The sequence below is a fragment of the Helianthus annuus genome, chromosome 17 (genome assembly GCF_002127325.2).
Source record: "Helianthus annuus cultivar XRQ/B chromosome 17, HanXRQr2.0-SUNRISE, whole genome shotgun sequence".
NCBI classification, from domain to species: Eukaryota; Viridiplantae; Streptophyta; class Magnoliopsida; order Asterales; family Asteraceae; genus Helianthus; species Helianthus annuus.
In genome coordinates this window covers 6609445-6753623 of record NC_035449.2, presented here as the reverse complement: position 1 = coordinate 6753623, position 144179 = coordinate 6609445, and the positions used below count along the sequence as shown (strand labels likewise).

The 144179-nt window shown below is 38.6% G+C and overlaps 9 protein-coding genes and 3 long non-coding RNA genes across 13 annotated transcripts in view; 3 read left to right on the top strand and 9 right to left on the bottom strand.

The window, feature by feature from the left end:
- LOC110922565 overlaps positions 1-743 on the bottom strand; it is a 1606-nt gene extending 863 nt beyond the window's left edge. The window contains exons 1-2 of the long non-coding RNA XR_002583254.2: positions 678-743; positions 92-159 (exon numbers count right to left, since the gene is read on the bottom strand). This is a non-coding gene — a long non-coding RNA (uncharacterized LOC110922565). The remainder of the gene's footprint in view (positions 1-91; positions 160-677) is intronic.
- A 5354-nt stretch (positions 744-6097) lies between these two features.
- On the bottom strand, positions 6098-7649 carry LOC118489081. The gene is made up of 3 exons (XR_004886104.1): positions 7505-7649; positions 6919-6986; positions 6098-6127 (listed from the first exon to the last, which is right to left on the bottom strand). It is a non-coding gene; the product is annotated as an uncharacterized LOC118489081 (long non-coding RNA).
- Positions 7650-30770: 23121 nt separating this feature from the next.
- LOC110922985 lies at positions 30771-32732 on the bottom strand. The gene is made up of 3 exons (XM_022167183.1): positions 32294-32732; positions 31957-32206; positions 30771-31823 (listed from the first exon to the last, which is right to left on the bottom strand). Exons 1-3 carry the CDS (start codon positions 32654-32656, stop codon positions 30946-30948), a joined length of 1491 nt encoding a protein of 496 aa, XP_022022875.1. The 5' UTR covers positions 32657-32732; the 3' UTR covers positions 30771-30945.
- Positions 32733-44663: 11931 nt separating this feature from the next.
- LOC110920746 (probable folate-biopterin transporter 2) lies at positions 44664-51318 on the top strand. The gene is made up of 5 exons (XM_022164944.2): positions 44664-45583; positions 47160-47419; positions 48002-48097; positions 48504-48674; positions 50417-51318. Exons 1-5 carry the CDS (start codon positions 45199-45201, stop codon positions 51044-51046), a joined length of 1542 nt encoding a protein of 513 aa, XP_022020636.1. The 5' UTR covers positions 44664-45198; the 3' UTR covers positions 51047-51318.
- A 17105-nt stretch (positions 51319-68423) lies between these two features.
- LOC110926083 (dnaJ homolog subfamily C member 2) lies at positions 68424-71587 on the top strand. Its single transcript, XM_022169837.2, has 2 exons — positions 68424-68540; positions 69380-71587. The coding sequence occupies exon 2, from the start codon at positions 69413-69415 to the stop codon at positions 71312-71314; it is 1902 nt and encodes a 633-aa protein (XP_022025529.1). The 5' UTR covers positions 68424-68540; positions 69380-69412; the 3' UTR covers positions 71315-71587.
- A 2476-nt stretch (positions 71588-74063) lies between these two features.
- On the bottom strand, positions 74064-77480 carry LOC110926309 (ubiquitin C-terminal hydrolase 22). Its single transcript, XM_022170059.2, has 3 exons — positions 76430-77480; positions 75194-75312; positions 74064-75030 (listed from the first exon to the last, which is right to left on the bottom strand). The coding sequence occupies exons 1-3, from the start codon at positions 77236-77238 to the stop codon at positions 74255-74257; spliced, it is 1704 nt and encodes a 567-aa protein (XP_022025751.1). The 5' UTR covers positions 77239-77480; the 3' UTR covers positions 74064-74254.
- Positions 77481-79408: 1928 nt separating this feature from the next.
- LOC110922032 lies at positions 79409-82746 on the bottom strand. The gene is made up of 4 exons (XM_022166359.2): positions 82414-82746; positions 81070-81166; positions 80708-80767; positions 79409-79735 (listed from the first exon to the last, which is right to left on the bottom strand). Exons 1-4 carry the CDS (start codon positions 82665-82667, stop codon positions 79655-79657), a joined length of 492 nt encoding a protein of 163 aa, XP_022022051.1. The 5' UTR covers positions 82668-82746; the 3' UTR covers positions 79409-79654.
- Positions 82747-86688: 3942 nt separating this feature from the next.
- Positions 86689-87250, bottom strand: LOC110921672 (probable steroid-binding protein 3). Its single transcript, XM_022166016.2, has one exon. The coding sequence runs from the start codon at positions 87152-87154 to the stop codon at positions 86852-86854; it is 303 nt and encodes a 100-aa protein (XP_022021708.1). The 5' UTR covers positions 87155-87250; the 3' UTR covers positions 86689-86851.
- A 2601-nt stretch (positions 87251-89851) lies between these two features.
- On the bottom strand, positions 89852-102721 carry LOC110921429. The gene is made up of 5 exons (XM_022165753.2): positions 102520-102721; positions 102341-102436; positions 91434-91559; positions 90217-90256; positions 89852-90107 (listed from the first exon to the last, which is right to left on the bottom strand). Exons 1-5 carry the CDS (start codon positions 102655-102657, stop codon positions 90031-90033), a joined length of 477 nt encoding a protein of 158 aa, XP_022021445.1. The 5' UTR covers positions 102658-102721; the 3' UTR covers positions 89852-90030.
- Positions 102722-104357: 1636 nt separating this feature from the next.
- LOC110926481 (protein TIC 55, chloroplastic) lies at positions 104358-107401 on the bottom strand. Its single transcript, XM_022170246.2, has 3 exons — positions 106943-107401; positions 106033-106138; positions 104358-105581 (listed from the first exon to the last, which is right to left on the bottom strand). Exons 1-3 carry the CDS (start codon positions 107308-107310, stop codon positions 104463-104465), a joined length of 1593 nt encoding a protein of 530 aa, XP_022025938.1. The 5' UTR covers positions 107311-107401; the 3' UTR covers positions 104358-104462.
- Positions 107402-109581: 2180 nt separating this feature from the next.
- On the bottom strand, positions 109582-111153 carry LOC110922110 (60S ribosomal protein L38). The gene is made up of 3 exons (XM_022166439.2): positions 111037-111153; positions 109849-110032; positions 109582-109772 (listed from the first exon to the last, which is right to left on the bottom strand). Exons 1-3 carry the CDS (start codon positions 111037-111039, stop codon positions 109750-109752), a joined length of 210 nt encoding a protein of 69 aa, XP_022022131.1. The 5' UTR covers positions 111040-111153; the 3' UTR covers positions 109582-109749.
- Positions 111154-115624: 4471 nt separating this feature from the next.
- LOC118489080 lies at positions 115625-117840 on the top strand. Of its 2 annotated transcripts, XR_004886103.1 has the most exons (3): positions 115626-116096; positions 116195-116689; positions 117753-117840. It is a non-coding gene; the product is annotated as an uncharacterized LOC118489080 (long non-coding RNA). The 2 variants fall into 2 exon arrangements; XR_004886102.1 differs by lacking the exon at positions 117753-117840 and having other exon boundaries at positions 115625-116096; positions 116195-116864.
- Positions 117841-144179: the final 26339 nt, after the last annotated feature.

Here is a 144179-nt window from a genome sequence, read left to right as displayed (position 1 = left end):
TGGAAATTCTCGGTCATCATGCTTTCATTCCTCTTTAACCAACTCATAAAGCTACGATATGTATAATGTAATGAAACGGTAAATTTCATACCTTTTAGAGCGCGTCTTTTCCTCGTGAACTCCCTCCGGCTTGTCCGCTAGATGAACCGGACTCTTTGCCTAGAAAATTCAGTTTTTATAACATGTTTAGAACTCCTTTTTATGACCACAATCACATCATTATGGACCATTATAAATTCTGCGTTTTTATCCAAATTTCACATTTAAATCCCCACTTAGGCATTTTTACAAACACCTAGTGGGTCAGATTTTTCTACCCTCATAAACATGTTCATGACTTTACAATTCAACATCCAATTTCACTATATTAGAAATTTTGCATGCATCTTGACATTATCTTTTCAGAACTTATCTTTCCAAATTTTCAGATTATGCAAAACAAGAGTTATAATTTCAGCATTAAACAAGTTTCTTAAGGTTCTCTAATCACCTACAATGGTGATTAAGTAATCCCTACAAGTATCATACAAGGTAATGTCAAGAAATCATCTAGGGTTTGATCCTAAACCTCACACTCCTTCTAATTTCAGCCATGCATCAACAATCAAGCTGAATTTCTCATGTTTCACAATTAACCTAAAATTTGTGATGTAACAAAATTACTGAATTTCACATACCTTTTGATCCTTACAACGAGGTGTTTACTAATATGTGATTAGAGCTTGATTTGGAACTGATTTGGCGCTTCAATTGAAGAGATTTTGGTGTGAAACTTAGGGTTTTGGAGAACCCCTGTCGCCCCCCTCCTCTCTTGATCGACCAGACTCCCTAATTTGGGAGGTTTGGTTAATTTTGTTACTATTAGTAACTTATCTTTGAGTTTTGACAAGTTTAGCCCCTTTAATTATGATTTTCTCTAGTTTTAATTATTTTAACCATAACATGCATTAATTCAAGACTTGGAATTTAACTAGGTTAAATTCCTAGTTGGTAAACTCTTGTTTATCTATTCTTTGAACTTTATAATATACGGGTTTATGTTTTTGGGGTGTTACAAGTCCACCCCCCTTAAAAAGGGTTTCGTCCCCGAAACCGAATTACGTACCAAATAATGTAGGGTAGAGACGCCGCATCTCCTCTTCGGGTTCCCAAGTAGTGTCTGACCCCTTTCTGTGGTCCCACTTAACCTTGACTTGATTTATCACTTTGTTCCTCAAGCTTTTCTCTTTACGATCTAAAATCGCAATCGGTTTCACTGCATAGTTGAGACTGTTATCCACCTCGATATCATCGTAGTGGACATGAGCGGTCTCGTCGGCCAAACATTTCCGGAGATGTGATACGTGAAATGTGTTATGAATCCCACTCAACTCTTCGGGTAATTCAAGTCGATAAGCTACCTTACCAACTCGTTCAATGATTCTAAATGGCCCAATGAATCTCGGGCTTAACTTCCCCCTTTTTCTGAATCTGATAATACCCTTCCATGGGGAAACCTTTAGCATGACCATATCGCCAACCTGAAACTCAATTGGCCTATTTCTTTTATCTGCGTATGCCTTTTGCCGGTCTTGAGCCGCTTTCAAGTGCGTCCGAACTATGTCGATTTTCGCATTTGTAGCTCGGATTATATCAGTTGGTGCTAGCCCTCGCGGACCCACTTCTCCCCAACATACCGGAGTCCGACACTTTCTGCCATATAATAGCTCATATGGGGCCATTTTAATGCTCGCGTGATAGCTATTGTTATATGCGAATTCGACCAAGGGTAAATGGACATCCCAACTACCCCCAAAGTCAATAATGCAAGCCCGCAGCATATCACCCAATGTTTGTATTGTTCTTTCGCTCTGCCCATCCGTTTGTGGATGATAAGCAGTGCTAAGGAACAATTTAGTTCCCATCTGTTCTTGGAATTCACGCCAGAATTTCGAAGTAAACCGGGTATCTCTGTCTGACACAATGGATATCGGTACCCCATGCCTTGCTATGATTTCATTGGTGTAAACCTCCGACATTTTCTCAGATGTATAAGTCTCACGAATGGGAATAAAGTGAGCGCTTTTGGTTAACCTATCCACGACTACCCAAATAGCATCAAAACCACGACTTGTTTTAGGCAGTTTGGTCAATAGGTCCATCGTGATTTGCTCCCATTTCCAAACCGGAATTTCTAACGGTTGGAGTTTACCATACGGCTTTTGGTGCTCCGCCTTGACTTGTAGGCATGTCAAACACTTTTCCACGTATTTCACAGTGTCCCGCTTCATTCCGGGCCACCAATAGTTTTGCTTTAAGTCATGATACATTTTGGTCGCTCCCGGGTGAATAGAATAACGGGATTTATGAGCTTCATCAAGTAAAAGCTTCTTAACCCCACATGTGTTAGGAACCCAGATTCTATTAAAACGAGGTTTTAGGCCGTGACTGCCCACCTCAAGGTCCTTAACTTGGCCAATAATCCTTTCCTTTTTCCAGTTTTCCGCCTTTACAGCTTCGATCTGTGCTTCTCGAATTCGTTCTAGTAAACTTGAAGTCACGACCAGTTGCATTGATCGTACCCGTATTGGGGTATAATCTGTTTTGCGACTCAGCGCATCGGCAACTACATTGGCCTTACCGGGGTGGTAATGTATTTCGCAATCAAAGTCCTTGACGGTTTCTAACCACCGCCTTTGCCGCATGTTTAATTCCTTCTGGTCGAAGAAATATTTCAAGCTTTTATGGTCGGTAAAGATTGTAAACTTTACTCCGTACAAGTAATGTCTCCATATCTTTAAGGCAAACACCACCGCTGCCAATTCTAAGTCGTGAACCGGATATTTATTTTCATGAATCTTCAATTGCCTCGAGGCGTAGGCGATGACCTTGCCTCGTTGCATTAACACGCATCCGAGCCCCAATTGAGAAGCGTCCGAGTAAACCACCATGTCTTCAGTCCCTTCCGGTAAGGTCACTACCGGAGCGTGGGTCAACTTTTCCTTGAGTGTTTGGAAAGCTTCCTCTTGCTTAATGCCCCACACGAACTTTTCCTCCTTACGAGTTAATTTGGTCAATGGTAAGGCAATTTTGGAGAAATCCTGTATGAATCTCCGATAATATCCCGCAAGCCCTAAAAAGCTTCGGATTTCCGAGGGATTTCTTGGAGGGCTCCATTTCGTCACAGCTTCTATCTTTGACGGATCTACTAGTACTCCATCAGCACTAATAAGATGCCCGAGAAACTGTACTTCCCGTAACCAGAAAGCACACTTCGTGAATTTTGCATACAGCTTCTCTCGTCTGAGTGTGTCTAATATTTCCCGCAATTGACACACGTGCTCGGCTTCACTCTTTGAATATACCAGAATGTCGTCGATAAATACAATTACCGACTTATCTAGCATGGGTTTGCAAACCCGGTTCATGAGATCCATGAAAGCCGCGGGCGCATTGGTCAATCCGAAAGGCATTACGAGGAATTCATAATGCCCGTACCTCGTACGGAAAGCCGTTTTGGGGACGTCCTCCTCCTTGACTTTCAATTGGTGATAACCGGATCGGAGATCAATTTTGGAAAACCAACTTGCTCCTTGCAGTTGGTCGAATAAATCATCAATTCTTGGAAGTGGGTATCGATTCTTCACCGTGAGTTTGTTTAACTCCCGGTAATCGATACACATGCGCATACTGCCATCTTTCTTTTTCACGAATAAGACTGGTGCGCCCCACGGAGACACACTCGGTCGGATAAATCCCTTGTCAAGAAATTCCTGAATTTGAGACATCAATTCTTGTAATTCCGACGGTGCAAGTCGGTATGGCGCCTTGGCCACGGGTTTCGCGCCCGGAATCAACTCGATTCCGAACTCTACCTCCCGTTCTGGCGGCATCCCCGGTAGTTCTTCCGGAAACACGTCTTCATAATCTCGCACGACCGGCACATCCCCAATTTTGAGGAGTTCCTTTTTCGTTTCGCTTGCATAAACCATAAAGGCCTTGCATCCATGTTTCATGAGTTTGCGAGCCTCTAGCATTGTGCATATCACCGGGTTACCTCCCTTTTCTCCATATATCGTAACTTGCTTTCCGCTAGGAGACGTTAGTTTTATTTCCTTTCGGAAACAAACCACCTTTACGTGGTAACGGGATAGCCAATCCATTCCCACTACCACTTGAAATTCTCCCATCGACATCGGGATCAAGTCTATTGTATATTCTTCGTCATCAATATTCATCGTGCAGTTTTCACATACATTACAGACAATAAAGCTTTTATTATTACCTATCTCTACCTCTAAAGGCATAGGTAATTTTGTTAGAACAAATGAAGGGTGTCGAATAAACCCATATGAAACAAAGGATTTATTCGCACCAGTATCAAATAACACACGTGCGGGAATTGAATTTATAGTGAATATACCTGAGACCACATCAGGTTCGACCTTTGCTTCAGCAGCGGTCAATTGAAAGGATCTTGCTTTGGCTTTTGCGGCTTCACCTTTTGAGTCTTGCCCTTCTTTCTTTCCCGCCAATTCTGGGCACTCCGATCTTTTATGACCCGTTCGGTAACAGTTGTAACAAACGGTCACTTTTTCCGGGCATGATATAGCCATATGTCCCGTTTTTCGACATATAGGACAAGGCTTATCTTTGAAGCGACATTCACCCTTATGATTCTTGCCGCAGATTTTGCAACTTGATGTACCGCCCTTTGCATCTGATTTCTTCGTCGTTTCATTCGTTCTTGCCTTCTTGGTAGGGCTTGGATTTATATCATGTGCCCTTCGTTCACCCCGCTCTATACTCTTTTTCAACTCAATCTCCCTTTCCCGAGCGGCATTGACAATCTCGGTAAGGGTCTCATACTTTGAAGGGGTTATGAACTCCCTATATTCTGCGCTTAGCATGTTATCATAGTAATAAACTTTTTGCTCTTCGTTCGTTATCAGATCGTCACAGAACTTCATTTTGTCCATAAACATCCCCGTGATCTTGTCTATGGATTCACCCTTATGTCTGAGTTGCATGAACTCTTCCTTGATCTTGTTTATAACTGCTTTGGGGCTATGGTGTTTAAGAAACGGCGTCTTAAACTCCTCCCACGTCATGGCCTTGGCCGCTTCGCTTCCAATTTCCTTCTTTTTATTATCCCACCAGTCTTTCGCTTGACCTCTTAACTGACCCGTGCCATAAGCTACGTAGTCATTCTCATCACAGTGGGTTCTCTCGAATACTCCCTCGATATCGCCTATCCATCGCTGACACACGATTGGATCAACCTCCCCATTATATATAGGTGGTTTGCAAGCTATGAATTCCTTGTATGAACAAGGTTTTCGCTCCCCAGATTTTTCCTTTGCTAGATTTGAATTATCTTCTAGCTTCTTGATTCTCTCTTCTACCACTGATAAAACCGTATTTTGGATTTTATCAATGAAGTTCGACAAACTGTTTTCGATCGCCTTTCCAACTTCTTCGGCAATCACTATTCTCATTTGTTCGGTGACTCTTGGCACCGCATCACCATCACCTCCGCTTGCCATCTTTGATACTGAAATGTTTACATACATTGTTAAACATTTCATTTGTAATACATGTTTTACTTGTTTTGATTTGATCAAGTTCGTAACTTGACTCAATCATTCTTGTTTCATGTCTTTCTTGTGTTTGAGTGTGCTTACACACTCTTGATTCTATTATTCTTGTTTCATGCTTTTCTTGTGTTTGAGTGTGTTTACACACTCTTTTCCATGCATATTTGTTCGTGAATTATTTCTATACTCCTTAAATTTTACTTAAGCAATTACTCTTACCGGATGTTGATCAAGCTTGAACCGAACACTTATTGGCAACCTTAAGCTCTGATTACCAACTTGTAAGACCCAGTTTATATTACCAAATTTAACAACCTAAAAACCTTGCATTTAACGCCAAAATGACGACTTTACAAAAACTTTCATAGTATAAACCCAAAATATTACAACATACATGTATTGTTGTTATAAAATCCCATACAAGACGGTAACTACCATTAGTTTACTTAGTATCTAAAACAAAAGTCATAATTGCGGAAGCGTTCTAAAAGATTGTGTGTTCGGTTCGGCTCGCTTGCTTAACCTTCATCCTTTACTTGAGTACCTGAGAACTAACATTTTAAACAAGCATTAGCACTATCACTTCTTGGAAATTACGTATTCGAACCAGGTCCGAACACTGATTCGAGAAAATAATCAAAACAATTTTTATCAAACAGGGTCCCACCGTAATTTACGGTGTCACCGTAAATTACGGTGACTTCTGGACATTTGGGACCTACCGTAACTCAGTAGGTTTCCACCGTAAAAGAATTGCAGGTCACCGTAAATTACGGTGACACCGTAAATTACGGTAGACTCTGCACATAACTCCCTTGTTTAAAAATGCAGTTTTTTGCTGGTTCATTATGAGTCGAAACAGCATACTTTCGTATGAATCGTTATACGGCTGGGCTAGTTCTTCGTATTTGTATATCGGTTATCACAATACTCAACTATAACTTAATTGGGCATGTTACGGAAATTAACATTCACGCTAATTGCAAGACTTCTAGTTGATCTTTCGTACTATGATCATGCATCGAACCAAAACTTAGCATCTATAAAAAGAACAAGGCTTATAAGTTTGTCTATGGTGTTCGTTACACGGCCTACACCGCATGTATTATTCGCACAATATAATAAAGTCATGCTTCGTGTTTATTACCCAAAACTTGTTTGACCCGTTTGGGTGCGGAGTATAAGCACCTTACGGACGCTCGACTTCATGTTTATAACTTGTTTAGGGCAATAGCCAAATTCATGACATAATGGAAATTCTCGGTCATCATGCTTTCATTCCTCTTTAACCAACTCATAAAGCTACGATATGTATAATGTAATGAAACGGTAAATTTCATACCTTTTAGAGCGCGTCTTTTCCTCGTGAACTCCCTCCGGCTTGTCCGCTAGATGAACCGGACTCTTTGCCTAGAAAATTCAGTTTTTATAACATGTTTAGAACTCCTTTTTATGACCACAATCACATCATTATGGACCATTATAAATTCTGCGTTTTTATCCAAATTTCACATTTAAATCCCCACTTAGGCATTTTTACAAACACCTAGTGGGTCAGATTTTTCTACCCTCATAAACATGTTCATGACTTTACAATTCAACATCCAATTTCACTATATTAGAAATTTTGCATGCATCTTGACATTATCTTTTCAGAACTTATCTTTCCAAATTTTCAGATTATGCAAAACAAGAGTTAAAATTTCAGCATTAAACAAGTTTCTTAAGGTTCTCTAATCACCTACAATGGTGATTAAGTAATCCCTACAAGTATCATACAAGGTAATATCAAGAAATCATCTAGGGTTTGATCCTAAACCTCACACTCCTTCTAATTTCAGCCATGCATCAACAATCAAGCTGAATTTCTCATGTTTCACAATTAACCTAGAATTTGTGATGTAACAAAATTACTGAATTTCACATACCTTTTGATCCTTACAACGAGGTGTTTACTAATATGTGATTAGAGCTTGATTTGGAACTGATTTGGGGCTTCAATTGAAGAGATTTTGGTGTGAAACTTAGGGTTTTGGAGAACCCCTGTCGCCCCCCTCCTCTCTTGATCGACCAGACTCCCTAATTTGGGAGGTTTGGTTAATTTTGTTACTATTAGTAACTTATCTTTGAGTTTTGACAAGTTTAGCCCCTTTAATTATGATTTTCTCTAGTTTTAATTATTTTAACCATAACATGCATTAATTCAAGACTTGGAATTTAACTAGGTTAAATTCCTAGTTGGTAAACTCTTGTTTATCTATTCTTTGAACTTTATAATATACGGGTTTATGTTTTTGGGGTGTTACAGGCTATCAAGAAGACACAAGCGCGCAAGATGGAGGTAGCAGAGATGAGGATGCTGAGGTGGATGTGTGGACACACGAGGTTAGATCGGATAAGAAATGAGGTTTTTAGGGAAAGACTAGGAGTGGCTAGTATATCGGAGAAGATTTAGGAGGTGAAGAAACACTAGATAAATGGTCGGAACCGAGATATCTAGGGGGTTTGAATCCGCATAAAGAGGGTTAGCTCTCTCTCGGTTGATTCAGTTGCTGTCGAGTTTCTTCTCCGGTGATTCTGCAAAACAGAGCACCGTTAGCCTCGCCAAGGGGAGAAGAGGGTTCTCTCCTTGACCCGACTCCGGTGTGAGAATAAGTATAGGTAATGGAGAAGATAAAGTATGTGAGAAGTGAGAGTGATCTGAGTTTATACCTGAACAGTTCTCGTATTTATAACCGTGAGTTTGGGAGGGAAAACCTGTTATTGAAAAGATAACGGAAGATGCTATCGCCGTAGCGGTTATATTTTCTCCCGTTAAGTTCTTTAATCCACGTTAAGTTGCCTCGATCCGATGTGAATGCACACGGATCGTGATGTTGATCTATGGCTGGGGTATTGCCACGTGGAAAGTGATTTAAGTGGAGATCATTCTCCAATTGCATGCCTTTGTTGTGATTTCAGGGATGATTGTGGTGATGACACGTGTCCAGACGGTTATAACCGTCTGGGTGGTGCACGATCATATTCTTTCTAGAAGATTAGTGCTGTAATCTAGTGTGACACCTTACTGTGTGTACACAGCTGAATAAATCCCAAGTCTGGGTAAAGTGATATCCAAGTTTGGATATTTGGGCGGAAGTATTGATCTTTAGGATTTTAATCCTTTGCTGATGGAGGAAGGCGCAAGGACTTTATGCTTTCCTTTGGGCGCGCGACCATAGCTTGTTGATTACTCTCTCCCTTTTGTAAGACCAATGCGCGGCCGCGCAGGGTTAAAAGGTTGAAAGTCCAATTTGTGGTATGGTCTCAAATCCTTTTTATGAGGTTTTTGGGACCTTACCCCTTCAAGTCCCCCCAGTCTAGTGTTGTACTTATGCAAATAAGTGGAGCACTGGACTTAGGAGAGAGAAATGTTTTTTGGGCGCGAAAAATAATAAATCTTCTGTGAGAAGATTGAATTTTTTGTAAAGATTTTTTATGGAAAATCTTTGATTTGACAACCTGTCACTGTCAGTTGTTTTTTACTGTCCGTGTTTTACACGCACGCGTGTAAACGCGTGTGTGTTCTGACATTTCTTTTTTCTGTCGCTTGGGGAACTGTGATACCCGGAACAGTCGCTGTGACGGTTACCGATGCTATTTATTGCGATAAGTATATATATTGTTTGGGTAACTTCTTTGTCATCATTGTTTTGTTGAAACCTTTCCCTTTCCTTTCTTCTTTAATTGAAAATCCACTATCCCCTTCTTATGTCAACCGGAGCACACCAAGAAGGTCTTGCTGAAAAGATGTCGACTGAACTTCCACCGTTGAAGTGGTCCAGAGTGTCTTTTGATGGTTTGGTTCAGAATTTCAAATTTCCAGAAAGTTGGGGTGCCCTGTACCCTAAAGAAGGGCAGACGGCGGCAGATGCTCCGGCTGGGTATATTACCCTCTTTTGGGATTTTTTCTGCGATGGTAACTTTCGTTTGCCTGTTACCAAGTTTTTTCTTGAAATCCTTGAGTTTTTTAACTTGCCTATCTCCCAACTTCACCCTATTGGTATGGTTAGGGTTCGACATTTTGAATTTGTGTGTCGGACGATGTATGTTGAACCGACCGTCCCTCGATTTAGGGTTTTTCATCAAATGCATTGCACCCAAGGGTTCTATTCTTTCGTTCAGAGGGTTTCTGCTAAGAAGATTTTACTGCATCCCCCAAAGTCTTTTCATGATTGGAAGCAAAAATTCTTTTTTATCAAGGCCGGAGTGATTCCGATGAAGATGGTTCTAAGGGGGAAGGATGATGTTCCGATTGAAACCCTTCAAACCCCCATTAGTGAGAGCTGGTATCAGGATTTGAAGGATGTGCCTCATATTGTGCTGCCGGAGAAAGCTCTTGTTGGAGCCGGTATGAGTTTGAACTGGAAAATGGAGCGTGACGACAAACCTGTGTATACAGAGAATGGTCATAGTAAGTTTGGGATTCTTCCCTGCCTTCTCCTCTCTCTTTTTTTTTTTTTTTTTGACCTGCTGCTTTCTTCGAATGTAGTTGTTTCTTTGTATGTCGTTGCCTTTAAGAGGGAAGGCGGCCGAATGGGTACAATCAAGAAAAAACCAGAAGAAGAACTTTGGTACCACCGCATTGTGGGAAATTTTGTTCTTCCGCGGGATGCGGATTTATCTGTTCACTCTGCTGCTGGTGCTGGTAAGTTACTTTTGTATCTGTTTCTTGTTCTTGCGCGTTGTGGGTAAATTCTTTATTCTATGCCTTTGTAGGTGAGTTGTCAAATTTGGGCATAGGCCCTGAGAAGAAAAGACGCGTGACGACGAGCAATGTTGCGCCGAAGAAGAGTGATGTTGAGAAGACTCAATCTTCTAAAGCTAAAAATGTTGGGGAGAAGAAAGGTATGCGCCATTCTTCTGACAAGTGTGATTATGTGGTGGTTTCTGATACTTTGGAGGGTCTTGCGCCTGCAGTTACTACTAGGCGACCGAAACCAGAACCAAAGGACTCTGCTGACATTCCCCCATCTAACCCAGATGATCCAATTGATTTGGAATCCAGCCCTGAGCATTTGGTGCAAAGGGGAAAAAGGAAACAAACTGATACTGACGCGGAGGGTCAACCTCCTAAAAAAGTTCAGAGGAAGAAAATTACCCGAAGAGGGAATCTTGATGCTTTTGTTACGGAATCTGTTCCTGGTAAGTAGCATATTCCCTTGTTTTCTTTATGTGGGGTAGATTCTTATGGATTTTTATTTTTACAGAAATTCATGTTGCTCCAATTCCCACGAACTTGCAATCCGTGGTGAATGAAGAACTTCCTCCTACCCCTCCACATGCTTCTGTCGCTGATCAGTTGAACCCTACAGAGGGTGTAGACGATGGTGTGGGGAAAACTGTTGAAGTTGAGAAGCCTGGTGATGTTGACTTAGGTGTGGTTAATGATGCTGATAATCCCCCGACCCCTGAGGTGGTTGTTCAAGACCTGGGGGAAGGGGCAACTGAGAAAACTCCTACTCCTTCCCCTTCGGACACTATGCCGGAGCATACTAAGAAGGTGACGGTTGAAGAGCAAGATTCGTCTGCTGATGTTAGTAAACAATCTCCCATCCGCCAAGAGGAAACTTTGGGAGATTATTACTATCGGACCTATACGGAGAAGGATGCTGCTGACCCTCACGCCCCCGTTTGGAATTTAAAGAAAGGTGATACTTTTGCAGATTGGCATGTGTGCCAAGATTGGTTACAGGGGATACTTCCGCCTGGGGAGGTCAAGTTTCAGGAAAACCGGTCTTATGAGCAGACCTTCCAGTCTTATTTTGCTGAGACTGCTTCTCATGTCTCTACCACCCACCGTATTGTTCGTGAGTGGTACAATATGCATAAAGAGCAGAAATCTTTTATGGCGGCTCAGAAGAAGTTCACCAAAGATGAGAAACGTGTGGCTCAGTTAATGGCTAAATTAGAAGCTGACCAAGCCAAGTTTGAAACTGAGCGCAAGACTGAGGAATGGTCTGTTGCTGGCTGGAAAAGAAAGGCGGAAGCTGAAGCTGCCCTTCTCTCCGAGGAACGTAAAAATTGGAGGAAGATTTGTGAAAAAGATAATGCTGAGAAAGCAAACCTTCGTAACATTGTTAATAACCTCAAGGCTGAAGTTGAAAAATTGAAGAACCAGGATGCGGAGGTAGAAAAATTGAAGAAAGAAAAAGCGGATATGGAAGCTGCACTGGAATAAAGCACGTTCGCATAGGGAACGGAGCGAGCAACGGGAGGTACAAGCTTTAACCACTCTTGCCATTAGAGATAAAGAACTAGAGGAACTTACTGCTTTGGTTTCTGATCAGGAACAATTGAAAAAAGACCTGGAGCTCGCGCATTCCGAAAATACTGAAACCTCCCGCCGTTTAACTGAGGTTGAAGAGAAACTGGAAAATTCAGAAACGGCGTGGGTCACAGCGGAAAGTGAGCTTGACCCTTTAAAGAATGATATGGCCTGGCTGAAGGATCGTGGGATTGCTTGTGTAAGTTTCTTTTCCCTTTTTTGTTTGCGAAACCATATATGCGCTTTTTTATTTGATGTTTATTTTCACTTGATTTCATAGGTTGCTGAGTCTGTGTTGAACTCTAAGGAACTGGATAGAACTGTTGCGAATTTGGTGGTTGCTGCGCGGCGAGATGGGTACGCGCAAGGTTACGCGGAATGCTCCCAGCATGTGAATAGCGCGCTGAAGGTTACCTGGGATGATAGCAAGTCTGTTACCTTTGGGGTAGATACTGCCGCTGCGCTTGCTTCTCTGAAAACAGAGTTTAACAATTTGCAACTTCCAGTTATGGAATTGATAAACATGGCGCTGCAATCGGATGATCCCGTGGCGCAGCTTAAAGAAATCTTCCCTGACGAGGGTGAAGATTTAGAGTAGGATGAAATTGTTTTGAACAATTTTTTTGTTGTTTTTTTTTTTTTTTGTGGGATGTAAATCCTTATTTTGTCGATGCGCTGTTGCGCAAGAATTCGAAACACTGCTGTGCTTGAATCTCTTTAGGGCGTATTTGTACGCTGAATATAGTATGTTTCTATTTTTTTTGTTACATGACTTTACAATATTTTGCATGAGTACAATTACTTTTATTTGAGTAAGGCGAATGAAGTTGGTATGAAGCTCATGTGTGAATTTATGGTCGTTTGTGATGTGATCACTGACCGCGCATGGAGCTTATTTTATACTACCATAATGTTTTTGCGCTTACTAAAAAGAAATTGCATGCATTTTGTAAACACAAAAATAATAGAAACTTTGTAATTTTATTCATGGATAAAGCTCAGAGGCGTTACAAAGTTTTTTTTTTATAATTAGATGGAACTTAACTTACTCCCTGATAATTCCTCCGCATTTGATAAGTCACGTCTTTTCTGCGGGAAACTTATAGGGTCCTTTAAGTTTTGGCCCGTTTGCTTGAGCTTTCTTCTCCCCGGGTAATCTGCTTAATCTCCCTGCGCATATTCTGGAGTAAATGCGTAAGTTCTCCATTTTTGAGGGCTTTCTCTATTTCCGTGCGCAGGGATATGCAGTTGTTTGTGGTGTGCCCGTTGTCTTTATGATATTCGCAGTACTGCGCCGGGTCTTGACCACGTTTACTCTTCATCGGGATCGGAGGTTTGAACTGGTAGTCCTCAGTACTCAGAACCTCTGGTGGGGTCTTTGTTAGGGGAGTCCACTGCCTCTCCCTATTTTTGTGCTTGTTTTCTCTTTGTGCAGAGAGCTTGTTAATTGTTGTGCGGGCATCTTCAGAGGAACGGCTTCCTGATGACTCGCGCCATGATTTTTTGAACCTTCTCTCACCGGTTGCGCTTAAATCTGTGGGTCTGTTGTGTGGTGGTGGTCGCCTGTTTGTAGTAAGATTTTTCTCGGTCTGCGCATAAACTTTGGTCGCCGCCATTATCTTTTCCCAACTTTTGGGAAGGCCCTCTGTTCCAGATAATACTTTTACCATGTCATCACATCTAACCGCGTACTTAAACTGAGCACGGATTAGTTGTTCGTGAACACCACCAATCTCCAACACTTCCTTATTGTATCTGGTAATAAAATCCTCCAGATTCTCATCATCGCGACGCCAGATGTTCATGACGTCGGATGTATCACACATGGACCGCCTTTGCTGGCTGAAGTGTGTTAAAAACTTTTGGCGCAGGTCTTTCCATGACTCGATTTGCCCCGTCGGTAGGTTGTCAAACCAGATTCGCGCTGGGCCAGTTAGTGTTTGTACAAACAAATGACACCATAGCGGAAGAGTCCAACCGCCAACCAACCCTGCACTGGTGAAGATTCTCAGATGATCATCGGGGTCAGTTAACCCATTGAATTTCCCGACGTTAGAAGGTAATTTTGCCCTTTCCAATGGAGCCAGAGCTATCTCCAGTATAAACTTCGAGTTTTCCGCTTCTTCTGCGGGGCGGTAAACTAAGTCATAATTATGCTCTGCCTCAGGGTTATAAACCGCTCGAGGCCTGGATTTAGAGTTTGGCTGTAGTCTGCTGAATACACTAGTGTTTGCACTCAAACGATATGTTTGATCTGATTCATCGGTGTGAGTGTCCCATTGGGACCCCAACCTATCATGAACCGACTGCCTTTGACGAGGGTGTGGTTCATGGTGTTGTCTCTGGTAGCTGCTTGTACCATCATAAGTTGATTCTTCTCGCTGGGAAGCATGAGCTCTAGATCCCGGCCTTCGTGATTGGGTCACAGGAGCAGTTTGAGCACACAACTGTGTGTATACTGCATTTAATGCCCCTTGAGACCGGACATACCATGATATCGGAGTTTCTCCCGGTGGTAAAATTGGTTGAGCAGGATTTGTGGGTAACATTCCTGGAGTAACAGGATCGTTTGCTCTATTGGATTGGACCTCATTATCGTCTGAGGCCTCCTCTACAATCCCTTCTACTAGTAAATTGTTTCCGACATTTGGTCGAGGACCAGGTTGTCGGTGAGAAGAAGAATTTTCTGCCATGTGTAAAAACAGAAAAATGGAATGAACTGAATCAAAACGAGGTAGAAACTAGAAAAACTGAGAAAACGGTGGGCGCCAATGAAGAAACACTAGATAAATGGTCGGAACCGAGATATCTAGGGGGTTTGAATCCGCATAAAAAGGGTTAGCTCTCTCTCGGTTGATTCAGTTGCTGTCGAGTTTCTTCTCCGGTGATTCTGCAAAACAGAGCACCGTTAGCCTCGCCAAGGGGAGAAGAGGGTTCTCTCCTTGACCCGACTCCGGTGTGAGAATAAGTATAGGTAATGGAGAAGATAAAGTATGTGAGAAGTGAGAGTGATCTGAGTTTATACCTAAACAGTTCTCGTATTTATAACCGTGAGTTTGGGAGGGAAAACCTGTTATTGAAAAGATAACGGAAGATGCTATCGCCGTAGCGGTTATATTTTCTCCCGTTAAGTTCTTTAATCCACGTTAAGTTGCCTCGATCCGATGTGAATGCACACGAATCGTGATGTTGATCTATGGCTGGGGTATTGCCACGTGGAAAGTGATTTAAGTGGAGATCATTCTCCAATTGCATGCCTTTGTTGTGATTTTAGGGATGATTGTGGTGATGACACGTGTCCAGACGGTTATAACCGTCTCGGTGGTGCACGATCATATTCTTTCTAGAAGATTACTGCTGTAATCTAGTGTGACACCTTACTGTGTGTACACAGCTGAATAAATCCCAAGTCTGGGTAAAGTGATATCCAAGTTTGGATATTTGGGCGGAAGTATTGATCTTTAGGATTTTAATCCTTTGCTGATGGAGGAAGGCGCAAGGACTTTATGCTTTCCTTTGGGCGCGCGACCATAGCTTGTTGATTACTCTCTCCCTTTTGTAAGACCAATGCGCGGCCGCGCAGGGTTAAAAGGTTGAAAGTCCAATTTGTGGTATGGTCTCAAATCCTTTTTTGTGAGGTTTTTGGGACCTTACCCCTTCAGGAGGGGAGATTGAGATGGTTTGGGCATGTGAAGCGGAGGGAAGCGACGGCACCAGTTAGGGGGTGTTTGTTTTTGCTTAAAACGTCTGCAACGAGCCTATGTCTGTAGGCGGGCAGACATAAGGGCTTGAAGACTGTTTGTTTTTTTTTTAAGAAGATCTGAAAATGGCTTATTTTATCTTAAAATAAAAGCTATGAACCCTTGCTTCAATTGTCTTCACACAACTCCTTCAACACATCTCCAGCTCCCTCTCCTTCCACCCCCCCTCTTCTTCTCAATTCCCGGACCACCTCCAATGTCCTCATCATCCACCACAGAAAATCATCATCATCATCATCATCAGACCGCCGCCGTCGGGGACAGACCGCCGGAGACAGACCGCCGCCGCCGTGTGAGTTGGATCATGGATATGTTGGATGTTGAATGTGTAGACATTATCAGGTTATAAAACAAACAGTCTTATATTTTCAGCTTGCAGATCTTCAAACCACATCTTCAGTTGCAGATATAAAAACAGATGAAATCAGCTTGCAAACAATTTATGTCTGCAAAAACAAACAGCACCTTAGAGTAGTGGAAACTCTTACTGTGGAGGAGAGGAGAGGAAGAGGTAGACCCAAACTGACATGAGATGAGCAGATTAGGCATGATTTACTAGAGTTGCATCTTTCTGAGGACATGGTCCACGATAGGACTTCGTGGAGGCGTAGGATTAGGGTTAAGGACTTCTAGGGGATATTGCAGTAAGGTCTTAGGTGTATTTCAGGGACGTAGGCTTTTCCTATTCTTTAAGGGACTTTTCCGGTGATTGTCTTCTTGTGTTTATGCCCAAATGATGTTGTATGCTATTATACATGATTTACATTGTGTTTATGCCCAAATGATGTTGTATGTCATTATACATGATTCACATTATGTTGTGCCACTCTGATCACTCTCTTGGTATGGGCGACTTCTTATTTCTGTATTCTTTCTATATTCTTTGATTTGGTGTGTTGGTTTGCTGTTCGTTTTCGAGCCGAGGGTCTCTCTGGAAGCAGCCTCTCTATCCCTATGGATAGAGGCAAGGTCTATCTACATCCCACCCTCCCCAGACCCTATAAATAGCTCTGCTATTTGTGGGATTTACTGGGTATGGTTGTTGTTGTTGCTTTTTTAAAGTTGTAATAAAACTGAAACACAACATGCTTTCTAACAAAACCATATATGGGTAGATCAAAGAATTTTCATAAAGAGGTCCAAAGCAGATCAGTTTGAAATGGATCCAACAAAAGCAATTAATTTAAAACATAGCAAAAATTAACTTTCTCCGAGATCAAAAGATGAAAGCTAAGAAGTTATTGTGACAACCGTACTTTCCGAGGTTGGAACCGTTCACTTCTCTCAACTGTTTTAATCAAGGGCGGACTTAAGGGTAGCCCAAGGTGGGCGGGCGCACCCACGGGAAAAAAAAAATTTAGTGCTAAGTTCCGTCAAAAATCTCGTCCGCACCCCTTGAAATTTTTCGTCCGCACCCCTTGAAATTTTCCGTCTGCACCCCCTTGGAATTTTTTGTCCGCACCCCTTAGGTAAAAAGTGTTATCAATTTATATTTTAATTTTTTTTAGTAAACTCTTATTTTTTTAAAAAAAAAACACTACCTAAATTATATAACTTTTAATACCTAAATAACTAAACCCAAATACCCAATACCTTTAACTAGCCCACTACTAAGTCTTAGCCCAATAAACAAACCCAACAAATCAACAATATTTCAAACTAAAATAAAATAAACAAGCCCAAAACCCTTACATATTCTCTCCCTCTCTCTATCATCCATGCACGCATGCTAGTGATCGTAACATCAGCCACAACAGCAGCCACATACCTCCGTAATCAGCCATCATACCACCGCCGATCGAACACGGGTAAGTTTCTTTGTTATTTTTGATGATTTTTAGTTGATTTTTTGATGATTTTTGGTTATTTTTGGTGGGGTGGGACGGAACCGGTAGCCACCGGAAGTGAATTTTTGATGGCAGGAGACATGTGTGCTTCGATATGTTATTTTGTGGTGGGTTATATATGTATATTTTGTTAGTGATGATGATATTTTGTCTTTTTGGTGGGTTATATACGATCAGACCTGATGTTTTTTTTAATGGTGTATATGATGATTAGATGTTTTTTAGTGTGATTTACATTTTAATTTCTAGGGCTTGAATACTTGATATATTATGTAACATCTTATGGAGCCATGAACTTATAGATCAATTTGTTTGTGATAGCCGATAGGAACCATGAGTAGGGACATCATGACATGATTTCTCAAGAGAAAAGTTGATACATCTTCCGAATTCGTTGATGTGGATACCCTTCCTTCGGATCCTTATGATCGCAAGCCGATTGAATTATATTTTACATGACCCGACCCGATACGAACCAATTTTTTTTACTTATATAACTTGAGGACTAAAATTTATAAAAATGTTCCACACCCCCATGAAAAAATTTCTGAGTCCGCCACTGGTTTTAATTAGGCCCTAACTATCTGCACACCCAGTTTGCCTATCTGCACACTTAGGGTTTACCTACACTGCGTATTGACCTATACGCAGCGTATAGGGTTACCTCTATATGTTGCGTATAGAGCTATACTCAGCGTATATAAACCATGGATTTCAGAGCCTTATCAGCAATCATTGCACAGAAAACAAGGGTTATATACGTTGCGTATAGGTCTATACGCAGCGTATATAAACCATTAGATTTTTTTGAGTCATTTTGGTAGGTTTGAGGGATCATTTTTTTCACAAAGTTTAAATACGCTGCGTATAGACCTCTAAGGAGCGTATATAAAGGTCTGAAAATGTCTTTTATACCCTTGTGTTGAGGCTATATGAAGCCAAATACAAGGGTAGTTATGTCATTTTTGTCTCATACGCTGCGTAGGGACCTCTAAGGAGCGTATATAAAGCTCCATTTTTGTATTTTTTTATTGTGTATTCCTTTGTTTATTTATAAAAAAAAGTAAATTAATTGTGTGTATTTTGGGGTATTTCCATGTTTATTTATAAAAAACAATATTATTAAAAATAATACAAATATTATGAATTATAAGAATTAAAAATAATACAAATATTAGGTCCCGTATTGACCTCGTATAAGCCTATAAGTGTGATATCGTATCGTATAGGTGTGGTTTAGGTCCCGTATTGACCTCGTATAAGCCTATAAGTGAGATATCGTGTCGTATAGGTGTAGTATAGGTCACGTATTGATGTCGTATAAGCCTATAAGTGTGATATTGTATCATATAACGTAGTATATGTCACGTATTGACTTCGTATAAGCCTATAAGTGTGATATCGTATCGTATAGCGTCGTATAGGTCACGTATTGACCTCGTATAAGCCTATAAGTGTGATATCGTATCGTATAGGTGTAGTATAGGTCACGTATTGACCTCGTATAAGCCTATAAGTGTGATATCGTATCGTATAACGTAGTATAGGTCACGTATTGACCTCGTATAAGCCTATAAGTGTGATATCGTATCGTATAGGTGTGGTTTAGGTCATGTATTAACCTCGTATAAGCCTATAAGTGTGATATCGTATCGTATAGGTGTGGTTTAGGTCCCGTCTAATCCTATATGCATATACAAGACCTATAGGAAACCTATACGAGACTTATACTATATACGATACGATACGATACTATACAATAACACCCGTATAGGCCTCTATACGAGACTTGTATACTATACACTATACGATACGATATGATGCAATACGATACGATACGATACGATGCAATACGATAAGATAATTTAATTTAAACGATAACAATATAATATATTTGTATTATTTACGAATAATATTGTTCTTTTATAAATAATTTTCTTTTTTTTATAAATAAACAAAGGAATACGATAATTTAATTTAAACGATAACAAAACAATATATTTGTATTATTTACCAATAATATTGTTTTTTTATAAATAATTTTCTTTTTTAATTTTTATAATTCATAATATTTATATTATTTTTATTTTTATAATTTATATTTGTATTATTTATATACGCTCCTTAGAGGTCCCTACGCAACTGATGTGTGTAAAATGCAACATATAAAACACATCAATTAAGGCATAAAACTAACCCTTTTTAAGTACTAATGTTGGAAAAAGAGTGTTTTTGTCTTCCTTTTGTATTTTCAGGATGAAATGAGCTCAAAATCACAAAAGAAGCAAAAAGACCACTAATTCTACCATAAATACAAGAAAAGGGACAAAAGTAAACTGCCTGGACCCTCAACGGCACCTCCCAAGACAAAGAGAAGAGAACAGAAGTCTGAACACGCCCCGTGTCCAGTGAACACGGGGGCGTGCCCAGGAAGCAGCAGAAAAGACAAACCAGTAGAAGCTTCCATTGCTCACCACGGGGCCGTGCCCAGTGGGCACGGGGGCGTGTTGAAAGTACAGCAGGTGCATTAATTGTAATTCGCAATTACAATTAATGAAGAGAGAGAATGTCAGACGGGCACGGGGCCGTGTCCAGCGGACACGGGGCCGTGTCCAGCGTTCTGTTCAGCCTATAAATAGAGGAGCTTGGTTTCATTCTCTCTCATCCCTTGGCACACCACCTCTCTCACACTTCATCCACCACCCATCACCACCATAACACCATCATCCACCACCATCATCCATTGTCCATCATAGAGTGTGTGAGTCGTCTCGGGATCCAAGATTGATCGTAAGAGTTCTTGACAATCAAGGCCATGTTTGCCTAAGTCTCTTACATCACTTGGTGAAGACAAGTGTTTAGTATAATACTTTTTATTTTTAATCTTTTGCACTTTTTATTTGGTTTTGTATTAATGACTTTAATAACTAGTTACTTATGTTGAAGGTGATCTTTCCTTATCGTTTGTCCGTGGTGTCTTGGCATTATTTTACTGTCTATATAAAATAAAAGATTTTCACCATTCATATCTCCACGGTCTATATGGAGGTATGTTGGCTACCTGGTCGGGGGTTAAGGGAACGGTTTGGTAAAGGTCTTGCCCTTGTTCAGCGTTTAGAGGTCCTGCTTGGGACCTGGGTCAAATTTAGTAGGATCTCCTTCAATGCCCATAGGTATTGGATGGCGGGGATCCAAACTCTTTGACCCCCTCATAAGCTAACTACTATTAATACTATAACCCGGCTATTTAGGACTGTATCCCTGCTGACTCAGACTACTTAGTCGAGGGTAACGTCACCGCCAAAAGCGGGGCCTACCATAATTTGCATTAATAACTTAATTCATTATCTTTCAATAATCCGACCCTTTAGGATTGTATCCTTGCTGACTCAAACTACTGGGTTGAGGGTAACGTCGCCTTCAAAAGAGGGGCCTACTACAATAACTAAGATAATCTCTTAAACAAGTGCAAAAGTGCGAAAATAATCAAAGGTTATACTAATACACGTGTCGGATCCAAGTGATTCATCTTGTCTATCTGTTTTTATTTATTTTTCAGCATTTAGTTAGTTTTTATTTTTCTTAGTTTAAAACATTTTTCTAACTTTTTGATTTGATTAGACGTTGAGGATAAACCGGTATTAAAAGCTCTTGTGTCCTTGGACGACCTCGGTATCTTACCAACACTATACTACGTCCACGATGGGTGCACTTGCCCATATGTGTGCTTAGTGTTAGTAAATATCGTGTTTTATAAATTTAAAACTTGGCTAAAAGTGTAAAAAGGGCTTAAATAAACATCTAAAAACATATATACACTAACACGCATCAAGTTTTTGGCGCCGTTGCCGGGGACACAAGGATTTTAAGAAAGTTAGGAATCAACGGCCTAATCATCTTTTTATTTTTCTTTAATTTTTAGGATTTTTTTTTTAGATTTTTCAGCTTCTGCAGAGCTCAGCACGGGGCCGTGCCTGGTCGGACACGGGCCGTGCTCAGCAACATTACTGGCAGTTTTTGTTTTTCAAGTTAACAGAAGGCTGACCACGGGGCCGTGTCGGTGCAACACGGGGTCGTGTCCAACTTCCAGTAACTGGGATCTGAAAAACAACCACTGTACCTCCGACCACGGGGCCGTGTTCGCTCGACACGGGGCCGTGGTGAACCTTCTGACCAACATTCTTTTCTGTTTTTATTGCAGGACTTGGAACCCGACGCCAACCTCGCGTAGTGTATGAGCTCCAGTTCCAATAAAGACATAAAGGAACCATTAGAAGAACCCGAACGCTTTCTCAGAAAAAGGTTAAAAGCCAAAAACCAAGAGAAAGTTTCGGGTGACCCACCCCCAATGGCGGACCAACGTACCCTCATGGATTACTTACGGCCCACCGTAGGTAATCTCGGCGCCGCTATCAATGCCCCGAATGTCGAAGCCAATAACTTCGAACTTCGACCGCACTTGATACAAATGCTCCAAAACTCCGCAACCTTTCACGGGCTCGCGGACGAGGATCCCCATCTACATATAACTAATTTCTTAGAAATATGTGATACATTTCGGATCAATGGAGCATCAAACGACGCCATCCGCCTTCGTATGTTTCCATTCTCACTAAAAGACCGAGCAAAAGCTTGGCTCAACACCCTCCCAGCTGGATCGGTAAACACCTGGGATGAACTAGCCCAAAAATTTCTATATAAGTATTTCCCTCCTTCCAAAACTGCTAAATTAATGGCTGAAATTAACACATACTCACAAGAGGACGGGGAATCCTTGTATGAAACTTGGGAAAGGTTCAAGGAGCTATTACGCAAGTGTCCCCATCACGGCCTCGCAATATGGCAACAAGTATCCACTTTCTACAATGGGTTGTTGCCACATACTAGGCAGACACTTGATTCTAGCTCCGGGGGACTTTTAGGTAATCGACGCCCACACGAAATATATAATCAGATTGAGGAAATTGCTCAAACCAATTTTCAATGGCACACTCCCCGGGGAAATAAAACTATCGCCCCGGGCGCCCATAAGGTAGACGAAAGCACCTCGTTAAAAGCCCAAATCGAGGCCCTTTCTTCAAAAATAAAAAAATTAGAAATGACAAAAACAGTCTCGGTTATGGCTTGTGAGGGGTGTGGTGGGTCACATGAAAATTGGAGTTGCATGAAAGAAACGGACGATCAACAAGAAATGGTAAACTACATTGATAATAGACCTAGGCCGTCGGGTCCTCCAACAGGGACCTTCAACCAAGGATGGCGAAACCACCCAAACCTTGGTTGGAGGGAGCCCGGCAATAGTAGTAACCAACAACCACAACGAACAAACTTTCAGCAATCAAGAAATGAGTCACAAAATTTCACTCAACAACAAAGTGGAAGAGAAAGGCTCGAAGATACTATATCTCGCCTCGTCTCTGACACTGACAAGAAAAATTCGGAAAGATTCCTACAATTAGAATCAAACTTTAGGAATCAACAGGCTAGCATTCAAAACATAGAAAAACAAATAAATCAACTAGCTCAAAATTTTTCCGAAAGACCACAAGGCGCATTACCCAGCAATACCGAAACCAACCCGAAGGCGCAAGTTCACCTCATCACGCTACGAAACCGGACCGTAGGGCCTGCAGAAGTACCTCCAGGCGCGGAAGAATCAACGCCAACAAATCTGCAGGAGAAGGACCCTCCCCCATCAACAGAGCCTACCAAGGCTCCTCGGGTTCCGTACCCCGGTAGGTTAATTCGTCAAAAAACCAACGAGCAATTCGCAAAATTCGAAAGTTTGCTAAAACAATTGCATGTCAATATTCCTTTTATCGAAGTCCTAACCCAAATGCCCAAATACTCTAAATTTATGAGGGACTTCCTTACACATAAAAAGAAAATTGAAAATTTGCAATTAGTTAATTTAGGCGAAGAATGCTCTGCCCTCGTGCTCAATAAACTACCCGAAAAAAAGATCGATCCCGGAAGTTTCACGATTCCGTGCTCAATAGGGGAATCTCCCGTTCGCAATGCCTTGGCCGACTTAGGGGCTAGCATTAACCTCATGCCCTCTTCAATGTTCAAAAGGCTTGGCTTGGGAACCACAAGCCCCACAAAAATAAGCATACAACTCGCGGATCGATCGGTCAAGTTCCCGCAAGGTGTCATCGAGAATGTCTTGGTAAGGGTAAGCAGATTCGTTTATCCTGTTGACTTTGTCATACTCGACATGGAGGAAGACACCGAGGTCCCTCTTATTCTAGGGAGACCTTTCCTTGCCACCGCACAAGCAGTAGTGGACATGAATGACGGGACACTAACTTTGAGATATGGGGACGATGAGGTAAAGTTCGGAGTTGGGAAAAGAATAGAGGATGACGACCCGATCCACTACATGAAGGTTATCGACTCAAGCTTGGATGCCGCTCTCCGACGGTGTAACTTGGGAGGCAAGGCACCCCAATCAAAAGACGTGTGACCGGGAATTGGGTCTAGCCAAGGACCCTTATAAACGTGGCGCACCACGGAGGCATTCCGCGGACCTATCCTTAGTTTAGTTTAATCTTTTAGTTTTTGCAGAATAAATCACACTCATTGTGGTAATGGATGAAAAAGGAACGAGAAAAAATGGAACCATGCAGAAGAACAGAACAAACCGACAAAAATCTCCATAACAGAAGGCTCCACACGGGCCGTGCCCAACCAACACGGCCCCGTGCTGAGCCCCCTGCAGGAAATCACCCAGTTCAGGTAACTGGACACGGGCCGTGTTCAGCGAACACGCCCCCGTGTCCAGGCTTCTGTTTCACTTCTATAATTTTTGTTACTGGCACTTGACCACGGGGCCGTACCCGGTCAACACGGGGCCGTGTCCAGAGCGCCAGTAACACAAATCTTTGTTTTTAAACACACTTTTACATATTCTAATCAACCAAAAACTTTATTTTTGGAACACATTGAGGACAATGTGTAATTTAAGTGTGGGGGGGATGCTAAAACCTTGGAATTTTGCAAAATCCTAAAACAAGCCTTACACAAAACTCTATTGGAACCGCTAAACACCCCAAATTTTTTCAAAAACTTTTTCATTTTTTTTATTTACTTGTCTTAGTTTAAGTTGGGAATAACAAGTTATAAAAGGGTTATATTTTTACAAACTTACAACCGATAGCGTCGTGATAAAAAGAACTAACATAAGAAAATTATGAACCGGTATAACAAGTCTAGCTAAAATTCGATTATATATGCTTGGTCACATTAAAAACCCATTCCCACAAAAAGTGAGTTTTGAGCCTTTATTGAGCATAAAAATACACATATTTAGATTAAATGCTCATTTTTCGTTTCTTGTGTGAATAGCCGCTCGGTCTTTACAAATCTAGAACTTGCCACGACGATACATTCCCGGTCCTTACCAACTTAAACCCAAGTAAGTAAATGATGGAGGCATTAGAACTAACTATTTTCTTTCAAAACCATTATTTTTCAAATTTTTTTTTTTTTTTACCTACCCAAAACCCCCCTAGAAAACCCCTTTGAGCCTAAACTTTTCATTTCATTACCCCCAAAACAATTTTTTTTACCCACCAAAAACCTTTTTCATTTTTTTTTTCACCTTTATTTTAGTAACAAACTCGGTTTTTCATAAACATACCCTTTACGTGACGAAAAAAAAAAAATGATGAATGAAGTCAAAAACAAACATAAGCTACAAAAAGCTTGTTTGGAGAAATACTTCAAAAATAAATGTCACCAAAAATAAGGTATTTCACGAAAACCGACACTTGTTACGATTTTCGCCCTTTTTACTAACCACTAACCAACCACCCACCTTTAAACCCAAGCCTTTACCCCAAAAGACCTCTTGATATTTACAAAGGTAAAAAGTTAAAAAGGAGGAGGATTGATCGCTTGGCAAGCATATGGAGAATGTAAATCCGTGCCGCTCTCGAGCGATTCACTTAAATATACACCTTCGGCCGAGTGATTGAGTGATCTCCCGTGAGGTATGTGAACTTGTATATAAATGGAATTTTAATAAGGCATGCTATGCCCAAATAAGTAGTTTATCTTATGAAAAGTTCAAAATAAACCATGACAAATAAGATTGTAAATAAAATAAAAATAGAACCTATACAAACCTTGGATTCCCGACACTCTAGGACAAGACTTCTCTTCTACCTATTCCATTTGGGAGTGTAAGCCACATTAAAAGAGTTTTGCTTGAGGACAAGCAAAAGTTCAAGTGTGGGGGTATTTGATGTGTGTAAAATGCAACATATAAAACACATCAATTAAGGCATAAAACTAACCCTTTTTAAGTACTAATGTTGGAAAAAGAGTGTTTTTGTCTTCCTTTTGTATTTTCAGGATGAAATGAGCTCAAAATCACAAAAGAAGCAAAAAGACCACTAATTCTACCATAAATACAAGAAAAGGGACAAAAGTAAACTGCCCGGACCCTCAACGGCACCTCCCAAGACAAAGAGAAGAGAACAGAAGTCTGAACACGCCCCGTGTCCAGTGAACACGGGGGCGTGCCCAGGAAGCAGCAGAAAAGACAAACCAGTAGAAGCTTCCATTGCTCACCACGGGGCCGTGCCCAGCGGGCACGGGGGCGTGTTGAAAGTACAGCAGGTGCATTAATTGTAATTCGCAATTACAATTAATGAAGAGAGAGAATGTCAGACGGGCACGGGGCCGTGTCCAGCGGACACGGGGCCGTGTCCAGCGTTCTGTTCAGCCTATAAATAGAGGAGCTTGGTTTCATTCTCTCTCATCCCTTGGCACACCACCTCTCTCACACTTCATCCACCACCCATCACCACCATAACACCATCATCCACCACCATCATCCATTGTCCATCATAGAGTGTGTGAGTCGTCTCGGGATCCAAGATTGATCGTAAGAGTTCTTGACAATCAAGGCCATGTTTGCCTAAGTCTCTTACATCACTTGGTGAAGACAAGTGTTTAGTATAATACTTTTTATTTTTAATCTTTTGCACTTTTTATTTGGTTTTGTATTAATGACTTTAATAACTAGTTACTTATGTTGAAGGTGATCTTTCCTTATCGTTTGTCCGTGGTGTCTTGGCATTATTTTACTGTCTATATAAAATAAAAGATTTTCACCATTCATATCTCCACGGTCTATATGGAGGTATGTTGGCCACCTGGTCGGGGGTTAAGGGAACGGTTTGGTAAAGGTCTTGCCCTTGTTCAGCGTTTAGAGGTCCTGCTTGGGACCTGGGTCAAATTTAGTAGGATCTCCTTCAATGCTCATAGGTATTGGATGGCGGGGATCCAAACTCTTTGACCCCCTCATAAGCTAACTACTATTAATACTATAACCCGGCTATTTAGGACTGTATCCCTGCTGACTCAGACTACTTAGTCGAGGGTAACGTCACCGCCAAAAGCGGGGCCTACCATAATTTGCATTAATAACTTAATTCATTATCTTTCAATAATCCGACCCTTTAGGATTGTATCCTTGCTGACTCAAACTACTGGGTTGAGGGTAACGTCGCCTTCAAAAGAGGGGCCTACTACAATAACTAAGATAATCTCTTAAACAAGTGCAAAAGTGCGAAAATAATCAAAGGTTATACTAATACACGTGTCGGATCCAAGTGATTCATCTTGTCTATCTGTTTTTATTTATTTTTCAGCATTTAGTTAGTTTTTATTTTTCTTAGTTTAAAACATTTTTCTAACTTTTTGATTTGATTAGACGTTGAGGATAAACCGGTATTAAAAGCTCTTGTGTCCTTGGACGACCTCGGTATCTTACCAACACTATACTACGTCCACGATGGGTGCACTTGCCCATATGTGTGCTTAGTGTTAGTAAATATCGTGTTTTATAAATTTAAAACTTGGCTAAAAGTGTAAAAAGGGCTTAAATAAACATCTAAAAACATATATACACTAACACGCATCAGCAACGTATGAGACAAAAATGACACAACTACCCTTGTATTTGGCTTCGTATAGCCTCAACACAAGGGTATAAAAGACATTTTCAAACCTTTATATACGCTGCGTATAGGTCTATGCGCAGCGTATATAAAGGGTAGTTTTTATTTTTAACCCCAAACATGTGGTTAAATTATCTTTTTAACCTTTATTGTATATGTACGCTGCGTATAGACCTCTAAGGAGCTTATATAAAGGTCTGAAAATGTCTTTTATACCCTTGTGTTGAGGCTATACGAAGCCAAATACAAGGGTAGTTGTGTCATTTTTGTCTCATACGCTGCGTAGGGACCTCTAAGGAGCGTATATAAAGCTCCATTTTTTGTATTTTTTACTGTGTATTCATCTGTTAATTGGCCATCACATAGACATGATGTTGGAAAGTTGGTTAATTTAAGATGGTAATCAAACATAAGTCTTTGTCATCAGATCTTTTATAATTTGATTAACCCTATTTACTAGCGTGAGTCAACTTACTCTATGTCACCCAACAAGTTACTAGGTTTTGTCATCAACCAAACAAGTTGTAAAGCAAGAACTCAAAACACATGCAAATACTTCAAAGAAACCAGCACATCAATGTATTCATACAACGTTGTCAAGGTCAAAAATACATCCAAACCTGAGTATAAACTGAGAAACGTAAAAACCTAACTGAACCGTCCGCCTGGAGGAAGCCACGAGAGAGCCTAGCCGCTCATGATAGTCTTCACCGCTTCAGTTCTCCTCCCGAATCGTTCAGACCTCTAAGAGTAGCTTGAAAGTTGGAATAAGAAAAATACAATTCGTCCTCGATTGTGTGTTGACGGCTGCTGATGTCTCTCCCCCTCCAATTCTCGTGCCAATTGCCGCCTAATAATTGTTGTCCTCCAATTGGCCCAAACCCAAGATCTCATCGTTGCTTATTCTTTAATCTCCAGCCCAACTAATTTTAACCAAAGCCCACCATTTAATCCTTTGCAATCCATACATCTTTTCCATATTAAATAGTAAAGTCTTTGATTTTTCTTTAACTCTCGATTTTACCTGCAAAGTGTTAACAATATTTTATTTTTTCAAACCAAATTATAATATATTGCAATTTAGATTTATTCACATATTCATGTATATAATGATTTTTTTTATCTAACATTATGTAGCTTTGAATCATGGTTAAGTATTCATATTTTTTCCTCTAAATTAATCATTTTAGCTCATTTTGATCTTTACCCGCTTGATAATAAAAACCCATTAAGTAGCGTATTATATCTCCTTGTCAATGCATTTTTATTATAATTAATATAAAATAGAGTGTAACTAAAATGCACTGATCAAAATCCCCACACTTATCTTTTTTCGTCCCGAAAAAATTATCTGCAATGGAATCACAATCAGAAACACTGGCATCAATATATTCAGTTAATTTATTAACAAATCAAATCATACGTTAACCAAGATTGGAGGTATACGATCCACCTAAACCCAACCGCCAGCTTCCGAGCCCTTATTCACGATCCATTTAAGTTCAAGTAAGTATAATCATCTATGGATCTCACACTCAAAAGACTACAACTCCACCTAATCCCGTTTCAAGCTTATGAGATTAAAAGATATCAAATGTACCGTCTTATATAAAAAACCCTTATGCTATTCCGATTAAAATTAGGATGGATAGATGGATGATATTGCGAGCTTTACATGCTTTTGCTTATGATCAGTTTAGCGGACATACGCCACACGAGTCACCATCCCCATGGTTAATGCCATAAACTTCACATTTTTATATAACTCCACCTAGAGGGTATGTACCGCATGAGTCGCTATCCCCCCCCCCCCCCCCGCGCAATACCATAGGCTTCATTTTTTCTCTTTTTTTTCTACATGTGCTCAAATAAATGGATGAAATATATTTTTTTTCGGGCGCTACATTGTTTCGGATTTGTTTTCACAAAAAGAAACGGTGTGCCAATTTAATCGGAAAAACTTATAAGTTTTTTACTTATGACGTACCTCTTGTACTCTTCACAGTTTCAGTTTTGCCATAACTCCTAAGGTGAGAACCCACATGACTTCTAATTTAAGTATATTATAGAGAAAAATGCCCGGATAGTCCCTGTGGTTTCACCTTTTTTCACCTATAGTCCCCAAGTTTCTAAAACTACCTGAATAGTCCCCAAGTTTTCGATTTTTGTTCCCGGATAGTCCCTGGGTCTAACTTCAGTTACTTTTCTCTGTTAAGTGACCCCACGTGCATATCACGTGAGGGGTATTTTGGTCAGTTTACATTCATTGTTTTCTCTGCCTATTAAATAACACCCTTTTTCCCACAAACCTAACCACCAACAGCATCGATTCCATCGTCTTCTCCATTGTTCATCTTCCTCAGCAGCCTCGAATCCATCATCGTCATGGTTCTCTGCAATTGTGGCCAAGATGCAATCATAGTTACGTCATGGACTGATCTCAACCCTGGTCGCCGATTCTACTCCTGTCCAACCATGGTAATGTATACTATTAGCGATTTTAATAGTCTAGGGCTTAAAAGGTTTGATCCTTTCGTCTTTCTCTGTAGAATCCCAACTGTGGAAGATTCATAGGGTGGGTGGACCCACCAATGTGCAGTCGTGCAGTGGCAATTATTCCAGGGCTTCTAAGACACAGAAACCAAGTTGATGTTGAGTTAGCCAAGATGCGGGAAAAGAATCGGCTGAAGAACAAGATTATTACGGTTCTTTTGATAGTTTTAGGGTTTGTGTTTTGGATATATGTTAAGGCTTGAATGCATTTGTATGGATATTGTAATGTGTTAAATGTTAAGGATGTTGTAATGTTTTTGAAAATCTGATGTATGGATAACATTCAATGAAGTTGGTTGTTTTGGTGAAATATGGTTAGCATTCAATGTCTTAAATGTTGGAAAACTGTGTTTGGTGAAATATGGTTAGCATTCAATGACCAGCAGGTTGTTTGGAAGTAACTATGTATTGTGCAAAGTGTATTGTGCAAACATATTGGTCAAATCTTATGCGAAACGAAATTGTGCAAAACATATTGGTCGAATCTTATGCGAAACGAAATTGTGTATGAACCTGTTCCTACAAAATGCACATTGCACAAATGACATTGTGCATGAGCTGTTCCTATAAATGAACATAATAACATGTTCCTGCAAAATGTACATTGCACATACGACATTGTGCATGACCTGTACATGACATGTCCAAACTTTAAACCACAAACATGAGCTGCAAATGAACACAATAACCTGTACATGACTTGTCCAAACTTTAAACCACAAACATGAAAGTAAAACAGAAAATACTACAAACCATAAACTTTAAACGACTGAACATTAAACATCCAACCATACATGATAATTGTCATAGTGTTTTAACAGGTTAAAGAGACACAAAAGACTGCATAACTGTTTTAAGACAACCCAAAAGAACCATAACCCTTAAGACAACCCAAAAACCATAACCCGACAACCCGAAGAACCATAACCCTTAAACAGTTGGAGCTCCCTCACCAGCCTCAGTAGGTTGATTACCATCTTTCTTCTTCTTACCTTTCTTCCCTTTCTTCGGCCCGGCAACTGTTTTGGTCCTTCCACAAGTTCTTTGGTTGTGGCCCTTTTCACCACACTTCTGGCACTTCACGGACTTCCATTTTCTTGTGAATTTGCCACCAACCACAGCCTGCTCGTTATCAGCTTCAGCAGCCCTGTTTCCCTTGTTTCTTGCTTGTGAAGCCCTTTCAACTTCATCCTGCAACTCCACAGCATCCTTCCTTCTTTTCTTCTTAGGTCTGCCGATAGGTGTGTGGTGCAGAGGTGGGGTTAGGTTGGTTGGAACCTGTGATTTTGGCCATAATTCTCTACCATTAATGGGACCAATGGTATGACTGTAAACCCTCTTCCATGTTTCAAGATAATAACATTCATTAACCCATGATTCTGGGGGTCCAACCTCTTGGCCATTCATTGCCATGTCCCAATTGACAGCCACAGCATGCCTACAAGGGATTCCTGAAACTTCCCATTCTCTACAAGTGCAAACCCTATCCACAACATCCACAACATACTGTTTATGTGTTGCAGCACCATCCACTGTGACCTTACCACTGACTTGATACTTTGTCCCACCACTCCACCTAACATTATAATTTGCAGCTAATTTCTTTGTGTTTTCAAAGATCTTTGCAACTCTAGGAGTAAGTGGACCATTTGTCTGCCGAATCTTCCTGATGACATTCATTATCCTCTGCATTAGATACTCTCTGACAAACTCCAAAGCAGAAATTATAGGCTTGTCTCGACCATTGACTGTCCTTGCATTCAAGACTTCACACATGTTGTTCAGCACCACATCAGATTGTGCCCTACCTGTATATCAAATTGCCAAACTGAATGATCAATAAACAGACATAAACAGCATTAAACAGCAGAAACATCAATAAACAGCAGAAACATCAATAAACAGGTTAAACAGCAGTTATAAGTTTTGGTATGCATATACCTGTAAAATGAGACCTGCTCCAGTGAATGGGTGGAATACTTGCCAACCAATTATAAGCTTCAATGTTGTACAACCTCAACTCCTCCATTTTTGCTTCAAAATCTGGAACTGTATAAGCTTTGGATGCATTTTGAAGACAATCCTTGAAGGCATCTCCTCTCCATTGAAGTTTCATGTTCTGCCAAATATGCCTTGCACAAAATCTATGCTCAGCTGCTGGAAATACCTGACTTATGGCTGGTATTATTCCCTGTTTCATCACATTTCAAACATTAATCATACAAAAAACAGACTTATGCTAATTGCTGAATGACTCTTGCTGAATTTAATACCATACCTTTTGCCTGTCAGAAATGAAGGTGAAATTTGCATTATCTGGAAGATCCAAGTCATCTTTAATACACTGTAGGAACCAGATCCAGGAGTCTTTGTTCTCAGCCTCAACAATTCCATAAGCTAAAGGATAAATGCCATTGTTGGGATCTAAACCAACTGCTGTTAGCATCTGACCAGGGTAGGGGCCTTTCATAAATGCCCCATCTAACCCCAACAGTTCCCTCCTACACTCTTTAAACCCTTCTTTCAGTGGTCCCAAACAAATGTAAATCCTCTTGAAGATCCTTGTGGGTGCATGTGGGTTACACTCAGGCTCAACAACAAATTTAACTGTTGTACCTGGATTGGTCCTGTGCAGTTCCATGACATAGTCCCTGAGGCTTGCATACTGAACTTTGAAGTCCCCTTCAATCTTTTTGGTGGCCTTGAGCTTTGTCCTGAAAGCCTGTAATCAACTTAAAATTAGTCAATGGTTTATAATTAAAGAAAATAAACAGAAGCAGAAATTAGGGTTTATACCTTCATTTTTGTCACAGACAGCTCATACTTCCTCCCAAGCTTTTCTTGTAGCCTACTTACTGAAATATTAGGGTTGGCTGCAATCTGATTCATCACAAACTCTTGTTTAGCCAAGAAGGTAGAAGTGAAAGGCTGTATTTTTCTGGATGTGAGACACTTGTGATCCGGTTGGTAAGTCTTTACCACCCAAGTCTCATCTTCATCACTCAATCTAGACAAGTACAAAACCCAAGGACAATCAACACTATTTAACCTACCCTTCCTTTTATCATTGCATTCTACCAATCCCTTTTTAAACCCCTTTTTTGTCCCACTTGCAGAAGATTCCTTGCCTTTTTGGATACCAGGCCCACTTGCAGATTGTATATGGATACCAGGCCCACTTTGGCTGGGCCCAGTTTGATTTGGCCCACATGTGAATATTGGACATCTACCCTCACAAACCACCCTAATTCTTCTTTTATCATTTCTCAGAAAAGACAGTGACCTCCTTGTTTCAATTGCATGTTTGTTTATCTTGTCTTTTGCTGCTTTGGCTGTTGGAAACAACTGACCCACATAAAAGGTCACTTGGGATGTTGATTGTGCAACCTTCTTTTTCCTCCTCAACTCTCTTAATTTCAAACTTCTCCTAGTTTCGAAATCTTCCATTTCCTCATCAGTCAAACTGTCAAAAGACTCATAACTTAGATTTTCATCATCTAATAAGTCATCACTAGTATCCACATCATGGTTGCCAACAGACTCTACTTCAGCTCCCATAAACTCCACACCCCTGTCAACATTTGCATGGTAGTCCATCATGTCATACTCAGCCTCATCCATACTCTCTAACCCCTCTACAAAGTCACTATCATCTGAATCATCACCCTCAGCACCATCACTTGCCTCAACACCCTCAACATGCTCAGACTCACCACCCTCAGCTTGCCTAGACTGACCAACCTCAGACTCACCACCCTCAGCTTGCTTAGACTGACCAACCTCAGACTCATCACCCTCAGCTTGCCTAGACACACCATCTATTGGAAAATCAGTTGAGAAATTTGCATTGTCAAAATCATAGCTAAAACTGTTATGGAACGATGCATTCTCCACACCTACATTAGCCTCTACACCACCTACATTAACCTCTACACCACCTACATTGGCCTCTACACCACCTACATTGGCCTCTACACCACCTACATTGGCCTCTACACCACCTACATTAGCCTCTACATCTTCATTAGTTACACCTTCATTTACAACTTCATTACTTAACTTATCAACAGCCTCTACACCACCTGTGTTACCCTCTGCATTAACAGTCTCTACACCACCTGTGTTACCCTCTTCAACATCAGTTACATCATTAATTACCTTATCAGCAGCCTCTGAACCTTCTACATCAGTTACATCTTTCCATTGAAGTAACAGATTTTTTGATACCCTAAGTTTCTTTCTTCTAGGCCTTTGAATGGTATTAACAGCACCCCCCTCATTCTCTAATTCTTGAATAACCACCTTCGACGATTGTGTCGGACTAAAGTAATTTTTAACCTTGGTTTCACCATGTTCTATAAACACCTTAATAAGTTTGTTTTTTGCAACATATTTGGCCAAAAGCCTAACATCACCATCATTACCTAAAGGACATAATCCAACATCTAAATCTAACTCAGGAATCTTAAAATGGTAATAGAACTTCACATCAGGAACATATAGTTGAAGATCTCTCACCATCCAATCGATTTCATGCATTGAAAATTCCTCAATGTTGCAGTAGTCAACATAAGCAGCTTTGCCAAAAGCGTATTTTCTTCCTGGTGACGGAGTAAACACACCACCATAAAGAAGTTTTATGCTGAAAAAGTTCTCAAAACCATCTGCACATACATTAAACTTACATTAGGGTATAAAATGACAGGGTTTTAACAGTTTATTTCTCTATATTGCATGTTGTTCAACCTGTAGCATTCTTGCACAATGAAGCTAGGGTTTTAACGATACTTACCGTAAACAGTCTCTGGTACAAACGGCTTCACATACTCAGAATTAGACCGGAAATTCCACTGACGGTTGTTGTTTGGATGTTGAGGATCGTCGTCCTTCATTTTCGTGGGAAGATTCTGATGATCAGATGATCGATCGATCAGATTTAGGGTTTACCTGGGGTGAAGAGATTAGGGGAAGATGATGAGCCGGATTCGACTAAGGGAGGGAGGGAAAACAACTGACAATGAGGGAGTAGGGGTGCAGGTATACTTTTATATGTTAGGCACAAGTAAGCTGACCAAAATACCCCTCACGTGATATGCACGTGGGGTCACTTAACAGAGAAAAGTAACTGAAGTTAGACCCAGGGACTATCCGGGAACAAAAATCGAAAACTTGGGGACTATTCAGGTAGTTTTAGAAACTTGGGGACTATAGGTGAAAAAAGGTGAAACCACAGGGACTATCCGGGCATTTTTCTCTATATTATATCATTCCTAAGAAACTCATCAACTGGCTGGGCCTACCCACATATCCTAAGTTAGACGCGTGGCTGACCATTTCGTTATCTCATATATATAGTAATCATGCCAACAAACTGATTATACCTATCATCTTCCATTTGGTGCAAAAACTTTCTCGAAACATTTTCTATTTTTTTTTTAAATTTTCATTTTTTTAATTTTTACGACACGGCTGACACAAACTAAGACACACTAAACGCTAGTTTCCCCTCCCCACACTTAATTCCTACATTATCCTCAATGGAGCGAGAAACTATTTATATACTAAAAACATAAATAAAAACACATAGATAATGGAACAGACTCCCCTGATTTTGAACGGATGAATTCCTATGAGGCTTGTTCCACTGCAACGGTATAGCATTTCATTCGCGGCTGCTTCAACACGGGACGCTTGTCTTTATATGATTCTTCGAATCACTTTCGTCCAAATGGAGATTGAGTATGGACAAAAATGATCGAAACCTGCAAAATAAATCTCAAAAGCTCCCAAACAGGTTAAACGGGTCAATAACAAAGAGAAACGAGAGAAAAACAAGTTCGACGAGCAACCAAACCTCCTCAGACTTCCACACACTTGTCCGGTTCATACACAAAAACACGAAAAATAAAAACAAATGAAATAAAAACAAAACTTGGGTTGCCTCCCAAGAAGCGCTAAGTTTTAGATCTTCAGCCAGATCATACCTATCAAATCATGGTGGGCGTGTAGGGTGTTTGCAATCTCTCATTTTCATCAATCTATTCATCCACAACTTTGAAACACCATCCAACTTGTTCAACAACCAGAAGCTATTCAACTCACACTTTTCTTCTTCTCCATCCATCTCCTGTAATTTCTTTCTTTTCTTTCTCCTGCTCCTCCTTGATTTCTTCTTCTTTTTCTTAACCTCTACCAACCTGTCAATCATAAAACACTCTTTTTCTTCCACAAGACTCTTCTTTTCAGAAGGTTCACACTTGTTAGCAACAGGTTTGGTTGAGTTTGAAAATACTTTTAAAATTGACTTTTGATCCCCAAACCTAAACCTGACCGTTCCCTCAATACAATGAATTACAGCATGAGTCGTAGCTAGGAACGGTCTACCCAATATAACAGTTGGTTGATTATTTTTAACACAATCAAGTACCAAGAAATCAACAGGATAATAAAATTCACCAACTTTCACAATCACATCCTTTACAATCCCCCGAGGACACGTAGGAGTTTGATCAGCCAACACCACTATAGTTTCAACTTTTTGTAATGGCCCAAAATCATACTGATCATATAAACTCCCCGGTAATATACTCACACATGCTCCAAGATCCAACAAAGCCCTATCCAATTTAAAATCACCTATTTGTATCGAAATAATAGGTGCTCCTGGATCTTGGAGTTTCGGGGGAAGGGAACCCATCAAGACGGCGTTCACATGAACGGTATCAAGTTGTTTAGGAAACTTGTGACGTCGTTTTCGGGTACTCAACTCTTCAAAAAATTCAATGTGATCAGGACTTTCTTTAATTTGTTCAAGCAATGGTTTATTTATTTTTACTTTTTCAAAACTTTCCCAGCTTTCACCCTTAGATGATTTCCGTTTACTTAAATTTTTGGGTGCAAGTAAGGCCATAGGGAATGGAACCTTTAAATTTCCATTATCACTATCAGAAAACGTTTTATTTAAACCATGTTTAGATTTTATAAAACTTCCACTTTCCTGATCACGTTCACTCTCATCCTCAGAATCAGACTCAATCACATCCTCTACCATACCCTCAACATGTTGTTGTGACTGAGTTTCAACAGTAGAACTTTTAGAAAGAGAATGAGTACTTACCTCATTTATGTGGACACTACTGTGAGAAGAATTATGAGCTGGATTTTTCTGAAAATCACTAAGGAGCTTATCTTGATTTTTTCTGATTATAGCCACTTCATCAGCTAATTGTCCAACCTGTTGTGACAAAGCCTTAACCTCCCTATCTCTAACTTTGTTGCTTTTATGAATATCTTTCAAAAACTCCATGATCGTGTCAAACTTTTCATTGATGGAGTTATCATCCGACTCATGTTGACCCGCTTGCTCATTCTCTTGAGTCTGCCAGTTACTTTCATAGTTATCTTGATCTCTTGAGTCTGCCACTTCCTTCACATCAACTGCCAACTGAGCAACTTGCTTGTCTAATGCTTGATACGCCTTAGCTCGTAACTCTAGATCCTTCTTCATTTGTTTCAGCATTTCCATTATCTCATCATTCGGACCTTCAACTGGACCACTCGATCTTCCATAACTATTCTGTTGAGCATTATTAAACCTTTGCTGACCCAAACTGACTCGATTCTGACCTCTTTGAATAAATTGTTGCGGTGGAGGCGCAAAATCATTATATTCTTCACATCCAAACTGGTCATAATACCCATCCACTTCATCTACATCATATCTGGTACATCGGTTTTGAGTCGGTGATTGTCTGTTTTGAAAGCTCATTTGCTGATGCATTGGTCGGTTATGTTGTGAGAATTCGACATCCTGAAATTCATTAAACTCTGGCTGATAAGCTCTATCCATGATTCAAAAACCTGCACAAGCACAAACAAAATACCCGAGCGTAATATCGAACTAACAAAAATAAGAAGAAAAAAAATATTTTTTAGGGTTTTTTTTAGAGAATTTTTATTTTTTTAGAAAGCAAGAGCACTAACTAACTCACTAACACTAAGCGCACTAATTCCCCGGCAACGGCGCCATTTTGATGACTGTCGTAAGGGTCATGCAAAAACCTAATTAAACTAAGTAGATAGCGTAAGTAGGGTATCGTATCCACAGGGAATATGTGGTTAGTGTTTAGCTAAATTATTTAATTAACTACTACTAATCTAGAATTGGGGGTTTTGATTAATTTGAAAGAAAACTTTAAACTAATTACGAGAAAAGAGATCAGATTTATAAAGCGTAACTTCCTCCAAACTTCAGGTTCTAGGCTTCACAAAACTCAGTTTACTTTGTTAATTGGCCATCACATAGACATGATGTTGGAAAGTTGGTTAATTTAAGATGGTAATCAAACATAAGTCTTTGCCATCAGATCTTTTATAATTTGATTAACCCTATTTACTAGCGTGAGTCAACTTACTCTATGTCACCCAACAAGTTACTAGGTTTTGTCATCAACCAAACAAGTTGTAAAGCAAGAACTCAAAACACATGCAAATACTTCAAAGAAACCAACACATCAATGTATTCATACAACGTTGTCAAGGTCAAAAATACATCCAAACCTGAGTATAAACTGAGAAACGTAAAAACCCAACTGAACCGTCCGCCTGGAGGAAGCCACGAGAGAGCCTAGCCGCTCATGATAGTCTTCACCGCTTCAGTTCTCCTCCCGAATCGTTCAGACCTCTAAGAGTAGCTTGAAAGTTGGAATAAGAAAAATACAATTCGTCCTCGATTGTGTGTTGACGGCTGCTGATGTCTCTCCCCCTCCAATTCTCGTGCCAATTGCCGCCTAATAATTGTTGTCCTCCAATTGGCCCAAACCCAAGATCTCATCGTTGCTTATTCTTTAATCTCCAGCCCAACTAATTTTAACCAAAGCCCACCATTTAATCCTTTGCAATCCATACATCTTTTCCATATTAAATAGTAAAGTCTTTGATTTTTCTTTAACTCTCGATTTTACCTGCAAAGTGTCAACAATATTTTATTTTTTCAAACCAAATTATAATATATTGCAATTTAGATTTATTCACATATTCATGTATATAATGATTTTTTTATCTAACATTATGTAGCTTTGAATCATGGTTAAGTATTCATATTTTTTCCTCTAAATTAATCATTTTAGCTCATTTTGATCTTTACCCGCTTGATAATAAAAACCCATTAAGTAGCGTATTATATCTCCTTATCAATGCATTTTTATTATAATTAATATAAAATAGAGTGTAACTAAAATGCATCGATCATATAGGTCACGTATTGACGTCGTATAAGCCTATAAGTGTGATATTGTATCGTATAACGTAGTATAGGTCACGTATTGACTTCGTATAAGCCTATAAGTGTGATATCGTATCGTATAGTGTCGTATAGGTCACGTATTGACCTCGTATAAGCCTATAAGTGTGATATCGTATCGTATAGGTGTAGTATAGGTCACGTATTGACCTCGTATAAGCCTATAAGTGTGATATCGTATCGTATAACGTAGTATAGGTCACGTATTGACCTCGTATAAGCCTATAAGTATGATATCGTATCGTATAGCGTCCTATAGGTCACGTATTGACCTCGTATAAGCCTATAAGTGTGATATCGTATCGTATAGGTGTAGTATAGGTCACGTATTGACCTCGTATAAGCCTATAAGTGTGATATCGTATCGTATAGCGTCGTATAGGTCACATATTGACCTCGTATAAGCCTATAAGTGTGATATCGTATCGTATGGGTGTGGTTTAGGTCACGTATTAACCTCGTATAAGCCTATAAGTGTGATATCGTATCGTATAGGTGTGGTTTAGGTCCCGTCTAATCCTATATGCATATACAAGACCTATAGAAAACCTATACGAGACTTATACTACACTATACGATACGATACGATACGATACTATACTATACAATAACACCCGTATAGGCCTCTATACGAGACTTATATACTATACACTATACGATACGATATGATGCAATACGATACGATACGATGCAATACGATAAGATAATTTAATTTAAACGATAACAATATAATATACTTGTATTATTTACGAATAATATTGTTTTTTTATAAATAATTTTCTTTTTTTATAAATAAACAAAGGAATACGATAATTTAATTTAAACGATAACAAAACAATATATTTGTATTATTTACCAATACTATTGTTTTTTTATAAATAATTTTCTTTTTTAATTTTTATAATTCATAATATTTATATTATTTTTTATTTTTATAATTTATATTTGTATTATTTACCAATAATATTGTCTTTTATTAATAATTTTCTTTTTTTTTATAAATAAAAAAGGAATACACAATAAAAAAATACAAAAATGGAGCTTTATATACGCTCCTTAGAGGTCCCTACGCAGCGTATGAAACAAAATGACACAACTACCCTTGTATTTGGCTTCGTATAGCCTCAACACAAGGGTATAAAAGACATTTTCAGACCTTTATATACGCTGCTTAGAGGTCAATACGCAGCGTATTTAAACTTTGTGAAAAAATGAACCCTCAAACCTACCAAAATGACCAAAAAAAATCTAATGGTTTATATACGCTGCGTATAGACCTATACGCAGCGTATATGACCCTTGTTTTCTGTGCAATGATTGGTTATCAGGCACTGAGATCCATGGGTTATCTACGCAGCGTATTGGTCAATACGTAGCGTAGAGGGTTAACCCTATACGCTGCGTATTGACCAATACGCTGCGTAGATAAACCCTAATTTTGCTAGGGTTTGGTGTGCCAATAGGCACTTTAGTGTGCCAATAGGCACACCCTTTAATTATGTTTCATTTACGTTTATTTTTGTCACGTGGTACAATTTGGTCAAATATACTTAAAAGTGTGAGGGACTATTAGTGTAATTCTGAAAAGATAAGGTTTCTTGTTTAAAAGAAGTGCAGGGGCTAATATTTCCAAATAGAAACTTAGGTTGTTAATAGCCGTTAACAACTTGAAAAGGGGGGGGGGGGTTAATCATGTGAGATTAGGGTTAGCTTAATTCGTTTCAATTCAGAGTGATTTCTTATTGTAATCATTTGTACTTTCTTAATTCGTGTTTGAATAAAGATCAATTGAGTGTTCACATAATTGTATATTGTATATATATATTAAAACATAAAAGGTCAAACAACAATTAACTTTTAGTCAACATCAATTTGTGCAAGTATACTTTTCAGATTTTGGTTTTGATCACAGTAACATTTAATTTTGTGACACTTGGTAACAAATAGTAACCCATTTTTCTTATGGTTTTGTTTTTAAGGTTTTTTTTCTGTATATCTAACTTTAACATTATTTTCCCGTATATATTAACTTTAACGTTATTTCTACGTTGGCTTTGTTATAATTTTGTGACAAAATTTAAATTAGTTTTGTTTTTATAATAGTTTTGTTTTACGTTTTTTCTCATGTTTGATTGTTATTTGGTTGCTACTTAGCATGACGTTCGTTGGTCACATTTGGTCTGCTTTTTACCCCCTTTAATTTTTTAATACGTGTCGGTATACATTCGCATTCGTTTATGGTTTACGTCACGTGGGTCACTAAGTGTTATTGTGTATATATATTAAAACATAAAAGGTCAAACAACAGTTAACTTTTAGTCAACATCAATTTGTGCAAGTATACTTTTCAGATTTTGGTTTTGATCACAGTAACATTTAATTTTGTGACACTTGGTAACAAATAGTAACCCATTTTTCTTATGGTTTTGTTTTTAAGCTTTTTTTCCGTATATCTAACTTTAACATTATTTTCCCGTATATATTAACTTTAACGTTATTTCTACGTTGGCTTTGTTATAATTTTGCGACAAAATTTAAATTAGTTTTGTTTTTATAATAGTTTTATTTTACGTTTTTTTCTCATGTTTGATTGTTATTTGATTGCTACTTAGCATGATGTTCGTTGGTCACATTTGGTCTGCTTTTTACTCCCTTTATTTTTTTTAATACGTGTCGGTATACATTCGCATTCGTCTATGGTTTACGTCACGTGAGTCACTAAGTGTTAAAAATTCGTAATTTTATTCTATGATTTTTCTCGGGTCTTCGTTTAATTGCTACTTAGCATGGCTTTACGCCTCCCGCCCTATAACACTGGTAGCATGGTTTTACGGCCCCCGCCCTGCAACGCGGGGGTTTATGACTAGTTGAAAATATTTCCAATTGTATCACGTAATGATCTTGATAAACCAAGGGTATGTAATGGTGCTCATTATTTGTTGTTGTTGGATGATAGCTATGTACATTTTCTTGCTTCTTACTAGCTTTTTTGATAAATATATTACATCGTTGACGTTAAGAAAAACAAAAGTCGTATTATTAACAAATTAAAAATATAAAAGAAAAAAAAGTAATGAGTAACAAACACACATGAATAGTATAAATTAATTAATTATTTAAAGCTTTGTTTAAATTTACAAGCATGTGTTTCTTCTTTTTCAAATACCGTTACGACTCAAGAAGCAATAATAAAAAAAATGATCTGATCTTTCTGTATAACTGCATCTTAAAGTAAAAATACTTCTGGCTAAAAGTAAAATTACTTAAAACCCGTTAAAACTTCAATTTCAATTTAACCTAAAACTGAAATTGAAGCAACAAGGAGCACATTGGCTCAAACAAATATTCTACAGGCTAAATTGCACTTTTCGTCTTTTATGTTTCAATGTTTTGACAAACGTTGTCCTTTAATTTTAAAAATTACACTTTAGGTTCTTTATGTTTGCAATCATTAACGGGCGGTGTCCTTTCAGCTAAACCCAGTTAACTTTTTATGTTAAAACCCCTCTTTGTAAAACTCCTTAACAATAAGGACCATATGTGCAATACTCAGATTCTGTAAACTCTTTGACGAAGTTAGTTCCGATAAACGGAAGGCGAAGGAGAAGGACGACGAGGTGAGATTCCGGCAACCACCGGTCGGTTTTCGTTTTCTCCGATAAAGATATACGATAACGAGAGCAACAAGAATGATGATGATAATTGATGGAACTATAATCAATATCAGCTCAAAAGAATTTGCACCCTTCTTTTCCTCCATTAGAATATGAAGAATGAGTATCGTTTAACGAGTCGAAACCGACGGGCCATGGTTCTTCTGGTGGCGATGATGATAAACTAACAAATTGGCAACCATGAAGTAAAGGGTTACCGACAATCCGTTTGCAGTTTATTGCATGATGATCTATCCTTATCGATCCAGACAAGTTATTGAACGAAAAGTTAAACATCACATGAGACTTTGAAGTAAAAAAACCAGAAGGAATTTCACCCGATAATTTGTTGTTGTTGAGAACAAGAACTGTTAGAGGTCTAAGATTCACGAGACTCTTTGGAATCTGTCCGGAAATCTGGTTCTCTGATGCATATAGGAACTTCAAACATTTCTGATTAACACCAACATTTGCAGTTTCTTGACGAAGTATGATGTTGTTGCTTACGTTCAAGAAAAAACCATTCAAATCATTGCAGTTTCTTGAAGAATTATCATGAAATAGAGTACTAGAAAGCCTGTTTCCAACGCGCGAGATTGAATTGGTTGAACGGACAGGATCCTTCGACGTGCCTCAGATCTTCTTCAATGAGAAGTTATTCGGCTGACTTGTAACGTTAAACTCGTTGAGGAAGTGTCCGGATGATGCTCCGGCGGCTCCAGTGTACGGATTTGATGATCCGGATGAGGAGGAGAAGATGGATGGGATGGTGGCGGTGGAGGTTTTGATTGTGGGAGGAAGAAGGGTTTTAACATAAAAAATTAACACATATGGTCCCTATTGTTAAGGAGTTTTACAAAGAAGGGTTTTAACATAAGAAGTTAACTGGGCTTAGCTGAAAGGACACCACCCGTTAATAATTGCAAATATAAAGGACATAGAGTGTAATTTTTAAAGTCAAAGGACAGCGTCTGTCGAAACATTGAAACATAAAGGACGAAAAGTGCAATTTAGCCTATTCTACCTGTCAAAACTTTGGGTATGTTTGGCATGAAGCTTTTAGGAGCTTCTAGCTTTAAGCTTTTAAGAAAAAACTCATACTCAATAAAAAAACTTTGTTTGGTTGAAGGAGCTTGAAGCTTTTAGGTTAGGAGCTTGAAGCTTTTGGTTGAATGCTCCTACTAGTAGCGTTTAGAAGGAGCTACAAGCTTTTAGAAAAAAAATGACTATTTTAACCTCGAAGGATAATGAACTTTTTAATGTACAAACTTTTTAAATTTTTAGTTATGTCAATTTTTGTCATTTTATACATTTATTAAAAGCTCCAGCTACCATGTCGAACACAAAATATATCTAAAAAGGTACAGCTACCAGCTACAACTACCAGCTTCTAGTCAACAGCTACCAACTTCCAACCACCAGTCATCAGCCTCCAACTACTTTTGCCGAACATAGCCTTTGTCATCCCCTTAAAATTAGACTTGCTCTTATACGTGATAACATTTGGCTAATAAATTTTAGCTAGAGTAATCTAAAACATGAATCCACTATCTTTATTACATAAATATTTATATAGGAGTAGCACCAACTTATCCAAATCCAAATATAATCTTTTTAAGAAAAAAGTGTAAGAACTTTTAAAAAAAATCAATCTAGCCAATATATTGGAACCCATACTCACCAGGATTCTGGTCAACAATGACATAACCTTCCCACCTACCTTCCAAAAATTTCATATTTCACCATTGGATTCCTCGGAGCTTTCAATATTTCATCCCCAATCATCAAAGTTCAAAACTTTATCCATTTAAAACAGTTACAAGATTATCACATTGTGATTTGAAAATCTTTCACAAGATTCAGTGTAATTCACACCCATCTGAGCAGACATTTTCAAGATTCCATTTTTATACATTTTTGTTTGGCTGATTCTAAACACCCCCCCCCCCCTCCTGGCAGATGGGGTTATGATGATGATGATGCACTTGCAATAATCAATCAAAAGATTCAAAACCCATTTCAAAGATTTGTCAACAAGTCTAGAACAACAGACCTTGCAGTGTCAGATCCCAAGATCCAATTTTTACAAACGTTGACTTTGACTTTTGAGGTTTCTTGCAAGGCTTTCAAAGTTTCAATCCCTTTTCAACTATGTTAACATCAAAAGAATAAATCTTGAAATACCCATTTCAGAAAAAAACACTTTCTTGTGAAAAAAAGCTGATATTGATGGTGGAAGAAGGAAAACACCATGAAACCTGCAACAAAGAGCTTGTTGAAGAAGATGAAAATGGAGGCCCAAAAAGAGGGGCTTTTGTGGGGTTTAACATTAGGGCTCCAGTTGATTGGTTCAGTATGTTATCAAGAAAAACACATTGGAGTTTTGTTGGTGGGGTTGTGGTGGTTTATGGGATAAATCAAGGGTTTGGTGGAGCTCTTGGTAGGGTGGGTACAGAGTATTACATGAAAGATGTGCAGAAAGTTCAACCTTCTGCAGCACAGGCTTATCAAGGAATCACTAACATTCCTTGGATTATTAAACCTGTTTGGGGTCTGCTTACTGATGTTGTTCCGATTTTGGGATATCGAAGAAGGCCGTATTTCGTTATTGCTGGTAATCGTATAAAAATTTGATCTTTGATTACTTTTGCAGTAGTTGATAAAGTGTAGGTAGATTAGAGTTTGTTATACATTACAACCGCGTGTCACATGGTTCACGGTTAGGCCAGGGGGTGTGGTTTAAAGCCCCTAGGGGCTTTATTACGTCACGTCAGATCCACCTAGGCGACATGTCATATGGGGGGCTTTAAAGCCCCTCCCTTTAACTTGCATGCAATGGTTTAAAGCCCCCCTATTAAACAATAAAAAAGATTTGATTTTTTTTGAACGGCGATATTCTACAACAGGCGATAGGTATCGCACCCGCTTAGCAGGCCCTCCACCCCACTCTGGCACAAGACTATGTTGACTTAACCGGGCCCACGCTTGGCATCAGAGTTTGGCTTGGCACTCCCCGAGAAAATTTCCAGCCCACCGGCATCCCCGGCAGTTGCATCCTGCACAAGAGTCAGGACTCTCTGGAGTAAATGCACTGTAATAGAAAACTCGGGTGTGCTCCAGGATTCGAACTTGAGACCATAAGGTCCCAAGCCTTATCCCGTCATTGCATAACCACTTAGACAAGTCCCAATGGGCCCCACCTGCACACCCCTTTAGCGCTGGTTAGTGTGCTGGCGGGCCATCAATGGCACCCCCTCTTTGGCGGGCAGGGGGTGGGTGTGGGAGCTATGGGTGCTAACGGAGGTGATGTGGCCAGGGGCGGTATACCACACCCCCTGGCCTTGGTGAGTGTTGGGGAATTTGATAGTTTCAGGGTAATGATAGCTAAATAGTCTGGATGTTTTTCGTATATCATGTATGGAGATGATTTTCGATAAGTAGTATTTCGACCCTATAGTGCCTGAGTTACACAAAATCAACTTTAGGCTAATACGGGCAACCGACATTTAAGTGTAAGACAACAACTTAAGTAAAACTAACAGAATTAGTGTAAGAAAGTTGTAAGTTCTGATTGATGTATAGGAGATCTTTTATGTTTTGTTTCAAAGACCAAGGAACAATATTTATGATACTTCAAGTTCAAATTGATACAACTTTTTATGAAACACTAGGGGTGTAAACAAGCCCAGAGGCTCGAGAGCTACTCGTTATCTGCTCGGTCAAAAGCTCGAACGAGCCGAGCTTTAACGATCCCGAGCCCAAGCTCGAGCCTGAAATAGAGCTTGTTTAGTTATGGAGCCCGGGCTCGAGCCTGAAATACAAAGCTTGTTTAGGCTCGCGAGCCTAAACAAAAATTTATTTATTTTATATATAATATAATAATAACGATGATAACATTGGCGAGCCGAGCTCGAGCCGAGCTTTGGCTAGTTTAGGCGATACTGAAGCGAGCTCGAGCCGAGTTTTTAGCTCGTCTGATGTTGTTCTTAAAATAGCTCGAGCCGAGCTCGAGCTTTGGGTTTTACTCACGAGCCGAGCTCGAGCTCAAATAAGTAGGCTGGAACCGAGCCGAGCTCGAGCTTCAAAAAAACATGACGAGCCGAGCTCGAGCCAGAGCATTTACTATTTTGAACCTCTTATAAAATACGAGTCACATAATTACTTACATAAAAATTGCAATTTTTTTTCAGGTATCATAGGAATTCTATCGATGTTTTTCTTGTCATTCCACGAGAAACTGCATATTGTGCTAGCACTACTGTCTTTAACTGCTGGAAGTGCTGGCGTTGCAATAGCAGATGTAGCCGTTGATGCGTGCGTAGCGCAAAACAGCGGTATTCATCCTTCACTTGCTCCAGACATGCAAAGCTTATGTGCCCTCAGTTCTTCCATTGGACGCCTGATCGGATTTGCTTTAAGTGGCGTATTTGTACACTTAATCGGCCCCAAGGTGTTTTTCCTTTTTGTTGTTTTTTTTAATTATTCGTGTTGTATTTACTTACTTTTCCGTGATCATTATTCTCTTTTCTATAGTTAGATTTTAGAGTAAAATGCCATTTTCGTCCCTGAGGTTTGGCCAGTTTTGCGACTTTTGTCCAAAGGTTTGTTTTTCCGCATCTGAGTCCAAAAGGTTTGAAATCTTGCCATTTTCATCCGGCCCGTAACCCGTTAATTCCATCTATTTTTCTCCGTTAAGTCAGGGGTATTTCCGTCTTTTTTGTCAACTTAAAGGGCAATTCAGTCTTTTTCGCTTTATGTAAAAGCATTTAGCATAAATAATTTACAAGTATTCAAAAGACCGAATTGCCCTTTAAGTTAACAAAAAGACGAAAATACCCCTGGCTTAACGAAGAAAAACGGAGGGGGTTAACGGGCCGGATGAAAATGGCAAGATTTCCAACCTTTTGGATTCAGATACGGAAAAAACAAACCATAGGACGAAAGTCGCAAAACAGGCCAAACCTCAAGGACGAAAATGGCTTTTTACTCTAGATTTTCTTTATTTTCTAATAAACTGTGTTTTGTTTAAAAGGGAGTTTTTGGCTTGCTAAGTATACCGTACGCGCTCGTGTTACTAATAGGTCTTGTACTCAAGGAACCTCACTCACCGAGCTTTGCTTATGGACAGGTGCATACATCTAGCCTTTCAATAAATCTAGAGTAAACTTCTGTTTTGCTCCCTGTGGTTTGGTCACTTTAACGGTTTTGCCCCAAACCTTTAAAAATAGCCATTTTACTCCCTGATGTTTTGGTTTTGTTGCCAGTTTGCTCCCTGCGGGGAGCAAAATGGAAAAACAAACAATTTGGATGGAGTTAGAGGCGGGGAGCAAACTGGCAAAAAAACCGAAACATCAGGGAGTAAAATGGCTATTTTTAAAGGTTTGGAGCAAAACCGTTAAAGTGACCAAACCACAGGGAGCAAAACGGAAGTTTACTCATAAATCTATTCATTCTACAATGTATATGTGATATTTGGAAAGCTTTTATGCTTTGCGTATGTAATAATTATGGAAAAAATCTTCTTTGGATATCAGATAAGTGAGAAATTTGCTGCTGCCGCTACGGCTATGTGGACTACGTTAAAATCTGAAGATGTTTGGAGGCCGTGTTTGTATATGTATCTATCGTTCGCGTTGAGCTTGAATATATATGATGGGTTGTTCTACTGGGAAACCGATTCTAAAGCGGGCCCATCTTTCTCCCAGGTATTTTTCCATCCTCTTTAGTTCAATAGTCACACACATATTGATATGATAAAATGGGCGGGTCACGCGGGTTGAGTAATGGGTCAAATGAGTTATTTTTTTAGTACTGTTCAAAACTGGTCAGGTTGACCCACAACCAATTCTATATATATTAATTCATAGCATTTTGATGAATAGTAACTTGGTTTTTTTTTGTCTTTTTTATAGTTCACCCCTCAACTTTCAGTATTGACGCTTACACCCCTTCAACTTTGTGAAATGTCGTTTTCGCCCCTCGAGTTTTACGTTGCTAATTTTAGTGTACGTGTCAGTATAAATTCAAGTTTGTTTACGGTTCGACGTAAATTTTTTTCGGAAATGACTAATGAGTCGGGTCAAATATAATCTGATTTCATGCTTATTTTCATGTACGTTTTCAGTTGGTCTTTGTTTTGATGCAAGTTTTGTCGTGTCGGTATAAATTCAAGTTGGTTTACATTTCGACTTAAAACTTTTTTTGGAAATGAGTCGGGTCAAATATAATATGTTTTTATAATTTATGATGTAATGTGTTTTTTATTAACCTTCTGATGTGCATAATCGAGTGTCTTCAATGAACCGAAAACATGTACATATCGTTTTGATCATATAACGACTATATTTTTTGAGTTTTCTTTTCTGGGTGCTATTGCATGCGTCAATAGTCAATACAATAACGAACCGAACCCATACAAACCGAATTTCCGCCGCGTCACTGTCTTTCTAAACTATATACAATATCACTTTGGCCCCCTCGACTTTCTAATACGTGTCGGTATAACTTCGACTTTCTCTACGTTTTGCGTCATGTGAGTCACTTGTTAGAAATTCGTGTTTTTGTTTACCGCCTTTTTCCAGTTTTACGTCCCCCACTTAGGGATGGCAATGGGTCGGGTCGGGTATTGGTAATCCCATACCCAACCCGCTTGTAAAATCGTTTCCCATACCCGACCCAATACCCGTCTGGTATTTGTCGGGTATCGGGTATACCCACTAATTTGTTAAAAAAAATATTCGTTGGGGGTTTCCAAATACATTTTTTTACTATTATAATTCTTATATGTTTTATTTATACAGCAACTGTTACAAATAAAAAACGTACATTACATAATACAAGTTTTATCATATTCATAAATTAGTAATAGCTTTATAATACTTATACACTTGTATGTATATACTTCACAACATACAAAATATAAATACTATTATCAAATACATATACTAAAAGAAAATTTATTTTTCACATTATGAACTTATAAAATAAATCACTAATAGACAAGGGTTAATGAAAAATAAAAATATAAATTACAAAAACCCGGGTATATAGTTCGGGTAAACGGGTATTATGTGGTTTCGGGTAATCGGGTCGGGTATCACCTAATCCCATACCTGGCCCATACCCACGAAAATTTTTAAAACTAATCCCATACCCAACCCAATACCCGTCAGGTATCGGGTATACCCGTCCCGTTTGTGTCGGGTTTCGGATATACCCGTCAGGCTCGGGTATTTTTGCCATCCCTACCCCCACTCTGCAACGCGGAGGGCTTAAGACTAGTTTTTATGCATTTAAAAGTTTGTAAAAACTAAATTATTACAATATCAATCCTCTTTTTGTTAAGTGGTTTAAGAGGTTCCATGAATTAAAATTACACTTTGGGTGAATTTTTATAGATTAATTATATTAACTACTAGTAAATTAATCTTTGATATCATGTATGCAGGAAACTATTGGTTTTGTATTATCAATTGGCTCGGTTGGGTCCCTTTTAGGCGCAATACTCTATCAATACACCTTAAAGACCTATCCTTTCCGAGCTCTACTATTTTGGTCACAATTATTTTTCGGCTTATCAGGAATGCTGGATCTTGTCTTCGTACTAAGACTCAACCTCAAACTAGGAATGCCCGATTATTTCTTCGCGGTTATCGATGAAAGCGTGCTTCAAATGGTAGGACGTTTGAAATGGATGCCACTTCTCGTCTTATCTTCACAACTTTGTCCACCTGGCATCGAAGGCACGTTCTTTGCTCTGCTAATGTCTATCGACAATTTCGGCCTCATGTCATCTACGTGGTTAGGTGGCTTACTTCTTCATGTCCTACGTGTCACGAGGACGCAGTTTGACAACTTGTGGCTAGCCATTTTGATACGCAATGTGTTGAGAATCGTTCCGCTTTGTTTTCTGTTTTTGGTGCCTAAAGGTGGTTCTGATTCGTCGGGTTTTTCTCGTTTGGAAGTGTTGCAAGTTGTAGACGATGGTGAAAGTGATATAGAAGTGTTGAGTGTGTCGGAAGATGCTGAAGCGTCGAAAGCTGAGGAGGTGGAACTCACGCCGCTTGTTAGTAGTTAGAACTTAGAAGAATTGATGCAAAACTATTTATGAAGCTGCATTTGATTGGGAAGTTGAAGAAGAAGAAGAGACATGTTTTCGACAACTTTTGTTGTAAGTTTTTTTTTTTTTTTTTTTTTTTTTTTTTTTTTTTTTTATGGTATACGTCATTTAAGCGAAAAAAACATCTGTTAAAGTTTGTGTTTATAAGTAGAATACACGTCTATTCTTTACATTTTTCATTTTTGTAAAACACTTCAAGTTATAAGTTGGATAACGAGTCAAAATGGGTCTCTTCTAGTGCGAGTTGAAATGAATTGGTTTTTTTAGGTTTAGGTACGGATGTGGTATTAGGTAATACTAGACCGATTACTCAAAATAGGGATACTCGTTCAAATGAACCGTATAGAAAACATTCTTTTTTTTTATTTAGTTTTTTTGTCTAATACATTGGGTTTCTAGTTTTTATATTTCTAATTATCTTGTATAATAATCATAGTATGGAAAAACATGGATGGAAATTTTAACGGGTAATTATAACACACTAACATGTAGACTTGGTACCTGATGGGTATTAGACATGATTTTACAACTAAATATGAAACAACGGTTACCAATACTCGTTTTACCATCATTCCTAGACGACACTAACCGGACAAATTAATCTCAATATAAAACATGATCTCAGTTAAACTAGTTAGACTGAAGGGTGTGGGATCAACAAAGAGATTGAGAGGGATGATGTGGCAGTTGGGAGGAAAGGGAACACCGCCCTGTGGAGGTTCGGTGAAATTGTGGAGGAAGGGGAACACCGCCCTCTATGGAGGTTCGGTGCAACGTGGAGCTGCCCCCAACCACCCAGACTTCTTTCTCAATGTTACTATATGAAAATGAAATTTTCTTTTGGAATATATTTTTGATGATATTGTTTATATTTTGTATGCAATAAAGCATGATCTTATATTTTAGGATTTATATTACAACGTTTTAAATATTTTACATAATAATGATCTATTTGTAATTTATCATCTATTCTATACTATATAATAAAAGAAATTGTCATTATATTAGGGCATCTCTTATAGATAATTATTATTTTAGTTTAATATTTTCTAATTAATTATAGATAACCCTTCTACATAATATTATTTGTTTTAATATGTTATGGAATTTATAGTGAGACATAATACAATGCAACAAATACGTTCCGTCATTATCACTCCAAGAAATAAATTATAGAAAGATAGTTATTAAATCCTTCGTAGGTAAGATCATTCACGTTCTTTTCTTTTAAAACTTTAAGCATTAGAGCATTCACAACCAAAGAACTAAATTGTGAGTGTGGAGTTTTTAAAATATAAAGAGTATGAAAAATGGTTGTGAGTGAAGGAGAGAGAAAATGTTACTGTTCATATGTATATTTGGGGGGACACTGTTCACCCACTATAATTTTTTAATATATATTGAAAGTGGTTGTGAGTGAAGGAGAGAGAAAAATGTAATAATAAAGGTATAAAAATATTATTTAATTGAAAAGGAGAGAGAAAAAGTATTTGTTTTTAGTAGAAATATATTGATATAGGAGTTGTTTTTTAGTGGAATGTATGTATAATTTTAGGGGGCTGGATGTGAATGCTCTTAGGAAGTAACTTGTGCATTGATATTTGTACAAGCAAATTGAAATAGTGAAAGTGTGAGGAATTTTTTTTATTAATCGGTATACAAAATTATATTTATTCAACTCATGTAAAACGCGGGTTTTTAAAGATATAACTTTTTTTTATTATTTACCATACAAAGTTACATTTATATAACACGTGTAATAAACGAAGTTTTTAAAGATATAACTTTTTAGCATTTGCTATGTAAATTAGATTTATTCAACACGTGTAATACACGGGTTTTTTAAGGATACAATTTTTTTTATTATTTGGTAGAATTTTCAACCCGCTTATACATGGGTTTTTTAAAGATACGACGTTTTTAATATTTAATATACAAAATTACATTTATTTAATATGTGTAATACATATGGTTTTTAAAAATATAACTCTTTTTTAGATATATTCAACACGTGTAACATACGGGGTTTTTAAAGATATAGTATTTTTATTATTTGTTAGATTTATTCAACCCGATTATACACGGGTTATTTAAAAATACGCCGTTTTTAGTATTTAGTATACAAAATTACATTTATTTAATTTGTGTAATACATATGGTTTTTAAAGATATAACTATTATTATTTGATATATAAAATTACATTTATTTAACCCGTACAATATACGGGGTTTATAAAGATATAATTTTTTTATTATTTAATATATAAATTTCTATTTATTCAACCCGTGTAATACACGGGGTTGTAACCTAGTATTTTAATATATTATATAGCTAGTAAAGCATAAAATCATAGAAAAAATATAATAGTATAAAAAATGTTTCTTAAAACCCAATGAATACTTTTTAACATACCAACGAGTATATTTGATTGTGTGGGTATGTTCAATAGTGAAGATCTTACTGGTAAGTATGTATAATAATGATAACAATAATAATAATTGAATAAAACTAGTATTAACCCCCCCCCCCTCTCCCCGTCGCGTTGTGATGGATGCGTAAAACCGTGAGAAATAGCACCAATGCCACATTATCGACAACGACCACCAATACTGAAGTTGCCGCATGTTAATGTAACACCCCGTGTTTTCGAATGTCAAAGTCAAAGTCCAGGTCAACTTTGACTTCTTTGACTGTTAATGTTTCTTTTTACTTTTAGTATTATGTGGAGTAAGTGTTGTCTAAATGAAATGATCGAATGTTTAATCAATGCGACCGAATTACGACTGTGAATAGTAGGAAGTAACAATGCGATAAAGTTAATCAATCAATAATCAAGCTAATCGGTTTATCAATCAAGCTCGAGACTCGAATTATGTGAACTCTGGTATTGTTATACGTGTGTGTGTGCCTTATGTGTTACTTGTGCGTGTTTACTTATATGTTTGGTGTGGTATTCAAGCAAATCAATCGAAAATCGAATCAAAACTCGAAAAGCAATCAAGCTCAATCGAAACCGACATCGAAACGTGAAATGTAGATGCTTGTATGTAGATATAGTGATTGGGACTGAAAGTAACTTGACTAGGAACTCTATCATATTCGTATCATCGTCCATCGAAATCGAAACATCGAAGATCGTCGCGAAACGCTCAAAGTGGGTCGCGGATCGAACAGGAGGCATCCTGGTCGAACAGGCCAGCCGATCGGCTAGCATCTTCCTAGCCGATCGAGCAGCCCATTCGATCGGAGCTCCTGGCCGATCGGCTGCCACTTTCCTCTTTTGGAGCCTATAAATAGGGTTGTCATTGTCACACTTTCTATTTTTGGAAAGCTCTGACCGAACCAGCCTTCTTCTTCACCTTTTCTCAGATTTCTCTCAACTCCGGTAAGTTTTCACTCTAATTCTTGTACGTTTTTGATCATTGCATGATTCTACACCTTTCTAGCTTTCGAAACTCGATTTCTAACCGTGAAATCACCAAGATCTAAGTGTTCTTGGGTGATGTCATCATGGTGTTCTTGAAGAACACCAAACTTTGGCCTCATTCAACTATGATGTTTATGAAGTTGAGATTTTTGATGAACTTGTGAAAATCGAAATTGAAGCTTGAATGATTGGTGTTTGGGTGAAACTAGGATGAAATTCATGCTCAGAAACAAACCCTAGTTGAAAACTTGAAGAATTAGTACTAAAACTAGGAATTTGATAATTACCCTCTTATGTGCTAAGTGGGTTTTGATTGTATAGTGAAGATGATGATATGTTTATGCTAGAAATCATCATAGTTGATAGTTGATGCAAGATACTTGAACAACTTGCAAGTTCGAGTAATTGATCATAAGTGATAGTGGTGAATTTTGGATGTTAATCTTGGTAAAAAAAAAATAGCTAGTTAGGAACTAGTTAGTAAATATGTAAAATCATGCACATTAGGTGTTTGTTAAAATGCCTAAATGAAAACTAAGTGTTGATAATGTGCCTAATTGAGTCTTGTGAACTTAATAGTGCAATCATATGTGTTAATTGGTGATTTGACTTTTAAATAGTCAAACCGACCATTAATAAGATCGAATGGTAATTGTGATAGAAAACATGTAAGATGGAATAGTCATAATTAATGATGACTAATATAACCGTCTTACGAATTATGATGATAGTTTGACGCTTGACAAGCTAGGTAGAGGCTTGGAAAGGAAGCGGGTCAAATGAATCAAGCACGAGAAGAAAGGCGTATGCGGGATGCGAGGTAAGTATAGCTTACACTAGTCTTAGATTGTGTAATATTCCCTTAGCGTATAAATAACGAATGGAATAACTAAAGAATTAAAATACGATGTTCCGTCGTGTAGGCGTACGGAACTAGATAATCAAAGATGAAAGAAACCATAATAATGGTTAAAAAGGAAGTAAATTGATAATTCGGTCATATTATGACGAAAGTGGTAATAAAAGGTTTATAAGTAAAAATGACCGTACCGTGTTAAACGGAGCGGGTCATGTAGTTAAGATGATAATAAATATCATCTCGAAAAGACAAACGGTCAATTCGGCCAAACGGGTCAAAAGGTGTAGACATCACCTTTTGACAATATTGACTAATGATCTTTTGTCGAGTTATATGCTTACAGGAATAGAAATCCAATGGATACTCGCATCGCTCTTACTTAGCGATTAAAAAGCAAGGTATTTATAAATCGGGTCTACTTGTTGATCCGGGCCAGGTATGCATATTCATGTCGTAGTTTAAAATGCTATTTTGGTCGAATAAATGGGAAAGAGAGTCTTTCGTAGTAAAAAGAACATAATCGACCAAAACGCCCTTGTTGGCTAATTCGAGCAAACAACCTTTAAAAGTTGTTTGGAAACGAGTTCTATGATTAGGTAAATACTTAGAATAAATATAGAAGCATTCGAAAGCGTTTTTAGGCTTGAAAATGCTTAAATACCCGTAACGGGTCAAAATAAGTATCCGAGTAAAAATGGGTTTAATTTGAGTAATTAAACCGACGATTAAAATCTAATATGATAGGCAACATTAAGTCGAAGAAGTATATGTGACATAAGGGTCAAATAAACATGTTTGATGGTGAAATCACAAACGGGTCAAAATTGGCAAAAAAAGGGAAATAAGCCGAAGACTTAGAAGTCTTAAATTTTGTTAAGTCGAATGTCGGATTTTAACCTCATAAGATGGAGGATTAAATTACGGACACGTAGGAAAAGGAATCGGGTAAAACGGATCAATAACGAAGAAGTTATGGCCGTTTCCGTAAAAACTGGCATAGCTGAACTAAGCTGCAGACCTGCTGATGCAGGGGCCACCGTAAATTACGGTGTCCACCGTAATTTACGGTGGAGTCGAAAAGTGTTACGATGGACTTCTTCTGATTTACGGTGGAAGAAGAAAGTTTCAGGGGCTACCGTAAATTACGGTACCCACCGTAATTTACGGTGGACCCTGTACAAATTGTATTTTGATCAGTTTTGTTTCCCGGACTCGTGTAGATACGTTTTAAATCCCGTATGACTAAAGCATTTCATGTTTTTATGAAATGTAGGTACATTTTGGATGCCGGAAGACGATCAAGCTCAATGAAGAACCGAACACGATAAAGACTCATGCTTCCGCACATTGCCTCGTTGTAAATTTTAACGACGAACTCAATCACGTTTGTAGAATAGCTTATGAATTGTAAAAGTTTTAATTTACTTTAAATTTCCTAAGGATACTTAACACTAAATACATGTCTGTATTCGTAATTTATACGAAAACCTTTAATATAATAACTAGAGTGTTACAAGTTGGTATCAGAGCTCATGGTTAAAGAGTAAGGTGTGTTCGGTTCGAGGCTTGATCGCAAATCCGGTAAGTGTATGTATATTAATCGTTAGCGTATTAAAGTGTTGTAAACAACACATAGGGTTATCGTGAAATACACGTTACCCCAAATTAAATGATAGATATGGTTAACAACATTTCGTGCGTTGACACATATAGTACAAAAGCCTTGTACTATGATACGGGCAATTAGTAAAGTTGACATTACTAACTTTGTGAATGTCTTGACTGAAGGACACTTACATTTAAAGATGGCAAATGTTAAACAAATGCAAGATGTGATAGAGGAAGAGTCCGAGGCATGACAAGAGGAACATGCCCATCAAGGACTAAATCGCGTAACGACCGCGAACAAGGCTAATGGCAAGAGAAGCCCGTTAGGGCAAGCATTATCAGGTGCACGTTTTAAATCATTGCATAAATAGTAATATGCAACAGATATGTAGAGATTGAAAGTTGCATATGTAGATTGAAAACTTGGAAAGACCTGAATAGAAAACCTATCCGGGATATTGTTTCCAAGAAAAACAGATAGAGGTATTACTTACATAGGGCGTGATGTGAAAACTGTAAAAAGGTCATGCGTGTCATGTGTTAATCGCTTACTCTGGCCAAGTAAGTAGCGGCATATGATACCATGAACTTCTTATGGCAGACACGTTTACATCTGATGTAGTAAGGGCAGGGTGAATGGGACTAATTAAAAAGTACCCAAATGAATCAGATAAGCAAAATATTTGATAATAATGTAAACGCACAACCAAGTGACGGGAGCGTATTACATTAGGATAATGAGCCCGGGGGAAGGGACAAACAAGCATGTAAAATGATTTAGACAAGCATTGGGAGGGAGTGTACTTACACTCGAACCCAGAAAACATCAAGCATGTAAAATGATTTAGACAAGCATTGGGAGGGAGTGTACTTACATTCGAACCCAGAAAACATCAAGCATGTAAAATGATTTAGACAAGTATTGGGAGGGAGTGTATTTACACTCGAACCCAGAAAACATCAAGCATGTAAAACGATTTAGACAAGTATTGGGAGGGAGTGTACTTACACTCGAACCCAGAAAACATCAAGCATGTAAAACGATTTAGACAAATATTGGGAGGGAGTGATACTTACACTCGAACCCGGAGAATGTAAACATGTAAGATGAGTTAGATATGCATTGGGAGGGGGTGTACTTACACTCGAACCCGGAAAATGCAAATATGTTCCTTAACGGGTCATTTTTGTAAAACGTTGAACTTAAAGATAAAGTCAGAATATAAAAACCGAAGCGAGGTCTTAATGCATACCGGGAGGGTTGCAATAATAACAATTTCGGTAAAACACCCGGTGGATGGGTAAGAATTAAACACATGCGTAAACCAAGAGACGTGAACGCGGGTTGAAAGATCAAAGTAACGTGGATTACGAGTTATGACTATAAAATCTCGTATATAGAAATTGTGAGTAAATATGTTCAACTATTCGAAGTCGAATGGGTCGAATAAAGAATAAAGTTGATTGTTTATAAGTGATGGATTTCGCATTAATAGGTCAAACATGTTGAATACAATATAACGCCGAATGGCACAAATGAGCACTAGCCAGATAAAGGTAGTGTTAAATGCAAGAGAATAATGAGCCCAGCAATGGGACATAATCAAACACGAATGTATGTAAACTGAATAATGGTGAGCATAAGATAAACCGACGCATAAATGACGTGAGAAATCATAAAGTCGGAAAATGTGCCCGAAAAGAAACGAATGTAGCCTTAGACTACGGTCAAGGTCAAAGATAATATCAAAACGATAATAAATGATGTTAAGCAAAAACATGGTGCCTTAACGCCGTATGCGTATATAAATGTATACACATTTGAAGGAAGACTCGAATAAAAGATGATTTACGGAATCATCATAACCTACGAGGTATTAATTAGAGCAAAAGGTCTACGGGGCCAAAACGACCCACGGGTCATGATTAGAAAGAAGTTAAAGGGACTTCGCCTTAAAGAGGTGAATGTCTAATCAAAAATAGCCCATAAGGCTAAGTGATAAACCAACGGGTTAGATGGAATAAAGCAAGGAAATCAGTTAAGAATCCCCGCATAAAAACTAAGACTGTAAAGGATTAAATTACGGACTGTCAATATCCCGGTATGGATGATTGACACAAGATAAAGAAAAGATCCTAAAACTAAAACTTCGGTTTTAGTAAGAAATAATGTCCTTACAAACATAAATTCTGATAGGAATTTAAATAGTAAGCATGAAAGATACAAGTCTTGACACTGATAGGCGCAAGATAATATATTCGAAAGGTGATATTCTCAAAAATGAAAGGTTGATATAAATTAAACATGATGTAACACAATCACGGTCAAGAAATGTAATGTGAAGTAGAATCACAATATGACCAAGCAAGCGGTAAAAAGGAACTGGACAAATAAGTCTAGTTAGTGAGACCAGTTAAGGCCAACAATTCAAGTCAAGAAATTTGGTTTGCTCGAAAACGGTGGGATCGGTATAGCTGAACCGAATAAATAAATTTGAAAACAAAAGAATTTGTTGCTAAAAGTGAAATATTTCACTAAAGACCTTTAAACGGGTCAAAGTAACGGATTCACAAAGAATTTGATAGGATATGAAAGCGAGGAATATCGCTAAGTTAATTAAACCAGTGGAAATAACGAGATTACGTTATTTCCAGTCGCATTATGTCGTGTAAGATACATAGATGATTAATAACCAAAAGAGTATTACCATACTTTTCTGGTAATACTAACAATCGGTTAAGATAGGAGAAATGCTTAATTGATTATCGAGAGCAAATGCATGGAGTTAAACTCGATAAATTACGTAAGAAAAGGTTTCGAGGACGAAACCTCTTTAAGGGGGGTAGACTTGTAACACCCCGAAAACGGGTTTGGTAATCAAACCCCGTTAATACTAAAATACGGGTAAAGTACCGTTAGAGGTAAAAGCAAGCTGGTGAGTATTAGGATTTTAAATAAATAAACCTAATATTAAATAAAATTAGTATAAAGGCTTTGAGGAAATAAAGTTTATACAAGGCCCGGTCTAACGGGACTTAAAATAAACTTAGTTATAAATTCCCCCGAACCCACTAATTTAACTAGGAATGTTTAACCTAGTTAATAGATGGGAATATTGTTAGGAATAAGTAGGTTGTGGCCTACTTAATAACGAACCAAACACGAGGGGTTAAAATGGGATAACTTAACAAAGTTATTTAATAAAAGAAAAATCAAAATAAAACACACACTTCAAGTGTGTGTTCTTGATCGACCAGGAGGGTGCTCCCAAGAGCTCAAACCCTAGAACCCAACAAATCATCAAATTGAAGCCTGATTCAAGGTCAAAATCGATGCATGAATACGTAGAAACGATCACCTAGTCGTGGGGTCGTAAGGTATGTCAAATTTTTGATGTTTATGAAGTTGAGATTTTTGATGAACTTGTGAAAATCGAAATCGAAATTGAAGCTTGAATGATTGGTGTTTGGGTGAAACTAGGATGAAATTCATGCTCAGAAACAAACCCTAGTTGAAAACTTGAAGAATTAGTACTAAAACTAGGAATTTGATAATTACCCTCTTATGTGCTAAGTGGGTTTTGATTGTATAGTGAAGATGATGATATGTTTATGCTAGAAATCATCATAGTTGATAGTTGATGCAAGATACTTGAACAACTTGCAAGTTCGAGTAATTGATCATAAGTGATAGTGGTGAATTTTGGATGTTAATCTTGGTAAAAAAAAAATAGCTAGTTAGGAACTAGTTAGTAAATATGTAAAATCATGCACATTAGGTGTTTGTTAAAATGCCTAAATGAAAACTAAGTGTTGATAATGTGCCTAATTGAGTCTTGTGAACTTAATAGTGCAATCATATGTGTTAATTGGTGATTTGACTTTTAAATAGTCAAACCGACCATTAATAAGATCGAATGGTAATTGTGATAGAAAACATGTAAGATGGAATAGTCATAATTAATGATGACTAATATAACCGTCTTACGAATTATGATGATAGTTTGACGCTTGACAAGCTAGGTAGAGGCTTGGAAAGGAAGCGGGTCAAATGAATCAAGCACGAGAAGAAAGGCGTATGCGGGATGCGAGGTAAGTATAGCTTACACTAGTCTTAGATTGTGTAATATTCCCTTAGCGTATAAATAACGAATGGAATAACTAAAGAATTAAAATACGATGTTCCGTCGTGTAGGCGTACGGAACTAGATAATCAAAGATGAAAGAAACCATAATAATGGTTAAAAAGGAAGTAAATTGATAATTCGGTCATATTATGACGAAAGTGGTAATAAAAGGTTTATAAGTAAAAATGACCGTACCGTGTTAAACGGAGCGGGTCATGTAGTTAAGATGATAATAAATATCATCTCGAAAAGACAAACGGTCAATTCGGCCAAACGGGTCAAAAGGTGTAGACATCACCTTTTGACAATATTGACTAATGATCTTTTGTCGAGTTATATGCTTACAGGAATAGAAATCCAATGGATACTCGCATCGCTCTTACTTAGCGATTAAAAAGCAAGGTATTTATAAATCGGGTCTACTTGTTGATCCGGGCCAGGTATGCATATTCATGTCGTAGTTTAAAATGCTATTTTGGTCGAATAAATGGGAAAGAGAGTCTTTCGTAGTAAAAAGAACATAATCGACCAAAACGCCCTTGTTGGCTAATTCGAGCAAACAACCTTTAAAAGTTGTTTGGAAACGAGTTCTATGATTAGGTAAATACTTAGAATAAATATAGAAGCATTCGAAAGCGTTTTTAGGCTTGAAAATGCTTAAATACCCGTAACGGGTCAAAATAAGTATCCGAGTAAAAATGGGTTTAATTTGAGTAATTAAACCGACGATTAAAATCTAATATGATAGGCAACATTAAGTCGAAGAAGTATATGTGACATAAGGGTCAAATAAACATGTTTGATGGTGAAATCACAAACGGGTCAAAATTGGCAAAAAAAGGGAAATAAGCCGAAGACTTAGAAGTCTTAAATTTTGTTAAGTCGAATGTCGGATTTTAACCTCATAAGATGGAGGATTAAATTACGGACACGTAGGAAAAGGAATCGGGTAAAACGGATCAATAACGAAGAAGTTATGGCCGTTTCCGTAAAAACTGGCATAGTTGAACTAAGCTGCAGACCTGCTGATGCAGGGGCCACCGTAAATTACGGTGTCCACCGTAATTTACGGTGGAGTCGAAAAGTGTTACGATGGACTTCTTCTGATTTACGGTGGAAGAAGAAAGTTTCAGGGGCTACCGTAAATTACGGTACCCACCGTAATTTACGGTGGACCCTGTACAAATTGTATTTTGATCAGTTTTGTTTCTCGGACTCGTGTAGATACGTTTTAAATCCCGTATGACTAAAGCATTTCATGTTTTTATGAAATGTAGGTACATTTTGGATGCCGGAAGACGATCAAGCTCAATGAAGAACCGAACACGATAAAGACTCATGCTTCCGCACATTGCCTCGTTGTAAATTTTAACGACGAACTCAATCACGTTTGTAGAATAGCTTATGAATTGTAAAAGTTTTAATTTACTTTAAATTTCCTAAGGATACTTAACACTAAATACATGTCTGTATTCGTAATTTATACGAAAACCTTTAATATAATAACTATAGTGTTACAGATTTGTAAGAATCTTAACATTTTTATGAATAATTTCCAACTTCCTTCAACCTTTTACACTCAAAACCTTAAAACCGGTAGAAACGGAGCTTGAACCGGCTAACTAATCGTCCTAACAGTTAAGAGGTTCAAGATTCGAATTCTATATACAAGGTTCACCGACGATGGGTTAAACTCTAAACCGTTCACCGGCCAGACTTGGGTGATTCCTGTCCAAGCCAAAGAAACGAGTGGGAACAGAGGATATCATAGTTCAACTCGTTATCAAACTACCTCGAAATGACAACAAGTAATTAAACAACCAAGAGTTAGACGAAAGGCCGACCAGGTCAGACTTGCTGGCCGAACGGCTAGGCTATTCGAACAGCCCAGCCGATCGGACATGCCAGCCGATCAACCAGGCCAGCCGATCGGCTAGCACATGGCGTCTCACTTTTCAAACTTCCTGAGGTATGGTATTGACGAAGTGATGTTCGATCGAGTATGCTACTCGATTGGTGAACATTACTCTTCGGATCATGAGATACTATGCTTCAACACTTGATTGATTTTACAACTCGTTCGTAGTAGGGAATGCCAGCCGATCGAACAGTCCGTTCGATCGAGCGACATCCTGATTGAGAACCACTTCAAAAGTTCCCAGCCGATCGGTTAAGCCGGCTGATCGAACGGACCGTTCGATCGATCGACCTGAAAGGTAAGAACACCTTAGTGTTCTCATATACTACAACGAAAGCTTCAAAAGTTCAAATCCTCAAACACAAACACACCAGAGGAAGAAACAATCCACTCGAATGGCCCAGCCGATCGAGCCTACCGGCCGATCGAACAGGACTGTCCAAAACGGACATACCAGCCGATCGAACAGCCCGTTCGATCGAACCTGCCGTTCGATCGACCAGCCTGTTCGACCCATTCACACTTGTCTGTTTTTCCACGTTACTCATTGTTGTGCTATCGAACTATTCAGGCTCACCCTACTCGCAGCGCTCCCTTCAATCCATAATCAATCACTGTGAGTATACTCGATCCCTTTTTGCTTTTAGCACTTTTGGGTGTTACATACGTTGCTTATACAAAACATAAACGATCACACTACTCAAACTATTTGAACGCTAACCAATATGCATGTATCACGTGACTTAATGAATGCTTGTTGATTGTGTTTACACGTGGAATGCTGTCTACCTGCCTTAACGACATAGTACTATAGTTTGGACTCAGCACCCGTTCACACGGGGGTTGTTAAGGACAATTACTTGCATGGATTACGGTGGTAATCATGTATTGCGAACCGTCTCGGACGGTCAACCCGCAATCATTGGTATCGATAGGTCCATGTCGATAATTAACTAGCTTCGTTTTCCTCTGTGTACGTGCTGGTTATGCGTAAACTATTCAAACTCTATATGCTATTATCAAACTTGTATGCTCACCTTTACATATTATGTATTGACTTTATTTTAACGTATGTGACAGGTGTTTAGGATGCTTACTTGTTCTATCTGCTGTAAAATCGAGGCTAGGAAAGAGTCTAGAAACCAAGACAATTTATATTATAACTTATAAATTAGCAACATAACTGGGCTTTAACAGGTTGTACGTTTTGCTTAGATGGTGTAAACTGTTGTAGCCTGTTGTTTTAGGGTTGTAAGGTTTTTAAAGATGACGCGTGTCTTTCTTGATCTACCACGCGTCTCCACCACAGCTTTGAACCCACTGTCCCACAAAAGCTCGGTTACCCATTTTCACACCTCAGATATGTTACCTCTACCAAAATTCCGGTCACTTCTCTCTCTCATCTATAGAAAGACGACGGTGGTTTTGCGGTGGCAACGCTGCGACAATGGTGCTAGGTTCCCTCAAGCGAACGATGATGCCAGTGCTAGCGGCTAGGGTTCAGATTTGTTACCGGTAACTAGGGTTTCTACCAGGTCTAGGGTTGACTCCGTCGTTGATTGAGGTAAGATAACATTGTTTTGATCACTTAATTTTGATTGTATGCTTACTTTCCAACCCACCATTCATCTGTAACTCTGACGAGAGGAAGAAGAAGAGTGTGAGGAAAGCGGAGATGGTCGTTTGGAGGAGCTGTATAGAGGATCAAAGAGGAAAATGCAGATTTGGAGAATTGTGCTTTTGATGATACGGGTATGTTTGTTTGATCTGTTATTTTGGTTCATGTTTTGGTAACAGTTTTGAAGTTATGGTTGTTGAATCTGATTTTGACCTAACTCAGTAGGATTTGGTTAATTTAGTTTTATTGATTAACAGTTAGTTAATTATCTCCCATTTTGTGATGTTTTGAGCTTGAATTTACTGACTTCACTTATGTTGATGAATAATAATAATATATAAATTTGCAATCTTAAATTTTTGTGGGTATTGTTTTGGAAATTTGCAGGGTGTTGTCAAATTTTACGTTTTCTTTTTCGATTATATCGGTTGTTACAGTGATAACAACATTGTATAATAGTGGGTTGAGGTTTGGTGGGCCTATTGTGTTGGTGTATGGTTAGTTGGTTGCTTGTGTGTTCACCATGGCTGTGGGTTTGTCTATTTCTGAAATTTGTTTATCTTATCCAACTTCTGGTGGTCTTTATTCTTGGAGAAACTTGCTGGTCATAGTTGGGCACCCTTTCCCTCTTGGATCACTAGCTGGTAAAAAATCAATTTAATTTCTTTAAATATAATAACCATATAAATATAAAAGTATGATCTGAATGAATGATAGATAGGATACAAGACTTTTTATGAAGAAGAAAATCTCAAACTTCAAAATACATGGTTAAGGCCTTGAGGGAATAGGGAAGAGATAAGATGTGGTGGCAACTGGTAAGGGTGGAGAACATGGCTCTCTATGTTGCTTATACCCAAAATGACCAAAATTACCCAAGTACGGCGATGAGGATTGGAGCTCGAACACCGCCGCTCATACGATTACTATTGCTGACCCCGTTGACCAGCGAAGAACCGGAACCCGTTTAAGAGCCCCATGCTTCAGCTTCATAAAGGTACTTTTTCATCTTTTGTTTTGACTTTTGAATTTGATATTTTTGGTATATAGGTTTATATGTTTGTTTGGTGTGATTGTTGTTGTAATTAAATCACTTCTTATAAATGCCATCTTTTGTTTTAGTTTGAGATATTGTTGTTGTTATTCAGATCGATATATCATTAATGCCTTCTTTTGTTTTAGTCGTTATGAAAAACTACTGCTAACCAAATTGTAATCAAATTGTGAAAACTAGAAACATGAAACACATAATAATTAGATTGGTTATGCAAATGAGAAACATGCAATTACTTTCAATCCTGGATTGATCATGCAATTGTAAAACTCCTTCCAAACCCCGATTCGCTTTATCGCAAGCTTCTTTCAGGTCATTATCTTCTCCTTTAACCTCAGTAATAATAATCGATATACAGATTTTAAATCTATATGAATCATTTAGTTTGTCTGGTCCAGTTTAATCTTCGTTCGAAATCTTGCAATCAATTAAAGCCAATGGCTGCAGCTGTAGCCCAAGCCCTGCGGGCAAACAAAGACCTTGGTTGACCATGATGGCATTGCAGCTTAGGGTAGCCTGGTTGATGAAGTTAGACAAGGAAGTCCAGCCGATGGTGATGAAGAGAACTAATAAGTACGCAAAGGTGTCTTTTGGTTCTAAGTAGTCAAAAGTAAGACTTTGAAAACTATCATTTATGGTAATGTGTTTTGTTGTTGGGGAATGCTTTAATTTCGTTGGTTAGAAAGTTTTTGGTATCATGCCTTGAGTTCATTAACCAAACTTTACTTCATTCTTTGTAGCTAGAATAGTAGATGTGGCCGCAACACACATGGAGTACGCCGCCGCAACGCGCGGCGGGTAAAACTACTAGTTTATGTTTAATTTAAATCTGAGTTGTCGGAACAGGATTAATTGTTTGGATGTTATCTGTAATAACTTGTTATTTATTTGGGATACGGTATGGGACGTATCATTTTAAACTGAATTTATATTAATAGTTGTTGTGGAAACTTCTGGACAATCTGTTTCGCTCAGTGCCACGCCCCGATGATTCCGCCATCGGTTGGGGTGTGATAGTTAATGTGAAGAAATTAGACCGAAACATAAAGTATATAAAATAATAACTAAGTCAATTTAGAACCCACACATTGCGACGAACCTGTCAAACAGGGAAAATATAGACAACGTAAAAACGTTGAACCACACAAGTACGTTGCGTCGTGTTAACTGATGAAATTTAGAACAAAACGTAAAAGCATTGAACCATATATGCACGTTACGTCGTGTTAACTCGCAAAATTTTGAGAAACTTTAAACGAAAAATTTGCGAAATATGAAAAGTAGGAGACCAAAATTGTAAGTAAAAAAACCGTGAGATTAAATTTGTAAAAAGATGAAAACTTTTGGTTTAAAAGTAGAAAAATCAAATAGTTTTGGATTAAAAGTCGAATATTAATTTTTTTAAATCACCTAAGCTTTAGTTACAAACCCTTCATGCATAAAAATGTGGAAATTACCTAAAACATAACCTCAATAATAATAAGAGTAAACTGTCATTTTGGTCCCTGAGTTTTGATCACTTTTGTCCAAAACTCAAACCTTTTGCATCTAGGTCCCTGTGGTTTCAGTTTTATTGTCATTTTAGTCAAAAAGTGAAATCAGATCATATTTGTCCTATAAAATCCTACTATTTTGTCTTTTTTCTCAGGAGCAAAATAGTCATTTTAAATTTTCATAATTAAAATAATAAAATTAAATAATCCATCACAATATCCTCAACAATGGGGACTTACCCGTTGCAATATCACCCTGGTGATTATCATTCGTAATAGTGTTCATACCTGGATTTACTGCAGAATTCGTAGCAAGCGACACACCATTACCAGTAGTGGCTACGAATAAACCCTCGGACGCCTTATTTTCATCAGAGATTCGTTAACACCAGGACCTTAGGGCTTTGACGAAATTACTGTTTGCTGCTTAATGAGCCGATTGAGGAAGATTAGGGGCCTCCTTTTCGTGTCATGAGCAAATCCTCCAAGTTGAGGTTCACCAGAACCCTATTCTCTGAAATTGGAGGTATAGATGTTCGTATACTATCCCCTGCTTCTCCCTGACGTTGAGCAACATGTGGGTTATTACAATTTGGGGGGGGGGGGGCGGATTTGATTACAAGGGTTAGAAGTTGGCTTATTAATGTGCGTATTTCCATACTGAGAACCCAAAGTAGGGAAATCCAAAGGGTTAAGGGGTAGTGAAGGGTCAGGAGGTCGATTTGGGGAGAAATTGTGAGAAGAAAGCTTACAATCTGATGGAATCATAGACGAAAAGATGAAGATTTAGGGTTGGCGTTTTTGGGTGTTCTTGCTGAAGAAGATGAGATGACAATATAAATGGATTATTTAATTTTATTATTTTAATTAAGAAAAATTAAAATGACTATTTTGCCCTTGAGAAAAAAGGACAAAATAGCAGGATTTTAAAAGACAAATACGACCTGATTTCACTTTTTGACCAAAATGACAGTAAAACTGAAACCACAAGGACCCAAATGCAAAAGGATTGAGTTTTGGACTACAGTGTCAAAAGTGACCAAACCTCAGAGACCAACATGACAGTTTACTCTAATAATAATAAAATAATAATAATAATCAAAAAGAATTATTGAACAAAAATTAACGAAAACATTTAAAAAATCTCAATAACTTCATGCAATAATAATAATAATTCCAAAAATAATGGAAAGACCCACCCACCCATTTGTTTAAGTCTAAAAAGCTATATTTAAGTCAAGGGTTTGCGGCCAAAGCCAACTTCAACCCTAAAACCCCAATTCTCTCTCCCTCCCAATTTTCAAACCCTAATTTGCGCAGCTTCCTCCCCATTCTTCCTTCCATCAGGTAATCAAATCCCAATCTTACTCTTTTTCCTTACAATAGATACATTCATAATGCAATTATTATTATATTTTATGAACGTTATACCTCTTGTTTGTTCATGCTTGTTTGCAATTAGCAGCATCGCTACAAATATATCTGTATTGCTCTGTATAACTATAAATTTTACTCTTTTTTGTTATAGTAATGTTGTACACTTATACCTGCTGTTTGTTCATGCCTGTTTGCAAGCTAGAATATATGTATCTTTGTGTATAAAGAGTATCTCATCATAACTATAACACACAGCCAGAAAAGAGGTTCAAAATGTTTATATTTGGGATATTATTCGTATTATTTCTTTGGTTTTCCAAGTTAAACTGTTAACATCCAGTGGAGAAGCTTGAAAATTTCCACCCGAGGGTCGGAAGTCACCAAACCTAAAAATTCTATATAAGTAAAAAAAATTATAAAACCGGGGGTTGAAAACGTATATACCTAAAAAATTCTACACGAAACGTACATACATAACACTGTTGAGCGAAAAGTTTGGGGGGTCGGGCGCCCCTCTCGACCTCTTGAAAGCTACGCCCTTGTTAACATCTGGAGTTGTTTAAAGAAAAACTTTAAAAAAGATTGAGCAAAATTTATCTAATTTTTTTTAAATACATAAATTTAGCACAATTGATGCTCTGAATATTTGGTAGAAATCTCAAATGATGTTTAATAAATAATAAGTATTGTTTGATAAATTTGGTGATTATTATATTTTAGTATTATGCAATGTTTTTTTTTTTTTTGTGAACATATATTAGTTATATGTTTTGGTTCTTATGTTTTTTTACGGTTTTTATATGGTGTAGTTTGGAGCTGTGGATGCTTGATTTGCTGTAATCATGACAGCCAAAGCAAGCATTCTTCGAATCACTTACTCAACCGAGCTTTTAGAAGGAGGAGAACTCCATGTCTCCTCAAATTGTCTTCCTGTAAAAGCTTCACGCTTTGAACCCGCTGGTCATTCTTTTCACGATGTGGCACTCAAGCTCTGCGGTTGTTTTATGGATGAAAAGAAAGAGGTAGAAGAGACTGACGAAAGCGTTCCGAAAGAAAAAGATCAGGACTTTATGCAATCATCCGGTTCGTATAGCAGTGGGAAAGGTAAAAAGAAGTCCGGTGATGGAGCCAACCAACAAGATCATTACGCGTTGTTGGGTTTGGGTAATTTACGGTATTTGGCGACCGATGACCAAATCAGAAAAAGTTACCGTGAAGTAGCTTTGAAACATCATCCTGACAAGCAGGCGTCGCTTCTTCTTTTGGAAGAAACGGAAGCCGGTAAGCAATCGAAAAAAGACGAGATCGAGAACCATTTCAAGGCGATTCAAGAAGCGTACGAGGTTTTAATCGATCCGGTGAAAAGAAGGGTTTTTGATTCTACGGACGAGTTCGACGATGAAATTCCAACCGATTGTGGCTCGCAAGATTTCTTTAAGGTGTTCGGGCCTGCGTTTTTGAGAAACGGACGGTGGTCTGTTACTCAACCGACACCTTTGTTAGGAGATGAAAACACCCCGCTTGATGATGTCGATTTGTTTTATGACTTTTGGTACGGTTTTAAAAGTTGGAGAGAGTTTCCGCATGATGATGAATACGATCTCGAGGATGCCGAGTCGCGTGAGGAGAAACGGTGGATGGAAAGACAGAACGCAAAGCTTTCCGAGAAAGCGAAAAAAGAAGAAAGCGCAAGGATACGGTCTCTTGTCGACAATGCGTATAAAAGAGACCCGAGAGTTTTGAAACGAAAAGAGCTGTTGAAAGCCGAAAAACAGAAGAAAAAAGAAGCGAAATTTATGGTGAAAAAACTTCAAGAGGAAGAAGCTGCGAGAGTTGCGGAAGAAGAAAGACGTAAGAAAGAAGAAGATGAAAAACAAGCCGCAGAGGCTGCGGCACAGCAGAAGAAAATAAAGGAAAAAGAGAAGAAGTTATTACGTAAAGAACGAAGCCGTCTTCGAACCGTATCAACAAACGTGGTGGATCAGCGTCTGCTTGATCTTAACCAAGATGATGTCGAAAATCTTTGCATGTCACTAGACGTTTTAAAACTAAAAAGCTTATGTGATGACATGGAAACACAAGAAGAATGCGTGCAAGCCGAGCTCCTTAAGAAAGCGCTTGATAACCTGGATCCTTCCGAAAAGGATAACAATAACAATAATAATATTTCAGCTTCCAGTCAACGAAATGGGTCTGTGAAAGTCAACGGAAATGTTCAGAAACAAAAAAAGGAGAAACCGTGGGCGCAGGAAGAGATCGAGCTTTTGCGAAAAGGGATGTCGAAGTACCCTAAAGGAACTTCTAGAAGGTGGGAAGTTATATCGGAGTACATCGGGACCCACCGCCAGGTGGACGAGATTCTTAAAGCAACAAAAACCGTTCTTCTTCAAAAACCCGATCCCACAAAAGCGTTTGATACGTTTCTCGAGAAAAAGAAACCCTCACAGCCGATTTCATCTCCTCCGACAACTCAGGAAGAAAACAAAACGGTGGAGGTCAACCAAAATACAAACGAAGTTGTCGAAAATGGTGTCGAAAGTGGTGTCGAAAATGGTACGAATTCGGATTCCGATGAATGGTCTGTTGGTCAAGTAACCGCGTTGATTCAAGCTCTGAAAACGTTCCCGAAGGAAGCTAACCAGAGGTGGGAGCGCGTTGCGGCTGCAGTTCCGGGGAAAACGGTTAACCAGTGCAAAAAGCAGTTTACTTTGCTCAAAGACAAATTTAAAACCAAGAAAAAGTAATTTTCTGAATCTTCTGGCTCTCCAATTTTGACTTTCTGAAGGGTAAAACTTATTTATTGTTACAGTGCAGATGAGGTTTAATCTATGAACTACAAACCCTTATTCATTATCAATATTCTTTGTTAAGAACTTAAGGTGCAATTTAGTAGGTTACAATTTATGTTATTATATATTATTATTGCGAATTCAGACGGTTCGGATGGTTGTTTAACGTATGGGATCATATTTTTTGTTGCTAATGTTGTTCGGATTAGTTGAAACTGTTTGAATTTACTTCTGTTTGTTGTTTGGTTAAAAGAATGCATTGGCGTTTGGTTGATGTGTTATCGTCGTTTTACCAATGATAATTGTTACATGGATCTGTTAGTCGATAACTGTTTTTTACCGAATGGTAATTGTATATGACTATTTAGAACTTGAGGCCATGGACCGCGGAATAAGTTGCAGCAACTTTAAATGATGAGTAACTAGGTTTAGTTGTCGTTTTGATCGGGGTGTTTATGGTTTGGTACTTCGGGTAAGCTAGGTTTGACGAAAGCTATAGGTGAGATTGCTAACTACGGTTTTGGGAAACGACCAAAACCAGCTGGGTTGGGTGAGTTGGTCGGATCATCTAGTTTTTGTTTCTTGACAATTTGGCTAGCTTGAACTGGTTTTTCTATTATTCTTTCAATAATGAATAAAATTAGGTTTAAAGCAGTTCGTCGCGTCGTGGTGAATTTCTTTTGTTATTTAGTCTGTGTTTACATGTGTTTTGAAATCACTACGAGCGTGTTGCGAACGGAACTGCTGACAAGAATAAAAAGAAAATGTAGAAAAAAACACTAAAAGATAACCGAAAGAAAATCAACCAAAAAAGTTGTATGGTAACGATGTTGTTCGTATGAAACCCGTGGTCAGAGGTTAGCAAATTGTTCAGCAAATTGTTCTGGGTACCGTTACCAAATTTGCCGAACCAAAAGATTTCCAATATCAATTCGGCACCGACTTTTGGCATTCCTGGTACCGGTTCACTACAGATTTTTACCTTCATATACCGAACTCGTAACCGGTATTTTCGGTATCAGTACCAATTATGTATCGGTTGGCACCGAGCTCATCCCTACCCGTGAAACTAAAAAAAGAAAAAAACTAAAAGTTAAAAAAAATCAACAAAAAAAAATTGTACGATACCGTTGTTCGTACGGTAACCGTGATCAGGATGAGCAAATGGTACCGGGTAGCAACATTGAATTTCCCGAACCAAAAGATTTCCAATATCAATTCGGCACCAACTTTTGGCGTTTTCTGTATTAGTGCCGGTTTTTACCTTCATGTACTGATACCGAACAGGACCGTACCGGTATTTTCGATACCAGTACTGGTTCGATACCGGTTGACACCAAGCTTATCCCAACCCCTGATATTAAAAAAAGAATTAAAGTAAAAAAGTAAAGAAAATAACTATTATTATAATATTAAAATAATAAAAGTATTAAAAAAACTGTATATTATTATAATATTAAAATCACTATTTATTTAAATTCGTTTATTAATATACAGTAGTAATAGATATACATGACCATATGTTCCTAAATAGAAAATATGAACAAGTACTATAGGTTCGCTAGTTTCAAGTTTCAAACCCTCGAATGGATTGCTAAACCGATTTGCTCTGGTTTAAGCAGTTTAAATGGCGACTTTATTATTTAAGTTGTCTCTTCCTGTTGCTATATCAAGTGTCGGTACCATATCGATACCATAATGAACCGAACCAAAATCGATTGGATTCGCACCATTAACGTTATTTTTACCATTGCGTCTACTTTTTTATTTAATACCACAATGTCTACTTTTTTATTTAAAATTTATTAAATATCGGGTCGGTACCATATCGATACCATAATGAACCGAACCAAAATCGACTGGATTCCCACCATTAACGTTATTTTTACCATTGCATCTACTTTTTTATTTAATACCACTGTGTCTACCTTTTTATTTAAAATTTATTAAAAATCGAGTCGCCTCGTCGCGAAGCGCAGGTGTAACCCACTAGTTTTGTACAATTGTGTAATTGTGTTATGTGGTTTTTGTAACTCATTACTTAGAAATTGATTCTATTGACCTTAAATACATATCAAATTCAATGACTTTTATAAATACCAAAAAGGCAAATTGGAAAATAATAGTCCCACCTTTCTGAAGTTGGCCGATAATAATACCAAGTCAGTTATTAGCCAATAATAATCCGACCTCGTCCAATTTTTTTTGTAAAATAGACCGCCGTTAAAATAAGCTTAACGGAGTTAAGTTTTTTTCCGAATTACAAACCGATGTTTTAGGGCTTTTGATCAGAACGAGGATACAAGCCGATTGATATAAACTTACCTCGAAATTGTGTTCGAAATGGCTAGAATTTTGTTAATTGGAAGTTAAACACCCGAATTGAAGCACCGTTTTCGTGGGTTGGGGGCAGTATTTCGAGATAAGTTTTACATCAATTGACTCGTACCCTCGTTCTGTTCAAAAGCTCTAAAACATCAGTTTGTAATTTGGAAAAAAACTTAACTCCGTTAAGCTATTTTAACGGCGGACTATTTTAAAAAAAAATGGACGAGGTCAGATTGTTATTGGCTAATAACTAACTTGGGATTATTATCGGCCAATTTCAGAAAGATAAGATTATTATTTTCCAATTTTCCATACCAAAATAACATTCAACAACTAGTTGCATTTTATAAAAGCATGACCTTGTAAAAAAGACACATTTGTTATAATAAAATCTGATTAAAATTTAATAAATATTATCAATTTGGAAGAAATGCAAATAAAAACAGCAAGTCCTCTGGGTTTTGAACAAAAGAATTTTACTGTACAAACAGGAAGGTCAACAGCCAAAAACCCATTAATAAACTTCCTCAATGGACCTTATTTTGCACCAAACAAACATCCATAATTTCAGCAACAACCAGCAATCGTCACAAACGAGTCGCCTGAGGGAGAAGACCGGAGATGACACCCGCCATCCTCACCGGATTTGTGGCCCGAGTTCGGTTTTTGAACATAAAACACCAAGTAAATCTGTGATGCTCTCACCACCTCATCGTCGACTTCGGTGATCCAAGCGTCATCACACTTGTACCACTGCTCGTTTAACCGCAAATACGTCATGTAATGCCCGGATTCAAGCATACCCGAATGAGTAATCACCGCAAAAACCTCGAAATTTGTTGATATCTCCGATTCATCGCCATCGAACGCAAAGATTCTGTTCCCGAATCTTTTTCGCACGATTGACGATGAAACGTAAGGTGTCATGTCCAACGAAAACGGGAACTGCAAATGCCGGTCGATTTTTCGCGACGCTTTTCTAACCAACGAGTGTTCGAATCGCTTCACGTGTAAACATAACACCAACGGGAGTTTTTTGATCGACATTTGCTTCACGGATTCGTGTCGTTCTCGACAATTTTCGCAGTATAATTTCTGGTCGGACCCGAGTTTTTCCGGTCTTGTGAAGAGGTCTAAGCAGCTAGCGAGAGTCGTTATCCCTAAATCGGTTGACTTTTGGGGTTTGTTAGGTGCGATACGGTCAACGCTCGTGTTGAAATCGAGAGAGATATCGACACAAGGATCGTAAGTTGTGGAAGTGAAACCGCAAGTCGTGCAAGTAACGTCTGATCTTAATAAGCCCGAAAACGCTCTATGAACTACACAATGGCAATCTCCGGTATCTGTGTAAGAACAAAACGCTTTTCTTTTATCAGTAATTTGACCCTCCAAAAAGCGAAAAAATTCGACATTTTTGTATTCGAAAGACTGGTCGTTTTGCCAGCAACATGAAACAATTCGAATACATACATACGAGTTACGACCGTATAATGGCATCAAAATTACCTTTATTTGTGCCTTTTGTTTTCCCTTCTTTCTCGTGGATCCGATCAAGAACCGACATAAAGAATTCATGAGCATCTTGTTGTTCATAACACGCAAGATTTTCTGAAAGCCGCCACCAACTGCAACAAAAACATTGATTCGATTAATTAACATATTAATCGATATATTGATGTATTATATTCGTAAACGAAAGTCATATTAAGCTAATCCATTTGATCTCGAAAGTCAAATAATCTCTTGTTGACTTTTAACGACTGAAGCAACGTCAAAATTCATTCAAAGTCATACAATACAACCAAAAGTAAATACTTGACACTTTGTATCCGATCTATCACTTGCAAACGTTACTTACTACTGAATACCAGTGTTGTAAGAATTGCTAGGCGCTAGTCAGCCGGTGGGCTACTGACTAGCGTTTAATCGGGATTAATCGGATTGGGATTTTATATGTAATTTTCAATTTTATATGCATAGACACACATTGTTATATGTAATTTTTCTAAGAGTAAATTACAAAAATCGTTCTTTATGTATGTCATTTATTGCAAACTGTGTCCTTTATCTTCAATAATTACAGAAAACGTACTCGATGTTTGCAAACCCTTGCAAGTTATGTCCTTTAGACTCAGTTAATTTTTTGTGGTTAAATCTGACCAAATGGACCCCACATGAGGGTATTTTGGTCATTTTACTCTCATGTGAGGTCCATTTGGTCAGATTTAACCACGAAAATACCCTCATGTGGGGTCCATTTGGTCAGATTTAACCACAAAAACTGAGTTAGGGCTAAAGGACATAACTTGCAAGGATTCGCAAACATCGAGTACGTTTTCTGTAATTATTGAAGACAAAGGACACAGTTTGCAATAAGTGACATACATAAAGGACGATTTTTGTAATTTACTCTTTTTCTAAATAGACATGTTTTAACACCGTCTTCGGCCCATATTTTGAAGTAGATAGGATTAATTGCCAGAATTTACAAGTTTTGGCCGGAATCGCTAGACTGCAAGCGATTTTTGGCCGATTAGATGCAAATTACTCGGTGAACCCGGGACTAGCGATTAATCAACGACTAATCGACGGCTAGTGCGATTTTTACAACAATGAGTGAATACCGATCAAATAAAATCATGCAAGTACGGAAATGCGATCAAGAACAGCAATTAAATAGCAAATTCCAATTGGATAATTAATAATTCATAAAACATATAGCAACAATAAAATGGCAAATACCTGTATAGAAACTGAGCCGGGCTATAAGGCGCCCGATCACCCGAAAACACTGCCGAAAAGATCACATCAATGTCACACGACAAACAAAACCGATCCGAAGACGTTTTCCGGCACAAATCGCGATCATGCCTACCACTAAGAAAATAATTCCTAACAGGAGGAGCATGAAGCAATGCCTGCAACACAGAATTCATAAAACAAGTGTTGCCCAAATTGTTCAACCCTCTTAACCCAACCGGAAAACACGATTTCGATATCCTCCTTCCATGATCCCATTCTCCACCACTAACACCAACAACCCTTTTCAAATCCTTCAAATCCAAACTCAAATTCAAATTCAAATTCAAATTCAAATTCAAATTCAACCCACCCTCAAACCCTAATCTTTTCCTCTTATTATTATTATTACCAGATCTAACCCCATCAAGATTACCCACAATCTGCTCACAAATCACAGCCCTATCAAAATCAGGATCATACACCTGATCATCACAAGCAAAACAATAAAGCTCAGATCTTTGAACATCTACAGCAATCTCATGACCAATCTGAGTTTGCATATGCAAAAGGGCATGATTTGACCCAGATGGTAAAGAACAAGACATTGATGAACAGATCAAACAGATGTACAATCTACCCTCATACCCACAACAAAAACTGCATCTGGGTATCTCAGATTTTGATTTTCCCATATGGGTTTTTCCATATGGGCTTGTTTTGACCCATTTTTGGATCAAGTTGAACCCTTTTAACCCGTATCTTTTCTTGTAATCCAAAAGATGGTTGCAGGGATTCAGGGCTGTTGACATTTTTGGTGGGAAAGTTATAAAAATTAATAAAAATTAACAAAAAATTGATAAAAATTGATAAAAATCAAAACTTGATCTGAAACAAACAAAAAAGAATCAAGATTTGATTAAAACTGAAGATAAATTGGGGATTTTGGATAGAGTTTGAATGAATCAAGAAACAGAATATTATTAATAATATTAGTTATAAAGATAGAAAGGGGTTTGAGGAGGCGCTTTTTAGCAGGGAGTGGAGAAGAAGACCGACTATATGTTGTATTGTATGTTCTTCTACTTTCTTCTCGTTAATTACGCGCATTAATCTGGGCCGTTGGATGGATGATCATGTTAGTGAGCCCACTTGAGATTGGATCTTGACCGTTGATGTGAAATTATTGTGCTCTGGTGTATGTGGACCTCATGTGTAAGTTGCGTGGGAGTTTTATATTGGTGGTGATCCCACTAATTGTGTTGCTTAATCAAGTGCTCTATTCTTCAACCGTATCTTTTGTAATTAGGAATAAAGAAAGTGTAGTAAAAGTTAACAGTTCGGTCCAGCGAGTCGTGAATAGTAATTTCTCGACTCTTAAGAGTTGCTTTGTCTTTAGTAGGATCGGTTTTACAATTCAAAATAGGATTGTGACGCAACTTGTTGTCGTTTACCTGCTGTTTCTGTTTGTAATATATTGTTTTGGTAGTTAGTTACCGAATGAATAAGCGAATCAATTTAAAACAAAAAAAAATTAAGTAAGATAGTGAGTCTTGTAACAACCTATAGTGTTCGTCTTGCATGCTAGAAGCTTGCGGATTTATTTTCGATTCTACAAACGGAAACTTTACAAGATTGTTCCCATCAGAACACAGAACACACATGACTGTACAGTTTTCCTCTCATCCAAAAACATTGTATCTAAAATGTGTTGGTGATATTTGAGACGAAACATTGCTTATCAGGGGCTGATCTAGGGGGTTAAGGGGGTGCCCGAGATACCCCATTAACTATCTTGGCGAAGTACAAAAACATGTAGATCTGTCAATATATATATATTGATTTTTTTTCTAAATCCGTCACAACATACACTGAATTTTATTTTGGGATACCCCTGAATGTTTCTTCTAGATCCGCTACTTTTACTTATGTTAGTAACTCTCATGTTGAGAAAACAAACGATATAAATTCGCCTAAATGTGATAACTTAATCTAAAATGTTAGTGTTATGACAGTATCAAGGAGATTATAGTTATAAAGCAACTGTTTATTAAACGTTATTTTGTTTTAACATGATATGTTGAGTGAATGACAAATGGTTTATGGTCCTATATTGTGTCCAGTCGCACCAATGTGGGTTAGCCCACTTGGTAGAGGCACATACTTCTTAAGAGGAGGTCTCGGGTTCAAACTTGGGCAAAGGGGGATAATTTAGAATTATGGGTGTAAAGGAATAATATAAGCCGTTCAAAAAAAGATATTATGTTCAGTGGCATGTTTATACTAAAACCATCTAATGTGAATGTTAATACATGTGAGATTGATAAACAAGCATAAGAGATAAACATGTACTATTGAAAATAATGATCAAATAATTAAGAGGACTTCACAAGGTGTTAAAGAAATTCCATAGCTTACTTTAATAATGTTGATTATGACTTAACTATGATTAATGGTCCCACATCGATTATAATGTTCATCCATATTGAGTGATAATAGACAAACTCAGTAATTTGATGACAAAAACATTGTAGAGTAAATTGCCAAAATCGTCCCTAAGGTTTAGGCATGTTTGTCATTTTCATCCAAAACAACTTTTTTGTACCAAATATCCCTTCACTTTCGGGATTTTTTTGTCATTTTCATCCAAACGTCTGACTTTTTTGCCAAAATCGTCCCTGAGATTTGAGACTTTTTGTCATTTTCATCCAAATGTTTGATAGAAAAAATAAAGCAAATTAGACATTTGGATGAAAATGACAAAAAATCTCAAAAGTAAATGACTATATGGTACAAAAAAAAATTGTTTTGGATGAAAATGACAAATATGCCAAAACCTCAGGGATGATTTTGGCAATTTACTCAACGTTGTATTAAGAAAAGTGGTTTAGTTAAACATTACTCCTGGCCCCTCTTCTTGGTTTTAAATTGCGTGATACGCTTCGATGCATTTGATCCAAAAATCTGATACGCGATGCGTTATAAAACAAAAGAAGAAAAGTTCTGGCATCACAAGACACAAATTTCAACTGCAGCAATCCAATTTGTAGAAACTTACAACACAAGGTAATCACAGTGGCTAACAAGCATTGATTACACCTAGAAGACACTCCCAATTGGTTACAAAAGAAGGTTTCCTTGTTTCCCAAAAAAACATAGATCAAAATAGACCCATTAGTTGCAGCTACAACAGATCATACAGGATACATGCATGGTTGACTTGTTAGATCATTTGATCTGGTCAATGATGTCAGATATGACAGCATCCATGTCCAACGCCTTCATCGGTCCAAATGGTCGTTTCATATCCTGTACATAACAAACAAGGTAACCTTACTTTTCCATGTTGCAACAACTGTGTAATATATAACAGGGTTATAATCAACATTTTGAAATGCAAATGACCGTGTAATGAACAAATAGGGCATATTAAATCACTTTTGTCCGATTTTAAAACAATTCAATAGATTAATCACGTGTTATAACTATAAATACAAAAACAATATTATTAATCTTGATCATTATAAAGCTACTTAAGAGATTGTGTGCGAGACAACTTTCAACTCGTTTGACCAATTCTCTTTCAGCTAAATATTTTGATTTGACCCGTTTGAGATAACAACGCAGCCCAAATTAACACATTCGTTATTAAGCTGAATCATTATGTAAAGCTTGTTAAGAACATTGTGTGTGTGTGAGACCACTCTCAACCCGTTTGATCAATTCCTCTAAAGCAAACGGGCCAAAACTACCACATGTATTGACTCGTTCGAGATAAAATACCGCCCAAATCAACTCCTTAAGTAAACAGGCCAAAACTACCACATGTATTGACAATTATGTGTGATACTGAAAACGTGACCTTTTCTATTGATGATGAAATAATATTTGTTGTACACTTGTACGACTTAGGGGTTGTTTGGCAACTTCTGAATGGTTAAGTGCTAAACCAGTAAGAGGTCTGCACCATTAAGTGCTAAACCAGTAAGAGGTCTGAACCATTAAGAGCCAGTATAATGCTTAACCATTCAGAGGCAAATGTCTGACCAATTCAGATTAGAGGTCTTAACCATTCAGACTCACTATAATGCTTAACCATTCAGAGACACATGTCTGAACCATTCAGACATCTGCTCGCGAAACAAACAGTCTGAACCATTAAGTGCTGAACCAGTAAGAGGTCTGAGCCATTAAGAGCCACATTAAGAGGCAAACAAACAGCCCCTTAGTCTAATTTTAAATTTTAAATAAGCAAAAGCTTTTATATGGTGATGAGATTACCAGAAGACTGACAAACTTCTTCCCGCCTTCTTCACGCACTTCAAAGCATCCTCTTCTTGGCTGCAATGAAATTAATTTAGTCTATTAGTCATCATCAGTAGAAAGAAATTATGTATTTACGTACTTTTTCTAAAAAAAAGTTGTAAAATAAAAAAAAATACATATATCGATCCAATTAAAACATATAAATATGTACCTTTTCTGGGTTGACAAGCACATTAATGCCAGATACAGAAATTAATTTAGTCTATTAGTCATCATCAGTAGAAAGAAATTATGTATTTACGTACTTTTTCTAAAAAAAAGTTGTAAAATAAAAAAAAATACATATATCGATCCAATTAAAACATATAAATATGTACCTTTTCTGGGTTGACAAGCACATTAATGCCAGATACAGCACTCTCTAAATCATCCTTCACCTTAACAGCCCTTATTTTAAATTGCTTGCATTGTGTGCTGAAAGACAAAAATTATATAAAAAAAAAAAAAGAAAGATTAAATATATGTGTTGTGTTCGGGTTCATCAATTCAGCCCGACATGATTGCTGCTAAATCATGCTATTTAAAGCCTTTTGTCTTGCACTATACCACATCCCTTGCATAGTAAGATCTTTTTGCTTATTTTGATATCGATTAAAAAAATTAAACAAAGAAAATTTCAAAGCTCAAGGCGCAAAGGGTGAGTCTGTCATCTAGGCACAAGGCAGACACGTATTTCAGGACATTTTTATTTATTTTAGACTTGTTTCAGGCTGGTTTAGACTGGTTTCAAGTCATTTTAAGCTTGATATATAAAAGGCATGCCTAAGGTGGACTTAGGTGCAAGGCGACATCAAGCGCAGGTCCCATTGCTTTTGTGTAGCTAATGCAACGTCTGTACAAAAACACAGTTAAGGCCTATGCAGTTAATGCAGTAAAATATAGGCTATCAGTCAAGGAATGATATTTGAAATATAGGTTATCTCGGTGAGATATCGGTAATTTTAATATAATGCAGAATTTATATATATAGCAACTTAACACCAATAATTCAGTGATATATCAGTGATATCGGTTATATCGATTAAATATCGGTGATATATCGGTTATATCGGTCAAATATCGGTGATATTATCGGTCAATATCACCGATAATATCGGTACCGATATTTTACTAAGGGACCAATATGACCGATATATCGCCGATATTCACTGCATAGGTTAAGGCGCACCAAAAAATGTCTTCTTGGTGCAGTTGAGGCGCACCAAAAATGTCTTTTTGGCACAAGTGAGGTGCGTGCCTCATGTACATGCTGACTTATGTGCATTAGGGTGTTGCACAACAGGCTGCTTGGTTGTAAAAAACCTATGAAATATATAAAAAAAAAAAATTAAACAAGCACTTTGCGCCTCGTGTACAAAAGCGGTGCGCCTTCGCGCTTTGCATCTCGGTTTTAGACCTTGTCGCCACGGGCATTTCTCACTCTTTAAATTCTTAGTTATCTCAGACCATTTTTAGCAGTGTTTTTCCAGTTCAGGCCAGATTTTTTGTTATTTTGTGCTCTCAAAAAAAAAAAAAAAAAAAAAAAAAAAAAAGCGGTTACAAAACATACACATCACTACAGCCTAAATAAAACAATCTAGATCTCACAAAACAACTCCTATTCAATTAATCTTACTGAAAACCTAAAAAGTAACAACCAAACGAAACAACGATAATCATACCAGTGCTCAATCACGATCGTTTTGGAACCATCTCCGCCGTTCGCCGCTGGTGCTTCAGTTGTTTTAGGTTTTGGTTCCGGCTTCTGTTTGGAGCTGTGCTTAGCCTTTTTGGCCTTCGGCGCCGGGGGCTCAGCCACCGGCTTCGTGGTCGCTTGTGTGGCTTGGCGCGTAGAGCTTCGAGTGACTCTCGTCGGTTTGTTGTTCTCGGAAGCGGTTTCTGGCTTGTCGTCACTCTTACGCTTCGTCGGCGCCATTGATGGTGATGAAAACCTAGAAGCTTAGGTTTTCCCGCGTGTTTTTTTATTTATGCTGTCCCTTCCAGTGGATTGGGAATTTGGAGTTTTTTGTTTAGACATCTTACTAGTTTAATATTTAGACCTTTGGGACCGTTTGACAACTTTTAAATAGTTAAGTGCTGAACCAGTAAGAGTTTTGAATCATTAGGAGTCAGTATAATATTTAACCGTTCATAAGCAAATGTCTAACCAATTCAGATTATATGTCTTAACCATTCAGACTCAGTATATATGCTTAACCATTCAGAGGTAAATTTCTGAACCATTTAGACATTTGCTCATGAAATAAACAGTCTGAACCATTAAGTGTTGAATCAGTAAGAGGTCTAAACCATTAAGTGTTGAATCAGTAAGAGGTCTAAACCATTAAGAGCCCCATTAAGAGGTAAACAAACAGCCCCTTAATGGTTCAGGCTGTTTGTTTCGTGAGCAGATGTCTAAATGGTTCACACATCTGTCTTTGAATGGTTAAGACCTATAATCTGAATTGGTCACACATTTGCCTCTGAGCAGTTAAGTATTATACTGACTCTTAATGATTCAGACCTCTTACCGATTCAGCACCTAACCATTCAGAAGTTGTCAAACAGCCACTTTGAAGAAGGAAAGGATTCTAGTGTAAATGTAATCCGAAGTAGAAGAAAACAACGCAGGAAGAAGATGTAATTTACAGGTGCCTTTTTACGAGGATTCTAATGCCAAATAGTAAAATCGTACAGGGGGTTGGAAATAAGTAAATGACAATTGACCTTTCTACCCCCATAGTTAATTGCAAAATTACTAATTTACCCTCACCATTGACGGTCAAAGCTGGTCAAGCTAACAGAAGTTGGGTGAAGGGACTCAGATGCCAACGCTTTTTACCATACGTGGACTCAAGAGTTTAAAAAATGATTTTGGGGACTCGTCATGTCAGCAGTCAAATTGATCAAAGACGCAAATTGCATTCAACTCTAATGAGAATGAATAACTATAATGATATCATTCATTTATTCGGGCTATGATTTATGTTCTCAAACTCTAAAGCATAACTATAAATCTTATAAACATTACTCTAAAAGTTACACATTTATCACATAAGCATATTAGTTTAAGTGGATGATAGCTTATTGAATAAAAAGTTGCTTAAGATATTATTCATTTATTTATGCTCTCAAACTCTAAAACATAACTCTAAATATTATAAATATTCTTTAGAGTTTCTTATGTAAAAAAGTGTGTCAAACAACCCTTTTAAGCTCTAATTTTTAAAAGGTTGTATACTTGATAACTTGTAGTTTTAAAAACATAGTAAATAAGTTCTTATATTCTCTGAAAATTATTCCTCATTTTTATTAGATCTGCAAAATGAGAAATTCCACCATTTAGAATTTTTTTTGGAACCTAGTTAAACCTTAATAATTTTATTGACCAATGAATTGCATTCAACAACTTGTCATTAATAATTTTGAGTTTTCTACCAACAAATCTTCCAATGAATCGAGTTTCCATCAATGTTCCCAACACAAAGCTTTGTCTTCACTTAAAGTTGAACTCGGTTAGTCCATCAACAAAGTATTGTATGTGTTGGAGATTCGAAGGTCGTCTGAAAATAGAGTGAGAGTAGAGAGCGTCAAAAGATGTGTAGTTTAAGTGAGCAAAGAGTGTTGAGGATTCTTTCATTTCTATAAGGATGAATAAGAAAACAAAACCGGCATGTTACGTGGGGTTACGCTAGTGGCCAGTTACTGGCAAGGAGGTGGGGGTAGGGTCGCCGTCACTCGTCGACAGTCAGGGGGTGACGAAACCGGTGATCGAGCAAACCTATCGAGGAATAAGAAACGGGTGGGAGATTGGGGTTTTTGTTTCTTTCTTTTTTTTTTTTTTATTATTATTATGTTGAGAAAATCACATAATTAGTCTTAAGAGGTTTGCCAAAATGATATATTTACAGATTTCTAATGAAACTTATTGTTATAGCCCAAAAATGTTACTACATAACAACTAAATCTGGACTTGTAACCTTTTAAAGTTATACCAAAAAAAACTTTTTCTTTCCAAATCACAAAGACATTTGTGTGATTACACTTGTATTCTTTGTATAAAAAGATCAAATTTAGATTAGGGGTATCCTTTGTAAAAAAAAGATCAAATTTTACACTACAACGGAGTTGAAGGATATTTTTACACTACGAAGACGGAGTTGAGGGGTAGCCCAGGCTACTCCTCCTTATACATTGCCTCCGCCCTTGTTGGTGGATGCTTAGGTGGAATATAGATGAAAGGGTGGTCGACAAACTTGGCAGACACGACAAGGAGACTGAGGGGGAGAGGTTTTTAACGGCACATAGAAGTGGTTCCTGCGTTCTTCTCACACCAACGTGGCTTAGTACATAAATAGCCCCACTACGAATGCTCTTTCTTAGATAAGAGTAAAGAGTGATCCAGACCAGCCAGACTGGCATTTTCGAGTCAACCTTAACCAACACGAGTTTCACTTTCCTCTGAAAGTTGCAATATCTTAAATAACATTACAAAAGTCTCTTCTCAAGTTTAAACCAATTTAACATTTTCAAGGCAGAGAAATTCTATATGAGCCGATAAACGTCCGGACCCGTGGTCCGCTCTTTGATCTTGATATTCATGCAATGTCGGTCCATCACAACGAACACCTCTACACCTTACCCCAAGCTCTAAAGAACCTGATGGAAAATCAAGACCATAAAAACCAGTGACGAAGCTAGAACGGAAACTCAGTGGGGACATGACTCTCAAAATCCAAATCAGTAGGGCCGACTTTTAAAAGTCCATTATTTTAAACTACAAAAAAAAAATTCAAATATTTCTGATAAAATTAACAAAACAAAATTGGTGGAGGCAAGGAGGGTATTGTTAGTTATTTATCCCATGCTATAACTAGGGGTGTTTAAAGTCCAATTCGTCCGTTTTTGACAAAAATTCTATTTCGAACCGCTCCGCTAACTACAGTTACAAGAAATGAAAAATTAAACCAAGCAGGGGCGATGCTTTGAAGGGGCCGAGAGGGACGCCCGACCCCCGAACTTTTCGGCCAGTAGTGTTATATATGTAGTTTTCGTCTAGAAATTTTTGGGTGTATATGTTTTCGACCCCCCGATTCTATAGATTTTTTTTGGTATATACGTTTTCGACCCCCGTAAAAAATTTCAACCTTCGCCACTGAAACCAAGTTGACGGTTTCACAATTTTTACGATTTTGCGATTCAAACCAAACATCTTTTTCTAATCATTAGTCTCTAATAAAACATCAAAATGACAAAAAAAAATTATGATTATAATACATATCATAACTACATACACCACATTCTTATATTAATCTAAACAGCTGGTATTAAATTTCAAACCAAACTAAACCATTAAATGCCCAAACCATAAACCGAACCGAACCAAACCATTCCGTTTAAATCCAACACCAACCAATTCGATTCGGGGTCCAAGGGGTCAGATCAAACAGGCAAAAATAGACAATACCAGAAACACAATGTATGCAAGTCTATCCGGGTGTAAACGAGCCAGGCCGAGCCCGAGCTCGATTGGGCTCGAGCTCGGCTCGTCATGTTTTTATGAAGCTCGAGCTTATTTGAGCTCGAACTCGGCTCGCGAGTAAAACCCAAAGCTCGAGCTCGGCCGGCTCGGCTCGGCTCGAACTAATTTGAGAACAACCTCAGACGAGCTAAAAACTCGGCTCGAACTCGCCTCAATATCGCTTAAACGAGACAAAGCTTGGCTCGAGCTCGGCTCGCCAATGTTATCATTATTATTATTATATTATATATAAACTAAATAAATTTTTGTTTGGGCTCGTTTAGGCTCTGCTTTGTATTTCAGGCTCGAGCTCGGGCTCGATAAAACGAGCTCTATTTCAGACTCGTTAAAGCTCGGCCCGTACGCGCTTTTAACCGAGCCTTTGAACTTGTTTACACCCCTACTATCCATACACAAACATTTTAAACATCACATGAATCACCAACAGATAAAACACACAAATTCTTATTCAAACCCTGAGAGAGATAGAAACACACATCATCAATCAGGGTTCAATCCAACTTCTTTTACATATAACATTTATAAACGACAAACAATAATAAAGTAGTTTGTTTATAGGAAACAAACAGGTTATGGAATTAAGCAGAGAGAGAACCGACAATTGGGTATTTAGCTTCGAATTTCTTTTCCCAATCAGCAAGAACACCCAGCTCCTTTTCGGTGAGTCCGTCAAGCGATCCAATGACATCTTCATCGTTCTTGCTCATCTTGGCTAGGGCCCGGGTCGCATCTTTGCCGGCGAAGAGGGCGTAGGAGCCGCCGGGACCGTAGAAGGACTTACCGGTGCTGACGTCGAAGATGCGACCCTTGACGCTGATGTAGATGGGTTTTGATGGATCTGTGCCGTCGTATTGCTTCAGCTGATCAAGTGTTAGCTCCATTAGTTTTTGAAGATTTTGGTTGGTGGGTTTGAGTCGTGTGGTGTGGTGTGGTGTGTGCGTGTCTTTTAATACTATATCGATGTGGTTTTAGGGTTCTATGGATAAAAAGTAGATGTGACATGGGAGGTGTACAAATCGGTTAATCGGTTTTTAAAAAACCGGTTAAAAAAAAAACCGTTTTTTTCACCCAAAATAAAAACCGGTTTTTTTAATAACCGGTTTCGGTTACTAACCGGTTTTTGAGGTCCAAAACAATAACCGGTATAACCGGTTGGGACCGGTTTTTAACCGGTTGGGACCGGTTTTTAACCGGTTTTTCCCAAAAAAACCGGTTTTTTTCCGGTTTTAACCGGTTTTTTAATAACCGGTTCGGTTAATAACCGGTTTTTGAAATCAAGAATAGTAACCGGTATAAAAACCAGCGGTTAAAAAAAACCGGTTAAAAAAACCGGTTATAAAAAAAACCGGTTAAAAAAAAACCAGTTTCGGTTTTTTTTCCGGTTTCGATTCTAAAACCAGTTTTTTTGTACACCTCTAGACATGGTTACCTTTTTTTAGTATCTTATTCTTTAAATATAAAATTATAAAAATCAACCTTTATATTATACCAAAACAAGATTGGTACCTTTTACTATGAATTATGAAATCAACAAAAATCAACTTTTATGTTCATGTTTTACTACATGATATAACCTTTACAACTAACTTGGTCTAAAAACTCAGTTAAATGCCCACACATGCGTTGCACATGAGGACATTTCGATCAATTCCCCTCACATCCTATAACCTGTACATCTTCTTCACAAACATCATCTTGAGATGTTTACTTAAGTTGCTTAAACTCTGAGGATTTGTCCACTTAACAGATTGTTGCTAAGATTGAGATTGAACAAATCGTGTAATTTCCCGAGTTCGCTTGGAATTTCGCCAGAAAGTTGGTTCTGTTCAAGTCGTAGAACACCTAACTGTTGCCAAACTCCAAGCTCAGAAGGGGGGGGGGGGAGGGGGGGGGGGCACATAAACCACATATCATAAGTCACGTCAATCCCGTCCTGTCACTCACTTAAACCAACCACTACTTTTTCTTATTTGATTTACTGACACCAACACCCTCAAACATAGACCCCACCATTTTAAACCCCCCCCCCCTCCCCCCTCCATACACACAACTCTCTCTATCTCTCTCACATGGCCCACACACTTATGACTTAATATTGCAGCAACAACAACCCCCACCCTACCTACAAAACCGGCGACGGTGAGCATTGGTGCCTCATCCCCCTAACCATGAAAAAGTTACGATACTAAATGAAGAAATAAACAAAATACATGGTAATTGGTACATGATTACATTAATTAAAGATAAAAGAAGATAATATTTTTATCATAAGTAATTTCATTGATTCCACACAATTCATTGTTAGGTGTATAAAATTCACTTAACAAAACAATCTTTTCATCATAAACTGCTTTAATTATAATGGTTAAACAAATACCTCTTGTGTTAAGTTAAAAATTATCGGCATTTGATTATCATCTTAATAATTTAACGACCGGTTTTAACATAATAATAATGACATTAATAACACAACAATGTTTAGGGTTAGGTTCATTAGTGAACAACCCCTTGATTGTAAACACTAGTAAACTAATCCTAGTCCTTGATTATCAACACACAAGTGTATACACATATGTAAATCAATGGCCAGGATTTGATGATGAAAATACACTAATGTATTTTACGATTTGATGATGTAAATCAATAGCCAGGATTTGTTCACTTAATTCACAAATACACTACTGTACACTCTAGAACCCCACGCTTAAATGTATTGCGTATTAAGCAGTTGAAGGGAGAAGACTTTGTATTAGTATATTTTGATAATGTGTAAACCCATACTAAATTGATTAATGTCGATCTTTTTTGTGTTGCCTCACTTAATTTGGAAGACTCACAACCAGACATTATAGGCTCCAACGTTGCATTATATCGCTAACAACAATCACGAAGTTATTAACAAGAGAACGTATAGATGTTCTCAACCTTAGCGGAGGGCAATACATGTGAACACCAACATGTTCAATGTCCTGTTGAAAATGTAAGGTGGTTGGATTGAAGTGTTGTCATTTATGATCTACATAATCGGAAAAGAATGGATGATAGTATGAGATAACTAGAATATTGAGATTTGACATGTATCATCAACTCAAAAAGGTAACCCTTTAAAGTTCAAAGACAAGGGGAGGTCCTTAAGAGTGGTACTCACCACAGCGCTTCGCTAAGGCTGATCCGAATGTCACCCTGAAGCCCTAGTGGTGCCACTGTGACGCTTCACCAAAACTTGTCTGGAAACACCCGAATTGGAGCACCGTTTTCGTTGTTTGGGACAATATTTCAAGGTAAATTTTATATGAATCAACTCGTATCCTCATTCTAATCAAAAACCCTAAAACATCGGTTTGTAATTCGGAATAAAAAACTCAACTCCGTTAGCTATTTTTAACGCGGACCATTATCGGCCAAAAGTGGACCAGTTCGGATTATTACCGGCAAATAACTAAGTTGAGATTATTATCGGCCAAATTGAGAAAGTTGGGATTATTTAAATCCAATTTGCCTTGTTTTTAGGTGCTACAATGGAAAATGTAACTGTAAATACAACTGCTCTAATACCAAAAAAATAATAATAAAAAAAATTAACGTTTGTAAAACACAGATTTTTAACTAAAACAAGGTACACCTACCACAAAACTCACAAAGTGATAACATTTTGCAAGTGAGACGAGTTTAAGAACCTTTTTTGAACAGAATGATAGTTTGATATACAGTATTATATATAATGAATACAACTAAATTCCGATTACAGGATCAGTCGCTAAGTACCTTCAACAATTGCAGAGAACAACATCTTGTTAATATCCTCCGAATCTGAACCTTCACGAGCCTCCTCTCCTGCAATATGTTAATGCATATTTAAAAAAATATCTTCTAAAATTCATCTTCAGATTACAAAATGTTTCACTATTAGTAACCTAAAAATTAAGCAATAAGGAGAAATTACCTGTTTTAGATCTGACTTGTAGGGCCCACTCATCAATAACCTGTTTATAGTATACCGACACGACAATGTTTATAATACATCTTTCCATTTCACGACATGAATAGCTTAACATCCTTAACATAAAAGACGGAACAGAAAATGTAGCAAGAATATAACTCCCAAATACCAACTACACATAAGCTTAACAGTTAGGAAGATTTAAGTAGATGCATCCATAAATATAAAAAAATAAAATTATAATTGTTTTATGTGTTTTTATTAAAATAATATGTTTTTACTATCAAGTTTCAAAATAAATCTACCTAAACGCTTGCCATCACTGTTTTGCAGCCGGTCATGGGATATCTTGCCGTTTATTAATTTAGGTTGTTCACTGGCAAATGGCGCAAAATCTATAAGCACCACTTGGAAAACACAACCAAGGAAACTTCAAACATATAACGGTTTTCTTATTGAGTAAAATGTCATTTTCGTTACTGAGGTTTGGCCAGTTTTGCGACTTTCGTCCAAAAGTTTGTTTTTCCGCATCTGGATCCAAAAGGTTTGAGATCTTGCCATTTTCATTTGGTTCGTTAACTCCATTCATTTTTCTTTGTTAAGTCAGGGGTATTTTTGTCTTTTTGTTAACGTAAAGGGTAAAGAGCAATTCAATCTTTTTCACTTTATGTACAAGCATATATATAGGGGTTGGTTAACGTACAAATTCTCTTAACATACGCTGCGTACGATGTGAAAATACAACATGCGGATACTGGGTCATGCCGATTTATGGTTCAACATGCGGATTAATGTTCAACATGCGGAATTGGTTTCAACATGCGGGATTAGTTATAAACATGCGGAATTGGTTTCAACATGCGGCTTTATGGTTTTGGACATTTATAACATGCGGAATCCTCACATCGTACGTTAACCCAGATTGTACAATACACTTTCTCTATATATATAACCAAAACAAGTAAGTAAAAAGATGAAGATACCCCTGACTTAACGGAGAAAAATGAAGGGAGTTAACGAGCCGGATAAAAATGGCAAGATTTCAAACCTTTTGGATCCAGATGTGGAAAAACAAACATTTGGACGAAAGTCACAAAACTGGCCAAACCCCAGGGACGAAACTGGCATTTTACTCTTTCTTTTTTACATTTCTGCAACTATATTGCATTTTGCTTTTGACATGTATATATATGCCTTTAAACAAAGAAAAATAAAATTACCTCGTTAAAGTTTGTATAAGCAGGATCATCGGAATCATTGGTGACGGGGATCCCCATGGAAGTTTGCAACCTTTGCAATGATGCTCTGTTCCCGACTATAGTTGTTCTTGCTTTATCAATCAGGTCCTACATCGAAATTAACAAAAGGAGTGTTCTAGTTTCAATTGTGTGCGGCAAACAAATTTACTAATATTTATAACAAAATACATGAAAATAATATTCATTCTTTAATATGATAGGCATAGAAAGTATGTTATATTATTATTGAAGTCAAACTAGGCCCGAGTTGACCTACTAGATCCAATTCTGGCCGAGGTTGACCGCGTTTGACCGACTCCGAGTAAATAGGCGGAGTCAAAGAAAGCGGCCTCGGCAGCCTGCCTTGTAACGACTACTCGGCCTTGGAAACCTTGTTTTACAACCATGGGTATAGTAGTGAACATCCATGTATTCAACATAATGAATGGATAACAGAGTGTTTTGGTTTAGCCATCAAAATTTAAGAATCAACACCAATTATACAACAAGTTAATTTCAAGTCCACGCTACCAAATAAATGACCGTGTAATAAAATATTGACACCAAACAATGGTGTGATGTGTTGGGTGACTCTACCAACATGCTTTGGTTAATCCTAGAAGATAATTCAGACCATGCTCGGTTTGCCGACAAGACCTTGAAACCTTACCCTACATGGCGGGATGTTGATACGATAAGTACCATAGTTGTTAATAGCGACTATAGCAGTCGCTATAGCGCGCTTTATGGCGATGCGACTATGTGTCGCTAAGTTGGTCATGGCGATGAATAGCGATTTTAGCGACAGTTATTATTATTATTATTTTTTTTAATGTTATAAAGAGTTATAGCTATAAAATAGCTAGATTTATAGGTTTTTGTTAAATATACATGTAAAATAGCATATATACAAAAGGGTATTTTGATGTAATATACATATAAAAATTTTCAAAATTCTTTTTCTAGTGTAATCGCTATTTATAAAATTGCCGTCGTTATTTGTCGCTATTCGCTACATAGCCTAGCCATGCCTTGTCGCTATTTGTCGCTATTCTCTATCGACAACTATGATAAGTATATTGTTTAAATAAAGTTAACTTCTTGGTGTACATGATATTAAGTTCTCCACTTATTTTTCACATGCTTATCCCAATATATATGTCCATAAAAATCATTCTTTCCTTCTAAAGTTGCCTATTTGAGACCAAGATCTTATGCCACAAAATTGAACATGAATTCAAAAGAAAAAGATATCCTCAAATGTAGGTTGGTTTTGTTCGCAAGTTTTTTACATAATACTTGCCATCAAGAAAGTTTTGGAATTTTTGACGCAATAGTACAATGTATCCATCTTAAACTATTGTACCATCATATACCCTTTGAGTGTATCCATCTTATTTCTTAAACTATATTACTAACATATATAACATAGTTATCAAAAGCGCTCGCTTTTCCCGCCTAGGCGACATTTTTGGGTGAGTCGACCTTCCTGCGCTTTTCCCTCCTAAGGTAAAAAAAAGCCACGTGATTTTTTTAGATATCCTATCTTATATATTTACACCAGATTACAGATATTTATCTATTATTTTTGGAAATCATATCTCAATCAAATCAAATCTTATTACTTATATATATTTAAAAAAAATATATATTTGAAATTTAAAAAAAGTTAAGAGATATCATATCTTTTTATTCAAAAGTTATGTTGATATAACAATATTCTGATAAACAAACGTTCATAATAATTTTCTGCTCTTTTTTTGCCGGCAAAACATACAATAATACTATAGGTATTTTTCAACCTAATGAGGATTCTGCGCATTTGATAACTATATTATATAATACCTTTGAGATGATCGAACCATCTAAAAACTATTTTACTAACATATAAAAGTAGCAATATTCTACTCATCCCACAATGACAACCAGTGTTTAAATATATGTTCCTAAAGCCCCCAATATATGATTTATTTGAATGGAAGTATTAACAATATTACGTTTTTGAATGTACCTGAAATTTGAATTATTTGAACACACATGCAGCATTCAATGGGCTCGGTGCAGTTCGGTGATGAAACCTGATCAGTGATCAGTGACACTGGGAACATCGGCAATGTAGATTTTGCGAACGATGCATCTCTCTTTGAATACAACGGATGGAACTACGAAAAAGTTGTGATTTCATCTCCATTTCCTTTGGTTGAAGGGAAGCCACAATTTGTAACCATGGGTAAAAGTAAAACCTATGTAGCACGGATACGGGTATGGGACTGGGGTACGGGGAACGGCAAAATTCAAAAATACAAGATACGGGTACGACAAAAAAATAATATTATATTAAACAAAGTCCAAAAAATAAAAATATATTAAACAAAGTCTAAAAATATATTACAAATACTAATCCCAGTACCTATTGAATATTAAAATTCATCATGAGACAAAGAAAGCAATCAACTGTGATTTAAAATTATCAACATCAAATATTCTATTCAAAATAATATGAACAGTCTGTGAAGTGTGAACTATGCAAATAAACAATCAATTGATTATTCTATTCAAAAGTATCAACATCAAATATTCTCTATTCAACAGAATGATAATTCGATCAAAACAAATAAACAAAACATCCAAATAATGGTGCCGTTTTAAACAAATAAGCAAAACATCCAAATATTCTCTGTTGCTTATTTGTTTTTCAACATAATTATCAGACATTCTCGCATACACAATGATTACCAAAATTATCAACATCAAATAAAATCAAATCAAATACTTGAATAGAGATGATGATCCTATTGTTGATACTTGATAATTCGATGAATGATAATACAATGTACGTGAATGTTGGAAGTTAAAAGGCCGGGCATATGTAATTTAAAAAGGCCGACCATTCGTATTTTGGAAGTTAAAAGGATTAAAACCCTAAATAATTTAGGAAACGTCCCCGATACTTTGTTTTTGGAAGTACCCGAGCCGTCCAATAGATCGATGAGAGTAATCCCCAGAATAGTTTCCCCTATGCAATCTCAGAGTCGACCATATAATGCAAATGAGCTTCGAGAATATCCGATCAAAGATTTAACCCCGAATAATTATGTCTTTTTTTTTTTAAAAAACTTGCTTGCATTAGAAGAACTTAAACTCCAGGTAATATATCATTTGATTATGTATAACTTTTCCTACAACAATAAAGTTTTGAGTTAAAACACATAGAACTTATGACATGAAAATGTTACCTGGAAGACAAAAGGTGGGTGCCTCACAGTTGAAGTCCCTGGATTATCTGAGAGAACACCATCACTCATCACAAGATATGTAATTACTGTGAATCCATCCCACAAAGAAAACAAGAAAGTAAGTCAAGAAGTCAAACAAGCCCAAACTATATTTCAACTTCCATATACATACAGTTTTCTAATTGCTTTGGATTATTATTATTCTTACAAATATTGAGATTAGCCTGTATGTTCTTTACAGGGGCATATCCTCTATGCTGGGGCAGAAAAATTTCTTGTATCGTTTCTTCTGCATAACCATCTAGAAGACGATCGGTATGACGTACAATTTACATATCATCCAGATGACATGCGAAGATTGTACCAACCTATAAAAGCTTCAATGAAGATTGATACAGAATTTCTCTTACCCGAGTTTTGTTCACGAAAGAAACGAATAGAAACCCCCGCATTCGTTCCAATTACTTGTAAACTAAATGAGGAGCAATTGAGATGATCCTTAGTTGCACAGGCGGCCCGCCTTATGTTGTCCATGGTCCACCTGGAACTGGAAAAACTGTGACCCTAATTGAAGCTATCCTTCAGCTTTATAAAACCCAAAGTAATTCTGTTATTCTTGTATGTGCAGCTTCAAACAGTGCAGCAGATCATGTGTTCGCAAGACTTGTAACGTTTAAAGTCCGAAAAGGGGATATCCTTAGACTAGGTTCTACCTTTAACCCTAAACAGCATATAAGATGTAGGATTATAGTATTCACATATGCAAGTGCAGATCTACTTTACCTTTTACATGGTCGAACGGGCCGCTTCACATATGTTCTTGGACGATGCAGCACAGGTGTCTGAGCCCGAAACAATGATCCCAATATCCCCTGTTGTTTGTGTTCGTTCGGATATTTTTTTGACTATTTATTTAATGAATGAGAATAAGGCTTACAAACACGATTCATACCTTTCATCTAACAGAATTCTCAACTATATATGTATAAATAAAAGTGGTTAGTAAAGTAAATGAAGGTTCTAGAAAATGGTGATTTTCCCTTTTGATGATCAAGCAACAACAGGGGTATAACTGTCATTAATTTCAAAAAAATATCCGAACGAACACAAACAACAGGGGATATTGGGATCTGCATCGTCCAATAACATATGTGTGAAGAAGCCCGTTCGACCATGTAAAAGGTAAAGTAGATCTGCACTTGCATATGTGAATACTATAATCCTACATCTTATATGCTGTTTAGGGTTAAAGGTTGAACCTAGTCTAAGGATATCCCCTTTTCGAACTTTAAACGCTACAAGTCTTGCGAACACATGATCTGCTGCACTGTTTGAAGCTGCACATACAAGAATAACAGAATTACTTTGGGTTTTATAAAGCTGAAGGATAGCTTCAATTAGGGTCACAGTTTTTCCAGTTCGGGTGGACCATGGACAACATAAGGCGGGCCGACTGTGCAACTAAGGATCATCTCAACTGAACTCAATTGCTCCTCATTCAGTTTACAAGTAATTGGAACGAATGCGGGGGTTTCTATTCGTTTCTTTCGTGAACAAAACTCGGGGACGAGAAATTCTGTATCAATCTTCATTGAAGCTTCTATAGCTTGGTACAATCTTCGCATGTCATCTGGATGGTATGTAAATTGTACGTCATACCGATCGTCTTCTAGATGGTTATGCAGAAGAAACGATACAAGAAATTTTTCTGCCCCAGCATAGAGGATATGCCCTTGTAAAGAACATACAGGCTAATCTCAATATTTGTAAGAATAATAATAATCTAAAGCAATTAGAAAACTGTATGTATATGGAAGTTGAAATACAGTTTGGGCTTGTTTGACTTCTTGACTTACTTTCTTGTTTCTTTGTAGGATGGATTCACAGTTATTACATATCTTGTGATGAGTGATGGTGTTCTCTCAGATAATCCAGGGACTTCAACTGTGAGGCACCCACCTTTTGTCTTCAAGGTAACATTTTGCATGTCATAAGTTCTAATGTCGTCCTGTAAAACCACAAAAGAATTCCGATACACGGTTCATGTGGTCTGGAAAAAAATAACAGGCTTGCGGTGTAAATTTTCACTCAATCATGTTATCATGTCATATTTTATGTGTTTTAACTCAAAACTTTATTGTTGTAGGAAAAGTCATACATAATCAAAGGATATATTACCTGGAGTTTAAGTTCTTCTAATGCAAACAAGTTTTTAAAAAAAAGGACATAATTATTCGGGGTTAAATCTTCGATCGGATATTCTCGAAGCTCATTTGCATTATATGGTCGACTCTGAGATTGCATAGGGGAAACTATTCTGGGGATTACTCTCATTGATCTATTGTAACTAGTACTCAATGACTTTGAGATCTTATCGAATGGGATTTATTATGGCGGAAGATAAGATCTCAAAGTCATTGAGTACTAGTTACAATAGATCAATGAGAGTAATCCCCAGAACAGTTTCCCCTATGCAATCTCAGAGTCGACCGTATAATGCAAATGAGCTTCGAGAATATCCGATCAAAGATTTAACCCCGAATAATTATGTCCTTTTTTTTAAAAACTTGTTTGCATTAGAAGAACTTAAACTCCAGGTAATATATCCTTTGATTATGTATGACTTTTCCTACAACAATAAAGTTTTGAGTTAAAACACATAAAATATGACATGATAACATGATTGAGTGAAAATTTACACCGCAAGCCTGTTATTTTTTTCCAGACCACATGAACCGTGTATCGGAATTCTTTTGTGGTTTTACAGGACGACATTAGAACTTATGACATGCAAAATGTTACCTTGAAGACAAAAGGTGGGTGCCTCACAGTTGAAGTCCCTGGATTATCTGAGAGAACACCATCACTCATCACAAGATATGTAATAACTGTGAATCCATCCTACAAAGAAACAAGAAAGTAAGTCAAGAAGTCAAACAAGCCCAAACTGTATTTCAACTTCCATATACATACAGTTTTCTAATTGCTTTAGATTATTATTATTCTTACAAATATTGAGATTAGCCTGTATGTTCTTTACAAGGGCATATCCTCTATGCTGGGGCAGAAAAATTTCTTGTATCGTTTCTTCTGCATAACCATCTAGAAGACGATCGGTATGACGTACAATTTACATATCATCCAGATGACATGCGAAGATTGTACCAAGCTATAGAAGCTTCAATGAAGATTGATACAGAATTTCTCGTCCCCGAGTTTTGTTCACGAAAGAAACGAATAGAAACCCCCGCATTCGTTCCAATTACTTGTAAACTGAATGAGGAGCAATTGAGTTCAGTTGAGATGATCCTTAGTTGCACAGTCGGCCCGCCTTATGTTGTCCATGGTCCACCCGAACTGGAAAAACTGTGACCCTAATTGAAGCTATCCTTCAGCTTTATAAAACCCAAAGTAATTCTGTTATTCTTGTATGTGCAGCTTCAAACAGTGCAGCAGATCATGTGTTCGCAAGACTTGTAGCGTTTAAAGTTCGAAAAGGGGATATCCTTAGACTAGGTTCAACCTTTAACCCTAAACAGCATATAAGATGTAGGATTATAGTATTCACATATGCAAGTGCAGATCTACTTTACCTTTTACATGGTCGAACGGGCTTCTTCACACATATGTTATTGGACGATGCAGATCCCAATATCCCCTGTTGTTTGTGTTCGTTCGGATATTTTTTTGAAATTAATGACAGTTATACCCCTGTTGTTGCTTGATCATCAAAAGGGAAAATCACCATTTTCTAGAACCTTCATTTACTTTACTAACCACTTTTATTTATACATATATAGTTGAGAATTCTGTTAGATGAAAGGTATGAATCGTGTTTGTAAGCCTTATTTGCATTCATTAAATAAATAGTCAAAAAAATATCCGAACGAACACAAACAACAGGGGATATTGGGATCATTGTTTCGGGCTCAGACACCTGTGCTGCATCGTCCAAGAACATATGTGAAGCGGCCCGTTCGACCATGTAAAAGGTAAAGTAGATCTGCACTTGCATATGTGAATACTATAATCCTACATCTTATATGCTGTTTAGGGTTAAAGGTAGAACCTAGTCTAAGGATATCCCCTTTTCGGACTTTAAACGTTACAAGTCTTGCGAACACATGATCTGCTGCACTGTTTGAAGCTGCACATACAAGAATAACAGAATTACTTTGGGTTTTATAAAGCTGAAGGATAGCTTCAATTAGGGTCACAGTTTTTCCAGTTCCAGGTGGACCATGGACAACATAAGGCGGGCCGCCTGTGCAACTAAGGATCATCTCAATTGCTCCTCATTTAGTTTACAAGTAATTGGAACGAATGCGGGGGTTTCTATTCGTTTCTTTCGTGAACAAAACTCGGGTAAGAGAAATTCTGTATCAATCTTCATTGAAGCTTTTATAGGTTGGTACAATCTTCGCATGTCATCTGGATGATATGTAAATTGTACGTCATACCGATCGTCTTCTAGATGGTTATGCAGAAGAAACGATACAAGAAATTTTTCTGCCCCAGCATAGAGGATATGCCCCTGTAAAGAACATACAGGCTAATCTCAATATTTGTAAGAATAATAATAATCCAAAGCAATTAGAAAACTGTATGTATATGGAAGTTGAAATATAGTTTGGGCTTGTTTGACTTCTTGACTTACTTTCTTGTTTTCTTTGTGGGATGGATTCACAGTAATTACATATCTTGTGATGAGTGATGGTGTTCTCTCAGATAATCCAGGGACTTCAACTGTGAGGCACCCACCTTTTGTCTTCCAGGTAACATTTTCATGTCATAAGTTCTATGTGTTTTAACTCAAAACTTTATTGTTGTAGGAAAAGGCATACATAATCAAATGATATATTACCTGGAGTTTAAGTTCTTCTAATGCAAGCAAGTTTTTAAAAAAAAAAAAGACATAATTATTCGGGGTTAAATCTTTGATCGGATATTCTCGAAACTCATTTGCATTATATGGTCGACTCTGAGATTGCATAGGGGAAACTATTCTGGGGATTACTCTCATCGATCTATTGGACGGCTCGGGTACTTCCAAAAACAAAGTATCGGGGACGTTTCCTAAATTATTTAGGGTTTTAATCCTTTTAACTTCCAAAATACGAATGGTCGGCCTTTTTAAATTACATATGCCCGGCCTTTTAACTTCCAACATTCACGTACATTGTATTATCATTCATCGAATTATCAAGTATCAACAATAGGATCATCATCTCTATTCAAGTATTTGATTTGATTTTATTTGATGTTGATAATTTTGGTAATCATTGTGTATGCGAGAATGTCTGATAATTATGTTGAAAAACAAATAAGCAACAGAGAATATTTGGATGTTTTGCTTATTTGTTTAAAACGACACCATTATTTGGATGTTTTGTTTATTTGTTTTGATCGAATTATCATTCTGTTGAATAGAGAATATTTGATGTTGATACTTTTGAATAGAATAATCAATTGATTGTTTATTTGCATAGTTCACACTTCACAGACTGTTCATATTATTTTGAATAGAATATTTGATGTTGATAATTTTAAATCACAGTTGATTGCTTTCTTTGTCTCATGATGAATTTTAATATTCTATTTTAATATTCAATAAGTACTGGGGTTAGTATTTGTAATATATTTTTAGACTTTGTTTAATATATTTATGTAATTTGCCCGGGTGAATGTTTGATCCTTTGAATTTTACCCAAAAAAAAATTAAACATATATTTTTATTTTTTGGACTTTGTTTAATATAATTTTATTTTTAATATTATTTTTTTGTCGTACCCGTATCTTGTATTTTTGAATTTTGTCGTTCCCCGTACCCCAGTCCCATACCCGTATCCGTGCTACATAGACAACCACAATATGTTGACCAAGCGGCTCTTAACGTGGTGATAATTGCATGAGTAGCTAATCCAGACATTACTAACTAACCACGAGCAGCAATTAGTCTTGTGATTCAAAAGATCTCAAAGTCTCAACTCCCAAACATTGTTTCGTTGACTTCCATGTCTGACCCTTGATCACCACCTTCACTAACCACCCTCCCATATTTCGCCTTTCTCTATATTACCGCTAAAAACTAAAGTCTATGGTGATTTTCTTCTGATTAAGTGCTTAAATAGCAAATGTTAGATACTTAGGAAAAGCAATGAAAGAAGATATGGAACTGGAGTCAGTCATAGTGATCCTATAAAAATATGCTAGACACCTCAGTTTGGTGAAATTAATAAATTAGATTGTGCTATTTTGAAATACGATGGTGATTTTTGTAGCTGTCCAACAGATGGGTTTACTTCTGTACGTACATGCTTCATTGGTTTTTAATTTCCTCTTCAAACACATTTGGCGTGGTGCTCGAACCTTATACACGATAACAGGTCACGTATCACATGGATTTTTGCCAGAATTAATGGAAAATAGTAGAATACAGTCTAATGCACGAATATAAAGTGATTACAATTTACACGAGTGAATGTCACATGTAGAATGGCTATAGAGTAATTTGCTCCTGAAATGGCTACATAGATATACCCCACCCAGAGACAATGTTTACTTTCGTGTTTCTCTTTTTTTATGACGTTTACCTTAGGGTGAATACTACTTCTAGCCTATGCTTTAGCAACTAGTTGGAAGCAGCTGAAAGAAAGAAGCCGTTCCGATACTATGGGTCAATGAGGCTGATCATAATGGTGGTATTTTAGCAGTGTTGAAGTTAGCAGGTCTCGAAAAAACCTCGTTCTCATCTCTTCAGTGCCACTAAGTAACAAGTTAGCAAAATTGTAATGAAGGCTGTAGCGAATTAATGTTTTCTAATCCAATTACCATTGGTGCTGTCACTTCTACTAAGAGACAACAAGCCATATACATGAGCAACAACATTATAAGAGGTATAAACTGAAAAATAAAGTATGCCAACATTGGTTTTAAAATGCGTGTAGCGATCTGATGCGTTTTGATCCCAAAATCCGATGCGTGATGCGTGATGCGCAATGTGTGAAGCGCACGCATCACGTATGCGAAGTTTTCTCTATTCAAAAATACTAAAAATATATATAACTAATATTTTAACTTGTGAACCTTTAAACACCAAAATATAATATATTATCATCATCTATAGTCAGATTTGTTCAATTAAAGATCTAATTTGTTCAAATACCGGTCAACTACACAAGGCGCCACATTAGACCACATCATGTGAATCGTGCACCATGGAACCGCAACACACGGCGATCTCATCATTACATCATGTGATGCGCGCATTTTAAAACCAAGATGCCAACAGCTAGAAGTTTAATAATCTGCATCTTATGAATAATCACTTGGCGGTAATAGTTACAAGGCGGCATCGTTCACCATATAACAATCAGGAAAGTGGTAGATCTCAATTTCAAATACCTAATTTCTACTAAACCTAATGAGCATCAACAATGTACTAATGCGCATCCACTAAACCACTTATAGCCACAAAAAAGCCATAATCATTCATCAGAACCTAAATGCTTCAAAATCCTAATTCTAATTACGTAGTATCCAGTACTCAGCAGTGTCTACATATCCAATTCATACTCTCAATCCATTAATCAATTGCTTAACAAACAATAATTAAACAACATTAAGGTTTAAATAATAATAATAATAAATAACCTGCTTAGCAGAGAGTAATTCGCGACATTGCTCTTTCAGAGAGGGTAATTCATCTTGTATTTTCTTAATCCTAGCCACAAGCTTCATCGGATTCGCCTGTAAAAGTTAAAAAAAGCAACAGATCAAGTAAAAACCCTAAACGATGGAAAAGGAAGAAGAAAGGAGAGAAAGAGAGTGACGTTATCAGGATAGATTTCGCGAAACTCCTTGTCTAGGCGGTTCTGGACTATGTTTAGATCGTTGTTGGCTTTGATGAACAGGTTTACGAGACCATCGACGGCATCGTGGTGGTGGTGGTGGTTACTTTGGTGGCTCATTTCCGCCAGTGTGTGTGCAGAGAGAGCGGGATGTGATTTTTAAGGGTTTTGGACTTTTGGGCTTTGGCTATACCATATATACTTAGGGGTGTTCACGATCCGATCCGATCTGATCGAGGGTCTGCTCATGCTCGGATTGAATTACAACCGATCCGATCCGAGCGGATCAAATTTGTAAAACCGATCGCAAAAGTGATGCTCATGCTTGGATTGAATTACAACCGATCCGATCCGAGCGGATCAAATTTGTAAAACCGATCGCAAAAGTGATGCTCATGCTCTGATTAGGGAGAATAGAGAGCGGCGATTGAATATACGACTGATTAGGTAATTATCTTTTAGGAATAGATTTAGGGTTAGATACTAGATTTATATATTAAATATTAAGTTGGGTTGGGTTGAATGTTATTTGGGCTTTTAGTTTTTTTGGGCTATTTATATTTTTGGGTGTTTAATCTATAAAATCTATAATATAAAAATATATATTAATTACTAATAAAAATAATTCGAGCGAAACCGAGCGATCGACGAGCGAGCGGAGGTATGCTCATGCTCGGATTGAATTTGAATCGAACCGATCCGATCGGCTCATTTACAAACTGAGCGGGAATCGAACGAGCATTTTTCGAGCGATCGTCGAGCGATCTTCGATCGTCGAGCAGTTTGGACAGCCCTATATATACTTACTAAAAAGAGTTAAATCTCATTTTAGTCCCTTTAGTTTGAGACACCTTACAAGTTTAGTTTAAAAGTTTCATTTTTTCGCCTGTGAGTTCAAAAATGTTTCACAGTTGCCATATTAGTCCACTGGGTTAACTTCATTCATTTTTTCTGTTAACGAGAAATTGCCATTCTCGTTAACAGAAAAAATGAATGAAGTTAACCCAGTGGACTAAAATAGCAACTGCGAAACCTCTTTGGACCCACAAGTGAAAAGTGAAATGTTTGGACTAAACTGGCAAAATGTCCCAAACCACAGGGACTGAAATGGCATTTAACTCTACTAAAAATATATATATAAAAATTAGGGGTAACTTTGTAGAAAACTAACCAAGTTTTAAAAGTGTTCCAATTAGGTTACTCAAGTTTTAAAAGTGTTCCAATTAGGTCACTCAACATTTATTTTTCATTAAAATTAAGGATTTTTTCATCCATTTCATAGGTAATCGTGATGATATGGGTTTTTGTTTTTTTTTTCTTTTTATTTGATGTTAACGTCGAGTGATGACGTGGATTGTAACTTATTTTTTTAATTTTTAATGTAATTAAAGTGTTTTTATTTTTAATAAATATAATTTCATATATTAAAATAATCCGACCCCAACATCTTATGCTCCATTTTTTCTTGACACATGGAAAAAAGGAGATGACTCGATTTGAATGTTAAGTTATCTACTTGGGACAAAAACAATACGAGTGACCTAATTAGAACACTTTTAAAACTCGGTTACTATTCTGTGACATTTTCCCTAAAAATACAGTTCTTTTAAATTGATGCGTTTATTAAGTAACACTAGTATTTAAGACCCCACGCGTTGTAACGAGACTGATCTAACCAAATAAGAAATAGATGTAAAATTCTAAACAATTTTATCACCAAGACAAATACATATTGTGACATCCTTAAGAAGACAATGAGATAAAGATATTACATCAATAACTCTTTTTAAGTTATAAAAACATTCAAGCTAGAGATGGAATAATAGCTAATAAACAAACTTAAACATAAATGATTAATCAAACAATAATATATATGTAATTGTATAAATGATTCCTGCAACAAAACTGAACACATATTATACTTTCTACAATCTCCTATGAGTTCTTATAAAGTTGGTCGTGTTCATCGCCACAGCCGTCGAGCACACGTAAGCTCCACCTCCAGACAACGCCGCCGCCAGCAGAAAAACCGCCTTCCACTGCCTCGCGTTGAACAAAATCGCAAACGTCAGCGACAAAGCCGCCACCACAGACAACCGATTCTTCCATGCCTCAAAAGCTTTCACCACATTCCGGCAGTCTTTACAATGAACCACATGCCTAAAATACCTGTTAGCAAGATTCGGCGCGTATTTGATTCCGATCCCACCCTTTGCAGGCGAAGAAGCGGCAATGCTTGCAACAAAACCAGCAGGAGCATGCTCGACAACCGCGGGTTCGACTGGCAACGAAATTGTTGAATGCCCGAAATGGTACGGCATCCCGTGACCGACTTTATCCATCCATTTACGATACTCGGCAACCCATGTGTCGGATGATCTTAAGTTTAAATAAAGATCTTTCGTCGGTACTTTTTCTTTATACAAAATCTCGTTTTGAGACGATAAAAATCCCATATCTTGTTCGAATACTTTCCCAGCGTTTTGATGAAAATACCATTCCGGGAAAAACTTTGCTAATGGTGATCTTTTCGTGCTTCCGAATCGAACTATAAGCATTGACTTTCCTTGACCGGTCGGTCTACATAAGAAAAGACCTGAGAAGTAATTCGTCACACCGTCTTTGTCCACAATCTCACGGTTGTTTTGTAGATTACACGGTGCTTCGAATCTTAAAAAGTTTTGTGGCGTCTTATCGGCTTCCCGGCCCCAAAAACCCGCGAACCCACGCTCAGTTCTTTCTGTGACTTTGAAAAGTAGCGGTTGAGCGTCTTCCCGTTTGGCACTCCAATCAGTTCTATCGTGTGAGATCGGGACGTGAGCGGGGTCCATTAGGTTTTCGAGAAGAATCGAGTGATCGTAAGGAAGCTCGTGAATGGTTGAAATGTCTTTAAAACCGGGCCGGGCAAAGTTTTCGAACCACGGGATTTTGCTAGGGTTTGGTGGTGTTTTGTGTGACATCCATATCCAAACAACACCTTGTGAGTCTTTGATTTCGTATGTTTTGGTGCAGGCGGATCGAGGTATTTTTGCATTTGCAGGAAGCTGTATGCATATGTACCATGAAATTATGAATTAGTGACGCATGAAAATGCCACAACAGATTAAATATATGCATAGTTGTTAATAGCGAATAGCGACAAATAGCGACAAGGGACCTATATGCTACATAGCGAATAGCGACAAATAGCGACCGCTGTTTTATATATAGCGCTCCACTAGAAAAAGAATTTTGAAAATTTTTATATGTATATTATATCAAAATACCTTGGTATATATGCTATTTTACATGTATATTTAACAAAAACCTATAAATCCAGCTAGCTATATCTAATTGCTATTTACATAAAAAAAAAAACTAATTGTCGCTATTCACGATATCGGTCGTTGTGACCCAAATAGCGACACTTGGTCGCTTCGCTACATAGCGTGCTATAGCTGTCGCTATAGCCGATATTGACAACTATGAATATATGTAATAAATTAAAAAACCAACCTGGGGAATTTTGACACATTTGCCCTCATTGCCTTCAAACTGCCAGCCATGGTACAAACACTCCAATCTTCCATCAACAATTTGGCCCTCTGAAAGTTTTGCAAGCCTGAACAGCATTTACATGCAACCATTATAACGCGTGCATAACATATATTTAGCTTTCAAATTCTAACATAATGGAAGATAACAACTTTAAATAAACAATGATGAAGCAGGATTTGAAGAGATCACCTCAAAAACTAAGAAAGATGATTACAAGGAGACACAAATGATTTCTAAGTCTTTCAATTTCAAGTTTTGTTCAAGATTTACACACATTTATTGGTAGCAAGTGCCAACAAGTCAATAGACAACATATATGTTTTTCTCAAACTAAGGGGTTGTTTGTTTACCTCTTAATGAGGCTCTTAATGGTTCAGACATTTTACTGGTTCAGCACTTAATGGTTCAGACTGTTTGTTTCGTGAGCATATGTCTAAATGGTTCAAACATTTGCCTCTGAATAGTTAAGCATTAAGTCTGAATGGTTAAGACCTCTAATCTGAATTGGTCAGACATTTGCCTCTAAACGGCTAAGCATTATACTGGCTCTTAGTGGTTCAGACCTCTTACTGATTCAGCACTTAATGGTTCAGACCTCTTACTGATTCAGCACTTAATGGTTCAGACCTCTTATTGGTTCAGCACTTAACCATTCAGAAGTTGCCAAACAGCCCCTAAGATTGTATGGCTCTTATGGGTGGCAATCATGTTGGGTGGACAGGTTGAATTGATGAACCTGACACGACACGACCCCATATAAAAAAAAAAAATAAAAAAAAAAAAACCCATAAATCCCAAAACAGATTCCTACAAACAAAATATATGACATACAATAATCTAACATCAATGAAGTAATAAAACGAATTACCTGTGAGGACAGCGATCCTCATAACACTGAAGGTCTCCATTCCCATCACGATACAAGACAACTTGTTTATCAAACACAGTCAAACCCAAAGGGGCATCATCGGGTACATCTTTAGTTAAATACAGAGGGTACCATTCCTCTGTCCAGTCGTAACCCACCGGGTAAACTCTCCCTATCTGCTCTTCCACAAGCACATCTTCCGTTCCGTCACTGGAGGAGGGGATCTGTTGTTGTGGTGCGGCCACTGCAGCAGCACAGTTGAGGAGTGTTCGGGTGGTTCTGAAAAGGGTTGGTTTGTGGGTGTGGGTGTGGAGTGAAGGGGTTTTGGTGGTGTGGAAGAGAAGTGGGTGGTGGAGTAAGACAGCCATTTGCGTCGTGTCGAGTGATCTACGGTAGACATTTTGAGGAGGTTAAGAAGAAGAAAAAGGTGGCTTATTGTGTTCAACCTCCATTTTTAGCCACACGTTATTTAGGGAGGGCGGGGTGGATCAATTTTTTCTTGAGTAAAAGTCAAAACGGTCCATCGGGATTAGTCACTTTTTCAATTTTAGTCCAAAATTTGAACCTTGTGAATCTAGATCCTTGGAGTTTCAATTTTGTTGTCATTTTCATTCAAAATTAAAATCTGATAAGATTTTTCAGTTAACATCCAGTTTTTCTGTCTTTTTACTCTCTTTTAATGAAGGGCAAAATGGTATTTTAACGTTTTATTGTAACAAATTAAAAAAATCTGACCATTTTGCTCTTCATTAAAAGAGAGGAAAAAGACAGAAAAACTGGATGTTAACTGAAAAATCTTCACCAGATTTTGATTTTGGATTTAAATAACCCTAACTTTTATCAATTGGTTAATAGCACTCTCAACTTTCGATTTGTACCACATCACTCCCAACTTTTAACTTATTGTCTGATAGCACTCCCAAACTAACTGAACGCTAACCCGATTAGTTTTTTGATGATGTGTCACTTGTGTGGTGTCACTTATTGGCAGTTAACATGATGTCTGATTTGACTTTTTTGATAATGTGACAGCTGATGTGACATCTGACTTGGCTTTTTGATGACGTTGCAGCTGACGTGACATCTAGCTTGGCTTTTTTATGACATGGCAATTGCGTGGCACTGGTTTGTTGGTGTGGCAATTGATGTCAGCAAACAAGGTTAGTGTGGGAGTACTATCGGCCAAAAAGTTGAAAGTTGGTGTGGTACAAATCGAAAGTTGAAGTCCTATCGGCCAATTGGTGAAAGTTGAAATTATTTAAATCCAATATTAAAAAAACAATATTTTAACATGAAATAATATCTCTCGGCAATTGGACGAATGGTAGTCAAGTATCTTGCTTGTTTAAATAAAAAAGGCATCTTGTATGTGGAATTGGATAAGGCTCAATACGAGTGGTGTTCTCATATATGGCTTTGGGCCTATATGAGGAATCGAAAATGGAATCATGTACAACCAAATGGTGGCACTCATAAGACTCGTTACTTTATTCATCGTCTTTAAGGCGTAGAAAAACAATACCGATCAAGGCACCATGCCTCACAAAAGAAGAATCAATCAATGTGGTCAAAATAAGTATGTCAATGTAAGGGTAGCGATGCAGTGTTAACTACATTGAGCTTCCCTACTAAAAATTCATGTTTTAACATAACACATGTTTTGAGGTAAAAGAGGCTCGTTAAAGAGGACCGACACAAACTAATAATCCTTCAAAAAAAGGGCAAATATGCAACACGTCCAAAAGTGCTACTGTGCTAACTTCTAATATTGTGGAGGTCGCATTGTATATTTAGGGGTTGTTTGTTTTGCTTTTAATGAGGCTAATAATAGTTCAGACATCTTACTCGATCAACACTTAATGATTCAGACTGTTTGTTTCGAGAACAGATGTCTAAAGGATTCCGACATTTGCCTCTGAATGGTTAAACATTATACTGAGTCTGAATGATTAAGATCTCTAATCTGAATTGGTCAGACATTTACCTCTAAACGGTTGAGCATTTTACGGGCTCTAAATGGTTCAGAATATCTTACTGGTTCAGCGTTTAATGGTTCAAATGTCTTACTGGTTCAACACTTAACCATTTAGAAGTTGCCAAACAGTCCCTAACTTATTCAAGACGAAAGAAACACTTCGAAGATGATGCAGGAAAAAGCAACGGCTATATGGTATTTTCCTGCAAAACAAGTGATGCTCAAATGGGCTTCAAGCTCAAAAGTATATATGACAAACCTCAGCTAGGATCAAATCTTCTACTGAGATTAAAATTCAGAACACAAAATCCCAGTTACACATTTAACCAGCTCGGTAGCTCATTTTTTAACGAATAGTCAACGTTTTCAAACCATTAAAAACCAACTTGCGCTTCAGTTACTCTCAAGCCTAAGTTAGTACATACTTGCACACTCGTTTACCTAGGATGTCGGTAGATCACGTATGAGACAGGTTTCGGTAATCTTACACCCATACTTTGACTATAAAACCATGTCCCAAATTGGTGAAGAAACCATACACAGGCTCATACAGGTTACTATGCATAACTTAAAATTTTATACCAGCTTAATTTAAGCAAGTAACTATCTAAACAGGTCCAAACTCAAAACATGAGATGTATCGAAACAGCACAGCAAACTCGAAAACAGTTAGTTTCAGAAGCAAACAGTCTCATAACCAAAACTGCAACATGTTCATACAAAGCTTAACTAAAATGGAACATCAATAACATTAAAATGCAGAAGTTAAATTCCAACAAAATATCCTTTTAGTAAAGCAAAACTTAAAACCAACACGAAAAAGAATCACCGTTTAAAGGTCTTGTACGCTCAAACCTGCATCATAAACAATCAATAAGTAACCAACTCGACAAGGAAACAAAAAGACTAATCAAGTAGGCTGCTAACAAACCTGGGGGGAGAGATTGCTTCAACTTGTTGGCCTTCTCGGCATCATGGACACACAAAGTGTAAAGGTACTTTGAGCACCTGACCTTGAACTTCACAACATCTTTGCTCCTCTTGATTTTCACTGACCTGGCGTCTTTCCTTCTTGCGGTAAGAAGGAAATCCTTAATCTCGTGAATTTGCTTAGGCTGATCAATATCAATTTAAAAGTTAGATTCAACTTGAAGATAAACAAGTTCAATTGACGTCAAATCCAACTTAAATACATTACACAGAAACTACAAAAAACAAACGTGTTGACAATTTGGGATGAGCAAATGGTACCGAATTTACGAAACCGGCACCGGGTACATTTTCGGTACCGACTTTTGACATTTTCGGTACCGGTTCGGTACGGGTTCGGTACCGGTATTTACCGGTTTTTACACTAAAATACCGGTACCGTACCAGGTATATTTGGTACCGGTACCCACTTTTGGGGATTTCGGTACCGGTTAACAAATCATTTGCAGATAAACGAGTACAATTGAAATCAAATCCAGCCTAAAAAACATTACACAGAAACAAAAACACAAAAATCGCTAACGATAGCCTAATTTGCAAAATTTAAAACTTAAATTCGATAAATAATCACACGTATGAACTTTGCATTCAGATCCACTACTCAGTTCACAGGTCACATACTCATAGAACAGAAGATGATAACCTAATGCGCAGAATGTAATACTCAAAATTAACATAATAAGATGAACTATTTCTTCAAATTGTTTATGCGTTATAAAAATCGTGAAAGCTATATGAAAGCTGCATCTAAACATCAATCAGCAGATAATTAGTCAACGACAAAAACCGCCAATAAAACTGATTCTTCAAGATGAATAATCACTCAAAGAGCAGAAGATGATAACCTAATGCGCAGAATTTAAAGCTAAAATTCAACATAATAAGATGAACTAATTCTTCAAATTGTTTATGCGTTATAAAAATTGTGAAAGCTATATGAAAGCTGCATCTAAACATCGATCAGCAGATAATTAGTCAACGACAAAAAACGCCGATAAAACCGATTCATCCAGATGAATAATTACTCATAGAACAGAAATTGAAGAACAAGATCAAATCGAACAACAGAAAGACGTAATACAGCATGATCTTCAGCTTCAATTGCTAAGAAAAACGGATGAGAGCTTACCATTTTGGAGACAGAGAGATGACGGCAGATGAAACTGAAACCCTAATGCTGCAAAGAAAACAAGCAAAGGGCTTTATTATAAACCTAATAAAACCTAATGGGCAAAAGGTCTTGTGTGTTTTGTTATGGGCCTTAATAAATACGTCTTTGTTATTGGGCCCGTTAACCACGTTTCATTATGGGTAGAGAGGTGCACAAAAAAAATGGAACCGGGAAAAAAAGGGGCCCAGGTATTAAAAAAACTGTTTTTTTCGTACCCGAAACTGTACTCGACCCTACTCACCGGGTACGCATAGGGTATAGATTTCTACGTAAAAAACTGTACCCGGGTTTTTTAATACCCGAAACCGGGTTGTACCTGTACCCGACTTTTTTTATACCAGGAACCGGGATTTCCGAATACCCGAATATCGGTTTATTTTAATTGTTATATGTTTTTCTTTTTATAGTTTAATAATGAAATATTGTGATTTTCATTGTTAGAAAACTAATATATATCTTATGATAAAACATAAAAGCAAACTGTGAATACTTGTTGCATTAAAATGTGAATCTATGATTGTGAATATGTGATGCATTAAAGTGTGAATCTATAATGCACTAATTTTTCTGAGCTAACTCAAAATTGTGATGCATTAAAGTGTGATCATACTTTTTTTTTATTGTGAGCTAACTCAAAATAACAAATATGATCATATTTCTAAGTTTTAAACCGTGAGCTAACTCAAAAAAACAAACATATCCATATGTTTAAGTTTTAACCTTAAAATAAAATCCATGATTCCCATCCATCTTACAAGCATGCTTTGCTTGCAACAAAAATAAAAGTTAAGCTATCTTAGAAGCATGCTTTGTCTACAACATAAAATTAAAGTTTAGCCATAAGAGATTCGAAGAAGTTTTTTTTAATACCTGAAATGCCTGGTTTATTAATAGCCGATTATTGTACCCGGTTTTTGAAGAACCAGATCCATACCCGACCCGGAACCGGGTATACTCGGTATGGTTTTTATACTAGGAACGGAAAAAATTCTTTTAATACCCGGTATAAGTGATATCTGACCATACCCGAAACCGGTTCCATAAACGGAACCTGGTATTGAAAAAACCAGTTTTTATGCTAGGAACCGAAACCGGAACTGGCTCTTGCAATACCCGGTATAAGTGATACCCGACCATACCCGAAACCGGTTCCATTAGCAAAACCGGATATTGAAAAAACTTGGTTTGTGCACCTCTAATTATGGGAGTGTTCGATAAATTCAAAAATCCCAATGGTTTTAAGAAATGCACCAAATACAATGGAGAGTTGATTATTAAGGTGGCCAAAACAATCATGTGCTTGGTTATGCTAGTGCCTTGCTAGTTTATTTAATGATATTTTATGTTAGTTGTTAAAGAAAAAAGAGGTTGTGACCCGTAGCAGTGCAGTGCAGGGTGAACGAGCCAAGTAGATACCATGATCATGCCACAGTGCAGTGCAGGGTGAACGAGCCAAGTAGATACCATGATCATACCACACTGAGCTGGTGGTGCGTGGTGTGACCATCAAAGGGTTACCATGGATGTAACCATGGGTCCATGGCGTTAAAAAGATCTTGGGCATGATTCTCTATACATAATATTTGAGTTAATAAAATGAATACACTTATGCAATATTTTTTTATTATAATATTTAATCTAAGATTTAATCTGATTTTTCTTAAATAAATTGTGATCTTGAGCTTCTAAAAGATAAACTAAATAAATAGTCTTGCTTAATTTTTTTTTCTAAACATTCTAATATAATTTTAACGCAAATATGGTTGTTGAAGAAACACTGACCTACGTAGTGATTTCAGGCTAGGGCTTCAATGATTAGTGACCCGAACGCTTGGCTGCAAAACAGAAACACCGTTAGGACTCGTTACAGGAATGGGGTTATTCCTGTAACCACCCTCCGGCGTGAGAATAAGTCTCGGTTTTTTGGGAGTAAAGGAAATTGAGGAGAAGAAGTTATATGAGAGTAAGATGATCATACCTTATACGTTTACCTCTATTTATAGGTTCTCCCTTAGGGTTTCCTCTAACATAGGATATATTCCGATCAGTTAGAGATTTACATGATCTTCCCGAAAAGTTGGAGATTTGGTTGTGTAACTTCCATGCAGATATGGAAAGTTCTAGAATAATCATTTATATTTACATTAAAATAATAGGTTGTAACCGGGTCGGATTGACCGATGCGGGTCACACCTCATCATGTCCCCCCAGTCCGAGTTCATGGAAAGATTTTCATTAGCTCGGACTAAGAGAGAGAAAAGGAAAAGTTATTATACTATGCGTATTGCCAAATTCGTTGGGCTTAGTGCCGTTACGTTTTGGGGAAATGACGGCAAAAAGATAGGATGTGACAGTTGGGTCATCATTGGGATGACAACTGTCCTTACCCTGTATGGACACGTATTTCCGTCCGTACGTCTTTTTGAATTTGAAAAGTTGCCTTTGCGTATAAATAACAACTCTATATGTGAGAGTTCAAATCTCTCTCCCCCAAATCGTTCTCTTGTCATTCTTTCTGAAAAATGGCCTCGAAACCTAGTGAATCGTCTTCTTCCACTGCCGCCACTACCGACGTGCTGTTCTGTAAGTGGGGCGTGACGTCGTACAACAACCTTGTTCAAGATTATGGTATCCGGGCGGAATGGAACCCTGTTCTGCCGTCCAAAACCGACACTGCATTTCCCTTGAAGTCGGGTAAAATCACATTGTTTAGTGATTTCTTCAAGTTCTGTAATTTCCGGCTACCCATCACCAAGTTTCTTAAATCGGTGCTCGACTATTACCGTATTCACATATCGCAATTACATCCCCTTGGTTTAGTGAAACTTCGGCAATTCGAGTTTGTCTGCATTGCCCTAGGCCACATCCCGGAACTGGTTGTGTTTAGGGCTTTCTTCGTGCTTGTGTGGAAATCTCCTTTCTTTACCTTTGACCGGAGAGATACTGACGCGTCGTGCCTTAGGGATATTCCTACCAGTTCTAGGGACAAAGATTGGAAGAAAAAGTTTTTCTACATTGACACCGCTGTTATCCCTGGTGAAATGTACTGGAGAGAGAAAGGGCCAAAGGATAAAGTGAAAGACGATGGTCCGTCTGAGGATGCGTATGTATCGAATGTTCTGTACACGAAGTTGTGTGGCCGCCCTTCGAGTGTACGATTATCCCTGAAGGTGCTTTGGTGATGGCGGGCATGAGCTTGTTGTGGCCTGATATCCGGCGTTACCCTTCGTTCCAAAGGGATGATGCAGGTATGTTTACTTGTCATTAGTAATCTGTGTTGTTGTTTTCTTTTCTTTTTTTATTAAAATGCCCACACGCTACACAGGGGAATGGAGTATGTTTGACTGCATTGATCCTCCGCGGCATCTCGCGTTGAGGTCTGCCGACCGCGTGTTGGACGAAGGAGAGCTTGATGTGCTAGGGATGCACCTTGAGCAATTTATTTTACCTGCTGTACCGGCGGACCCAGCTGTATACATCTCCCCCTTGTCGGCTGTTGCAAATACCGGCGTGTCGGTATCGGAGAAAAAACCTGCTCGGATAAAGCTTACCGGGAAGAAACATACGGCGACCCATGTGGTTGTGACTTCCGTTGAGGAATCTGCCTGTGTTGGGCGTGATATTCCCCTTGCCGCCCCCATGGATTTTGCCATCCTTAGGCCTGCTAGCAGTGCCTCGTACTCCGCTTCATTATTAGAACATTCGAAATCGAAACGTAAGGCGTACATCAGCCTGATTGCATCTGGACTTATCAGCATTAATGTGACAACCGGTAATTAACGACTACTAATTACGTGATTAACAAACGTTTAAGGCGATAATAAATAATGTTTAAGGCGCGAATTAACTTAATTAGGCTCTTGGAACGTCTAGGAATGCATATCTAACCTTGCGGTGCGCGTATGGGGATTTGTGAGAAAACTGTTGTGCTTTAAACGATAACGGACTGAAACCGTACGAAATACTGACAACACCGACAAATACGAAGTTTACACATATAATTTAAATTTATGGATTCCGTTATACGAAATTATCACGCTTTCTAACGGCGCAAAACGCAAGCGAGAGCGGAAAACGCAGAAATCAGAGCACACCGTCAATCAATAACGAAATGGAAGCATCGGACTCGAGTTACGTCGCAATATTATCATATTATGATATATTTAACTTCGTTTTCAAATTTTACTATTCGTAATTAGAAACGGATCGAAAAACGATCAAGAAACGACGAATGAAACAATTTTTTTTTTCGCATTATAACGTAACCGATAAATTATGCGTCATATATATCGATAACCGATGCAATTTTTAGTGTTTTGACACTAAAATTTTATTTACGACAACTTATGAAGCTCGGGAACGAAAATGGGCTCTAAAAATGAATCGGGTCGCACGAAACGGGCTTGTGGGCCTGGGGCCCAAGCCCACTTGAAAGACCTAGTATATAAGCACCTTTTCTCACTCTTGGTCAATTGGAAACCCTAAATAAGTCAGCGCACACCACAACTCTCCCCTGATCCCCTTTTCTTCAGCATATACTCTAAACATCACCACAAACACCTTAAATCCTCCATTATGTCAAAATCCTAGCCATATCCCTTGCATTTCCTCTGCAGATTGTCAACCAAATAAATAAAAGAAAACAAACAAACAAACTCCATACACTAATATCTCCACCCTCTCGGCTCTCTCTCTGACGACGAAGACAAAAGAGGCCGGCTGACCACCACCCTAGGTGGCGGTGCTCGGCGGCTGGGGCGGCAGACGATAGTCAGCGACACAACACCCCCCCCCCACACACACACACTTGTTTACCTTCTCTAATTGAAACGGTCGACCACCACCATCGTCTGGTGGCGGTGTGGCGACGAGGTGAAAGGGAGATGGAGAGAGAGACGATGGGATAAGAGAGAGCGAGGAGAGAGAGAAGGTGGAGGGTTGATGACGGTGGCAGGAAACCGGCGTCGAGTCGATTTTCGATGACCGGCAACGGTGGTTCTGTTGTCCGACGGGTTCCGGTAAGACTCCCGACCCTGTTTCCCTTGTTTTCTTTCATTTCTTTTCGATTGATGCTCAGGTTGTGTTGATGATGATGTTGGATCTTCGGCTGTTGTAGTGACGATGATGATTTATTGATGTTGAAGGTGTAAAGATCTGCAGTTGATAATGATGTTTTGATCGGTCACAAGGCAGCGGGTTTCTTTTCTCATATTCAGCTTTGGATTCGTGTTCCAGGTTCTGTGACGGTTCGAGTTTTGGTTCAGATCTGGCTCAGATTCGTGTTGGGTTCTTGGTTTGAGCAGGGTTATAATATTCCAGATCCATGATACGGCTCGGTTCATACTGTCAGTTTGGTTTGGGTCTCAGTCTCGGTTCGGTCGACTCGGGTCAAACCGGGTCGACTCAGTCAACGCTGGTCAACAGAAGTCAACACAGTCAAAGCCACTCAAGACGGATAACAGCAACCTCGGTCCGAGTCAGCTCAGTTTGGTGCGGGTCAATGTCGAATGTAGTTCAGTCAACTTGGTCAGATTAGGGAGCGGTTCGGTTGACTCGGTCAAACCGAGTCAACTCGGTCAAACTCCGGTCAAATGAGTCGCCACGAGGCTCGGTAAAGCTTAAACATAGCAAATTATTTGTATGTTATTTTTAGATTTTATTAGTCTACGCGAACCGAGCTCGACCCGACTAACTAACGGTTTTACATTAGTGATTTGGTTTCGTAATTGACGTTTTGATATACTTGGCGTAAACTTTATATATAATGGTTGTGAAACATTGTTGAATTTTGACAAAATAAATCGACACGTTAGTTGTCGGGATCGTCCTAAAACAGAGGAAACTCTGTCCGATCTTCGCTAAAAACCCGTAACACAAAACTTATTATATTGTAAGAACGATATATATTGAAGTTCAAGTTTTTTTTACAAAACGAATATAAAGGTACATTAAATTTTGGCGACACTTTGTGATTTATAAAACGACCTTACGACACTTTGACAAAACACAAATTACTAGTTAACGAAGCATGAATACTTATGTAAAATAAATATAACGTATATATTTATCTTGAACGTTTTTATAAAATAAATGTAATTGTTTATATTTATTTCGAACATAGTTACTTCGTTTTATTTTATAACATAAAGATAATCGTTTATATTTATTTTAAAACGCCGACCTTAAACTCTCTTACAAACTAAATATAGTTTTTAAACTATTTCAAACGCTTAATATTCGTTTTAGACGTCAAGTTTTTTATATATATATATATACACACACACATATATATATATATATATATATCTATTTGTTTCCATCCTACGCAAATTACAACGGTATACTACCATGTCATATACGACATTTCGAAAGAGTCGTACTACTATTCACATACGCTTTCTACTTCACAACCAACACGACATCGCAGGTATATATTTATATTTGGTTATATATAAATATATATATTCTAAATCACTCGGAAAAACTAAGTCGTTTCCGAGACTTAGTTTTATCCCAATCATAAACGGGATCAACTAACAATAGTTTGGTTATTTCAAAACAAAAATATTCACACCTTCCTTCGTAGAGTCGTTTTGTTAACGACTCGGTAGAGCTCGGACACGTAGTTTAGCTACGTCAATTTAGTTAGAAACTTATAATTATTCCTTGATTAGGAATGCTTTAGTTGCACGCTAGCGAGTTCACATTCGTGGGATGACACTACGGAATCACGTTAAGCTAGCTTTGCACAGGATTGTCAAGGTGAGTTCATAACCCCCACTTTTTACGGCTTTACATTTTATAAATGTTTTCGGGGGTGGAAAGACATGCAAGTTTTTGCAAAAGAAAACACTATTTCGATGAACGAAAACACATATTTATAAACCATATTGCAAATGAATTTCAACGAACTCGAATGGTTTACGAAAGGTTCATACTAAACATACCGGTTTTACAAAACAAACGCGTATTTTCGCAAACGTGCATGATTTTCATAACTAGAGACGAGAATGTCCTAGTTACAACAACGGGACTGGGTTGGCCTGCGTACGAAAAACGAGATAACTCAGTGAGATCATGTCCCCCTTTTCTTTCAACATTTCGGTTTACAACTTTCGGGGGAAAATACATGTCAAACTTAGGTATGATTAAGTTATGAAATGAACTCTTAGATCATGTGAGCATAGGCTGTAACTGAGGTGCCATTAATCCTTTTGAGGACCAAGGAACAAAGGTTAGATCTAATGGGTACGGGCGAGCCCCACTCACGGTCCATGGGTGACCACTTAGAGTGCTGTTGTGTCCAGCGTCGAGAGTTCGACACTTAAATTGCCTACGCGGGTTGAGTACCTCCTATGTCGTCGCATATATTAATGTCCTCGCGAAACATTAATGATCAACATGTTCATAGACGCTTTACATACCAACTTACAACACTATAACTTTCAAATGTTTTTAATATTCATTTGACGCAAACTCGTAATACATGTATTTACAAACTTTGATAATGTTTTCAACTTATATACAAGTAAGAGGACGTGTTGGTCCTGCTTACAAATACTCTTTTGGGCTAGACTCACAACTTTCATATATCATGCCGAGAAAATGATTTTTCTATATTTTCTCAACAGCTTTTAAACCGGTATACAAAAAGATTTGTTTAAAATCTTTTTCAAAAAAAAACTATGAACTCGCTCAACTTTATGTTGACTTTTTCGCATGTTCTTTCTCAGGTTGAATTTTCAAAGCTATGGAACGGTTGGAATAGGAGAACCCATGGGAATTCGAGTACTTAGCGGTGTTCATTTTTTAGAAGTCTTAGCTTATTTGCTTCCGCTGTGCAATGAAGATACCGGTCCAGTCATGCCAGCTCTGATATTTCGGGGTATGACAATTAAGCCGGCGCCAGATCCCTTTCCACTAGATGATCCATCAGTGTATAGCTTCCAAGTCTGCCGGGCAGTGCTGGATTCCGGGATGTCCTGGACGACTGGGTCCACAATAGCTTCTCCTTCCGGTATTTCGGGTAGAAAATCAGCAATCACTTGCCCCTTGACTGCCGTTCGCTTCTGATATTCAATATCCAAGGCGCCAAGTTCAATAGCCCACTTGGCCAACCTGCCAGAAATCTCCGGCTTGTGCAGGACTTGTTGCAGCGGGTAATTGGTTAGGACTTGCACGCGATGTGCCTGAAAATATCTTCTCAGTCGCCTTGTGGCGTGTACCAGTGCTAAGACTAGTTTTTCCAGTGTGGGGTACCGCGTTTCAGGTCCCGCTAACACCCGGCTTATGTAATATATCGGTGTTTGCTTTCCATCCCGTTCGACCATGAGCACAACACTTACCGCCGTATGAGCTGCCGCTAAGTACATCTTTAGTACTTCATTGGGCCTTGGCGTTGTCAGCATGGGTAACCCCTCTATGAAACGTTTCATGTCTTGCAAAGCTTGCTCTGCTTCGTTGGTCCATTTGAAGTTTTTCTTGTTGAGGCAATCTTTTAACGTTTTTATGAAAGGTAATGATTTTTCGGCGTGTCTTGCTAAGAACCTGTTGATCGCTACTAATCGCCCATTTAGGGCTTGAGCTTCCTTCAGTGTTCGTGGGGAAGGCATTCGCGCTATGGCGGCTACCTTCTCTGGGTTGGCTTTAAAACCATCTCGGGTGACTACTACACCCAAGAACTTTCCTTCTTCCACCCCGAAAGAGCATTTCTTTGGGTTTAATTTTATGTTGTATTCTCTAAGCCGCTGGAAAGTTTCTTCGATATCTGCTAACATCTGCTTTTCTTCGCTGCTTTTAATTACAAGGTCGTCTACATAGACCTCCAAATTTCGCCCAGTCTGTGTCTCGAACACCTTGTCCATTAGCCTCTGATAGGTAGCTCCTGCGTTTCGTAGGCCAAAAGGCATTTTTGTGTAACAGAAGATGCCCACATCGGTGTGAAACGCTGTTTTTTCTTCATCTTCTTTGGACATCTTAATCTGATGGTATCCCTTATACGCGTCCAGGAAACATTTGAATCGATAGGGTACCAGGGAGTCGACCTTTAAGTCAATCTCGGGTAGCGGGTATGCATCCTTTGGGCACGCCTTATTTAAATCTTTGAAATCGATGCACATTCGCCACGTGCCATCTGGTTTTTTTACCATAACCGGGTTGGATACCCATGTATGGTATTGCGTTTCCCTAAGGATTCCAGCTTCCACTAATTTTCGTACTTCCTTGACGACCGCTGCCCGTCGGTCCGGGGCCATGCTACGTTTACCTTGAGCAACCGGCTTAACGCCTGGGAGTGTGGCGAGCTTGTGTTATGCTTTATTACGGGGGACTCCTGTCATGTCAGAATGCTCAAAAGCGAAAATGTCCACATTTCTTTTTAACAGTTGATTCAGGTCGTTTCTAACTTCTGGAGACAAAGTGTCCCCGATTGTGACCATCTGGTTCGGATGGCGTGTGCTTAGTACCCATCTTTCTGGGCCCGTGGCTCCGGTGGGCCCTTGGCGGCATCGTTTGGTACATAGTACTTCTCCAATCTTGTCACGAAACACAGTGGCGATACCTCGCGGTGTGGGAAACTTCATGAAGCCTCTTTCCGTGGAGACTATGGCATCCAATTTCCCCAGGTTGAATCTTCCGATTATCACATTGTGGTACGACTCAGCGCGAACCACAAGGAAGGTTAGTAGTATGGTTCTTTCTTTGGGTGACTGCCCAAAAGTTACCGGGAAAGTGATTTGACCAATAGGGTCTACCTTTTCCCCCGTGAACCCTTTGATGGGGGCGTGTACTGATTCGAGCAACTTTCTATCTTCTGGTTGCATTCTGTTGAAGCAATGTTCATAGATAATGTCTTCCGAGCTCCCGGTGTCGAATAGGATTCGCCTCATGTGGTAGTCTCCTACTGCCGCAGATATGATCAGGGCATCTGTAGTGAGGTGCAAGTCTTCCATCAGAGGTTCTATGGTCATTGTTGCCAACATCCAAGGTTCGAGCGTGGAGAAACTCCGTTTTGCCCCCTTCCCATATCCGCGTGCACCATGTTCAATTCACGCGGCCTCTTGCCTCCCGCCTTGTCATTTTCTTCTTTGACGACAGGCGGGCCTTGCTTGATGTCTCGTACTAAGTGTGCCAATTTTCCCGACTTTACAAAGTATTCGATCTGCTTCTTAAGCTGAAAACAATCGTTGGTGTCATGCCCGCTCCCCTTGTGGTACTCACAGTATTTACTCGTATCCTTGTTAGGGTTATCTTTCAATGGTTTTGGTGGGTTAAGCCTGAGGTTTTCTGAGGCTAAAATTTCAGCCGGTGTCTTGCTTAAGTTGGGATATTCGGATCGAGGTTTCGATGGCTCATTTCTTGAATAGGAGTTTCGGTGCCTGTCATACCGCGAGTCTTTGTCGTTTCTCTGGTATCGGTCCCCCCTATTTTTGCTTTTAGATCCCCGGTGATCTTTTTCCTCCTGATTCTTTAGGGCTTCTTTCTTCCTATTGGCTGCGTGGGTGGCTGCTACCGCCTTCTCTTGTATAACATATACTTTGGCTATTGGCAGTATTTCATCGATGGTCGGGGGTACGCCATCCTTTCCATGTAGCGTTCTCAGCAACTCGTCGTCATTGACTCCCTGGAGGAAAGCTCCACATGCCAGATCATTCGTCACGCCTGGGATCGCCAGGCTTTCCTTGTTAAACCTGATGATAAAATTTTCTACCGTCTCATTGTCCCGCCGACGGATGTGAAGGAGCTCGTTTCTATCTTTCGTGTGTCTGCGCTGCTGGCTAAACTGTAAGATAAACTTTGATTCTAAATCTTCAAAGCTGTTTATTTCGCCTGTGGGCAGGCTATCCCACCAGACTCGGGCCGCGCCCACTAGCGTTTGTACGAACATTTTGCACCATAAGGGCATGGACCAACAGGCCACTTCGCCGGCGCTCTTGAATAAGTTGAGATGATCATCCGGGTCGGCGAGACCATCATACTTGCCAACCGTTTGGGGCATTTTGGGTTTTTCCTTGATAGGCGCTTCGGCAATCCTTCGAGTGAATTTAGACCGGAACGTCGCGTCTACTGGCTTGTACGGTCTGGTAAGTTCATCTTCTTCCACATTTGTAGGCTGTGCTGGTGGGGCGTCCATACCCGGGACAGTTCCCACTATAGGGTTGGAGTTTCCTAATGGGGACACCCGGGGCCTGACTGTGTTTCCCCTGTCGTACACAGGCTCAGCCGTAGGCGGAGTCTGAGTATAAATCGGTTGTGGCGTTGGGACATTCCACCAGGGCGGCATGTAAGCCGCGTATGGCGATTGAGTGCTACCCTGCGTGGTTCCCTGGAGCGGATACGCCGAACCCCCGTACGGGGGTAAGTACCCATAAGGGGGTGCATAACAATACCCAGGGAAGTATACTTGGTTTCCTGGTGTGACGGGGGCGTTCATTATTCCGGCCGGCATGACGACCGGCTGGTGAGGCGGTGTTGATAATGCCGCCGTGAGCGCCGCTGAGTATAGCGGCGGCATCGAGTTGGAAACCAGCGGTTGGTAGTATTGAGGCATGCTAGTTTGTGATACGATGGTGCTGGGGCTCGCCGATGCGATGACAGGGACGGAAGAGAGGCGTGAAGCCTGTGTATTAGTAGTTATCGTTGGGGTGAACATATTACCGTTAGCTCCCCCAACTCCCTTGATTGTAGTTGTGAGGGCATGTAAAGGAACGGACTCGTCACCACAGTCTGGGAAGAGACGATGGTGATGTTGTCAAAACCTGGCGGTGGTCCTTCTGCCTCGAACTCTGGGTCTAGCGACCTCGTAATGGCTGGGGAAGACTGTGGTACGGCACCGAGGCTCGCCCCCAACGCCAAGTTATTGTTTGTCATCGTTTGATCTGCTACGTTCTGATCACTTGCCATGAGGTTCTGTCACTGAATAGGTCCCACGGATGGCGCCAATGAAGAAACACTGACCTACGTAGTGATTTTGGGCTAGGGCTTCAATGATTAGTGACCCGAACGCTTGGCTGCAAAACAGAAACACCGTTAGGACTCGTTACAGGAATGGGGTTATTCCTGTAACCACCCTCCAGCGTGAGAATAAGTCTCGGTTTTTGGGAGTAAAGGAAATTGAGGAGAAGAAGTTATATGAGAGTAAGATGATCATACCTTATACGTTTACCTCTATTTATAGGTTCTCCCTTAGGGTTTCCTCTAACCTAGGATATATTCCGATAAGTTAGAGATTTACATGATCTTCCCGAAAAGTTGGAGATTTGGTTGTGTAACTTCCATGCAGATATGGAAAATTCTAGAATAATCATTTATATTTACATTAAAATAATAGGTTGTAACCGGGTCGGATTGACCGATGCGAGTCACACCTCGTCAATTGTTTAAAAAATTATTTTTGGTCTCGTAAGCAGTTTTGACATGTGTATGGATTGACATTTCGAATGATAAGTAATTGTTTATAATAATTAACATTATTGTTGGAAAATAATTAACAGTATGCACTAAAAACACTCACATTTCACCTTTCACTAACCATAATACCCCAACTCCCAAGTGATGGTAAGTGTGATCACCCTTAGCATACTTGGCATGCCTTTTACTATCTGCTATCACCACTTGTGGCCAAGTGATAGGGAGACTTGGGTTCTTCAATGGAGACCCAAGTTTAATCTCTACTTGTGTTAGTTTTGTGGATTAGGCAATGATAGAGCCTAGCCTCCTTGCTGAGGAGCCAGGCTCTATCCTGAGCCCACCCGGGTTTTTCGTCCCACCGTGTGTTACACTAGAGAGTTTTGCTCTTGTGGTGGCACGAGTGTCAAGTGGCAGCTGGCGGAGTGGTTCCCGGGGGAACACCTAAGCCAAACTCTGAAGCCAACATGGGTCCGGTTAAGACAACATAGCCTGGCCGGAGTGGAGCAACGGGGCTCTCCAATTTGAGGAGTGCGGTAGCCTAATACAAGAAAGTCGTTCTTCCAAAAAAAACTCACTAACTATAACAGATGGTCTTATGTAGTTTGTTAAATATGGTACGCTTGTTGACTTATTTAACATTTGATAAATGTAGTGATATAAAGGAGTAGGATCAAATACAAACCACATTTCATATACAAACTGTAAGAACCATTTAAAAATGTCACGTGTCATCCAACCAATTATAGAGAAATGATAAAATAATATTTTAAATAATCTCAATTATATTGAATTCCCTATAAATATGCTAACAAGCAATTAATACTTTATTTGGATCTTTTTATTTTTTGTTTTTAATGTGTTGATTAATAAAAGTGTTGATATCATTCAAATATGTGCTGAAATCAATTATCTTGATTAATTTTCATGTGCTAATATATTTCAAAAGTGCTATTTTTATGTATATATTATTTTGGTATGTGTTAGTTTAATTTTTTTTAAGTGCTAGGATCTGTTCTTACGGTTTGTAGGATAAATATGGTTTGTACCGGAAGCAACCCATGACATAAATGTAAATTTAATTGCACAAATAGTCTATGTAATTTGTTAAAAGTAATCACGTTTAGACAGTAAGAAGGGTCGTCCCATCAGTTTTAGACCCACTTATGATCTCTATATGACTGGTGATCCTGATAGTTTATAACATTTTTAAATACTTTTAGAAACATCCCTATATAATGGCTTATTCGAAAAGTCATTAAATATGTTTTGACAAAATGGTGCCACAACACCCCCCACCCCTCCTTCAAGAAAATGTTTTCACACCCTGATTTTTCGTTTGGCCCGGACTTAGGGTATATGACTAATTGATACAGATATTCACAAATATCACAGTGAAAGTCTTGGGAGTATAAAAATAATTATTACAAATTACAAGTGTCCAAAGTTCAAAAATATTATATAGACCAAAGTGTATAAAGATCCACAGATGGATCGGATAAACAAATGATTACATAAACAGACTACTAAACTTCATGCATGGAGTTGCAAATTCCACTAATGCATTTACTGGGCAGCTTCCAGCCTATTTACGTACCTTGCAACCTACGTTTAGTCTTTTGAAGATACGTTAGTTTACACTGTTAAATATAAATAACCGACACACATTCACTAAGAGGTACATATATTTTAATGGCCCTCCCCCTTATCTCTATCTTGTTTTTTATTTAATTTAGAGAAAAAACAAGAGAAGGGAGGGGAGGGGGGTAAAATTAAAAAGAAATTAAAAAAAAAAAGTCAGTGGGTCGTGGAGATCGTGGGATGGTCCTAGATTCAAAGGGTACGTTGTTGGGGAGTCTGATGGTCCTAGGTGACACCTTCATGATCCTCTGATGATCCCATACTGGATGACCTAAGAGTCATAACCCAAAGTTGTTATTGAGGACCTCGATATCTTAAACAATTGTCTTATTAATCCAAAAACATGATTAGTCATACAAAATAATCAAATTTAACAAATTGTTCAATGAAAAATAAAAGCCTTCACAATGCCCAAAAATGGGATGGTATAATTAAGCAACTTGTCTGGCTCATATTAATTCAATCCGAAAATATTATAAGTTATAACTATGCAACAACGTAACGCTTTACTTAATGAGATTTTTAGCATCTTGAGAGTGAGATAAGACTTTGGGACCAATAGGTCCTAGGCAGGGCCGGCTTTGTGGGCTGAGCAGCCCGGGCAAACGCCAAGGCCCAAAAGGTTTATAGGGCCCAACAAAAATTTAGGGTCAAGATTTTTAAATGAACACTGTTATCTTAAATGTTTAATAAATGACTTTAGTAACAAAAATGAAGCTAGTTCAATGGTTAAGATACTCAAATTTGAAAACCAAGGTCATAAGTTCTAAACCCTTTCTTTACATTTTTATTTTCTAAACAATTTTCAGTTAATCCCATGCATTTTTTATTTCCTAAAATGTTTTAAACTATCAATTCACTTAATTAATTGACTCTTTGATCTTATTAACAAGATGATTATATGATTAATTAGTTAATGTTTTGGGTTATAATCTTGAGGTCATGAGTTCAAACCCCATGATTAGTATGTCGTATTGTGGTTTCTTGATATATATTTGATGAGTTTATATTATACCAATTTTTCTTGTTTCGCCCGGGGCCCAATTTTTTTTATCATTCTCGGAGACGGCCCTGGTCCTAGGTTTGATTCCCACAAAGAGTGTTTTTCCCATATTTATTAAGTTTCCTCCTGAATTGGTGTATAGACATTATGCCTAGTGGAGATGAATATGATCGAGTGATTCCGCTAGTGACACGATAATACTCTAGTGATTCGTCAGTGACCCAAATTTGTTGTTAAAAGAAAATTAATGAGATTTTTGGCAGAAAAACTAAAAGAGAGCCGAATCTGTAGAAGCAAAAAAGAAATTAATGCTATTTATGAGTGTTGCTGACTTTTAGACATAAAATCAGGACTTTTCCCCTCTTTTACGTTCAAATGCATGTGCGTATTCTCTTTCTTTGAGCCACCAATCACCCACTATATCATATCAAATTCCACACATACAACGGCTAACCCTACACCTATTTAATACTATAAACTAATGTAATTTTCATGAAAAGTTTGTTATCAACTTTTATATTTTTATGCAACGAATATAGAATTAGGAAAATGGTCCTTTACAGAATCCTAAATTATTATTATTTACCAACAATAAAATAACAAATATAATACTTACTTTTTTTCTTATAGCAAATGATTCACATGTTTAAAGTTTTGTGTCTTTACGGCTTATATACATAAAAAAAATTATCAAACTAATTTGTTTACATGTTTTTAAATTTTGTGTCGATTAGTTATTAACGTGAAGGTAATATAATTTACATATACAAGAAGAATGAGGTTATACATGTACCGTATATGTATATGACAATTCAAGTAACACCGCATATTTTGGGGTGAAATACACCTGTTAAATTTGTTGCAAGTGTATGACATCGTAAGGCCAAAGCGAAAACAATTCTTGATCCGTTGTTGTTGGTCACCGTTTTCATCAAATACTTCATGTTGTAACTCAAACAAATTATGGAGGTGTCATGAATAGAGATAATAGAAATGAACTTCATTTATCCAGAATCAGTATCCCGGTATCATATTGAACCGATACCGACTAAATAATTAATCTTCAATGGAAGATCAAAATTCTCGTAAAATTTTTTGCCACATAATCTTCAAATTGTTGTGCTTGCAAAATGTAGACATTATCATTTAATCTTCGGATAATTAGGTGCTTGATTGTGGAATAGTGAGTAGAGACTGGCCTTAAACTAAGTGACATACAATGATCATTTACTAAGTCTACATACTTACCAAAAAACTAATGATCTCTAGATCAAGTGGTGGAGGACTAGCATTTCTCTTGAGAGATGCAGGTTTGACTCTCACTTGGTGCAGAGTGAGGCATTGGTGGGCAATGATAGGAGACCCAGGGAAACCTGGGTTGGATCCTTGAGTCAAACGGGTTTTACCGGTAATTTCACCGTCGTGTCTACGGGCGGGTGGGTTACCAGGTTTTCCCCGGAATTGGTGGTGGATTCGGGTTACTCTCGGAATATTCCGTTTGTCCAGTGGATGCCCCAAGAGTACTCGGGATTGAGTTTATTGGCCGTTAAAAAAAAAAACATCATAAAAGAGTTTGTGCTAACCTTTATTCACTTTGACTTGGGATTTTACACTAACCTTAATTCTAACTACATAAGTTTAAAAGTTGACCATAAGATATGTAAATGACTCTAGACTTTATAGTGAAACCAAGTTGATCAACATACTGCGGTTAACTTTTTCATACTAAAGGAGTATGGTCCCAAAAAGCGGCTCAGACCAGTCTGGTCGCACGCTGAACCATACTTCTTATCCACTAATCTGATTAATCTGCAGACTCCTCGCGGACTACTTAGGCAATACCTAAGCCGCGCGCGAGGTCCAAGCAAGATGTAACATCAGCTTTCACACTTAGCATCCAGGATAAGAGCCCTCAACCCCTAAGCCATGCGTCGGCTAGTTGAACACACACCAAAGGTCGCGTGAAGGTAGCGGCGCAGGGCCATTCCAGGAAGCATCAAAGGTACAAGTGGCAGAAGAATGAGCCAATCAGCGTCCAGCAGGCTGTACCCTATCGTGCTCCACGATTAAAAATCGTGCATGAGACAAAAGATACACAAGGATGCTTACGTGGCACCAATCAGGGGACGACGACAACTGCCCCATGATCTCCCCTCACCTACTGATGTCAGAAGGACAACAGGGACGACAACCCGGACACGTGGCTGCAATCAAGGTGCGCCAGCACCGAAGATCTTCTAGAAGTCACTAACGGTCGTCACCAGAGAGACAAAGAGGATATTCCCCGTTGTCGCCTTCCGGCCCAGGGCCCATCAACCCATCTCCTCCTTCACCACTCCGGCTATAAATAGGAACCTTCACACACATGTTAAACATTCTGGTCTCTATAATCTCACTCTTAACACACACTTATTTTCTTAAAAGCAGTTACTTATTTTCACGCCGGAGAGTGGTTAAGAGGGAAACCCCCATATTCCCCTCTTAACGAGCTTAACGGGGTGTTACTGTTTTGCAGGAAGGACCACACTCGAGCTCAGGAAGGATTAAGAAGATTAACCCTTATGTTTGAAACATAAACCCAACTAATAAACCTAAAATTAGTTACGTGTTTATTCATTGGCGCCCACCAATTTTTTGCAATCACTTCATCTTCTTTTTTCTGAGCTTTTTCTACCCTCTCGATCATGGCTGGTCAGGGAGTCCCCGATTTCGGTTTCGGTACACACTCTAACGTGGGAGCGAGGGAGGACAACTCGCACGTCCAACTCCATCCTATTGACGAGTTAGTCGAAGGCGAAGCAACAAACACTAGGGGACCCCGCGCGAGTATCACTCGCATCACTCAAACGGGTACCCCAACAAGCAATATCGATGGTCCGTCAAACTTAGCCCCAAACCCGAACATTTCGGCGTTATTAGGGCTACCAGAAGGCGAAACCTTATCTTCCTGGTACGCCAAGCAGATTGCTACTATAAATGCTGCTTACCAGTCTTTAAGTGCACAACAGGCGCTTCTGCAAGCGGAACCATCCTTGGTTACACCTCCAGGTCCAACCCAGGGGGCGCGCCAGACACCCCCTCAACAAAACATACAAGGGCAATTCAACGGGCCTCCTCCACAAAAAAAGACCGAGCGTGCATGACACACGCGACACATATGGGGAGACAGGCAGTCACTATGACCATCCATCTAATGTGCAACACAGGCGTCCAGTTCACAGCCAGCTAGGACCGCGCAACATGAACAATGAGTGGGATGACACAGATCCCGATAATCCTACTTGGCAAGAAGACGAAGGTTTTTCAGTTTTCAACCGCTTGCAAAGAAATCATGAGTCTTACAGACCAAGGCCACGCGCGTCTACAATGGGGCATCAGATAGGGATGACAAAAATACCCGAGCCCGACGGGTATATGTCACGGCCCTCGGCCCTGGTTTGACCAGGTCCAAAGCCACGAGGCAGGAAATCCCGTGGTATTAAATTTTAAGCGACAACGGAAGTCTTTTTAAAACATGATCTTTTAATATTAAAACTGCCCGTTTACATAAATTAGGGATAAAACCTTGTAATTTACAATAAGGTGATTTCACTGGGAAATCTTTATTTTACAAAACATGTTTCTTTATTTATTTATATTGAGCCACTTCTCTATGCTTGTAGTGCTTCACGGCACTTTTCTTGGATCACAATAGATCACCTGAAACATGTTTGAAAAAGGTTTTGTCAGCGGGGAAATACTGAGTGAATCATTCAGTTTACTGAAAATGACACATTGGTTATAAATTACAGTATTAAGAGCGATTACAATGTTTCTGATATCAAACCAACTACCCACGGTACTTTGTCACTCGACCCATTGGCCCTCTAATTGTCCAATGGTGTCTGTGATTATGGTCATATCACCCATTGGCTGCCCCAATGGTGAAGATTATCAAGTAATGTATACAAAACCCCACATACCGGCTGTAACTTGGTGATTACAAAGACTTAATCCCTGTAATTATAACTTTGAAAATAATTTGGAGTTTTGTAAAACAGTTGATAAAAAGAGAATGACTCACATTGCAGATTTAACGAGCAGTGTATAAGCCTATTGATTAGCCTTGATTAACCTAATTTAAATAACAATGCACACAAACGCGGTTAGTAACTAATACAGCAGTTACGTCAATTCACGAGATTAAACCCTCACAACGATTAATAAAGTGCAATACTTAACAATTCAGCGGATTCACAACGAATGACAGAGTATAGTCCGAGTTCGGACAGCACTCAAACATTCAAGTCGAAATCACGATGAATAACAAAGTATAAACTCAATTTGAGCAGCACTCAAACAATCGTTGGATAGTTACAATCGATCGGACGTTGAATCGTAATAGCGATCGAGTTATTACCCTGTTTTAAGGCAGTATTTCGAGATTTGTGTGTGTTGTGGACTGTTTCTGCTATAACTCAGCGTCTAATTTGAGTTTTATCGTCGTTCAAATGCCAAATTTCAGTTGCCAATGCCCTCCATTTATACACGAATTTTGACCCCCCCTCGCGTGACGTGAGGGGTACCCCTTGGGGCTTCGCGTAGCGCGAGGGGTCACCTATTTTCTATAGGTAGCCACGTTCCTAACTAGGATTGCTTAATTGACAGTTTCGTAAAATTCGGTTTTGACAGATAGTTATGTGGATAATCGTAACTAGGGTTTTAACCCCCCTGAGTTTTAGGGGCCCTGATCCTGATTCTGATTGTTCTGAAAATTTTAGGGTTTATGCAGAATCACTTGGGTTTCTCAATTAGGGTTTCCTTAATAGATAATTAACATACTAAGTATTAATTTTAGTGAGAGTTGTTACATCCTCCCCACCTTAAGAAAAATCTCGTCCTCGAGATTTACTGGAATAGATGAGGGTATTTTCGCTTCATTTCTGATTCTAGCTCCCAAGTGTATTCTGGTCCTCTCTTTGAATCCCATTTGACATTGACTAGCACTAGTCGCTTGTATTTGAGAAACTTGACTTTTCTATCTTCTATCTGTAGTGGTTTCTCTACAAATTTTAACTTTTCATTTACCTCTACATCTTGAAGAGGTACTACCAGGGATTCGTCGGATAAACATTTCTTGAGATTGGATACATGAAACACATCATGTACTCCAGCTAGCTCTACTGGTAGTTGTAATCGATAAGCAACTAGTCCTATTCGTTGCATTACTAGAAATGGTCCTATGTATCTTTGACTTAGCTTTCCTTTCTTACCGAATCGTACTACTCCTTTCCAAGGAGAGACTTTCAAAAGTACCTTGTCTCCGACTTGAAATTCTAGTGGCTTGAGGCGATTGTCTGCATAGCTTTTCTGGCGATCTCTATATCACACCCCCAAAATCCACACGCGGAGTACCACCGCTTGGAGGCGTGACATGACCAGGATCAAGCCACCAATCATATCGAACATATAAGTAAATAGTAACGTAAATTTATCAACCCACAATATGAAAGGTGTTCAAATAACATAGTTTAAGTAGCGGAAGCATAATATAAAAATCCAACGGAATTATTAAGTTTTCAAATGTCATAAGTGTTTAGCAAAACATCCACGATCCATGTCCACAACGACTGCGCCTCCCGTGCAAGCTCCATGTATACCTAAGGTCCTGCAAGGCATGTAACAGAGAGTCAACAACTAGTTGAGCGAGTTCACAGTTGGTTATTCAGTGTTCGTGATAGAGTAGTAAATCGTATGTTCGTTTAGTAAACCATGTATCGTATGCATTTGTATCGCAGCCCTCTAGGCATGTGTGCGAAGATTAGTGGGAGTTTCCCAAGTATTCTAGACTAGGTATATTTGTATCGCAGCCCACCCGGCATGTGTGCGAAGTTTAGTGTATGGTTCGCAGCCATACTAGGCATGTGTGCGAAGATTAGTTCTATTATCGCAGCCATTCCCGGCGTGTGTGCGAAGAGAGGTATATGTATCACTAGTCTAGCAGTATCTATTAATAATTCTTCCTCTCCCGAGGCCCATAGCACGTAATCCCGATAATAACTTAAGTTCAAGAAATCTTCCAAACCCATTCCCGACCCTGGGAACCCATGCCTTGGTAAGAGTGTGAACTCACCTTGGTTTGCTCGGCAGATACTCAGAAAAGTCAATCAAGCTATATGGTGGTCAACCACGTCCTACCATGGTTACCATACAAGTCAGGTTCATATTCAAGTAGTGCACGTATATTCTACACGTATTGTACATAAGTAACGATCATAGCATTACACGTCTAGCATGGCAGTTCAACAACAGTGCTAGTTCAACAGTACAGTCACGTAAGCAAGGTCCAAGTATGGGGCCCAAGTGGTTGGGCTCGTAACAGTGTATAAGTCCAAACATGTGCACGTGTTCCTGGTCTCGAGTCGAGACAGTGCGGTCTTGAGTTGTTGGCCTAAAGATCTCGAGTCGCAACTGAGGAGGTCTCGAGTCATGCATGTACTAGTCGAGACTAGACGGTCTCGAGTCGCAACCGGACCCGCAACCGTGGTCTCGAGTTGTGCTTGTTGTGTCGGTTTTGTGGTCTCGAGTCGAGACAGTGGGTTCTCGACTCGTAACCTGTGTCGAGACTAGGTGTGTAACAGATTTCCTTAATTGCAGCTCATGATTTCCGTAACAATTGCTAACAGTTTTTGGCAGTTACAAATCAGCTCAATCAACAGTTTCTATCATATTTTCAAACGAATTAAAACAGCAAAATCATAATCATTTATCAAACCTAATCATGATCTAAGCAAGAACAATCAATCCATTATCATGTGGAACATACAATCGGATCTTTAAACCAGCCGATTCTAAACTAGCATGCACCCTAGTTTATGTGTACATCAAATCTGTTAACATGTTTTTCGATCCGTTCGAGTCATACAAACACTATCCGATATATACATACATGAGCCGATTTCAAGCACATCAACATTAACAGTTTATAATACTTTTATCATGTAGAGCATGTATAAATATCACAACATCATGTATAAAACAACCAACCAATAATCATAACACTAACCGGTTGAGAGTGTGTAACGAGGATGATCCGAACACAAGGATCTTCGAGAGTTAAGAGGTTGTCGTCGGGTTCCAAGGGAAAACGAGAGAGAGAAAGAGAGCTTAGGGTTTGGTGTGTGTAAAGTGTTTTGCAACAATGAGGAGTATACCCCAACTCCTAGTGTTATGCGTGTAATTGGAGTGGGCCGAACCCATCATTGGGCCGCCCTTGAGGTCTCGAGTTGGGTACATGGTTTGCGAGTTGGGTTGGGCCGAGAGAAAGATGTGCGGTCAAGAACAAAGTGTGCGGCCCAAATTTGATAACATGTAACATAATAAAATTCATAACATTCAACACAATCACACATATCAACTAGTCACGCAACGTTCATACAACTTTCAATAAGCACAAAGATAGATTCTGAAATACGAGTTGTCACATTATCCCCAACTTGAAAGAAATTTCGTCCCGAAATTTGGTACGTACTCACTGAGGAAGCTAGGTAAGTTGTATCGTGTGCTGGTTTTCCTAGGGTGTCACATCCTCCCCCCGTTGATCTGGAATTTCGTCCCGAAATTCCGTGGTAGCTTCAGCCTCAGTAGTGGTTGTACTGTTTAACAATTGGGGATACTTCTGTTCCATTTGATCTTCTCGTTCCCAGGTGAACTCTGGGCCACGACGGGAGTTCCAACGAACTCGAACAAGAGGGATTCTCGTGTTCTTGAGGACCTTAACATCCTGGTCCGTGATTTCAACAGGTTCCTCGACGAAATGTAACTGTTCGTCGATAGTGAGTTCCTTCAGAGGAACTATGAGGGTCTCATCTGACAGACACTTCTTCAGATTCGACACGTGGAAAACATTGTGAACTGCACCGAGTTCTGCTGGTAGGTTCAGTTTGTAGGCCACCTTGCCTATTCTTTCTATGATCTCGAATGGTCTGACATACCGCGGATTGAGTTTGCCTCGTTTCCCAAAACGAACTACACCCTTCCAGGGTGAGACTTTGAGTAGCACTCGATCCCCAACTTGGAACTCGAGTGGTTTCCTGCGCTTATCAGCGTAACTTTTCTGACGGTCACGAGCCGCCGCCATGCGTTGCCGTATCTGTGTAATCCGTTCAGTAGCATCAACTACAAGTTCTGGACCTGTGATCTGACTATTCCCCACCTCTACCCAACAGAGAGGTGACCGGCATTTACGTCCGTACAATGCCTCGAATGGAGCGGCTTGGATGCTGGTATGGTAACTGTTATTGTACGAAAACTCCACCAAAGGGAGATGTTTTTCCCAGCTGCTGCCGAAATCAATAACACATGCCCGAAGCATGTCTTCTAAGGTTTGAATCGTGCGCTCAGACTGCCCATCCGTGTGAGGGTGATATGCTGTGCTCATGTCTAATCGAGAGCCAAAAGCTTTGTGCATTGCTTGCCACAGTTCTGAAGTAAATCGTGCATCACGATCCGAAATAATAGAGGTTGGCACCCCGTGCCTTGAGACAACTTCCTTGAGATATACGTCTGCTAGAGTGGAGAACTTGTCCGTTTCCTTAATAGCCAGGAAGTGTGCAGACTTTGTGAGTCGATCCACGATCACCCATATAGTATCGTTCCCATGTTGGGATCTAGGCAGGCCAGTAACAAAATCCATGGAAATTTCGTCCCATTTCCACTGTGGTATCTTGGGTTGTTGAAGTAGGCCTGATGGTTTCTGGTATTCCGACTTGACTCTCGCACAAGTCAAGCACTTGCTAACGTAAGTCGCTATGTGGGCCTTCATGCTAGGCCACCAATACGTAGTTCTGAGATCGTGGTACATTTTATCCGAACTTGGATGTACCGAGTTGTAACACCTCGAAAAAATTACGTCCAATAATGTCTTGACACGTGTCATAAGGTTCCGGTATGTGAAAATATACTTTAGAGGGACTAAAGTTGACAAACGGTGAAAACTATGGAACGTAAGGGTCCAAAGTGTCAACAATGGATAAATAGACTCTATGATAACCCTACATAATGTTTATAACCTTAAACGGATGGATCATGGATCATACGAAGCGAGAAATGCACAAAAGTGAGGAATTACAAACTATAGGGGCCAAAAGTGTCAACATGTTAAATTTATACCTCTGAGTGAACTTTTGACAGACCCGAAGCTTTGTAATGCTAAAATATACTCACTAGAATATGTGGTAAAAATTTCGTGAAGTTTCGTTATCGTATGAGAAAGTTATGGCCAAAACCGTACTTGAGGGGTTAAAAGCGTCAACGTCGAATTTCATGGCTTTTCGGTTGAGCGCAAAGTTATCCAAGGACATTACCATGTTGGTAAATGTCCCAAGGTTCTTAAAAACCAAGTTTGGGGGTTTACGAGTCAAAATAAGTAGCCGAAACATCGCGTGCAAGGACAGGGACCAAAGCTGCCAAGTTTGATAGATGTTTGGCTGATCAGCAGGCCAGGCGACCCGCCTGGACAGGCCTAAGCGGGTCGCGACCCTGTGCCCAGATGCAGAACTCGCGAATTAGACTGTTTTGGCCCGAATTTTGAGTGTTAAACAGCTGGGATCACCTCCCTTTTGCACCAATTAAAGGCCTTGCATGCATAGGACTACTGTGAGCTCTCTATATCATCTGAATTCCCCCATAAATCAGATCATTCCTTCATTTTATGAGCACTTTTATTGTAACAAGAACAAGCAAACTTGCAAGAACACTCAAGGCAACTTCTGGAGCAATTCTGATCGGCAAGACCACCTCCTAGTGTTAACTAAGCTTCATTAGGACCTTTGTAAGCGTTCATATCATTCTATATTTCGTTCTAGCTTTGATTATTATCAAAAAGTCAAACCGTTGTTCATATAATTTGACTTTTCGATTAAACGAGTTTGGCTCTGTCATTTCTCAAATTGAAACCACTTATAAGTTGGTACTTATGTGGGGAACAAACCCTCAAAAGGGTATTCTCTGATTCCCACCTTATGCATGCTATTTGTCGAGTCAAAGATGTTCTTAAAAAGTCAACAGAAATCGTTTTTGCGAAAAATAGCTTAAATGGTAATGTAGATGACATGCAATCAGTTTGATCATCAAAATTAGATTATAATGAATATAAGAATGTGTTTTATCATAATAAACTCGACAATCTTTGGTATAAACTCGGATCGGAACCGAAAGTCTTGTAAAACGACTTTTTCGTTGACTCTCGATTCGGATCCATGCATGCATGTTTGAGATCTGTATTAGAGCATATTTTGAACCATTCTATTTTAGTTTAACTCTCTGGAATTTTTGCATCTTGAGTCTATGCTTAACCGATTCATATGCATGTTTCCGATTATGCTTAAAAGTTGACTATTTTGCCCTTTTTGATATAAAACATGATTTTTGGAAAAGTGAAAGAGTAGAAATCTTTATTACTAATTTATAAACTTGCACCGAAAATTTGAGGTCAGTTGGTGGTCCAGATTTTGAGTTATGGCCGATAGCGTAAAACTATATCTTTATGTTTAATAAACGGCGCACTTCGCGTATAACCTATTTCAGGCCACGTTTTGATATAAAACTTTTTACCCACTGATGTTATATAATATTTTGGGACTTTTAATGATTTTTATTTAATTTTTGGCTGAACGTATCATAAATCGCTAAGTCGATTCGGTTAATGCCGGTTTTGACCGTTTAAGCCATAAAATGAGTTTTATACATTCTTTTGACCCCAAACCTTTTTCTACTGATTTTATATGTTAAATAAATTATTTTGAGCATTCTGGAAATATAAAAATCTCAGCTTTCTTTTAAAAACCCGGAAACGGCTCTAAATCGCATTTTTAGCGTTTTTAGCGCATAGTAGGCGTTATACTCATTTTAAACATATAAGAATTATACCTACAGATGTATTTAGCATATTTTCATATAATAACAGTAAGTATAAATGTTTGAACTCAGATTTCCAGTTTTAGCATTTTTAGCCCTTGTGAAATTACTAAAATACCCCTACGGTGCATAGTTTGATTTTAAATGATAAGTTTTGTATACGGGTCATACCCTACTGTTATAATATGTTAAATGAAGTATATTTACTGTACAAATCAGACCCGAGACTCAGATTTCCAAATTAACTCTTTTATAATCTTTTAAATGACCAAAATGCCCTTCTAAGGCATAAATTGAGTTTAAAATTATTCGGGGCATAATAGAACATAACTTACTGATATTATATCATATTTAAAGCATATTATCTCAGGGAACTTGCATACGACTCATTTGGCTACCCGTAACGCCCTTTTTGCGTTCGGTTCGGTTTACGTAACTAGTTTGCGTAAATTGACCGAAACGGGTCAAACGTTATCATTTTTGTCTCAAAATCCAGAATGTATTTAGTATACCTATATTAAATAAATATTCAAACTTGTCGGATCTAAATCACATTCTATCCGGTCTTTCGCTTAATCGTGCGCTTGTACCGTATCGTCCTTAAAACTAGCCGGTCAAAGCTTAGGCTTAAATAAAAGACCCGTTAGAAATCTAATAGGTTATTATAAACCTTTGTTCCAGATTAGGAGGCCCAGTAAAAGCTATCTACACTTACCAATTGTGATTCATACTTACTCAGGTAAATATATTTTGACTTATTTTCCCTATACGGGCTTGGGGTACGGTATATAGAGTACCGCTTGATCGAGCGCACAAATCCTGCACCCTTGGGTGTCCAGTTGGAAAAGTTTGTTCGACTCGTTTACACAGTCTTGTTTTACTTTAGGCTTTGGGGGGTTATTGACCGTGTCCCGGATATCCTTGGCATTATCTTACGAGATGGCCACGACCAGAGCACGGGGTGTAGGCGTACACCCGTCGTGTATAACTCTTTAATGTGGTGTGTCATTTAATCTTTAGCCCGGACAGAAGATCCCGGGCCACCAAAAGTACGAGTTGCATGTAATTCGTTCACAAGTTTATATTGCATAATTATCCCAAGTTAATAAAAATATTTATGCCTTGTGCATTTAAATCAATTTTCAATCATTTTCAAAATGAGTCGGTTGATTTGTATTTACCAGTGTAAACTGACGTATTTTTCCCAAAAGGTTAAGTGCAGGTACTATACGAACTAGGCTGGCTGCTTCCTAAGAGCGTCCACTATAGTCTCGCAAGCTCGGACGACAAATAAACTGTTGAACAATATATCTCATTTTTAATTGATCCGCCTGTGGATCCGTTTCAACTACTTGTGATACTTATTATTACATTTTAATTAAAGTTGAAATGAATCTATTTCTGCTTCCGCTGTGCATTATTATATTGTGTTGTTTGTCTATGACGATGCCAACCACGTCACTGTACCCCACACCGGGCCCACCGGTGACACGTGGAGATCGGCGTGTGACAGGTTGGTATCAGAGCCAACGCTGAGTGAATTAAACACTAGTCTTTTGTGTTTAATCTCAGTTACACAATTGCACATTCCTCGATTTTCGAGACTAGACAAAGAACTTAGGAAATGTTCAAAATTTCGTTTATTTTTTTTATTATTAGCTTTTGTCTTATATATTTTGTTGTGCAACTTGTTTGATTTTGACAGGTTCATCATGCCGCCACGTGTACGAGGACGAGGAGGATTCGCCACATCCCATGACCACGAGGCAGGGCCTTCGCATAGGCGGACCCCATCAGCATCCCACAACACTGCTGCCCACGATCTTTGGAGATCATTTGCTGAACCAGCCAGGCACTCGGTATCAATGAGTACCTCACCATCCCTACCTCACTCCTTTGGGCCACATTCTGAAAATGGGCCCCACGACTCCCATGGATCTTTCATACCTCTTCACCAGTCACCTCACAACTACCCAGCACCCATTTATCAGGGCCTGTACAACCCTGATGCCTACTTGGATGAACCAGTGGGTCATAACCCACTAGGACCTGAAGACCACTTCTCTGGTGGCAACGAGATGGAGGTCGACGAGGACACCGATCCCTCCATGCCACCGTCTGGCACTCCCAACCATCCCATTGAGATATCGGATGGGTCACCATACAGGGGATCACCTTTCAATGGTGTTGACAGCTACGAGGAGAGGTTTAAGCAGCACGACTGGGTCTATACCCCCAGCTACCATAACTCCCCCATGCACCAGTCTTACCACGGTTCTCCCGTGCACTCGCAGCATCACTCCCAGCAGCAGCAACATCAGCAGCAGCCTCAGCAGCAGGACCCATCTGAGGCCTTCTGGCGCGACGTGGTCACTCCGTCGCCACCACCACCACCGGTTTTGCCTCCTCCGCCTCAGAGGCCAAGGAGGAACGCGCGTATGTCTACGCGAGGAGGGATTCGCATTGGCACCCCTCCGCATGTTGGTAGCAGCCGCTACTCGCCGCTCCACGAGGAGTCAGAGATGGGAGAGTCTCCGCATCCCGTCTCAGAGGTTTCTTCTGCGCCTATTGCGCCACCACCACCACAGAACTTTGGAGAGCCAATCCCTGCGTATGCTAGCGCAGCACAGTTCAACCCTTTCGAGCCGACTTTTCCTCCCGGTTATGATTATACGGGAGATCCCTACTGGTTAGCTTCAGGCTACAACCCTCTCAACCAGGAGAGTGCTTTTGGAGGTCCCTGGGCTACGGGACAATCAGCTTTTGGGTACTTACCGCAAGGGTACCAGCAGCCGCAGCCTCCACAGCCACCGCAGTATCAGCCACCGCCGCCGGCGCCGATGATGTCGCCACCGCAAGTCCAAGAAATCCTGCAAGGGATACACGACGTGCGACGGGAATTGCGACAGGAAATGCGACAAGATCGCCGACACAACCGCGGTATGTTCAAGAAGATGGTTGACTTGATTAAGGGTAAGAGTAAGAAGGATTATTAAATCCTTTGGATGTTAGCTCATTTACTCATGTCCCTGCGAGGACATTTATTCCTGTATTCTACCCCTGTGTGGGTATATTTCTCTTATTCTACCCCTGCGTGGGTATGTTATTCCTGTTTAACCCCTGCGTGGGTTTGTTTTGTTTGTTTGTTGTTTATTTTTGTTTTAGCCCCTGCGTGGGCATGCTATTTGAGAAAAGTCCCGTTTAAGGCAAAGTTGTACTAGTTTACTTTATTTAAAATGGTTAATTTATGTTTTTTCATTTTATCTATGTGCATGAATTTAATATTCAAATAAATGGAAAATATCAATTTTTATTTGATTTGCCATTTAATAAGGATCTTAGTAAGGTAAAACCTAGCTTGAATGTCTTATTAACAGGCCTGGCCAATATGGTAAAACCTGGTTGAAAAGATTCAAATCTCTGTTAACATCTGTAAACATGTTAACATTCCTGGCTAAGCGTGATCTGCAAAATCACACAAGCCACCCTTTTAATAAATTTTCTACAGACTATATCTGTATACAAGTCTGATTATGACTTGATACCTACGGGTTATGACTATGTCATATAAAGCAAAAAGGCAGTTGTGGTTTATAACTCCCTGCCAAGTAAAGGATTATTTGTTTAACTATACAATTTTTAATCCTATAAAAATCTAAATTTAAAAATTTAGAAGATGTCCGAAGTGACTAGGCTTATTGTGCCAATATATATATTTCATTCCATTATAGTTGCTAATAAGAGCCCTGAATGAAATTAATTAAATTAACTATTATGGTTATTAATACCATGGTTATTTAATCGTCTAGAACGATAATACTGTTAGGTTTCTAAATAGACCTTGTCCTTACTTTTATGTAGCTTAAAGCTACATGGCCAAATCGGAAGAAACCAACAGTCATTCTGGGGAGCACCCAGATAATACAAGGATTCACGTCACTGGTGCGGAACTGCAAGCACTGGTAGAAAACGCTGTTGCCAAGGCTATGGATAGGCAATTCAAAGAATCTAGCGGGACTCGGAGTAGGACCCGAACCGTATCGCATGTCAAGCCCAAGACTCATTCAGAGGCTCATAGTAAGCCGCCTTCTAAAAAGAATGAGCCGAAGAAGGATGAGGAGGATAATCACTCCTCCAACCACAGCAGCATCCCAAAGCAAGAAGTCAAGCTGAAGCATGATACGCACAGCAAGTCCTGTACGTACAAGTATTTCGTTTCTTGCAAACCTAGAGATTTTACTGGGGAAAAAGGAGCAGTTGATTGCATGACGTGGATTGATGAGATGGATACAGTGGTTGATATCAGCGGGTGTGCTGATAGGGACGTTGTGAAGTACGTGTCCCAATCATTTAAAGGAGATGCTCTAGCATGGTGGAAATCACTCCTTCAAGCTGCCGGTAAGGCCACTCTGTACAGCATGACATGGGATCAGTTTGTAGCCCTGATCAAGGAAAATTTCTACCTCAGCACGAAGTCGAAAGGATCGAATCAGATTTCGTATCCCTGGTAATGAAGAACCTCGATTGTCAGGCATATCTTACCACCTTCAACACCTTATCTCGATTAGTGCCATATCTGGTGACCCCGGAGCCGCGAAGGATCGCCCGTTTCATTGGAGGACTGGCACCAGAGATCAAGGCGAGCGTCAAGGCATCAAGGCCTACGACGTTCAGATCAGTAGCTGATCTATCCCTCTCCCTCACTCAAGATGTGGTCAGATTGAGAGCTATTAAGAGCTCGGAGGAAAACAAAAGGAAACGTGAGGACGACACCTCGCGAAGATCGGAGAAACGACACAGAGGGAACAACGACCATAGGAAAGGGTCGGGATTCAAGAAGGGAGATCATCAATCGGGTGAGAAACCCAAATGCAAGACCTGCAAGAGACACCATTTTGGGAAATGTCGCTTAGAAGTAAAATCCCAGTCTCACGAAAAGCGATGTGGAATCTGCAAGTCCACAGACCATAAAGCCTTGGATTGCAAGAGGATTAAGGATGCAACTTGTTTTGGTTGCAACGAGAAAGGGCACATCCGGCCAAACTGCCCAAAGAATGCAAAGAAAGCTGATGAGGGAAAGAAGACTAATGCGAGAGTCTTCAGAATGGACGCCAAGGAGGCAGTTCTTGACGACAACGTCATTACAGGTACGTTTCTTGTAAATGATGTTTTTGCTAGAGTCTTGTTTGATTCAGGAGCTGATAAGTCATTTGTAGATGATAAGTTTTGTAAGTTGTTAAACCTTCCTGTTAAAACCTTAAGTGTGAAATATGAGGTGGAATTAGCCGATGGAACCATAGAAACCGCCTCGACTATTCTAGATGGATGTGTTATATCCATTAGGAATCATTCCTTCCCGTTATCCTTGCTTCCCTTTAAGCTAGCTGGATTCGACATAGTGATAGGCATGGATTGGTTATCGCATAATCAAGCCCAGATTCTGTGCAATAGAAAGCAAGTGATAGTGAAGACTTCGTCTGGTGAGTCACTTACTATCCAAGGAGATACTCAGCATGGATTGCCGGAGCAAGTGTCCATGCTCAAGGCATCCAGATGCATGCAGAAGGGATGTGTCATTTATATGGCACAAGTTACATTGAGGAGCCAAAGCCGAAGATTGAAGATATCCCTGTTATCTTAGAATACCCTGAAGTATTCCCTGAAGAACTACCCGGGTTGCCACCGGATAGGCAAGTGGAGTTTCGGATCGACATCATTCCAGGTGCAGCGCCTGTAGCAAGAGCACCATATAGATTGGCACCAACGGAGATGAAGGAGTTGAGGACGCAGTTAGATGATTTATTAGCTAAAGGTTTTATTAGACCTAGCTCGTCTCCTTAGGGAGCGCCAATCTTGTTCATTAAAAAGAAGGATGGATCGATGCGTCTGTGCATCGATTACCGTGAGCTTAACAAAGTCACTATCAAGAATAGGTATCCGTTACCCAGGATCGACGATCTGTTCGATCAGTTGCAAGGAGCAAGCTATTTCTCCAAGATTGACCTGAGGTCAGGTTATCATCAGTTAAAGGTCAAGATTGAAGATGTGCACAAGACAGCGTTTAGGACTCGATATGGACATTACGAGTTCCTAGTGATGCCTTTTGGACTCACTAACGCACCAGCCGCATTCATGGATCTCATGAACCGGGTCTGCAAGCCTTATTTGGATAAATTCGTCATCGTCTTTATCGACGACATCCTTATCTACTCGAAGAACCAAGCTGACCATGAGAAACACCTTCGTTGTATTCTCAAACTTCTGCATCAGGAGAAACTTTATGCCAAATTTTCGAAGTGTGAATTTTGGCTTCGAGAAGTCCAGTTCCTTGGACATGTAGTAAGCGAGCGTGGTATCCAAGTAGATCCCGCTAAAGTAGAAGCAGTCATGAATTGGCAGGAGCCGAAGACTCCCACCGAGATTCGCAGTTTCCTTGGATTGGCAGGATACTATAGGCGATTTATTGAGAACTTTTCAAGGATTGCTGCGCCCCTAACGTCGTTGACTCGTAAGAAGATTAAGTTTGATTAGGGCCCTAAGCAGCAGGAATCCTTCGACATCCTGAAGAAGAAGTTGAGCAATGCACCAGTGCTGACATTGCCTGATGGTATAGAAGATTTTGTGGTGTACTGTGATGCGTCACATACTGGTATGGGCTGTGTACTCATGCAGAGAGGTAAAGTCATTGCCTACGCTTCTCGACAATTAAAGGTGCACGAGAAGAACTACACCACCCACGATTTGGAACTGGGTGCAGTGGTATTTGCATTAAAGCTATGGAGACATTACTTGTATGGAACCAAGTGTATAATTTATTCGGATTACAAGAGTCTTCAACACTTGTTCAATCAGAAGGAATTGAACATGCGACAAAGGAGATGGATGGAAACTCTAAATGATTACGACTGTGAGATAAGATACCATCCAGGCAAGGCCAATGTAGTTGCCGACGCCTTAAGCAGAAAAGAAAGAGTGAAACCGATCAGAATCAATGCCAAGCACATTGAAATAAGGAATAATTTAAACGAAAGGGTGTTAGCTGCACAGAAGGAAGCTGCGTTGGAAGCTAACTATCCTGAAGAGAAGTTAGGAGTAACTGAGGAGCAGTTATCCTACGACAAAGATGGAATGCTAAGACTAAACGGACGAATATGGG

Excerpts from the sequence above, each read along its gene's own strand:
- LOC110922985 (XM_022167183.1), bottom strand. The coding sequence starts at position 32,656 with ATGGAACTGCACAGGACCAATCCAGGTACAACAGTTAAATTTGTTGTT. Across the intron at positions 32,207-32,293 it reads TCATTTCTGACAGGCAAAAG|GGAATAATACCAGCCATAAG; the intron begins GTATGGTATTAA and ends GTGATGAAACAG. Across the intron at positions 31,824-31,956 it reads GAGCAGGTCTCATTTTACAG|GTAGGGCACAATCTGATGTG; the intron begins GTATATGCATAC and ends TTTGATATACAG.
- LOC110920746 (XM_022164944.2), top strand. The coding sequence starts at position 45,199 with ATGGTGGAAGAAGGAAAACACCATGAAACCTGCAACAAAGAGCTTGTT. Across the intron at positions 45,584-47,159 it reads GCCGTATTTCGTTATTGCTG|GTATCATAGGAATTCTATCG; the intron begins GTAATCGTATAA and ends ATTTTTTTTCAG. Across the intron at positions 48,675-50,416 it reads CGGGCCCATCTTTCTCCCAG|GAAACTATTGGTTTTGTATT; the intron begins GTATTTTTCCAT and ends TCATGTATGCAG.
- LOC110926083 (XM_022169837.2), top strand. The coding sequence starts at position 69,413 with ATGACAGCCAAAGCAAGCATTCTTCGAATCACTTACTCAACCGAGCTT.
- LOC110926309 (XM_022170059.2), bottom strand. The coding sequence starts at position 77,238 with ATGTCAACAGCCCTGAATCCCTGCAACCATCTTTTGGATTACAAGAAA. Across the intron at positions 75,313-76,429 it reads CCGGCTCAGTTTCTATACAG|TTGGTGGCGGCTTTCAGAAA; the intron begins GTATTTGCCATT and ends TTTTTGTTGCAG. Across the intron at positions 75,031-75,193 it reads AACAAAAGGCACAAATAAAG|ATACCGGAGATTGCCATTGT; the intron begins GTAATTTTGATG and ends GTTCTTACACAG.
- LOC110922032 (XM_022166359.2), bottom strand. The coding sequence starts at position 82,667 with ATGGCGCCGACGAAGCGTAAGAGTGACGACAAGCCAGAAACCGCTTCC. Across the intron at positions 81,167-82,413 it reads ACGATCGTGATTGAGCACTG|CACACAATGCAAGCAATTTA; the intron begins GTATGATTATCG and ends TTTGTCTTTCAG. Across the intron at positions 79,736-80,707 it reads AGAAGTTTGTCAGTCTTCTG|GATATGAAACGACCATTTGG; the intron begins GTAATCTCATCA and ends TGTTATGTACAG.
- LOC110921672 (XM_022166016.2), bottom strand. The coding sequence starts at position 87,154 with ATGGAGCTAACACTTGATCAGCTGAAGCAATACGACGGCACAGATCCA.
- LOC110921429 (XM_022165753.2), bottom strand. The coding sequence starts at position 102,657 with ATGAGCCACCAAAGTAACCACCACCACCACCACGATGCCGTCGATGGT. Across the intron at positions 91,560-102,340 it reads AATTACTCTCTGCTAAGCAG|GACCTGATTGATAAAGCAAG; the intron begins GTTATTTATTAT and ends ATTTCGATGTAG. Across the intron at positions 90,108-90,216 it reads ACAAGTCAGATCTAAAACAG|GAGAGGAGGCTCGTGAAGGT; the intron begins GTAATTTCTCCT and ends AACATATTGCAG.
- LOC110926481 (XM_022170246.2), bottom strand. The coding sequence starts at position 107,310 with ATGGCTGTCTTACTCCACCACCCACTTCTCTTCCACACCACCAAAACC. Across the intron at positions 106,139-106,942 it reads GAGGATCGCTGTCCTCACAG|GCTTGCAAAACTTTCAGAGG; the intron begins GTAATTCGTTTT and ends AATGCTGTTCAG. Across the intron at positions 105,582-106,032 it reads AATGTGTCAAAATTCCCCAG|CTTCCTGCAAATGCAAAAAT; the intron begins GTTGGTTTTTTA and ends ATATGCATACAG.
- LOC110922110 (XM_022166439.2), bottom strand. Across the intron at positions 109,773-109,848 it reads GAAGCAATCTCTCCCCCCAG|GTTTGAGCGTACAAGACCTT; the intron begins GTTTGTTAGCAG and ends TTTATGATGCAG.